Source organism: Rousettus aegyptiacus, unplaced genomic scaffold (assembly GCF_014176215.1).
Source record: "Rousettus aegyptiacus isolate mRouAeg1 unplaced genomic scaffold, mRouAeg1.p scaffold_m13_p_8, whole genome shotgun sequence".
Lineage (NCBI taxonomy): Eukaryota > Metazoa > Chordata > Mammalia > Chiroptera > Pteropodidae > Rousettus > Rousettus aegyptiacus.
The window spans coordinates 25,944,696-26,049,284 of NW_023416311.1; the positions used below are offsets into that span (position 1 = coordinate 25,944,696).

Sequence of the window (104,589 nt, forward strand, 5' to 3'; positions counted from 1 at the left end):
TGTCATCCTAACAGTCCACTCAGTGCAAACTGGTCCTAGGAAATCAATTTTCTTTTTTGCGATTGATCAAAAAGCGGCCGTAACCTCCAGAACCAAGCCTTTCTGCTGGTAAGAGAAGGTACACGTGGCACAAAGCCTGTACTCTTCATTCAGTAATTTTTATGGTGAGTTGGGAGCACAGCAAAGCATTGTTCCTATTTCCAGGAATTATAGTGGAGACCATGGGCCAGAGTATCTCACCTAATTTTTTATAAAGGAAACTTTGGTAAAGGACTTGCCACACGTAGCAACCATCTTGGTAAACAAACCAAAAAAATCGATTGAAATGCATAACCGACGACCCTGTCTACTGCCTGGATCAGGGGAAATAGAGTAGATATTTTAAAACACGGCATCATTCCAGTCTCATTTTCAAGATAAACACAAGTGGAAAACATTTCACACACAATCAAACCCTGGTTTGTTCTAAGAAGTAAAGTGAAAACCTACACTCTCGGAAACAAGACCAAAACCTGAGTGACAAATAATACCCATGGTGTTTGCCATAACCCCCATGTGTGTCCCATGAGGTATTAACGTGATGGACGCATGCTACTTGATTTTAAGGTGATTTCTACCTTATTCCTCTTCCCCGATGCTCAACCAAGTGTTTTCAAAAGTTTTCTCATAAAATCCATTTTCAATATTGCGGCATGGATGCATTGGCCTTTAACCAATTCCTCTCTACAGTAGTGACCTAAAGTCAGCCTCCAAGAATATTGCAAGAGTCACACCTGAAGCCTTTAAAAGTTATGCTCACGATGACTCAGCATTTTCGCTACAATAGAGCAAAATGGTGACTACTGCTTCCTCCGACCCAAAGATGCTTATTCAAGCTGACTCAGCCTCCAAATTTCAATGCAGTTAATGTGAGACAGCCAATGCCCTTGCCCTCAAGCAAGTTTCCGTACCAAGCCGTAATCTCAGGCCAGTTATTGAAGGTTCATTATTTGGTAGCCTACACCACTGTTCTCAAGCCCATCTTCTCATGTAGACCTAACCTTTCAATTTAATGGCAGCTGTCATGGCCAACTTCTGGTACAAAAGGACTCTCCTTTTCTCTGTGTTTATGTGAATTTTACCAAGGAATGTAGAAGGGTAACTCCAAAGAGAGTGCCACACCATTATCCAAACTAGCCAGATCAACCTATGATGCCCTCAAGCCATTCTCTTGATGGTCTTGTGATTCTCCGAGGACAAATGTGAATATTGAGAGATCCCATGTCCTTGCTATGAGATTTTCAGGTGCATATACCTCATTTGCCGCTACTGGCTAAAACAAGAAATTCTAAAACACGTTGAAGGAACTGCCTCAATGTCAATATCTCAGCTTTCTTTCCATGGTCATAAAATCATTCAGTCTCAGAATTATAGTCTAAGGTTTACTACAGAAGAATTCTGAGGCAGCCGTTCTTTACGTCATGAACAGGTATGTTCACGATGGCTCAGCCTTTTATCCACAATACAGCCAGGTGGTAACTGCTGTTTTTCTACCACTCTAAAGTACCTTCCTCATGTAAACTCAGCCTCTGTATTTAAAAGTGGTTAATGTTTTGAGCAGCTCCCATCGCCTACAAGCAGGTTGCCTGACCACAACTGAAACTTCAGACCAGTCATCTAAGAATCGTCATCTGGTAGCCTAAACTTCTGTCCTCAAGTAGTCTTCCATTGCAGAATTGATCTTTCCATTGAAGGGCAGTGAGGTGGCTTTCTCGGCCATGCGCCATTACACATGAACTCTTTTTCTCTGTGTTTATGTGAATGTTACCAAGGAATGTAGAAGGGCAACTCAAAAGTGAGTAACAACCATCACCCAATATCATGTGATCTCCCTGTGATGACCTCAGGCCAGTCTCCTGAGTGTCACATGTTTCCCACACAGCAACCATGTGAATATCGTGAGATTCCCACGTAGTTGGTATGTGATTTTCAGGGGACTTCCAACTCATTTTTCTCAGCTGGCCTAAACAAGGGTTTCCAGAACATGTTGAAGGAACTGACTCAATATCTAATTCTCACCTTCATTCCCATGGTCATTAAGCAAATCCCTCTCAGAATTTGTAGTCTGAGGTTTGCAAGAGAGAAATTCTGAGGCAGCCGTTCTTTCTGTTATGAGGAGATTTGTTCACAACGACTCAGCATTTTACCTACAATACGGCCAGGTAGTAACTGCTGTTTCTACCACTCTAAAGTACCTTCCTAAAGTAATCTCATCCATCATATTTAACCACGGTTAAAGTTTTGAGAGGTTCCATCCTCTACAAGCAGGTTGCCTGACCACAACTGAAAATTAGGCCAGTTATCTAAGAATCGTTGTCCATTAGCATACACTGCTGTTCTCAGGTAGACTTCATAGGCAGAATTTATCTTTCCATCGAAGGGAAGTGAGGTCGCCTTCTTGGTCACGATCTTATAAACAGACTCTCTTTTTCTCTGTGTTTATGTGAATTTTACCAAGTAATGTAAAAGTGTAACTCAAAAGTGAGCACCAAACCATCACCCAATATCATGTGATCTCCCTTCGATGCCCTCTTTGATGCCCTCAGGCCAGTCTCTTGATGGTCACGTGATTCCCACAGGGCAGCCACGTGAATATTGTGAGATTCCTGCATACTTGCTCTAAGATTTTCAGGTGATTTCCACCTCATTTTCCTCAGCTGGCCTAAACAGTGGTTTCCAGAACGTGTTGAAGGATCAGGGTCAATATCAAATTCTCAGCTTTCTTCCCATGCTCATTCAGCTAATCCCTCTCAGAATTTGTAGCCTATGGTTTGCTACAGAGAAACTCTGAGGAAGCTGTTCTTCTCTCCATGAATAGGTTTCCACATGACTCAGCATTTTTCATACACTCTTGTAAATTGCGGCTCTTGTTTTCCCCACTTTCCAGTCACGTCCTCACAACACACACAGCCGCCAGGTCATTGTGCTCCATATGCGACCCCCACCTCCTTTGCCATAAAGCAGGTTTCCTGACAACACACAAAACCTGAGGCAAATTAAGGATCATTTTCTGGATGCATATACCGTTGACCTCAAGTACATTTTGTGATGTGGATATGACATACGATTGGAGGTCAGTTAGAGGCCGTCTCAGCCACCTTCTCTTACACACAGACTAATGTTTTCTCAGTATTTATGTGAACTTTATCAAGTAATATGCTCTCGTCATTCCAAAGGGAGCGCACTCTGTTATCCCTATGTGTGACATGGTCTCCATTGATTCATCCAGGCAGGACTTGGATGGGCACCGATTCCCACAGGGTGGTCAGGAGATACTGTCCTGACTCTCGGGGGCTGATGGTCCCAAGGTTAACACTCTAATTTTAAACAGACTACACAAAAGACCTACTCATACTACAAACATCCTAGACCTTGTGATGAAATCTATTTTGAAGTGTGTGACCCACAGACCAAAGCTGTCTACTCTTACTGAAAACAAAGGAGACCTTTGTTCATGGTAACAGCACTGTCCTCCATTCAAATGATGTAGACTGGAGACATACCCATGACTCAAAGCCAGTCTCTTCCTAACAATAATACAATGGCCCTGGACTAAAGCCACCAAGCCTTTCCTCGTTGAAAATTAGTAGTTTGGAGATGTTCAATTGCAAGGCCAATCTTTTCTCTGGTAAGGATATCTTTCTTGTAGAGTAGAACTAGAACCTGGGCTACATGCCTGGAATTTCTCTTATGAGTGAGAGTGGTGACTTTGGCTTATAGTTCCAATCCCTTCGCCTTCACCAGGAATTAGAGCTGAGACCTATTCCCACAGCATTTCTTCTGTTTTTTCCTAACAGAGTTTGAAGTGGTGTTCTGGGCCCATGGTTCCAAGCCTGTCCTCCACGAACAAATGTCTAGTGGTGTCCTAGGCCCACTGCAATTATTCTGTCTTTGTGCGAGGGAAACTATAATGAAGACTTCAGTCTGTGACACCAAGCCTGGACTCTCCTATCAAAAATTAGAGTGCATACTGAGGTTCCCATGGTCAAGACTGTGTAATTGATAACAGATTATACAAAACAACTTTTCACACTACACCCAAGTGAGCCCCTGTGAAACTCATGCAAACTTTATGGCTCACAAACAAAGTTGTCATCTCTGAACAAAAAGAAGAATGAAGGCCTATGTTTGTGCCAGTAGCACAGTCTTCTTTGAAAAAATGTGTTGTGGCGACATTGGCCCAAGGCACAAAGCCTGGCTTTTCCTAAGTATTAGGACCTTAAGGGCTGGTGCCCATGACTATAAACCTGTGTTCTCTGAACACTAGTGGAGAGGAGACCTTACCCCACAGGGCAAGCCTGTCCTAAGGTAAAAGAACCTAATCTCAAGGCCTAGAACCTTGTTTCCTGCCTGGATTTCTAAACAAAAACCAAAGTGCAGACCTTAGTTTGAAGTTACAATCCCTTCCCCCATTTTCAGAATGTGTTTTGAGAAAGTTACCCACAGCATTTCTTCTATTTTTCCCTAACAGAGAGTGGAGTGGTGGCCTGGGATCAAGGTTCTGAAACAATGCCGCCTTCGGTCTAAGCACACAGCTACAAGCCTTCTTTGTAAAAGAGAAACTAGAACAAAGACTGTGGATATCGGCACCAAGCCTGAAACTCCTAATAGAAAATAATTGGCACCCGAAGACCCACAAGATCTAAACCAACCAAATGGTAACAAAGTCCATACTGAAGACCTAGGCCCACAACAACCAGCCTGGCCCTTGGTACCAGAAACTCTTGGAAACACAATGGCCCACAGAACCAAGATGTCATCTCCTAGGAGTAGGAAGTATGGAGGTTTTGGTTCATGGCACCAAGACTGTCCTCCCTTTAAAATATTTATGAAAAAATTTGGGCCAATGAAACCAAACTTCTGTCATCCTAACAGTCCACTCATCACAAACTGGTCTAAGGTCGCCAATTTTTCCTTTTTCCATTGATTAAAAGTTGACTGTAACCTACAACACCAAGCCTTTCTGCTGGGCACTTATACATGTGGCACAAAGCCTGGACTCTTCTTTCAGGAATTTGAATGGGGAGACTGGAAGCACGGCCAAGCATTGTTCTTACTTTTAGTAATTAGAGTGGAGACTTTGGCCAGAGTTTCTTGCCTAAATTTTCATAATGCAACCTTTGGTGGAGGATTTCGCACACATAACAAGACCACCTTGGTAAAAAAAAAAAAAAAAAAAAAAAAAAAAAAAAAAATTTAATTTTAAAAAGTCAATAGAAGAGCATGACCCAAGACCAAGTCTACTGCCTGGATCAGGGGAAGTACAGTAGATGTTTTAAAACACACTATTCTTATCTCATTTTAAATGTAAACATGAGTGGAAAACATTTCATACACAATCAAGCCTGGTTCGTTCTAAGAAGTATAGTGAAAACCTACACCTTCAGAATCAAGACCAGTCACTTAATAACAAATGATACCCACAAGGTTTGTCATGACCCCCATGTGTATCCCGCAAGGGGTTAACGTGACAGGCGCATGATTCCCTAGTTATTGCAACATAACTTTCACCTTATATCATTTCCACCTTATATCATTTCCCTTATCCTCAAACAAGTGTTTTCAAAACTTTTCTCATAAACTGCAAGTTTTCAATATTTCAGCATGAATGCCTTGGCCTTTAACCAATTCCTCTCAATAGTAGTGGCCTAAATTCTGCCTCCGAGAATAGTGCAAGAGTTGCACCTGAAGCCTTTAAAAGTTATGCTCACAATAACTCAGCATTTTTGCTACAATAGAGCAAAATGGCAACTGCTGCTTCCTCTGCTCCAAGGTAGCTTGCTCAAGCCAACTCAGCCTCCAAATTTCAATGAGGTTAATATGCAACAGCCACTGCCCTTGCCTTCAAGCAGGTTTTCTGACCAAACCGTAACTTTAGGCTTGTTATTGAAGTATCATTGTTTGGTAGCCTACATCGCTGTTCTCAAGCCAGTCTTCTCACGTAGACCTGGCTTTTCAATTAAATAGCAGTAGATGGCTGTCTTGGCCATGCTCTGGTACACAAGGACTCTTCTTTTCTCTGTGTTTATGTGAATTTTACCAAGAAATGTAGAACAGTAACTCAAAAGTGAGTGACACAACATCACCCAATGTGACGTGATCAACCTATGATGTTCTCTGGCCGGTGTCTTGCAGTCTCTTGAAGGTCATGTGATTCCCTTGGGAAAAAAAACGTGAATATCCTAAGATCCCATGTCCTTGCTACAAGATTTTCAGGAGACATACACCTCATTTGCCAATGCTAGCTAAAACAAGAAATTCCAAAACCCGTTGAAGAAACTGCCTCAATGTCAATATCTCAGCTTTCTTTTCATGATCATAAAACCAGTTCCTCTCAGAATTTATAGTCTAAGGTTTGCTAGAGAGGAATTCTGAGGTAACTGTTCTTTCCATTTTAAAGAGGTATGTTCACAATGAGTCGGTATTTAACCTACAATACAATAAAGTGCAAATGCTGTCTCCACACTTTAAAATACCTTCCTCAAGTAAACGCAGCCACCATATTTAACCACAGTTAATGTATTGAGCAGTCCCCAATGCCTGCAAGCAGGTTTCCTGACGAGAGCTGAAACCTCAGGCCTGTTATCTAAGGATTGTTGTCTGGTAGCCTACACCACTGTCCTCAGGTGGTGTTCTATGCAGAATTGACCTTTCCATTAGAGGGCAGTGAGGTGGCTGTCTTGGCCATGCTCTGCTACACATAGACTCTCCTTTTCTCTGTGTTTATGTAAATTTTACCAAGGAATGTAGAAGGGTAACTCAAAAGTGAGTACCACACCATCACTCAATATCATGTGATCTCCATGTGATGTCCTCAGGCATCACGTAATCACGTGATTCATGCAGGGCAGCCACGTGGATATTGCAAGATTCCCACGTATTGCTATAAGATTTTCAGGTGACAATCACCTCATTTGCCGATGCTAGCTAAAGCAAAAAATTCCAAAACACATTAAAGGAACTGCCTCAATGTCAATATCTCAACTTTCTTCCCACGTTCATTTAGCCAATCCCTCTCAGAATTTGTAGTCTTAGATTTCCTAGAAAGGAATTCTGAGGCAGACATATTTTGTGCCATGAAGAGGTATCCATTTAATGACTCAGCATTGAACCTACAATTCAACACAAGGACAGCTCTTTTTGCCACCACTAACTGGTCACTCCCTCACAGCACATTAAGCTGCCAGGTTCCATCGCTCTCCATATGCAACCGCCACTTCCATTGCCATAAAGCAGGTTTCTTGACCAAAAATAAATAAATAATTTTTAAAAACTTATGCGACTTAAGGATCGTTGTCTGGTGTAGATATGACATACGATTAGAGGTCAATTAGTTGGCTGTGTTGGCCACTTTCTGTTACATGCAGACTAATGTTTTCTTAGTATTTATGTGAATTTTATCAATATCTGCACACTTCATTCCAAAGGGAGCACTATGTCATCCCCATGTGTGACATGTTCTCCCTTTTTCTGATACAGGCAGGTCTTCAATTGGCGCCGGATTCTTACAGGGTGGTCACGAGATTCTATTGTGACTCTCACTGGCCCGATGGTCCCAAGGTTAACACTAATTTTGAACAGACTACACAAAAGACTAACTCGAACTACCAATATCATAGACCTTGTGACAGAAACTAATGTGAAGTGCATGGCCCACAGACCAAAGCTGTCTACTCTTACAGAAATCAAAAGAGACCTTTGTTCAGGTTTCCTGACATGAGACAAAATTTGAGATGAATTGAGGGTCATTCCCTAGCTGCATATACCATTGACCTCAAATTAGTTTGTAATGTGTACCCGATATTCGATTGGAGGTCAGTTAAGAGGCTGTCTCAGCCACCTCTGTTACACAAAGACTAGTGTTTTCTCAGTGTTTTGTGAATTTTAACAATTTTTAGGCATTTGTCATTCCAAAGAGAGCATTATATCATCTCCATCTCTCACATAATCTTCCTCTATTTCATACGGACCAGTCTCTTGAAGAGCACATGGTTCACATGGTGTGGTCACGTGATCTTGTTGTGTCTCCCATGAGTTCATGGTCCTGAGGTTAATAATGTTTTATTTTGAACAGACTAGACAAAAGACCTGCTCACACTACTAATAACCTAGACCCTGTGACAGAAACTAATGAACAGTGCATGGCCAACAGACAACAGTTATCTATTGTTACAGAAAAAATAAATGACCTTCATTCATGGTAACACTACTGGTCTCCTTCCAAATGATGTAGACTGAAGACCAGGGCCCATGACGTAAAGCCACTCTCTTTTTAACAATAATACAACTGAGCCTTGATCTAAACCTACCGAGCATGTCTTTGTTGAAAATTACTAGATTAGAGACTTTAACATCAAGGTAAGTCTTTCCTCTGGCAAGAAATCTTTCTTGGAGAACTAGAACCTGGGCTCCATGTCTGGAATTTTTCTTCAGCGCAAGAGAGGTGACTTTGACTTGCATTTTGAAGCCTTTTACAAGGTGTAGAGCTGAGAACTCATCCCACAGATTTCTTTTGTCATGTCCTAACAGATACTGAAGTAGTATCCGAAGCCCATGGTTCTAAGCCTGTCATCTCAGAATGAATATCGATTGGAGTCCTAGGCCCACAGCCACAAGCCTATCTTTATGCAAAGGAAAATAGAATAAAAACTTAAGCCTGTGACACCAAACCTGGACTCTCCTCACAGGAACTAGGGTGCAGACCCAGGTTCCCAAGGTCAAGACCATCTAATTGATAACCATCTAGACAAAAGAAATACTCACACTACACCCAAAGGAGACCTTCTGAACAGAATCTCTTATGGAATGCACACCCACAAACAAAGCCATCTTCTCTAAACAAAAGGAAGAACAGAGGCCTCCGTTCGTCCCAGCAACACTGTCTTATCTTGAAAGAATATGAACTATTGACACTGGCACAGTGCACAAAGCCTGTCTTCCCTAACAATAACTGTAAGAGTGAATGGTATCCATGGCAATAAGCCTGTCCTCTCTGAAAATCAGTAGACAGGAAACCTCACCCCTCAGGGCAACCCCGTCTTCAGATAAGAGAATGGTAACTGGAGACCTAGGACCATGTCTTTTGGATTTCTAATAAACTCCTAATCCAGAGCCTGAGTGTTGACCTTAGTTTGCATTTCCAATCCATTCCCCTTGTTTCCAGGAAGTGGAGAAATTGGACCACATCATTTCATCTGTCTTTCTCTATCAGAGACTAAAGGGATGACCTGGGCGATTCTAAGCCTGTCCTCTCTGAATGAATGTCACATAGAGTCTTGGCACACAACTACAAGCCTTCCTTATGGAAGAGACACTAGGATGGAGACTGTGAAAATTGAAAAACAAACCTGGACCTCCTAAAAGGAATTAGTTTGAAACCTCAAGCCCACAAGGTCACAACCATCCAATTGGTAACAAAGTCCAGACTAAACACATAGCCCCACACACCCAGCCTGGCAATGACTTCCAGAAACTCATGGGGAAACCTTTACCCACAGAACCATGATATCATAACCTAGGAAGAGGAAGAACGGAGGACTCAGTTTAAACACCAAGACACTCCTCCCTTTAAAGCATTTCAGATAAAAATTTGGGGCAATGGCACCAAACTTGTGTCAGACTAACACTCCATTCTACAAAACGTAGTTCCACATCACCAGTTTACCCTTTTGCCAGTTAGTGAAAGATGATCATAACCTACTGCTCCAAGTCTTTCTTTCCCCTTCTAAGAGAAGGTAGTGTGGGCACTTCGAGGCTTGGCACAAAGCCTGGACTCTTCTTTCACCAACACGACTGTGAAGTTTGTCCCACAAATAAGGCAATAATTCTGTCCTCTTTGAAAATTAGTAGAGAGGAGACCTAACCAGTCTTTTGGATTCTAATCCAAATTTCTAACCTAGAACCAGAGTGCTGACCTTGCTTTGCAGTTCCAATCCATTCCCCGATTTTCAGGAAGTGTAGCAGAGAAATTGGACCACAGCATTATGTCCGTCTTTCCTTAACAGAGACTGAAGAAGTGGCCAGTGCCACCTATTCAAAGCCTGTCCTCTTTGAATTAATGTTGCCTGCAGTCCTAGGCACATAGCAACAAGCCTTCTTTACGGAAGAGACACTAGAACAGAGACTGTGGAAAACAGCAGCAAGCCTGTACCTTCTAAAAAGTACTAGTTGGCAACCCCAAGCCACAAGGTCATAACCATCCAATTGGTAACGAAGTCTAGAATGAAGTCCTAGCCCCACAACCCAGCCCGGCCACTGCTTCAAGAAACTCATGGGGAAAACTTGGGCCACAGAACCATGATGACATCTCCTAGAAGAAGGAATAATGGAGGACTCAGTTCAAGCACCAAGATTATCCTCTCTTAAAGCATTTACAATAGAAATTGGGTGCGATGGCACCAAACTTGTGTCATCCTAACCCTTCATTCCACACAACCTGGTTTCAGCATTGATGCATTGTCCACTAAGCAGTTCCCTCTTGATAATAGTGGCCTGAAGTCCACATCCAGATATAGTGCGGAAGTTACACCTGAAGCCATTAAGAGTTATGCTCACAATGCATCAGCATTTTTGCTACAATACAGCAATATGGCGAGTGCTGTTTCTATCACTCTAAAGTACCTTTATCAAGCAGACCCAGCCTCTTAATTTCAAAGTGGTCAATGTGCGACAGCCACTGCCCTTTCCTTCAAGCAGTTTCCTGAATGAACCATTACCTCAGGCCCGTTATCTAAGGATCATAGTTTGGTAGCCTACACAGCTGTTCTCAAGCCAGGCTTCTCATATAGACTGGATCTTTCGATTAAATGGCAGTAGATGGCTGTCTTGGCCATGCTCGGGTACACAAGGACCCTCCTTTTCTCTTTGTTTATGTGAATTTTACCAAGAAATGTAAAAGGGTAACACAAAAGTGAGTGCCACACCAACACCTAATGTGACTAGATCAACCTATGATGCCCTCAGGCTATTCTCTTGATGGTCATGTGATTCCTGCAGGAAAAGACCCGAGTATCAAGAGATCCCATGTCCTTGCTACAAGATTTTCAGATGGCATACACCTCATTTGCCACTGCTAGCTAAAACAGGAATTTCAAAACATTGAAGGAACTGCCTCAATGTCAATATCTCAGCTTTCTTTCCATGGTCGTAAAACCAATCCCTCTTAGAATTTGTAGTCTAAGGTTTGCTAGAGAGGAATTCTCAGGAAGTCATTCTTTACGTCATGAAGAGGTATATTCACAATGACTCAGCATATTACTTACAATACAGCAAGGTGATAACTGCTGTTTCTCTCACTCCAGAGTTCCTTCCTCAAGTAAACTCAGCCTCCATATTTAAATGTGGTTAATGTGTGGAGCAGGTCCCATCGCCTACAAGCAGGTTGCCTGACTACAACTGAAACCTCAGGCCAGTTATCTAAGAATCATTGTCTGGTAGCCTACACTGCTATCCTCAGGTAGCCTTCTCATGAAGAATTGATCTTTCCATTGAAGGGCAGTGAGGTGGTCTTCTCGGCCATGCTCTGCTACACATGGACTCTCTTTTTCTCTGAGTTTATGTGAATTTTACCAAGGAATGCAGAAGGGTAACTCAAAAGTGAGTGCCACAATATCGCCCAATATCGGGTAAGCTCCCTGTGATGCCCTCAGGCCAGTCTCCTAATGATCACATGATTCCCACGGGGAAGCCACATGACTATCGCAAGATTCCCATGTACTTGCTATAAGATATTCGGGTGAATTCCACCTCATTTTCCTCAGCTGGCCTAAGCAAGGGCTTCCAGGACATGTTGAAGGAACTGGCTCAATGTCAAATTCTCAGCTTTCATCCTATGGTCATTAAGCCAATCCCTCTCAGAATTTGTAGTCTGAGGTTTGCTAGAGAGAAATTCTGAGGCAATCGTTCTTTGTGCCATGAAGAGGTATCTACGCAATGACTCAGCATTTTACCTACAGTCCAGAAAAATGGCAGATGTTGTTTCACTGTTATCCAGTTGCTTCCTCAAAGTACACTAAGCCACCAGGTTTCATCATGCTCCATATGTGACCGCCACTTCCATTGCCATAAAGCAGATTTCCTGACTAAAAAATAAAAAACCTGATGTGAAATAAGGATCCTTGTCTGGACGCATATACCACTGACCTCAAGTACATTTTGTGATGTGGATACGACATACAGTTGGAGGTCAGTTAGTTGGCTGTCTTGGCCACAGACTAATGTTTTCTTAGTGTTTTGTGAATTTTATTAAGTGGTATGCACTCTTCATTTCAAAAAAAGCACTACATCATCCCCATGGGTTACATGATCTCCCTTTGTTTCATATAGTCGGATCTCCGATGGGCACCAGATTCCCACAGAGTGGTCAGGAGATACTGTCATGACTCTCATGGGCCAATGGTCCCAAGGTTAACACTGTCTAATTTTGAACAGACTGCGCAAAAGACTTACTGATACTACCAACATCATAGACCTTGTGACAGAAACTAATGTGAAGTGCATGGCCCACAGACCAAAGCTCTCTAATCTTCCAGAAAAAAAAAGGAGACCTCTGTTCATGGTAACAGCACTCACCTTCCTCCAAATGATGTAGACCGAAGACTGAGGCCCGTGACACAAAGCCACTCTCTTTTTAACAATAATACAAATGAGCCCTAGTCTAAAGTTGGCCCTTGTTTAGGCCAGCTGAGGAAAATGAGGTGGAATTCACCTGAAGATCTTATAGCATAACTTATCCTCATTGAAAGTTAGTAGTTTAGAGACTTTAACATCAAGACGAGTCTTTCCTCTGGTAAGAATATCTTTCTTAGAAAACTAGAACCTTGGCTCCATGACTGGAATTTTTCTTAGGAGTGAGAAGGGTGACTTTGGCTTGCATTTCCAACCCCTTCACCTTTTACAGTGTGTAGAGCTGAGGCTGCATCCCACAGATTTCTTCTGCCTTTTCCTAACAGATACTGAAGTAGTAGCCCAGCCCATGGTTCTATGCCTGTCATCTCAGAAAGAATGTCAAGTGGTGTCCTAGGCCCACAGTAAAAAGCCCATCTTTATGAAAGGGAAAATAGAATGAAAACTTAAGCCACTGACATCAACCCTGGACTCCACACAGTAAGTAGGGTGCAGCCCCAGTCCTCCAAGGTCAAGATCAGCTAGCTAATTGATAACCGATTAAATGAAAGAACATCTCGTAAAACACCCAAGGTAGCCCATCTGAACAGAAACTCATATGGAATGTGCAGCCCACAAACAAAGCTGTCTCCTCTAAACAAAAGTTTGAACAGACGGCTTCATTCGTCCCAGCAACACTGTCTTTTCTTGAAAGGATGTAGACTGGTGAACTTGGCACAAGGCTCAAAGCCTGACTTTCCTAACAATAACTACAAGGGTGACAGTAAACTATGGCAATAAACATATCCTCTTTGATAATTACTACACAGGAAACCTTACCCCTCAGGGCAAGCCAGTCCTCAGGTAAGAGAATCGTAACTTGAGACCTAGGGCCATGTCTTTTAGATTTCTAATCCAGAACCAGAGTACTAATCTTGGTTTGCATTTCCAGTCTCTTCCCCTATTTCCAGAAAGTGAAGCTGAGAAATTGGACCACAGCATTTCATCTGTCTTTTCCTAAGAGAAACTGAAGAAGTGGCCTGGGCCCCCAATTCTAAAACTGTTCTCTCTGAAAGAATGTCACCTTAATCCTAGGCACACAGCAACAAGCCTGCCTTATGGAAGAGACACTAGAACAGAGACTGTGGAAATCGGCCACAAGCCTAGACCTCCTAAAAAAAAGTAGTTGGCAACCCCAAGCCCACAAAGTCATGACCATGCAATTGGTAACAAAGTCCAGACTGAAGACCAAGCCCATACACCCACCCTGGTCACTGCTTCCAGAAACTCATAGGGAGACCTTGGCACACAGAACCATGATGTCATCTCCTAGGAGGAAGAAGAATGGAGGACTCACTTCCAGCACTAAGTCTGTTTTTGCTTCAAATCATTTACGAAAGAAATTTGGGCTGATGGCACTAAACTTGTGTCGTCCTAACCCTCCGTTCTGCACAACCTGCTTCAACGTCACCAATTTCCCCTTTTGCCAATTAGTGAAAGATGACCATAACCTACTACACTAAGCCTTTCTTTCCCCTGGTAAGAGAAGGTAGTTGGGCACTTAAAGACTTGGCACAAAGCCTGGACTCTTCTTTCAGGAACTCGATTGGTGACTTTAAAAGCACGGTCAGGCATTGTTCCTAATTCCAATAAGTAGAGTAGAGACCTCGGCTCACAGAATCTAGCCTAAATATTCATAACGGAACCTTAGGTGGAAGACTTGATACACGGTACAAGGCTGTCTTGGTAAAAATAAAAAGTCAATAGAAGTCCATTTCCTTGACTCAGTCTTCTGCCTGGATCATGGGAAAACAGTGGTTGTCTAAAAAGAAGATACCATGTCGCTCTTAAATTCAAGGTAAACTTGAGTGAAAATGTTTCATACACACTCAAGCCTGGTTCATTCTAAGAAGTAGAGTGAAAACCTATGCCCACAGTAAGAAGACTAGTCACCTGGTAAACAAACAATTCCCGTGGGGTCTTCCAAGACCCTCATGTGAATCCTGGGAGGTGTTTACGTGAATGCCACATAATTCCCTATTGCCTGTTATTTGATTTTCCAACTTTATTCCTTTTCCCCTATCCTCAACCAAGTATTTTCATACACATCTCATAAACTACACATTATTAATATTTCAGCATTGACACATTGGCCGTTGAGCAATTCCCTCTCGACAGTAGTGGCCTAAGGTCCACATCCAAGAATAGTGTGCTAGTTGCACCTGAAGCCAATAAAAGTAATGCTCACAATGACTCAGCATTTCTACTACAATACAATATGGTGGCTTCTGTTTCCGCCCCTCTAAACTACCTTTCTCAAGCAGACTCAGCTTCTTAATTTCAGCACGTTTAATGTACTACATCCACTTCCAGCCATTGTTTGCAGCAGGTTGGCTTACCACAGCTGAAACCTCAGGCCAGATATCGAAGGATCATTTTCTGGTAGCCTACACTGCTATCCTTAAGCAAATCTAATCAGGCAGACCTGGCCTTTCAATCAAAGAGCAGTGAGTTGGCTGTCTTGTCCAATCTCTCTTACTAACGAACTCCCCTTTTCTCAATTTTTATGTGAATTTTACCAAGGAATGTAGCAGGGTAACTCAAAAGTGAGTGCCACACTATTACCCAATGTCACGTGATCTGCCTGTGATGCCTCAGTCCTGTCTCTTAATGGTGATGTAATTCCTGCTGGGCAGCCACATAAATATTGTGAGATTTTCCCATTCTTGCAACAAGACTTTCAGGTGACTTCCATCTCATTTTTCTATTCTAGCCTAATGCACGGATTTCCAGAACACGCTGAAGGAACTGCTTCAATGTCAATACCTCAGTTTTCTTTTTATGGCTGTTAAGACAGTGCATATCAGAATTTGTAGTCTGAGGTCTTCTATAGAGGAATTCAGAGGCAGCCACACAATTCAGAGGCGTCCTCACAATGACTCAGCATTTTATCTATAATACAGCAAAATGGCGGCTGTTGTTTCCATTGCTCCCTAGTCCCTTCCTCATAGCACATTCAGCCTCCAGGTTTCAACACAGCCAATATGAGACAGCTGTCTCCACTGCCATGAAGCAGGTTTCCTAACAACAGACAACACCTGAGGCAAATTAAGGATCTTTGGCCGCATAGACCGTTGACCTCAAGGAAGTTTTATAATGTGGACATAACATTCAAATGGAGATCAGTTAGGAGGCTGTCTCGGCCACATCTGTTATACAGAGACTAATGTTTTCTCAGTTTTTATGGAATTTTACCAAAGACTGGTACTCATCATTCCAAAGAGAACATTGTCATCCCCATCTGTCACATGATCTCCCTGTGTTTCATACAGGCCAGTCTCCTGATGAGTACATGATTCACACAGGATGGTCACATGATCTTGTCATGACTTTCACGAGGCCATGTTCCTGAGGTTAACACTGTCTAATTTTGAACAGACTAGGCAAAAGACTTGCTCACACAACTAACAACATAGACCCTGTACTGGAAACTAATGGACAGTGCACAGCACACCGACCACAGTTATCGATTGTTACAGAGAATATAGGTGACTTCCGTTCATGGTAAGTGTACTGACCTCCCTCCAAATGATGTGGACTGAAGACCGGGGCCCTGACACAAATCCACTCTATTTTTAACAGTAATACAAATGAGCCTTGGTCTAAACCTACCAAGCCTATCCTCTTTGAAAATTAGTAGATTAGAGACTTTAACATCAAGGTGAGTCTTTCATCTGGTAAAAATATCTTTCTTGGAAAACTAGAACTTTGGCTCCACATCTGGAATTTTTCTTAGGCGCGAGAGCAGTGACTTTGGCTTGCATTTCCAATCCCTTCACCTTTTACAGGATGTAGAGCTGAGACCTCACCCCATAGATTTCTTCTGTCTTTTCCTAGCAGAGACTGAAGTAGTGGCCTAAGCTCATGGTTCTAAGCCTGTTGAATCAGAACCAATGTCAAGTAGTGTCCTAGGGCCACAGTAACAAGCTTATCTTTATGCAAGGAAATTAGACCATCAATCCTGTACTCTCCTCACAGGAACTAGGGTGCAGACCCAGGCTCCCAAGGTCAAGACTGTCTAATTGATAACTATCTAGACGAAAGAACTCCTCACGCTATACCCAATGTAGCCCCTGTGAACAGAAACTCTTATGGAACGCACAATTCATAAACAAAACTGTCTTCTCTAAACAAAAGGAAGAACAGAGGCCTCTGTTCATCCCAGCAACACTGTCTTATCTTTAAAGGATGTAGACTAGTGACCCTGGCACAAGGCACAAAGCCTGTCTTTCCTAACAATAATTACAAGGGCGACTGAGACCCATGGCAATAAACCTGTCCTCTCTGAAAATTAGTGGAGAGAAGACCTTATGCCTCAGGGCAAGCTTATCCTCGGGTAAGAAAATCCTAATTCGAGAACTAGGACCCTGTCTCCTGCCTGGATTTCTAATCTGGAACCAAAGTGCTGACCTTGGTTGCAGTTCCAATCCCTTCTATTTCCAGGAAGTGAAGTCAAGAAATTGAACCACAGCATTTCATCTATCTTTTCCTAACAGAGCCCAAAACAGTGGCTGGGGCCCACAATTCTATTCCTGTCCTTTCTGAACAAATGTCTCCCTGACTCCTAGGCGCACAGCAACAAGCCTGCCTTATGGAAGAGACACTAGAACAGAGACTGTGGAAATCAGCCGCCAGCCTGGACCTCTTAAAATGAACTAGTTGGCAGCCCTAAGCTCACGAGTTCATGACCATGCAATTGGTAACAAAGTCCAGACTGAAGACCTAGCTCAACCACCCAGCCTGGCCACTGCCTCCAGAAACTCGTGGGAAGACCTTGGCTCACAGAACCATGATGGCATCTCCTAGGAGGAAGAAGAATGGAGGACTCAGTTCAAACACCAAGACTGTCCTCCCTTTAAAGCAGTTACAAAAGAAATTTGGGCCCATGGCACCAAACTCGCATCATCCTAATCCTCCATTCTGCACAACCTGATTCCACGTCACCAATTTTCCCTTTTGCCAATTATTGAAAGCTGACCGTGCCCTACTACACCAAGCCTTTCCCGTGGTAAAAGTAGGTAATGTGGGCACTTAAAGACTTGGCACAAAGCCTGGACTTTTCTTTCAGGAACTCGACTGAGGTGCTTAGAATCACGTTCAGGCATTGCTCCTAATTCCATTAAGTACAGTGGAGACCTTGGCCCCCAGAATCTAGCCTAAATATTGAGAATGGAACCTTAGGTGGAGGACTAGGCACATGGTACAAGACTATCTTGGTAGAAATAAAAAGTCAATAGGAGTCCATTGGCCATGACCCAGTCCTCTGCCTGGATCATGGGAAGTAGAGTGGATGTCTGAAAAGAAGACACCATGCCAATCTCATTTACAAGGCAAACTCGAGTGAAAAACATTTCACACACACTCAAGTCTGGTTCGTTCTAAGAAGTAGAGTGAAAACCTATGCCCAAAGCAAGACAACTAGTCACCTGGTAGATAAAAGCTTCCCGTGGGGTCTTCCAAGACCCCTCATGTGAATCCCGCAAGGTGTTCACGTGACTGCAGTATGATTCGCAATTGCCTGATACATGCTTTTCAGATGGATACCACCTTATTCCTCTTCCCCTATCCTCAACCAAGTGTTTTCAAAATACATCTCATAAACTGAAAATTTTCAATATTTCAGCATTGATGCATTGGTCATTAAGCAATTCCCTCTTGACAGTAGTGGCCTGAGGTCCTCATCCAAGAAAGTACAGTAGTTGCACCTGAAGTCGTTAGGAGTTATGTTCACAATGACTCAGTATTATTGCTATAGTACAGCAATACAGTGGCTGCTGTTTCTCCCACTATAAAGTACCTTCCTCAAGCAGACCCAGCCATAATTTTAACACGTTTAATGTGCTACATCCACTTTCATTGCCTTCCAGCAGGTTGGCTGACCATAGCAAAAAACTCAAGCTAGTTATCGAAGGATCATTTTTTGGTAGCCTGCACCGCTATCCTTAAGCAAGTCTAGTCATGCAGACCTGACTTTTCAATTGAAGGGCAGTGAGGTGGATATCTCGGCCACATTCTGTTACACATGGACTCTCCTTTTCTCAGTGTTTAAGTGAAGTTCACCAAGGAATGTAGAAGGGTAACTCAAAAGTGAATGCTACTCGATCATCCAATGTCACAAGATCTCCCAGTAATGCCCTCAGGCCAGTCTCTTGACGGTCACATGATTCCTGTGGGGCAGCTACATGAATGTTGAGAAATTTCCACATTTTTGCAACAAGATTTTCAGATGACTTCTACCTCATTTTCCTTGGTGGCCTAAAGCAGGGGTTTCTAGACCCTGTTGAAGAATCTGCCTCAATGTCAATGTCTCTGTTTTCTTTTTATGGTCATTAGGCCCGTCCCTCTCAGAATTTGTAGTCTGAACTCTGCTATAAAGGAATTCGAAGAAAGCCGTTCCTTCCACCGTGAAGCTGTATATTCACAATGACCCAGCTTTTTTGCTACAGTACAGCAAAATGGCGGCTGTTGTTTCCACCGCTATCCAGCACACTTCCTCACAGCACACTCAGCCTCCAGGTTTCAATGCGGCGAATATGTGACTACTGACTCCATGGCCACACAAAGAGGTCTCTTGAATCAGACAAAACCTGAGATGAATAACGATCATTGTCTAGCCATATATACCATGGTCCTCAAGTAAGTTTTATAATGTGGACACAACGCTCGATTGGAGGTCAGTTAGGAGGCTGTCTCGGACACCTTCTATTACAGAGAGACTAGTATTTTCTCAGTGTTTTTTGTGTATTTTATCAAGCTATATGTACTTGTCATTCCAAAGGGAGTACTATGTCATCCCTGTGTGTCGCATGATCTCTCTGTGTATCTGGGACTCATGGCAATAAACCTGTCTACTCCGAAAGCTAGTGGAGAAGAGACCTGACCCCTCAGAGCAAGTCTGTCCTCAGGTAAGAGAATCTTAACTCAAGACCCAGGACCTTGTCTCCTGCCTGGATTTCTAATCAGAAACCAGAGTGCTGACCTTGGTTTGCAGTTCCAATCCCTTCTTCTATTTCCAGGAAGTGAAGCTGAGAAATTGGCCCACACCATTTCTTCTGTCTTTTCTAACAGAGACTGAAGGGGTACCTGGGCCCATGGTTCTAAGCCTGTTCTCTCTGAATGAATGTCTCCTGGAGTCCTAGGCACACAGCAACAAGCCTTCTTTATGGAAGGCATACTAGAATGGAGATTGTGGAAATTGGCACTAAGCCTAGACTTCCTAAAAGGAAATAGTTGGGAACCTCAAATCCACAAGGTCATGACCATCCAGTTGATAACTAAATCCAGATTGAAGACCTAGCCCCACAACACCAACTTGGCCCCTTCCTCCAGAAACTCTTTGGGAGACCTTGGCCCACAGAACCAAGGTGTCATCTCCTAGAAAGAAGAAGAAAGGAGGACTCAATTCACAGCACCAAGACTTTCCTCACTTCAAAGTATTTACAATAGAAATTTGGGCCAATGGCACCGACCTTGTGTCATCTGAACAGTCCAGAACAGGGAAATATGTTTAGGTATTTTGGGTTCTTTAGGGTGTTGGATTAGCAAGCACTGAATCCAAGAGTAGATAGAGAGTTTATTGACACAGGGGCACCTCCCTCAGCATTTAACAACCTGGCAAGGAGCCAATTCCAACGTGCTGCTTGGATGACTCCATGAAGATTACATACGACAACAAAATATAATGAGTTGGAGATGCTGGAACTCCCTGTCTGAGAAAAGAGGAGACTTGGACAACCCTCCCTGGGAGGGTTCAGAGGACTCTTCCTTCACTCAGGACAATAAGAAACGCCCTGGTGAGGGAGCTCTAGCATTTTTGAGAAGCTTGGGAGACTAGGCTACTCTGAAACTAGAACTAGACTCCTAATGTAGACTGTAGGCTCCCAGAACAGCAAAGCCAGGTGGTTGGACTTCATCTTCAGAAGCACAGTTGATGGACTTGCTAGAACAGGAAGCAAGGCAAAAATAGTGCCTCAATGCCAGCAATCCACGGCATTGGCCATCTGACCATGGTATTCAGAGGGATGCTTCCTTGATTAGTATAATTGTAAAAAATCTAGTGAGTAGAAGGCTGACATTGGTTAGTACACTGGAAAATTAATCCCTTACCGAGTTTTAAGATCTAAACCAGTTCTCAGATTTGGGGAGGCTGGGTCCACTTGAGGAAGGACCCTGCAGAACCACCACAAGCAGAGTCAAATAGTCTCCTTATCATTTCCCAAGAAACCCATGATTATTTACCAGAGTTAACTAGACAATGGAGAATGAGAATAACCAGATCTTCTAAGAGCTGGATACAGGGTCTGAGTTGGAGCTGGGGAAGGGAGGTCGAATTCAATCTTTCCCTGCCTTTTTGTTCTTTAGACCCTCAGTGGGCTGAATGAGGCCCACATACACTGGGGAGGGCAATTTTCTCTGCTCAGTCTACAAATCCAAATGCTAATCTCTTCCAGAAGCACATTCACAGACACACTCAGAAATAACATTTAGGAAATAATGCCTATCTGGGCATCTCGTGGCCCAGTTAAGTTGACACATAAAATTAACCATCACAATTATTACTATAATTATAAGACATTTATGTATTTATTAAATACATATAAAATTTTAAACTGTTCTTTCATAAGACTATTTCTTTAAATTTATGGCCTCTGATTTTTCTGGTTTTAAGTCTCTGTTCTTTTACAAACTGGCAATGCTGATAGAAAGCAGCCTTTTAAAAAAATCTTTGTCAGAATTTAAAAATTTATAACCATATGAATGTCTCTTAAATTTCTAAAACATTTTACTTTTAAGGAATATACAAAATATGGAATGGTTGTTTGAGATATGGAGGCTAAGGGATAGAGACAAACTCTACAATGCGAGTTATGACCACTGGGTGGAGATGCTTGCCTATCAATTTTGTGACTCCCGTTAATGGAGAAACAGGAAAAAAGCCTAAAAGCGGTTTTGGCCAATGAAAAGCTGGATTTCTCGTCATAACTGGGCTTTTCTTTTACTGTCAAAACCCAATTGGCTTTATATGCTGACCTGTATGCTGGCAAATGTAGTACTTGCATTTTAATCCAAATTGCTGTTCGGAATAGATGGTCCTACAGCAAAATATCAGCTACCCCAACGTATTAAAATGTCTGCTAATGTTAGCCAAGCTAAACTTTCCCATCACACATAAAGACATTTTCCTGTGGATGGTCTAATTTTTTGTTACTATGGAATAGCTGAAATTCTCTAGTTTGGGAACAAGCAAACTTAATTAATCTTATATATTTTAATTTTTATTATTAAATTTTAATCATACAATTAACATAATTTTCACCTTTATAAAAAATTAATAAAACACTATATATATTTTTTGCCTTTAACCACAGACACATATATATCTAGTGCTATGAAAAACTATTATTTTTGTTATGTGTGTTTAAAGATAATTAGAATATTATGTATGTCATTCTACAACTTTTTTCAAGCAAAATTATATTGGATATAATTTTATAACAATTTGTTTGGCCTACCCCATTCTTTTTCCCTCTGTCATATTAGTAGATAAATTACATCTTATTTAACCATTCTTCTACTAGGTAGACATTTGAGATGTTTCCATTTTTTGCTATTACAATGAATATTCTTGTGTGTTTCCTTTCACACCTGAGTATCTCCTGGGTAAATACTGATAAGTAGAACTGCTGGGTCATAAAAAATGCACATGTTAAAAAACATAATAGATGTTTTCAGTTTGTTCTTCAAAAGTGTGCTTCAATAGTATATGAGTGAATTCATTTTTTCATACATCCAACACTTGATTACAAACTTTTTAAATGTTTGTCAATTTGATACCTAAAGTATATCTCATTGTTGATTTTACTTTGTATTTCTGTGACCTCTATGGAGGTTGAACATTTGTGGTTACTGGCATTCATGTTTCCTCTACTGAGAATTGTTTGTCTATTGATATCCTTGACTACATTTCTATTGGGTTCTCTCATTATTTTATAGAAGTAATTGATATATTCTGCATAGAAACATTTATGTGTTGAAATTTTTTACCTTTTTACTTAATTTATGGTCTTTTGTCCTACAAAATTTTATTTTGATATAGTCAGTTTTATTAATTTTATCCATTAGAGCTTTTGCTTTCTGTGTCTTGTTTAGGAAGACTGTCTATATCCAAGATATAAAGATATTGTATTATATTCATAAAACACTTCATCTGATGCTTTTTTATGTTTGATTTGGAATTAATTTTTATGAATGGTATGAGACTAGATTGTATATTCATTGATACTGTTTCTATGAAATCAGATTGTATGTTTCTTGAAATTTTTTTCAGTTATCTGATTGTCCCAAAATAATGTATTAACTACTTACAGACTTTACTGAAGATTTGAGATGCCACTTATAACATATGATACATTTCCATATTCCTGGGTCAATTTCTGGAAACTATTTTGTTCTACTGATTTATTATTGAACCAATATGACAAGGTTTCAACTGCTACAGCTTTGTAATATGCTCTGACTTTTATTCAATGAGGTCTCTCTTATTTGCTCTTTTACAAAATTGCCTTTGCTATTCATAACATTTACTTTCACATAAATTTTAAAATCATCTTGTCAAGTTGCATTAAAAAATCCCACTGGGGTTTTTATTGGAATTGCATTAAATTCATGAGCTAATTGAGAGATATTAACTAGGAGACATGACATTTTAGAATCTCGAGTATTCTTATATCACATAAATGTGGTGTAATATTACTATTCCTCTAATAGTACCATTGGTTTCAGTCATCTCTTTGAATGAATTCAGACCTCTGCTTGTAGATAAATTCTTCTTTCCGTTTTCTGAGACCAGGATCTTCCAACTCTTGAGGGTAGTAGTCTCCAAATTATTTTGATTACACATTCCTATGGATAAACTTTGTGGGCATGAAAAAATATATAAAAATTATTTACACACATTATTATACTAATATACAGTTTAGAAAACATACAAAGTAATTATTTAAATAATAAGATAAAGTTTAAATAAACAATGATTTTTAAAAACAAATATCTTGTTTTGCAAATCATTTGATCTCATTAAAAATCTTAGTGATTGGAAAATAGCAGTAGTAAGATGATTTTAGCAAGAATAATGTGACCACATATACTTAAAGTAGTTTTAACATTTCATAATATAGAAATGTGAACTTCTGATTTTTAAAATTAACATTAAAATATACATAAGGGTATAATTTATGTATAATAAACTGCATTTATTTAAACTGTACCGTTTGATAAATTTTGAAAAATGTGTAATGTGTTCACTTGTTTGAGCATCACCACAATCAAGATACAGCACAATTCCATCCCCTGCAAAGCATTCTCATGTCCTTTGTAGTCAATCCATTTCTTCATCCCGGTTCTAAGAAATTGATGTTTTTCACCACTATGAAATAGTTTGCACTTTTTAGAATAATATGTATGTATTATCACAAAATATGAACTCTGTTATATGTGGCTTCTTTGACTCAGCATGATGATTTTGGATATTAATCCATATTTTTGCATGTACTCAGAATTCGTTCTTTTGACTGCTATCACTCAATTATATGGACATACTATGATTTGTTCATTGGTTTACCTGTTGAGTGACATTTATTTGGCTTGTTTCCTGCATCAGATATTATGAATAGAGCTGCTCTGAACATTCATGTACAAGTCTTCATACTGATATATATTCTTATCTTAGGTAAATATCTGTGAGTGGAATGACTACATCATATAGTGGAAAGATTTTCACCTTAAATTTTTTTTCATAATGAAATTTGTCATTCAGTTTTTAAATGTATAATTCAATGGCATTAAGTGCATTCACAGTGTTATGCAATCATAATCACTTCAATGTAGAAATTTTCATGGGCCCCTAACAGAGACTTTGTAACTAATTATTAAAAAATAACTGCCCGTTCTCTCCTTCAACCCAGCTGCAGGTAACCTCTAATCTATTTCTGTCTCTATGAATTTATCTATTCTAAGTACCTCATGTACATGGACTCATATAAAATTTGTTCTTTGTGTCTGGATTATTGTCCTTAGCATATCTTCAAGGTTCATCCTTCTGGGAGCTTTTATCAGAACTCCATTTTTTTTATGGCTGTATGCTATTTCATCATATGTATACACCATATTTTGTTCATTCATTCATCTGTTCGTGGTCATGGGTTATTTCCACCTTATGGCTATTAGGAATAATGCTGCAATAAGCATTAGTGAACAAGATATGTTTCAGTCTCTGCTTTCAATTTCTTTAGGTATATACCTAAAAGTAGAATCGCTGGATCATACGATAATTCCATGTTTAGCTTTTTCAGGAACTATCAAAATGTTCTCCAAAGCAGCTATGCTACTTTACATTTCCACCAGCAGTGTACAAGGGTTCCAACGTCTCCACATCCTCATAGACATCTTATTTTATGGGTTTTTAAAAAAAGAATAACTGACCAAATGGTTGTTAAGTAATATTTTATTGTGGTTTTTATTTGCATTTTCCTAATGACCAGCAATATTGTACATGCGCCTATTGGTCATTTGTATGTCTTCCTTAGAGGAAGAGCTATGCAAGTTCTTTGCCCATTTTTGAGTTGGGTTGCATGTTTTTATTGTTGTTGTTATTGTTGTTGTTGTTAAGTTGTAGGAGTTCCTTACATAGTGTAACGCAGGGCCCCAGGCCTGGAACTTGCACCTGGGTTACATATTCCAAAAGAACCACCAGGAGGACCAAAGAGGTGAGAAATTCTGTTTATTACTCACAAGGCAGGAAAGCTTCAGCAGCAGCAAGAGCTACAGAAAGAAGCTGCTCCCGACCAAATGCAAGCAGAGTTTTTATGCCCACAAGCAGGGGGAGGGGTAATCTTGTTGGGGAGCAGCCACCTTCGCAGACAGATGGGAGCAAGATGTGCTGCTTGGTTACAGGAACAGATAACGCCCATGAGAGCAGGTATTGCTGAAAGCTCTTTGTGCACACTGCCTTCCTTGGCTGCTGGCCGGGCAGCTGGCAGTCTTCTGAGTATGCGGAGGGGCTATGTTCTTAAGTTCACCCTGCACATAGTCTGGATATTAATTCCTTATCAAATATATAATTTGTAAATATTTCCTCCTATTCCATGGGTAGCACAAAATTTTTTAATTTTGATGTTCAATTTATCTATTTCAACCAATGTCATAAAGTTTTTCCTCTATGTTTTCTTCGTCAAGAATTTTGTAGTTTCAACCCTGTGTTTAGGTCTTTGATTCACTTCAAGTTAAATTTTATAAATACTGTAAACTAAGGGTCCAATTTTATTCTTTGCATGGGGATACCCAGTTTCCCCAGCACCATTTGTTGAAGCTGTCTTTTCCTTATTGTATGGTTTTGGCACCCTCCTCGAAAATAAACAAAAGGAATAAGTTCATTACCACTAGGACCTGCCTTGCAAGAAATGCTCAAGTGAGTCCTGTAAATTGAAATGAAAGGATGTTCGACTGTAACTTGAAGCCATATGGAGAATTCAAGATCTCAATAAAGATAAATAAATGAGCAATTATGAAAGCAAGTATTATTGTAACAATAATTTGTAATTGCTCATTTTGTTTTCTACATGATTTAAGAGATTAATACATTTAAAGAAAAAATTAGTTTAAAAGCTAGTATTATTGTAATTTTGACTTGTTTTCTACATAATTTCAGAATATAATATATTTAAAAGGATTATTAGATATGCTTTTGGGCACACAATGTGTAAAGATGTAATTTTTGTGACTTCAACAACCAAAAGGGAAGGGGATAGAGTTGTAAAGGAGTGGAGTTTTTGTATGCTATTGAAGTTAAGCTGGTATAAATTCAAATTAGAGTGTTTTAACTTTAGGATGTTAATTAATGTAATCTCCATAGTAACCACAAAGAAAATACACTCATTAGTCGCTTAATGATGGGGATGCACTCTGAGAAATGTGTTTTTAGGTGATTTTGTCATCGTGGGAACATCATAGAGTGTACTTACACCAACTTGGATGATAAAGTTTACTATATACCTAGACTATATGGTATAACCTTTGCTCCTAGACTACAAGTCTACACAGTACATTACTTCACTGAATACTGAAGGTAGTTGTAATACAGAAGTATCCGTATAAGTAAACATATATAAACATAGAAAAGATACAGCAAAATATGGTATAAAAGATCCCTCCCCTGGCCCTCCACCTAGCCATCATGTTAATACTAACTGCATTCTCTGTGCTGTGCTCCCCCTCCTCGTGCCCAACTATCAACTGCATAGGGTATTTTCCATGAATGGAGCTTGCAGGACTAGAAGTTGCTCTGGGCAAGTCAGTGAGTGGGTGGTGAGTGAATGTGAAGGCTTAGGACATTACTAGACACTTCTGTAGACTTTATAAACAGAGCATCTTTAGGCCACACTAATTTATTTTAAATTTTTTCTTCAATAATAATTTAATCTTAGTTTACTGTAACTTTATAACTTTTTAATTTTTTAAACTTTCATAGAAACAGTTAAAACACAAACACATTGTACAGCTAGCTGTGCAAAAATATTTTCTTTATATTCTTATTTTATAAACTTTTTTCTATTTTTAAATTGTTTTGTTAAAAACTAAGACACAAACACACACATTAGCCTAGGCCTATACAAGGTCAGGGTCATTAATATCACTATCTTCCACCTCTGCATCTTGTTTCACTGGAAGATTTTCAGGGACAATAACATGCGTGGAGCTGTCATCTTCCATAATACCAATGCCTTCTGCTGGAACACCTCCTGAAGGAACTGACTGAGGCTCTTCTTGAGGAGGTGTCACTATTTCAGAAATATGTCCTTGGTGGTTTGCTTCGCTTCTTTCTTTTTCTTTCTTTTCTTCTCTTTCTTCTTCTTCTTCTTCTTCTTCTTCTTCTTCTTCTTCTTCTTCTTCTTCTTCTTCTTCTTCTTCTTCTTCTTCTTCTTCTTCTTCCTCTTCCTCTTCCTCTTCCTCTTCCTCTTCCTCTTCTTCTTCTTCTTCTTCTTCTTCTTCTTCTTCTTCTTCTTTTTTACCATTGATTTGTTTCTAAGCAGACAATGCTTCCTGAACATTCTTTTCTATTGATGAAAATTTGCTTGGTGTTAGGGTTGATGTTTTCAAACCTTTTAAGTAGCTAATTGAGATCTATAAAAGTTTCTGCTAAACCCTTCATTGTGAACTTTCTTGGGGGCTCTTCTTATGGGACTACTATTGTATATGTGGTTCACCGTTGGCTAAAATGTCATTCTGCAGCTCATGACTATAGCTATGGAATATACACAAAAGGAAATAAGAAAGGAATTTAAATGTTTCATAATAGAAAATCGACTAAACAAAAGAAAACTGTAATGCAGAACATGAGGCCAATAAAGCTATAAGGCATATAGAAAATAGCAAAATGTCAGTAGTTCCTCCTTATCAGTAATTACTCTAAATATAAATGAATTTAACTAGGCAATCAAAAGACAAATTGGCAGAATAAATAAAAACCATGATTCACCTATATGCTGTCTCTGAGAGATTCAATGAAACGAATTGATTGAAAGTTAAAGAATGAAAAAAAATATGTTCCATGCAAATAGTAACCAAAAGAAAACAGGAGCGGCTATACTAATAGAAGACAAAATAGACTTTAAAACCAAAAAGCTTACAAGAGACAAAGAAAAACATTATATGCTAATAAAAGTTTCAATACAGCAAGAAATATAACAATTATAAACACACATCTAATGACAGACCATCTAACTATATGAAGCAAAAATGGACACAACTGCAGCCAGAAATAGACATCTTGACCATAATAGAGACTTTAATATCCCTCTCACAATAATGAATAGAACCACCAGCAGAAGATAAGTAATGAAACAGAGGACTTAACACAATAAAGCAACTAAATCAGAGACATATACAGAATATAATTACAGAAATAAACCAGTCATGAAAAGACAAATGTTGTATGACTCCACTTACATAGGAGGTATTTAGAGTGTTTAGAGACAAAAAGTAGAATAGTTGCCAGGGGCTGGGGGGAGGGGGAGTAAGAGTACCTGTTTAATGGGTATGAGGTTTCAGTTATACCAGACGAAAAGAATTATGGAGGTGAATGGCGGTGGTTGCATTTTACGAAGGTACTGAACGCCACTGAACTGTATACTTTAAATGGTTAAGATGGTAAATTTTATGTTTTAATATTTTTAAAAATTGAGAAAAAAAGTTTATGGAGACTTTTTACATCTATGTTCATGAGGGATATTGGCTTTACTTTTCTTGTAATATCTGTCTGGTCTGGGAATCATGGCAATGCTGGCCTCATAGAATGAGTTAGAATTTCTTTCAACTTTTGGAATTTTTTAAAAATAAATTTATTTAAATTAGCTTCAAGTATATAGTACATTAGTTAGACATCTATATAGTTCATAAAATGATCCCCCCAATTGCTCCCTCCCTCCCCTGGCCCTCCACCTAGCCATCATATTAATGCTAACTGCATTCTCTGTGCCGTGCGCCCCATCCTCGTGCCCAACTATCAACTACTAATTTGTACTTCTTTAATCTTCACCCCATTCTCCCAGCCCCTCAACCCACCCACCCCCGGAATGATTTATTTTTACTTTAACCTTCTGGTAGAAATCACAGTGAAGTCACCTGGGTATGGAATTTTCCATGTGAAAGGGTTTTTATCTATATTTCAATTTCTTTAATATAGGGCATTTAAATTATCTATTTCTCTTGAGCTTTGATAATTTGTCTTTCAAGGAATTTATTCATTTCACTAAAATCAGAAAATTTTGTGCCAAAAACCTGCTCATAATTTTCCCTTATGTATTTTGCTTTTTTGTTTTTTAGTAGTTTCAGATGAGAGGATAAATCCAATTTTTGTTACTACATCTTGGCCAGAGCATAAGTCAGAATCTGTACTCTTTATTCTGAGATGAAAAGTTATTAGGCAGTGTTGACCAGAGGGATGAAATGAGTTACAAGTTACAGAAGTCTTCCAGATGTGTTAAGAATAATCTGAAGAGGGTTAAGGGTGGAATCATGGAGACAAATTAGTTACAATTGCAAGAGATTATGTTATTTGGACCAGTATGATGATAGTAGTGATGGTGGTCGGAAAGTGGTAGAATCTTGGTTAAATTACAACAGAGTTGTCTGAAGGATTACTGCATGGTATGGGAAAAGTAAAGGGCGCTTCTAATGTTTTGGGCCTGAGTAACTGGAAGAATGGAGTTCCAGTCATTGAGAAAACTTCAGGAGGAACTGGGGAGAGGGTAGGACATTTTATGTTTGGGATGCCTATTCATCCTCAAAGTGAAGATTTCAAAGTAGGCAGTTGGTTACATAGACTGGAGGTTGGGGTACACGTTCTGGGCTGGAGGCACATAGTTGAGAGTTATAATCATATCAACGGTATTTAAGGCCCCAAGACTGAATGAGGTCATCTAAGGAGTGAGAGAAGACAGGAAAGAGATCCAAGACTAAACCCTGTTACTGCTCTATGTAAAGGTCAGGCAGGGAGAAAGCCCTGCAACAGACTGAGGAAAACAGCCGGAAAAGTAGGCAGAACAACAGCCAATTGTGACTTCTTAGAAGCCCAGTATTTCAGATGTAGTGATTGCTTATGTTAAATGCTGATAGATCAAGTAATTCAGGCACTGAAAAATGACTATAGGATTTAGTAATGTGGAGCTCACTAGTGACCTTGGAAAAAGTTTTATGTAGTGGTGTCGGTTAACTGGAATGAGTTCAAAAAAGAATGAGAGGAGAGAAATTTCGTATTTGTGAATTCACCTACTGACTAAAATTTAATAGGTAAACCCAAAAGCAATACTTGCAGTGCTTTCCCCAGCTTTTTGCAGGCACATACAGCGTGGCAAAAATTTTGAGTTGCCTGCAGCAATTCCCAGCTGAGGTAGAAAAAAGCAACCGTTTTATTTCAGCTATTGCACTATCAACAAGTATCCTTTTCCTGGTCTGTTTAATGCTATACTGTTCATATATTTGTGCTTTTTGTTGGTTTTGTTGTTTAAAATGTCCAAATGTAATGCTAAAATGTTTAGATTTCCTAAGCACAAGGCTTTGATGTGCCTTACGCAGAAAATAATCATTAGATAAGCTACCTTATGCATGAGTTACAATGCCATTGGCCGTAAGAGCAACTACTAAATCAAACATATATATTAAATCAGATGTCTTTAAACAGAAATACATAAAACAAGGATATGTATTGATAGGGTCACAAAAATGTATTGATCAGAGCCTGCTAGAAACCTTGGTTTTCTCCCTGGAAGCAGTGGTTCAGTCTTGCTAAGTGTTTGCTGCAACTTTATAGAACATAACTCCTCTGAATAAAAAGAATTAATTTTAACATAATAGAAATATTTTCAAGCATCTTTTGAAAATGATGTCAGAAAGGCAGATAATTGTTGAATGACCTTTGACAAAAGTTTTTAAAACAGCATCTGCTAGGAAGCATATTTTTGATAGCCACTTAAAAATGTCAGCAAATTTGAGACTTTTCTTTTTGCAAAGGAAATTGTGTATTACACATACTTACCTTTTGTCAAGGAAAGACAGAGGAATGAAAACAGTGCCTTCAATTGTATTATAGCTCTTCAAAATATGAAATAAGGCATATCTTAAATCCGAGCAATGGGTAAGTGGAATCTGTAACCTATTCTCCTTTTCACATACTTTAAATTTGAACCTGTAAATTAAATAACTCTTTTTTAACATTTGACTACTTGCTAAAGTGCAACCATCATCTGATGGTCAGCTCATAATTGGCTGGCTACGTCACTGACCCACAGAAAAGTCAGGACACGGTGTTATAACAAATAAGTTGAGGGTTTTAAGGCAGTTTCACCGGTCACTGGTGTTGTGACCTCACTGCTCTAAAGCTATAGATTACGCTCCTGCTATAGTATTCTAAATAACAGCAAGAAAGCACGTCCACGTTTGGGGGCGCTGTCTAGGAAAGAGACCAGACACGTGCCAGCCACTCATCAAAGGCTGGAGATGGATGAGCATGTCTAGCCTTCAGCTGAACGGGACGGGGAGCCTCCAAACAAACTCAGTGTGCAGCTAAACTGAATTCGACGGCACCGGAAACAGCAACTCCCACTTGGGGCGCTGCGGACACACGAGTTGAGGGTGCCTTCCAGGAAGCCAAAAAAAAAAAAAAAAAAAAAAAAAAGGAAAACAGAGAAAAAGGAGGGATAGTGGGGAGCAGGGCCTAGGCCGCCGCCCACACGCCGCACCCCAGCCTCCTCGTCGTCCGGGCTGCTGCCCGCGGCTTTTGGCAGCTTGCTGGTAGCCTAGCCCTCGGACCCCAGTGCCAGGCGGCCGTTGCCCGCCGGTGGGGACCTCAGGTGCGTACCCCGCCCTCGCCGCCATTAAGAGCGGGTGCTTTTCTTGGAACTTTCTTCTCCCGCGGACCTGGCGAAACGGAGGCCATACGCCCAGGCGCCCGAAGGGAAGCGCCCCTTTCTCCGCCAGCCCAGCTGGTCCCCGAACCCTGTCGCGGAGAGCAGGGCCCCAGGAGTGGGGGTGGGGCAGGGAAGCCCTGCCGTGGGGGCAACGGTCGCACGCACGGAACGCGCATCCTTCTCCCTTCTGATTGGCTGTGTGGGGCAATGGGGCGGATGCTGCAAGCTCTGGGCCCCGAGCTAGCTGCAAGCTGTGGACCCTTTGGGGCACGGTGCCGGTGAGGTCACGCTCCGCCTGACGTGCGCAGGGCTCTCGTTCTGTGTGCGGACGTGTCTGATTGGTTGGGTGAGGGGGGCTGGGTCGCTGCAGTTGCTTGGTAACTGCCGGGCGCCACCCCTCACATGCGCGTTACTGAGTAGCCAGCAGCCTTAGTTTTGTCGTGGGTGTTGTCAGTCGCGCAGCCGGCGGGTTAGTTGGCAGAGACAGTAAGATTAGCCTCTGGCCCAGGTCTGCAGTCCATTATGGCTTAGAGATAAAGGGGGAAAAAGGCTCGCAGGGCTATTTTCTGCCCTTCAAACCCAAGCTTTGCTGTTTAATAACATTATTGAGATACTCCATAAAATTTCACTATTTCAAAGTGCATAATTCAGTAGTTTTTAGTTTATTCATAGAGTTTTGCAATCATCTAATTCCTGAACGTTTTTATCACGCAGAAAGAAACCCCATATCCTAATTAGGGAACCATTCTCCATTTCCCACCCCAGCCCTTGGCAACCGCTAATATACTCTGTCTCTATGGCTCTACCGATTCTGGACACTTTTTCCTGCAGATGGAATAAGGAGTCTTATGGCTTATTTTATTCTTTTTTGAGGCTAAATAATCATTATATGGGTATACCACATTTTAATTTTCCATCAGTTTATGGCAATTTGGGTTGTTTACTCTGTTTTGGGCTGTTGAGAATAATGCTGCCATGAACATTTCGTGTACACATTTTTGTGTGCATGTTTTCAACTCTTGGGTATATACCAAAGAGTGGAATTGCTGGGCCAAGATTTGTGTTTTAAGGGAGGAAATTTTCATAGTTTAGTTTCGTGGTGGTAATTTGAAGTAAACAGATGTCTAGATACAAGATTGGATGTTGGCAAATTGAATACTACTCAGAGCTGCAGCTGAAGAATTGAGCATCCTTTCTCCAGTTTTCCACTTGGGGAGGAAGGCTTGATCTTATATGCCTTTAGTGGACACAGGGCTTGGCCCCAGCTGCGGCAAATGTTAATCTTCAGTGGCAATTTGGAGTGGGTCACCCTTCTGTATGTTGTTTAGCTTCTGGTGTCTGCTGGCCAGAACTCTGGGTTTTTGCCCACTCCCTCATCCTGGACAAGCTCTTTCTTTGTTCTCAGTCTGCAGACCTTACGTGCCTTCACTCTCTTATCTCCCCAGTTGTTGACTCTGTCCCCAGATGCCCTGGACTATTTCAAGGATGTCTGGCTTTTGCTTTGCCTTTATTACCTGCTCTTCTGCCATGTCTGTGCAGGTCTGTCTCACTTGAGAGTGCAGGCGGTGGATTTTATTCACCTTTGTTTCCTCCCTGCCAGCAGTGTATGTTTTCACATAGCAGGTGTTCAGTACGTTTTTGGTTATTGTTGTTATTTTAATTTTTATTAATTTATTTGGCTAAGCTAAACTTCTTGACTATATTAATCATTTAAATTTGTTCAAAAAGATATGTTATTTCTAGTTTTCTTCCATTCTCCTTAGTTATTCCAGAATAGACTACTTCATTGTCTTGAATACTTTGTTGTTATTCTTTTAAAAAAATTTTTTCAGTTTTATTGTGGTATAATTGACATACAATATTGTATTCATTTTTGGTAACACCATAGTGATTTGATATATGTATGCATTGTAAAATGATCACCACAATAAGTTTAGTCAACATCCATCACCTCACATAGTTTTATTTCTTGTGATGAGAACTTTTAAGATCTACTCTCTTAGCAGTTTTCAAATATACCATACAGTATTGTTAACCATAGTCACCATGCTTTACACTACATCCCCAGGACTTATTTATTTTAAACTGTAAGTTCATTCCTTTTAACTGCCTCAATACATTTTTCTTGAATGCTGAAAAGGTTACGCTTGAGTTTGTAGTTTCCATTGACTGTAGGCCTGAGCTGAGCTGTGGAGAGTGTGGTACTCCAGGAACTTGTAAATTAAAATCAAGGTGTCAGAGACCTGAAAAATTAACCTTTAGAAAGGAAAACTTAGAAACACTTTAAAAAATAAACCAGGCCTATATTTCAAGATTTCCAAGGTTTGATAAATGAAATAGATGATATTCCAAATGATGAAGATTGTAAGTGATGGAAATGAATTGTAGATCAAGGATGGGCAAACTTTTTCTGTCAAGGTCCAAATAATAAATATTTCAGCTTTGGAGAAACATGGTCTGTCACATGCATGCAGCCTTGCCTTTGACGGAAAGCAGCCATATACAAGATGTAAACAAATGAGTGTGTCAGTGTGCCAATAAAACTGTATTTACAAAAATAGGTGGCAGTCTGGATTTGACCACAGACCGCAGATTGTTGACCCCTGTTTGCTTTTCAATAGTAAAATATGTTGAAAAAGCGAGAAAGTCCCCCAGGGTTGCTGGGAAAACTATGAGACTTTAGGATCTTTTTAGTTTACATGTCAGTTTTAAAAGCCAAAAATTAAGTATTATATAAAATCTGTGATCAAAATGAACATTGCTGGTGCTTTAGATTTGAATAGAAAAATAGTTATTACCTTATAGACTGCGAGATTTTACTCTTGTGATATAAGCCCTCATTGTCAAGGATTTTTAGCTTTATTAGAATGCAGTGATTTTTTTTTTCCTCAGGGTGGGAAACACCATGTTGGCTTATAACTATGTTTCTTTCTTTCTTTCCTTTTTTTTTTTTTTGCATGACTTTTTTTCCCCAGCTTTATTGCAATATAACAAACAGTTGCTTGTATTTATATTGTACAATTCAGTAAGTTTTTTTTTTCAATTATAGTTGGTGTACAATAATAGTTTCAGTTGTACAACATAGTGATTAGAGATCTATATAACTCACAAAGTGATCACCCCACTAAATCTGGTACCTCTTCCCCCTTACGATTTATTATAACATCATTAACTATTTTCCTTAGCTAACATTTTATATCTCTATGTCTGATTTGTAACTATCCATTTGTACTTCTTAATCCCTTTACCCTCTTTCACCATCCCCCCCAACCCCCTTCCCATCTAGTTGCCCTCAAAATATTCTCTAGTCCTATGAGTTTATTTCCATTTTTCTTGTTGTTGTTTGTTTATTTTGTTCTTTAGACTCCACATGTGTGTGAAATCATGCGATATTTGTCTTTCTCTGTCTGACCCACTTAATTCAAAATATGCATTGTGGCCACACCTATAATTGTGACCTCTCACTAAGTCCTTACAAGCTAGCTTTTCCTGCAGTATTGACATAGATCATAGTTTCTAACATGCATCATCCAATGAAGTAGTTTAGGTGTATAAAAACATTCATGTTTAAATGCTGGATTCACATGTAGTGTTGTGAGATGCTCATGCTGAGAGGCCCCAGAGAACTGAGATCATTTGAGGGGCTCACATATTCCAGGCTCTGATCTCATGCTCGCTCCTAAGTCAGGTGTTCCTATATCGGAATTGCAGAAAGTGACTGTGATATTTAAATAGCTGTTTTTCTCATTTCACTTTTTCAGCTCAATCATGGTTAAACTCTCATAAGCTGAATGTGTGTATGACATGACTCCATTGTATCTATTATTTCTCAATTCTTTCCTTAGAGAATTGAGAAATAATGGATTTCCTCTAAAACACAAAAGTAAATTGCTTGATCAATATCTATTAGTGCCAGTGGTAAAGATACTGTTTCTGTCCATTACATCACTATAATCCCTAAGAAGACTGTGATATCAAAACTATGGTTTTCAGCAGAAAATAAAATAATAGGCTGAACAAAACTAGGTGGAACTCAAAAACATCGAATGATCATTTTGACCATTTTTTCTTCTTGCTGAATAAACTACGCAGACATAAATAATATTTGAGCTCGGATATGAGTGTCCCAGTTTGACTGCTTTTTGGTTTGCTTCATCGAGAGATCTCTGAGCTTAAAGGTCATTTTAAGGACACACAACGTAATGTTCTAGTGGTATTTTTCATTTCACAAACCACCCACATGGAAACATTTTATAATACATCCTCCAGACACTTGAGAGTGAAGGGAGCACTATTACTAATTTCACCTGCAATGATAGTGAACTAGAACTGTCCTGGCTGGGACTTGCGGTCACCCTAATCATGGGGCATCTGCCCCTACAAGGTCCTTTATCTAGGCTCCAAGCGGTCTTCCATTTGCTTGTCTGCCCCTCCACTGCAGCCCCAGCCTCTGCTCTACCTTGAATCATCTGCACAACCCTGAGCAAGCTTCCTCCCCATTCTGGGTGCTTGCATGAGAATAATTTTTCACTTAGAAGGTGTGTGAGTATTAAAATGGATGATCAGAAAAGCAGTGGCACCTAGTATGTGTTCGCTGAGTGTTAATTTCCTTTTTCTCCATCCAGCCTCTCTTTGATTTCATTTGATTTTTTGAAACAGCCTTACTGAGATAAAATTCACATACCATACAATTCACCCATTTAAAGTGTATATATAGTTCAGTGGTTTTTAGTGTATTCATAGAGTTGTGTAGTCATCATCACAGTCAATCCTGGAACATTTTCATCATGCCAAAAAGATACCCTGTACCCTTTAGCTACCCCACCCCTCAGCCCTAAGCCACCATTGATCTGTCTCTAGAGATTTCTCTATTCTGGACATTTTGTGTGGATAGATTTATATAATATGTGGTCCCCTTGATTTTAAATTGAGGGGGCTCAGACAAAGAGGTGATGGTGGTTGATTTAGTGTTTCCTTCATAGCAGAGCCTGGATGCAGCTCACTGGCGTCATAGAGCTGGTTAGTGGTCTTTGAAACCCACAACCTGGCTCTCATGGCTGCTGGTTCTGTGGGGACCAGCACATTATGCCTCATGCTCTGTAAACTTATGTCACCAGCCTGGCCTGCTTTATTTCTCTTTTGCTTGCAAATATCATTAAGCCAGCTATGGAAGGGGCATGACACAACTGACAAGTATTTAGTTTGCATGCTTTATTTCAAAAAACTCTATGGTGTTGGAGAAACTTTTTCAAAGAAATTTCTTAATGCTAACTTGATTTAGAGTTTAGCAAAATTAGAGTAAGCTTTTATGCAGCAGAAGTCCTAGAAAAAAGGAAAGAAGGGGCTTTCTCTTCCATTCAAACCCACTTATCCCTTTTCTGTGTATGTGAAATGAAATGTGGTGTCTGGCACTGCCATACTGAAATCTGACAAAACATCATCGCATCAGCAAGGATCATTTCCTTACCCTTCTCATCTGGGAAGCAGTTAACTTGAATTTACTTTATGGGGAGTTGATGTCTAGGTTTCTTGGAAGAGACATTATATGAAAGTTAGCATTACTATACAGAGAACTTGGGAAAACTATTTAATATCTTTACATGTCAATTTTTTCAACTCTAAAGGAAGGTTTGAAGTAGGTCATCTGTGAGGACCCTCACAGCTGTAACCTTATGTTTAGCAGGACACTGTGCATTTCTGGCATTTACTTTCTTCTTCTTTTGTACAGGGATCATGGCCCAAGTAGCAATGTCTGCCCTGCCAGTTGAAGATGAGGAGTCTTCCGAGAGCAGGATGGTGGTGACATTCCTCGTGTCTGCTCTTGAGTCCATGGTGAGACAGCTTCACAGTCCTATAAAACGTTCCATGGTTGGATGACTGGCGAAATAACAGAACCAGGAAACACTTTGCTGTCATTTTTAATGTTCAGCTTCAGTTTTGCATGTGCCCACCCTTCTTCACAGAGGGTAATGGGCTTATCAGATAACTTTTTAAAATTATCTATTTTTGTTTTTTGTACATTATTGATATGATATTAATTTAAGCTTTCCAGATCTGAAAATTTACTTGAGGAGAAGGCACCTGTGTTACCTTGTTTGAGAATATTTTTTTTGGTCTAAATTCAATAATAACCCACTTTTATGTATCTGTTTACATCCAAATGTAAATGGTAAATTTACATAACCTCAAAATATCTCATCACAAGATACTTCTTGATTAAAAAGGGAAAATCAGTAACTTTATAAAAATGAGGGAAGCTGACAGATATCCCCTTAATGAAGTGATCAAAGCAAACATCAGCAGTAATGGGACAGACTGACATCACGTGCCTCCTGATACGCTACACTGAGAAGAAGCAGTACCACTTCTGTGGCGTTCCTATCAAAACTGCATATCCTGAATCTCATGAGAAACATCAAACAAACCCAAATTATGGGACATTCTACAAAATAACTGGACTAGACTTCTATAAATGCCAATGTCATGAAAGACAAAGAAAGGCGGGAGAGCTGTTCTAGATAGAAGGAGACTGAAGAGACAGGACACCAAACCTGGATTGATTCCTTGACCAGAAAAAAACATAAACATAGATATTTATTTTTATTTTTCTATAAAGAACATTATTGGGTCAATTAGCAAAGTACCAAACTCAAACATAACTCATACACACATGAATTCGCATACACACACACACACACACACACACACACACACCCTTAGACCCAACATATTTCAACTGTAGAAAACCAAATATAAAGAGAAATTTTGAAGGCAACCTATGATAAACTAGATAATGATCCCCAAAGATATCCATATTCTCATCCCCAAGCCTGTGAATGTTGTATTACCTGTCAAAAGGAACTCTACGGATGTGATCAAGTGCAGGCTCTTGAGATGGGGAGATTATCCTAGATTATTTGGAGATAAATAAAATTGTTTTTTTTTTTCTTTTAAAACTTGTAATACATTTTAAAAGAAAACATCAAGATCTGTTTGAAGAGAACTAGAAATATCTTAACCTAGAACTGATCACATTGCTTTATTTCACAAATATTCATGAAGTGCCTCCTACATCTAGACCTTCTTCCAGGCACTAGGGCCACAAGACTTGAGAAGACAGATGAGGTCCCCCTCACAAAAATCTGTCCTGCTTGGAGAGAGAGACAATGAGCAAGTTCTGTGTGTGCATGTTTGTATTAGTAAATATAATAAATGTAACATAAAGAAACGGAAGGTCAAGAAACAGGTTTAGGGAAGAGACAGATGGTGAAATGAACAGACGGTCATGGAGAAATTATGCAAAGACCTGGATGAAGTGAGTCATACCAGTATCCAGGGGCAGAGTGTTCAAAGTGGTGAGAACAGCTTGTGCAAAGGCCCTGCGGTGAGAACAAGGTTGTTATTTTCAAGGACCATCAAGAAGTCTAGTAACACTGGAGCAGAGTGAGCAAAGGAGAAGTGGATAGAGGTAAGGTTCAAGAGGCACCTTGTGGGGGCATACGGGCAACTGAGGCTGCAGGCAGCGGGCCTGCGGACCCGCAAACCCGTAGACCTGCGAACCCGCAGACCGGCGGATGCACAGGCCCCCCACCTCGCTCCCTCCCTCACTCCCTCCGGCATGGCCAGCTTCCTTTTGTCTTTCTGGGCGGCGATGAGCTCGGGGCCCATGGAGCAGCTGCAGGCGCTAGGAGGTCCAATCTCCTAACCACCCTTCCGAGGCAGCAGCCGGCGTCCTGCGCGCAAGGAGGGCATGGCCTAGTGGCCGGACAAGGACACAGAACCAGCCCCGGAGGTTCTGACCCCTACTCCACCTCCGCCTCCACTCCGTCTTGGGCACCTGCCGCCATGGGCAAGCAGAACAGCAAGCTGTGGCCCGAGGTGCAGCAGGACCTGCGTGAGAAGATGGAGTTCACTGACTACGAGCTGCAGGAGTGGTACAAGGGCTTCCTCAAGGACTGACCCAGCCGCCACCTGACCGTGTACGAGTTCAAGATCTACACCAACTTCTTACCCAATGGCAGCGCCTCCAAGTTCGCGGAGCACGTCTCCCGCACCTTTGACACCAGTGGCGATGGCACCATCGACTCCCAGGAGTTCATCATCATCATGCTGAGCATCACCTCCCGCGGCAAGCTGGAGCAGAAGCTCAACCGGGTCTTCAGCTTGTACGACCTGGATGGCAGCGGCTACATCAGCCACAGCGAGAGGCTGGAGATCGTGCAGGCTATTTACAAAATAGTGGACTCGGTGATAAAGATGCGGAGGACGAGTCCACCCCGGAGAAATGGACAGACAAGGTCTTCAGGCAGATGGACACCAACGATGAGGACAAACTGTCCCTGGAAGAATTTATTAAAGATGCCAGAAATGACCCCTCCATCGTCCGGTTGTTACAGTTCGACCCCAGTAGCAGAAGTCAGTTCTAAGGAACCCCACGTCTGGACAGTTAACAGGGAAACAGAATCGTCTGGCCATTTAAGCTTTAATTGGAAAAGTGGATGCCGCCTCAGTCATTCCTGCTCTCCCAGCCGAGGCCAGGTGACACGTGGCACCTGCCCGGCCCTGCAGTTGCACTCCCCTCCTCCTGGCCTTTTCCTACCGCCTCCCCAGTCCCTCCAGGGTGTCTAGGGCTATCCCCGGGGATGTTTACATTCAGGGCTCAGTATTCTCACTTCCAGGGCACCTCCCTACCCGCAGGGAAGAGGACACAGCCAAGGACACTAGTGGGACTTTCTCACATGGAACCAAAGCCAGCTAATTTATTTTGTGACTGCAGGTGACTCTGCAAGTAAGGTCGGGAGAAAAACAGAGAGAGAGTAGATGATGGCAAGCCCTCCACATGCATGGCACCACCTAGCTCATTTGTTTTCTCTGACTAAAGCCACTCGCACATTTATATATTGTGGTCGCCTTTCTTTTAATATTTAAATTATACATATAGTGAAGTGAACTGTCACTTGTAGGTCCCATACTTAATGCCTTGATTGTCTTTGAAGCATGGTTCCCTCGTGGCCTGTGACCCCTCCCAGCCTGGTTATTTTGTGGTATTTATGCACTCAATCTGCCTGTTTCAAAAGGAAATGCATGCATGCCCATTGCTGTGGAGACCCTCCATGCAGGTAGTGATACAGGCATCTATGTAAGGTTTGTCTTCCTATTGACTGGTCTGACATTTCTGGTTAAAATGATCAAAAAAAAAAAAAAAAAAAAGGCACCTAGTGGTCAGATCATATAGAGCTCTGAACTTCTTTCCTCAGTGTGGTGGGAACCACTGGAAGGTTTTGAGTGAAAGGGCGGTGTGGGGGAATGGTACTTCTGGAAGCAGGGAGATTAGTTAGCAGGCTGAGGCTGTGGCTGTGGTTTGGCTAGGAAATTTCAGTGTCTTAGTCTAGGATAGGAATGGTAGAGGAGGTAAGAAATGATAGGACTAGAATGATCTGTTGAAGGTAGAGTCAATAGAACTTACTGATGGATTGGACGTGAGCTATGAAGTTTTCCTCGGGGAAAATGAGAGTTTTTTGTTGTGATAAGATATTTATCTCTCTCACATAAAATTTACCATTTTAACCATTTTTAGTACACAGTTTAGTGGCATTAAATACACTCACATGGTTGTGTGGCCATCACCACCACCCATCCCCAGAACTTTTTCATCTTCCCAAACTGGAGCACTTCACCCTGTTTACCCTGCCCCTCCCTCAAGCCCCTGAGCACCAAGGAGTTTTGGAGGTTTTTTAAAATAAATTTTTATTTAGGAATACTTTTAAGATTTATAGAAAAATGGGAGAGTACAGAGAGTTCCTATATACTCCTCACCCATAACATATATGTCTACAGTATGTTTTATATAATTATGATTCATTTGTCAGAAGTAATAGACCAATATTGGCATATTACTATTAATTACCTCCAGACTTCATTCAAATTTCATCAGTTTTTTTCTGTTCCAGGATCCACCCCATGGTACCACATTGCTTTTAGTCATCATGTCTCCTTAGTCACAGACACTCCTTTGAGGTGTCTGTGAGGGCGTTTTTGGAAGAGGGTAGCATTTGAATTGGTAACCTGAGTAAAGCAAATGGCTCTCCCAGTGCGGATGTGCCTTATTCAATCTGTCGAAGGCCCAAATAGGAGAGAAAGATGGAGGAAGGTCAAATTTGTCCTCTGCCTGCCTGTTGAGCTGGAACATTGATCTTTCCCTGCTCCTGGTTCTCAGGCCTTCAGACTTGGACTAGAATCTATGCCGTCAATTCTCCAGCTCTCAGGCTTTTGAACTACACCACCAACTTTTCTGGGTTCTGGCTTTCAGACAGCAGATTGTGGGACTTCCCAGCTAATTACATGACCCAATTCCTTATAATAAATTTCGTATGTATATAATTTTCTGTCGATTCTATTTTTTTGGGAGAACCCAGACTAATACAGGTAGCATCTGCCATGTTCCTCCATTGTTAAGTTACTATTTTTCTCTCTCCATATCCTGTTCCGGGGAAGCAAGTCACTAAGCACAGCCCCCAAATAATGATTCTTAATGCTTGTAATGGAAGGTGACATGGCCTCTATCACAGGGCCAGTGGGAGTGTGAGCCCCACCTCTGAAATACTGTTTGTGATAAATTTCAAGAACCTTAAAAAAAATTTATATCCTTTGACTCGGGTATTTCACTTGTCTGAATTCATCCCATGGAAACAAACATGCACAGAAATATTTATGTTCTCGGATATTTATTATAGTATTATTTGTAATAGGAAAAAACTTTTCAAAGATGTTATGGTTAAACTGGCACATAGTGATTACATTGGGCCAAACTGGATAATCTAAGATAGAATATTATACATTTATTCAGAAAATCATGTTTTTCAGTATTATAAATGCTCAAAAATAAATAAAGCAGAATGCCAACCTATATACAGTAGTACGATTCTAATTTTGTTCTTAAAAATTATGTGTATATGTAGTTCAGGACATGAATAGTGGTTAATTCTGGATAACGGGATTATTGAGGATTTCTTTTTTTCTTCTGTGTACTTTTCCATATCTACTAAAATTTTTTAAATATACATATTTCATGAGAAAAAATTGTTTTAAGAAGATCTTTTCTATTGAAGATGACCAAAGTAAGGCTAAAATCGATAACATCACCTGATATCAGAGTCTATATGTTAGAGTAACTGCTGAATTTTTGGCTCATTTGATAGAAACAGAGATTTGCTCTGAAGCTAATGGAGCCAGAGCTTCCAGGCTCCCCTCTCTCGCACTGGCCCCTTCCGTGGCCTTGGGAAAGTCCTAGCAATATGTGCACATATGTTTTTGTATAGTTTGCTAAAACAAGGTATTTTAACCACATCAGTTAAAGTTACTGTCACCTTCTACTCTCTCTGCCATAGCCCCTGTACTAGTTTCCCGTGACTGCTGTAACCCATTACAGAAACTTAGTGGCTTTAAATAATACACATTTATTATCTGACTGTCCTGGAGGTCAGAAGGCAGAAAAATGGGTTTACAGGGCTAAAATCAAGGTGTCAGCAGGGCTGTATTGCTTCTCTGGAGGCTCCTGAGGAGAACCTGGGCCTGGCCTTTTTCAGCTTCTAGAAGCCGCCCGCATTCCTTGGCTTGTGGACCCTTCCAGCATGGGTACCACTTTACCCTTTGATTCCATTGTCCATCTCCTTCTGCCTCCCTCCTGATAAGATCCTTGTGATTACATTTGGCCCCCATTATTCCAAGATAATCTCCCCATCTCAAGATCCCAAATGCAGTCATATCTTTTTGCCATGTAAGGTAACATATTCATAGGCTCTGGGGTTAGGACGTGGACATCTTGGCAGGGTCATCATTCTGCTGACCATAACCCACTGTGTTGGATGATGTTGGAGTGGACATAGCATCTTTGGGTTCTTGAGAAGGGGAAGATGGACTGAGGATGCATTTAGTTTTAGTTTAGTAGTAAGTAAGTATTATGTGACTTACTGTTATTTTTGTGTCTGGGTAAGTTACTGCTAGACATCCCAGTGTAGGAATGATTTCCAGGAATATTCTTACAGTCCGCTATGTCCACTCATCTGGTAACATGATATCAAGGGACAAAGCTTGAGGTTGTATTGTATTCAGAAGTAGTTGGGGCAAAACAAGTTTTTAAATGTACAGAACTAGAAGCTAGTCTGTGGAAAATTCTTCCGATCATTAAATAGGTAAAAATGTAAACAGGATTTGTTTTTCACTGATATCTTGTCAAAACAGAAGTTTTTTTCTGGTCAGGAATATACCCAATAATGTAGCATATGCAGGTATAAATACTCCATACATTTTTTTTAACTTTTGAAAGGAATTATACCAAGTAGAATGTATCAGAATGCTTATCTGTAGGTCATAAACCTGTAGCACTATGAGGAGCAGCAAGTGTGTCTTCGTATGACTTCTTGTGTTTTATGCATCTCTACCATCAATAATAAAAATATAATCAACCATGTTGGAAGAAATATTAAATTATTAAAATAATATTAAAAATTATTGTCACAGGAAGAGGCAATCAAAGAGTCTGCAGCCAAAATACCATCATAAAACCTAGAAAAGAGCAGAAGAAAAAGATTCTGCACCCAATTCCAATGTAGTGGGGAGGTTTCCCACACCAACAAGCAATTCTTCTCCAACACCAATTGGGTGTCCTACAGTTCAACTCAGTTCTGCAACTGTCTTCCCAGAGAGCATCCGATCCCACAGTTTGCAGGCTCAGTCCCACAGGATTGCCCCACAAGACTGCCCCTTCTTCAGATGCCAGCTGCAAGTCAAGGCTGTCACTTGTGCTTCTGACCTCTTAGTTATAAATGGGGGTTCCCATGACTCCCTCCTTGGGTTCGATTAATTTGCTAGAGTGGCTCACAGAATTCAGAGGAACATTTTACATATTAGATTACTGGTTTATTATAAAAGGATACAATTCAGAACAACCCGATGGAAGAGATGCATAAGGTAGGAAATGGGGAAAGGGCACGTAGTTTCCATGCTCTCTCTGGGCACATCACTCTCCCCAAATCACGTGTTCACAAACCTAGAAGCTCCCCTATCTCGTCCTTTTGGGTTCCTACAGAGGCACATGATTGCTTAAATCACTAGCCATTGGTGATTGAACTCGACCTCCTGTCCCTCTCTCCTCCCCAGAGGTCAGGGGGTGGCACCGAAAGTTCTAACCCTCTAATCACCAAGTTGGTTCTCCTGGCACTCAGTCCCCATCCTTAGGTGCAGTCCAAAAATCAACTTTGTAAACATAACAAAAGACACTTTTTATCACTCTCTTCATTTAGAAAATTCCAAGGATTTTAGGAGTTCTGTGCCAGGAACAGTAGACAAAGACCAAATATATATTCCTTATTATAAATCACAATATCACAGGTGGTGAATAAAAAAAAAAATTCTTCTCTGGGTTTTATGATGTTTGTGGTATTTGCATGATAAATTTGTTTTGTTTTTTTTCTTGGTTACTTTTCTCATTTTAAATAAATATTCAGTGTGTACCTAATTTTATATTTTTTTCTTAAAGCAGACCTCTCAGGCCCCACAAAATCTGGATCTGCCTTTGTATAAAACACTTCATTCTTTGTTTCTATTTCAGTGTAAAGAACTGGCCAAGTCCAAGGCAGAAGTGGCCTGCATCGCAGTGTATGAAACAGATGTGTTTGTCGTGGGAACTGAGAAAGGACGTGCATTTGTCAGTGCCAGGACAGACTTGCAGAAGGATTTTGCAGAATACTGTAGGTGTTAAAGATTTTATTCTTTGTATTAATACATCCTAAAATACTTGTAGGCATGTCTTATGTAATGTTTTCTTCTAAAGTATCATAAACATCATACAAATGGTTCTGACATATCTCCTTTGACCTTGACATACCACTGAATACTTAACACTGGCCAGCCCAAGAAACATGGTCGATGTATTTTGTATTGTATCCTCAGCAGGCTTCTGGTTTTGTAGACTAAATTTGAAGCACATAGAGTAAATTGTCTTGGAATCCTAAAATAAAACCATGTTTAAAAAATCACTCTTATTTTACTCCTTCCCAAAGAAAAAGGAAAAAACTACTTACGGGTTTGTTGGGTATTATTTTCAGTTAATAACTGAAAATTATAATCCTTTTCCCTTCTTTTACTGTGGGCCTTCCAGAGCCTTCAGTATGCCAGTCTGTGTTGTGAGTGCCAGGGAATATTAGTGAGTATACCTGGCTGTATGTGAAGGAAGCTGTAGTGTAAGGCAGCAGTTCCCAGTCTCTTTGCACCAGGGACTAGTGCTCCTATGAGAATCTAATGCCTGATGATCTGAGGTGGAGCTGAGGCAGTGATGCTAGTGCTGGGGAGTCCACGGCCCAAGGTTTGGGGACCCCTGCTCTAAGATGTTAAAACCTACACCTATATAACGTCTATCTCTACCATTGTAGGTTATCTACCAAGTACTGAGTTAACAATTTTGTATTTCCTGGAATCAAAAAAGGAAAACAAACAGGGAAGTTTAAACAGAGGGTAAATATAGATGTAGATACAGCTATGTAGATATACAGATGTCTCCAAGGATTGGTAAAGGAAGTGTGTGCATATAATTTTACTACAAACATATATCTGTCTATCTAAGATTTTATACACAAACACACACACACACACACACACACACACACACACACACACACACACACGAAAGAGACAGAGAGAGAGAGGGACAGAGAGAGAGAGAGAGACAGACAGACAGAGAGAGAGAGAGATTGATTGATTCAGACTGACTTCTAAAACCAAAATTTAGGGCCTCTACTATCGAAGAGAGACTTGATTTAAGCAATCTTTAAAATACAGTAAGTATGTAACTGATGAACAAGAAAAGTTTTTTCAGTTCTTTAGCATCAGCTGCCAATTGTATTTCTAATTGTTAAAATTTAATTACAGGTTTTTTACAAGTTTCAGAGTTGCATGTTAATTTTTCAGTTATAGAACTATTCCTATTTTCTATTTCTTTGTATATACATTTTAGTAAACCTTATTTTTCAACTTTATTTTTAATTCGTTCATTTCCTCTAAGTTGTCAAATTTGTTAGCACAAAATGGCTTTATAGTATTTGCTTTATAATTTTAATCTCTATATCGACATCTTTACTTTTGCTCCTTTTATGTTGAGGTAGTTTCCTTTTTCAGCTCGTTGAGTGTTTTAATCATGAAAGAGGATTGAATCTTATCACATGCTTTTTCTGTGTCAACTGAAATGCTTCTGTGCTTTGCTACATTCTGTTACTGTGGTATATTATAGTGATTAATTTTCATATGTTGGACCATTTTACATTTGAGGCATAAATCTCACTCGGTTATGGTATATAATCTTTTTAATATACTGGTGAATTCTGTTTGCTGTATTAGTATTTTTGAGGATTTCTGCATCAATATTTGTCAGAGATATTAGTTGTTAGTTTTCTTATACTATCTTTGTCTGGCTTTAGTATTAGGCTAATGTCTCATGCAGTAATTAAAAAGTGTGCTCTTATCTTCAATTTTTTGGAAGAATTTTAGGAAATTGGTGTTAATTCTTTCAATATTTGTTAGAATTCTCCAGTGAATCCATCTGGTCTTGAGCTTTTCCTTGTTGAGAGGTTTCTGATTACTTATTCAATCTCACTCATTATTGGTTTGTTCAGATTTTATATTTCTTCCTAATTCAGTCTTGGTAGATTGTTTCTAGTAATTTATCAGTTTTTTTCTAGGTTCTTTAATTTGTTGGTATACAAATGTTCATAATATTCTCTTGTAATTCTTTTTATATCTGAGGTACTGGTTATAATGTCCTTTTTTCATTTTTGATTTTAGTTATTTGAATCTTTTTTTTTAAATCTAGTTAAGGGGCTATCAATTTTGTGGACCTTTTCAAAAACGTAACTTTCAGTTATATTGATTTTTTTCCTATTGTTTTTTAATTCTCTATCTTGTGTTTTAATCTTTATTATTTCCTTCATTCTGCTAGCTTTGGGTTTCGTTTTCTAGTTTCTTGAGGTATAAAAGTTTGTTGATTTGAGATCTTTCTTCTTTTTTAATATACTCATTTATATCTATAAACTTCCCTCTTAGAACTGCTTTTGCTATATCCCATAAGTTTTGGTATATTGTATTTTCATTTTCATTGTCTCAAGGTATTTTCTTATTTCCCTTGTGACTTTTTTGATCTCTTGTTTAACTTGCACATATTTGTGAGTTCTCCAGTTTTCCTTATGCAGTTGATTTCTAGTTTCGTTCCATTGTGATAAAAAAAAAAAAACTGCATATGACTTTGATCTACTTGAATCTGTTAAGTCTCGTTTTATAGCCTAACATGTAGTCTATCCTGAAGAATAGTCTTATGCACTTGAGTAGAACACACATTCTACTATTACTGAGTAGAATGTTCATAATATTTGTTATGTCCAATTGGTTTACAGTGTGGTGCGTTTCATCTGTTTCCTTTTTGATCCTCAGTCTGATTGTCCTCTCCATTATTGAAAGCAGAAGTAATGAAATCTCTTACATTATTGTATTGCTTTCTGTTTATCCCTTCATTTCTGTCAAAGTTTGCTTCATATATTTAGGAGCTCTGAGATTTGGTACATAAATATTAACAATTAGAATATCTTCCTGATGAATCGACCTTTTTATTATTATATAGTGCCCTTCTTTGTCCCTTATAATAGTTTTTGATTTAAGTCTATATTGACTGATATAGTATAGCCATTCCTGGCTACCTTTCACATTACCATTACCTTTTGCATCTCTTTTGGTTATCATTTGTATAGAATACCTTTTTCTCTCTTTTCACTTTCAGCCTATGTGTGTCTTTAAATCTAAAGTGAGTCCTATACATAATCCTATATAGAAGAAACCCTAAAGATTCCACTAAAAAACTATTAGAACTGATAAATGAATTCAGAAAAGTATCAGGATACAAAATTAATATTCATAAATTAGTTGAATTTTTATACACCAATAATGAATTATTTTTATACACCAATAATGAAGAGAAATTAAGAAAAGTATCCCATTAACAATTGCACCAAAAGAATGAAATACCTAGGAATAAATTTAGCCAAGGAGGTGAAAGACCTATACTTAAAAATTATAAGACATTGAAGAAAAAAACTGAAGAAGATACAAATAAATGGAAGCATATACCATGCTCCTGGACAGGAAGAATCACCATCATTAAATGGCTACACTACACAAAGCAATCTATAGATTCAATTCAATTCTTATCAAAACACCAGTGGCATTTTTCACAGAACTAAAACAAATAATCCTAAAGCTTATATAGAAACACAAAAGACCTCGAATAGCCCTATCAACCTTGAGAAAGAACAAAATTGTAGGTATCATGCTACTTTATATGAAACTATACTACAAGGCTATGATACTCAAAACAGCATGATACTGGCATAAAAACAGACACATAGATCAATGGAACAGAATAGAGAGTCCAGAAATAAACCCATGCCTGTATGCTCAATTAATTTATAACAAAGGAGGCAAGGATATAAAATGGAGAGACAGTCTTCAAGAAATGGTATTGGGAAAACTGGACAGATACATGCAAAAAAATAAAACTAGACCACCTTCTTACACCTTATTTAAAAATCAAATCAAAATGGAGTAAAGACTTATTTACAATAGCCATGATGTGGAAGCAGCCTAAGTGCCCATCAGCAGATAGTTGAATAAAGAAGAGGTGGTACGTATATACAATAGAATATTACTCAGACACAAAAAAGAATGAAATCTTACCATTTGCAACAACGTGGATGGATCTAGAGGGTATTAGGCAAAGTGGAATAAGTTAGGCAGAGAAAAACAAATATCATATGATCTCATTTATATGTAGAACCTAAAGAACAAAATAAATGAACAAACAAAAACAGACATAGACTTATGATACAGAGAACAAACTGATGACTGGGTGGGAGGGGCCTGGCCTGGGCGATAAAGGTAAGAGATTAAGAAGTATAAATTGGTAGTCACAAAAAAGTCACGGGGATATAAAGTCCAGCATAAGGAACATAGTCAATAACATTATAATAACTATGTATAGTACCAGGTAGGTACTAGACTAATCAGAGAGATCATGTCATAAATTATATAAATGAGTAACCACTCTCCTGTACACCTAAAACTAATATAAAATAATATTGAATGTCAACTAATTGAAAAAAATTTTTAAAGGAGTGAACAAGAGAAACATATACTTAATTACTTAGAAAATAAATGTACTGCCCATGGATTTTATTTGAAAGAAATTTATAATTTCATTTGACCGTAGCAGGTCATTTTATACAGAACTGAGAGCGTGTAATTAAAATGGTAAACATGCTCATTTCAAACTTATCTCTCACTATTGTAAACTATTTACATTCTTAATGCAGATATTTTTAAATTTAAGGTAATTACTTTATTTCTTTTATAATGCATTTAAAAATATTACTGATGTTGAGAGAAGAACCAAAATATACATACAGAACAAAGTAGTTATTACTCTATATATGGTTTGATGAAAACAAATTTTTTTATTCTGTACTGAAATGAAATTCTATTTATATAAAAAGTAGATGAAGTGAGTCTTATAGATAGCACAGTGTCCATAAGTCTTTCAGGCTCTCTTCACTATTTTTTTTTTCATCCTTTTTTCTTTTGGCTCCTCTGACTCTACGATTTCAAAAGACTTGCTTTAGCGGTTGCTCATACTTCTGCCTGATCAAGTAGGCTATTGAACACCTCTAATGAAATCTTCAGTTCAATTGTATTTTTTAGCTCTAGAATTTGGTTATTTTTTATAGTTTCTATCCTTGTCAGTATTCTCATTTTGTTCATAAACCATTTAGTTGTCTACTTGTATTCTCTTTCAGCTCATTGAGCATCTTTGCACTGTGATATCATGACAGTTATTTTAAATTCTTTGTCAGGTGGTTCATAGATCTGCATTTCTTTAGAATTGGTTTCTGAATTTTTATTTTTTTATTTTGTTCCTTTAATGAGCCTTGTTTCCCTATTTTTTTTGTATACCTTGTTTTTTTTTTTTTTTTTTTTTTTTCCTGGAATTTGGGCATTTGAAGAAACAGCTACCCCTCCCAGTCTTTGCATACTGGCTCCTGCAGGAGAAGACTCACCCATCAGCCTTGGCTGGCTGTTTTAGGACTTCTCATACCTTTGTGGATCTCTCTCTCCCCCTGGTGTCTGCCCACAGAACTGCAGCTCTAACTTTCTGCTCACCTCTGTTTTCAGCGGCTTCCAAACTGAGTGATAATTCCATCGGTGCTATGAAGCAAAACAGAATACAGTTCTTCTGGCAGCCAGCCCCCAGACAAGCCAGAATGTTGGATGCACAGACCACTCTTGCTTCCATCCCAAGGGGGGGAGCCCTAGCATGGGTGGATTTCCTCACAGGTGCTATGCCACGGAGAGGGAGAGGCACAAACAGGTGCACCACATGCAGGAATTTACCTACCCCTGGTGCTGGAATCCCTTCTTAGTTTAACAATGACTTGGGTGCTGTAGCTTCTCAACTGATGGGTGGAGGTCTCACAGGGGTGTTCTGATCTATATATTATTAATTCGCTGTGTCTGTGGAGGAGGGAAGGCCTATTGCTTCTTAGCCATATTGCCCAAGACACCCTCTAGCTTTTGTTTTTGAAGAATATTTTTACTAGGTACAGAATTCTAACTTGACAGTTTTTTCTTTCAGCCCTTTAAAAGTTTCATTTCATTACCTTCTGACCTCCATGGTTTTAGATACAAAGTCAGGTTAAAATTCTTATTTTTGTTTTTCTGAAAGTAATATATCATTTTCCTTAGCTCTGTTTAATTTTTAGGTTTCAGCAGTTTAGCCATGATATGTTTATTTGTTGTATTCATCAATTTTGGACATTTTGTCCATTATCGCAAATATTTTTTCCGATCCATTCTTTTTCTCATTTACACATATAGAAGAAAATTTCATACTGTCGCACATTTCATTAGGCTCTGTTCCTCCCCACCCCCCCCCCCCATTCTTTTTTTCTGCTCAAGCTTCAGTTGGATAGTTTCTATGGCTTTTATTTGGGACACTGATTCTTTCTTCAACAGTGTGCTGTTGTTAAGTTCATCCTGTAAAATTATCATTTCTGATTATTTTTCATTTCTAGAATTCTATTGTCTGTCTGTCTGTCTCTCTCTCTCTCTCTCTCTCTCTCTCTCCCTCTCCCTCTCTCTCCCTCCCTCCCTCCCTCTCTCTCTTTCTCTCTCCTCTTTGATTCTTTTTTTGTTAGCATTTTTTTTTCTCTACTGGCCTGCAGGCAGTAGTTTCCTGATCCTTGGAGTAAACTCTGCAGATAATATTGTCAGTTCTCTACCTCTCTATTCACCTCTTTATCCATAAGCCAAAATTGTTCAAATGACAAAATATTCATAGGTTTTCTTCTGCTTCCTTCTTTTAGCCTAAGTGACTGGTTCTACAATGTAAATGTACATAAGAATTGTTTTGCAAACTGTATACAAAAAACTGTATATTCTATACTTGATAGATGACTGAGGGTATTCAGGTAACATTTTGCCTGTACACAGTAATTGCCTTAAATCATACTTGATCTTAGAACATAACTCCTGTATGGGCCTCTCTAGCTCAAGAAATCACTGTGTGACAATTTTCAGTGTGACAGTCATCAAGTTATTACCTCTCTGTGATATTAGAGCTGGGCCCCGTAAACATTTCTCCTTTGGCAACTGGCACAATGTGTACCTTTGTCAGGAGTGGGCTGAGGAGGTCCCTGGAAGAGGAAGGAACTTCTCTTCCCGATTCCAGTGGGTTCTCACCTGTTTGTTCCTGAGGCACTTGGTGACCAGCAACAGTTGGTCACCAGGTGCCACAGGAACAAACATCTAGTCAGTTCCACCCACCCCAGCCGGCTTCCCAGCAAGTCTCGAAGAAATCTCAGAAAGTTCCAGAAGAAGGGTTTCCAGTGAATCTCAGCAGCACCATGCCCACAGGCAGTTTCCCAGGAAAGTCCCCCGGAGCCCTGGAGAATGGCGTTTCAGCGAGTTCTGTTAGCTTATAGAGTTCCACCAGCACCCCAAGGGACAGTTTCCCTGCAACATGCAGCAAGCCTTGCAGGCACCGGGAGGCAACTTGCCAGTGGTTTCCACTGGCACCCCCAGAGGGTAGGCCCCTGCTTGCCGGCCCCAGCTTGCTGCACCCCAGCCTACTTTCCACTATCCAGCAGGCTATGGCTGCATCCTCCCCAGAGAGCTCTGGATCTCGGCCCCAGGGGACCCTCTTCCAGACCCTCTTCCCAGTTCCTTCCTGGTGCTCTGCCTCAGCCCCAGAAGTGAGAGCTGCTCCCACTACATGCTGTGTGTTCTTTAAGAGTTCTCATTACTCCTCAATAGTCAGTCCTTTGTTACTAGTTAATGATTCTTTTATTAAACTTTCCCTGTGCAAATTAACATGTGGTTTCTGTCTCCCAATTGACCCTGATTAAAATCATCAGTTTCAAAATTTTTGGAGTAGCACCTGATGGGGGGCCAGTGGGAGAAGGGGGTTGGTCCTGAACGTGTTCAGTGGTGAGGGCCTTCCTACACAGCGACTGTTACTTTTAGGCCATATTGCAAATAACATGTCTGTTTAAAATAATTTCCTTTGAAACACTCATATTTCCTTATGTGTTGAATTACTTACAATTTCTTATCAATAGATTCATTTCAGAGATGATCATGTTATATTGTCCTGTTTATCATAAATTGCCTATTCTTTATTTTTATTTACATAAACGAAGGTTTTGTATGATGTTTATTTTTTTCCCTTTTCCTTTCCATACCAGAAGCATAGAGGTTAAAGATGTGTGCAGCACAAATGCTTGGATGCTGACTTTGTGGCAATGACTCGTTTACAGGCATTGCGGAAGGCCTGCCTGAGATGAAACCCCCATGTCCTATGAACAGGATGGAGATCGACTCAGGAGAAAGGGAAATTCTCAGAAAAGCAGTTGAGGACTATTTCTGCTTCTGTTATGGTAAAGTGTTCTGAATAGTTCATGACAGAGTAGGCCAGTGTTAGGTAATCTGATTGGTGTGACCATTTAGAAGGTTTCTAACATTTGAAAATCCACTGTCTCATTAAGGAAGAGCCAGTTCTTAAGTATCAGATCAAGTCTTCTTACAAAGACAACTTGGTGTTTTCTGGTTCAATGAAAGCTTTGGATTGATCTTTGCTCCCATTTTAGGGAAACCCCACTTCTTAACCAACACAATTAATTATTAGAGACGGTCACTGCTGTTCAGTCACCATCCTCACCCTCATTGGTCTCCCCACCTACCCATGTCTTTCCACAGGCATTAAGACAGGGATTTTTTAAAAAGGACCTATACAATGTTTTTAAAAGCTAGATAACCAAATAACTGTACAACTGTTACACTGAATTGCAGCATAAGCACCTTCTCATCTTAGGGCCTTGTTTATCATTCCTAGACAGCCACACACATTTATGTGACCTACAGGTCCCTGTGAGCATTTGAGGGAAATTTATATGAAGCCATTGGGTCTCCCCACTCTGCGAGTTCCCCCTCAATTTCCAACCACAGTGGCAGCAGGAAAACCCAGCACAAGGGATCTTCACGTCTCAGGCTCTACTACTCTATGAGAAGTGGTACTCCAGCACCTTGGGGTTGGCTGTTCAGTACAGAAAGAGCGACATGGCCCCCGATGGTGATGTGAGGCCATGTTGACTTCATAACTTTTCAACAGGCAAGTTGGCCTGACTTCTATGATGTGACATAGGGACAGTTAAGCTTTGACTGGGGGCTCTATCTTCGTTCAGCAGCAGCCTGAGTAACCACAGGGTGCTCTCTACAGCCCTGGGTATGCCAGGGCGAGCACCCCAAATTGCACAACCTTCAAGAGAATGGAGAAAAAGACCTGTTAATTTCGGTTTCCTGGGTGAAGGTTTAAAATAAATATTGTAAATTTTTTACTTTGGCCCTTTGGGAATTTTACTAAGGATAGAGAGCAATAGGGTACCTTATGTTTTTAATGTATCTTCAAAGCCAGATGTCACCACCTGTGTGTACTACACTAAATGAAGTTGAGGGGCAGGGTTTTACACACATGACATTTAGAGACATCTTGCCTCTTATTATAGGCAAAGCCTTAGGATCAACAGTGATGGTGCCTGTTCCATATGAGGAGATGCTACAAGACCAGGCAGCTGTGGCAGTGCAGGGACTTCCAGAAGGAGTTGCCTTTCAACACCCGGAGAGCTATGATCTTGCAACTCTGAAATGGATTTTGGAGAATAAAGCGGGGATTTCATTCATCATTAACAGGTGACAGACTGTATCCCATCATAATAGTTTATTGGAAAATAAACTGAGAGTTTAATTTCAGTTAATTATGTCCTGTTACATTTAGAAGTTGGTTATTCAGATGTTTAATATCTTTCTTGTGTGTTCATGTTGGGTAATAGTATTGGTTTTCTTGCAGGCCTTTCCTACGTCCAGTGAATCAGCTAGGTAAGCGACAACTTCTCGTACTTGGTGACTGACTGCCTTTCGCTGCTAAACCAGTTCTGCTTTTCCTTTTTTTCTTTTTCTTTTTTTTTTTATTTCAACCATCAATGGCATTTTATTTTGGAAGTTTCTATGTATTTATAGGTATTAATTTCCCTTCTCTCACCACCCCACCCCCTAAAAAATCAGAAAGATTTAAATATATATATATATATGAAATCTTAGTTTCTCTAAAGTCTTAGGTTTAAAAAAACTTAAATGTTACTTCTTCTTAATGAGAATACTGCTTTTTAAGGAGGCTTTGGTCTGTCCTTATGCTCAGTACAGATTTCTACTCCATGGGAAAAAATTGGTCAATGCTTCTGCCTCCTTTGAATAAATTCATTTCTCGATTATTATACATTATCATTCCACACTTGACACCTTCTTAGAAACTTGATTGTTGGATGCATTTTTCATTTGGCAAAAATCCGATGAGGCTTTGCGTGGGATGTCTAAGTGTCAGAAACAGCAGTGTTGATGTTCTGGTTTTGAGAGAGATGCATACATTCCCAGGAAGAAGAAATGGAGGAAACTGAAATATGGTGCACAAAGAGTTCAGAAGGCTGACAGACACTAGTTTTGAATTCCGTGGCCGTCAGCCACCAAAGACTGCAGTGTAGGTCAGAATATAAACCTCCGCAGGAAGGAGTTTGGTTCAGCACTGAGAAATTATAGAGTTGGCTTCATTTTGTTCTAGAATACCTGACTAGAGAAGATACATACAAAAAGGAGCAGTATGGGTAGTGTGCGGTGAGCCCTAACCTGTATACAATCATGTGTGGGCATTTCTGCCAATTGTCTGTCAACCTAGGCTCCAAGAGAAGAGAAAAGAAACATCCTATTAAAACAGACTTCTATCTCTAGCTCAGTGAAGACCCCAGGCCTCTTTAGCTCCATGCTTTTGCAAGGCCAAAGTGAAGTTTAGAGTTACATGTCATTCTAGGTCATCTGGAGGCTGGTTCCAGTTCTGCTTTTCTTAATTAAAATACAAGTTCAGCACATTCTAAAGCTTATATTTTACTTTCTCCTCACGGAAGAGGCAGGCTCTGACATTCCAGGATGGGGTGGTTGTGGTATGTGCAGCTCAGGAAAAGACACACCCTGCCTAGAAAGCTGAGAAGTCTCCCTCCTCCCAGCTCACATGCCAGTGAGCTTCTGCATCCAGACCACAGACCACAGTAGACTTGCCTTGTCCTTGTCAGTGTGAGGATGCTGAGGTCACCTTATGGTCTTTGAACAGTAGCCACAGGCCAGGCATTGTTGGGGTCAGGAGTGGGTCTAGGATGCGTGATTGTTCCTATGCTCCTAAAACCTGCAGTCTCAGAGAGGCAGTGAGACTGTCCAGCAGAGATTCAGGGGTGACCCTCGGTGTTCTTAGAATGGCTGGAGGGAACTCCCTAAGAATCCCTGGACATGGGTTAGAATTACGTGCTTATAAGAGTTTCATGGAGGAGTTGGCCCTGAAGATAAGCAGGGTCCACAAACTGGTTCTTCTGAGAACACATGACCCCTTAGAATCTGCTGAACTTAGGCTAATAAAGGGACTAAAACTTTTTAAAAATTAATTTACTAGAAAGATTTAGAGATCTACCTAGGCCCACTTCCTATTTTCTCAGATTATTATCCTGAATGTAATTGGAAACCTTGGGCCATAGCTATTTATGAAAGATCAGATCTAAAGAGGGTGTTATGCTGAGACTGCATAGGTAGAGATGGCTGAGGGACACACAGTTCACAAGGCACACTGTGGAATACAGAGGAAAACGGGACGCACTCCGGTTCTTCTGAGCATGGACTACTCATGGAGCAAATTCTGGTTCTGGAACAATTTTGAGCTCCTGGATCCTCTTTCTCACATTAAGGGAGGGACTTAAAAATGAGGATGGCAGGTGACCAGGTGATTGCTGTGCCAGATGACTTGTGTTTTCCTTATAGAATAATAACGGCTGATACTTATTTAGTATTTATGATGTGCCAGAGACTGTTCTAAGAACTTTGCATGTATTAATCAATCCTACCCAACCACCATTTTTGGATGAGGAAGCTGAGGCACAGGGAGGTTTAGTAAGTGCTGGAGGTCACCCAGCTGATGAGCAGCAAAATGAGACCCACTCCTGTGCTCCAGCCCCAATCTGCTCCTCGGTCCCCATTCTGCCCACACAAATGGCCCCAGAGCATGCGGCCTGGTTTGAGTTAGTCTCTCCCTCCTGCTATTCCATAATGACCCAGAGATAGAAATTCTGTTCTCTTTGTAAGTGCTTTCACTTTATATGCCTTTGAATGTTGTCATATTTCAAGACATGGAAAAGGACTAGTGTGTTTCTTTTTATTTCTGTACAGGTGGGTCTGGGGCAGTAGTAGATGCTGAGAGATTAACAACATCGCCAAGTGAAAGGTAAAAAATAAATTAAAAAAAAATTCGCATCTAGCCCCAAAGTGGTAGTTTTTAGACTATGGAAAGTCTGCCTTATTTTGTTACATGATTGACTCTTAAATAACATGAGTTTGAACTGCTCAGCTCCCGTTGTACGCATAGTGGACCAGTGCAGTTCAAAGCCGTGTTCTTCAAGAGTCGACTGTATTTTCAGCTCACCAGTGGGAATACGCCTTTGTGGAGAACCAAATTAAGTTACATTCAGATTTTCAACCTCATGATGGGTGGGAGCCCCCCAGGGTCAATTGTATATTCTTTCTTCAAAAGAATGTTTGGGCTTACAAGGCTATATTCCATTGACACTGTAATTTTGTAACAAATTAAGAAAGTTAGTGGTAAAGCTGTGGCAGTTTCGCTTTCAGTTTGTGGGGGGAGGGAGAATTTGATGGCGTGGAGACCTGGAGGACTCCATGTGTCCAAATGCCTGTGGTCAGTTCTTACCTGGCCTGTCTTTACCAGGTTTCCCTTCTCCTTTCAGTTGTGGCCCTGTCCATGTGAAAACTGAACCCATGGAAGATTCTGGTATGTACACCGATGCTTTTAGAATCAAGTATTTAGCAGGTTATCATTGGACCCCTTTTTTTGTTTTACTACAAAAAGAGTGGGGAAGCCCATTCCATGTGAAGCCCATTTAGTTTTTTAGTAAACTGAGAACAGAGAGGAACTTCTTCAACCTAATTTTTAAAAAAAATATACATACTCAATGGTGAGAAATTGGAATCTCTCCTCCTAAGATCAGAAACAAGGCAGGTTTATCCCGTCTCACCACTCCTTTACAAGTTGGTGCTAGAAGTCCTAACTAATGCAATAGACAAGAAAAGGTATACAGGCTGGGAAAGAAGAAATAAAACTGTGTTTGTTCACATGCAACATGATTGTCTATGCAGAAAATCCCAAAGAAACACACAAAAAATGGGAATTAGGGTGCTAATTAACCTCCAGTGGGGCCTTATTTGTAGAATGGTCATATTTTACTCAAATTCTAGAAAAGAACCTTCTAATTCAGTAAATACTGGGAACTTAATGTTATTAAATAGATATATTTGTGGACAAAATATTTTTTTAATTATATTTAAATTAGAACCAGACTGCAAAATGAGTAAAAAGGTCTTGCGTACACATTTGGACATATGGCTCGATTTAGATATAGAGCAGTGTTTTCATTTTTGAACATATTTTACCACTTTCCTGTACTCTTCTGTCATTTCTAAATGTTCTACAATAGACATGCATTATAATAACAATGTATATTGGGAGAAAAATCCCTCTTTTGTAGATGACAATGGTTGATCCCCATCCCTGCTTCTTCTTACTCCTCAAAAAAAAAAAAAAAAGAAAAGAAAAAGAAAAAGACATTAATTAGAGGGAAAAAAGGCTAAAAATAGAATTCTTTGAAAACTCAAATGTTCAATCAAGAGGTGGGAAAATATTGAAAGCATTAAGAGTAGAAAGGTTAGAAAACCTAAAATAATCAAGTACGTAAAACTCAAACCTCAAAAAGATAAAAGTGAACACAAGCCGGTTTTAAAAGGCTAAAACTAGAATTTAATAATGCTTGCAAAGCAACCTAGAATATGAAATAAACAGTTCAAAATATAAAGTTAAAATTAAATCTAACATAATCTGAAAGAAAGTCAATATTCGATATTAAGAAGAAAAGATGTAGAAAAAGGGAGGAGAGACATATAGTAAAATGGAACGCAGAGCATCAGCACCTTAGAGCTGTCAAGGTGTGGTTTGTGTTCAGCGCCCCGCCCCCCAGGTCCCTAGGGAGACCGTGGGCCACGAGTGGACCAGCATCCAAGGGTTTTCCCCCCGCCCTGCCCCCTCCAAAGCTGCAGATGTTGTGTCCCTCCCTTCCACATGTAAATATGTGCTTAGTAGAAGTTCCACCTTAACTGACAGTCTGAAAAATGATGGTGCTTGTTCACTTTAGTTATTCTAGGTAAAACCTAGAATACAAGTCAGTGAAAAGAGACAGGCCACGTTTCTTAGCGGAGCAGAATTCAGCTGTCATGTCTTAATCTCACTTACTTACACATGACACGCCTTCAACTCTCACCCATGTAATCTTAGCCTTGGATGCTTTTCAAAGCTCCAATATGTTCTGCCTGCAGTCTCCTCTTAGAAAATGGGAAGACAAATGGTGGTGGGGGAGGGGAGTCGTCAGTTCTCTGTAGGAGCCCTTTCATAGATCTAGACCCAGCCTCCCATCTCCTTTCTCAGCAGCTGTTGGGTCCAATGAGCATTTCCTCTTTTGTTGAGGCCTCCTTTGGAGATGTGGTTCAGTTTAAACCAAAATATGCTCCCTATTAATGTGACTTTCTACCTTGGATTTTATTATGCAATACGAATTGCTTCCAGCTGCCTGCAGGCTTCTGAGAGCTGGCCATCAATCAGCCTTCTTTCTTGTGATATTTGTATGGCACTTGTTACACAGAAAAATGTTTAAATGGTTTAGAATTTTTTCTCTGTCTCTCCCTTTCCCTTCCTCTCTCTTTCCCTCTCTCTCTCTCTCTCTTATTTTGAGGAAAAGCTGAAATAAATCTGTTTTTATTAGCATTTCAAACAAATTCTAAATTCTACCTTGTCAAACCGGGATTCAATTGCCTGGATTATAAGTTTTTCTTTGACAGACAGCTGGCACATGTTTATCAAATGTTTCTATTAGTAAAGTCTTTAGTGCCTAACCCACTTGGACATGTACCTTAAAATTTTATTATAAAATATTACAAAAGTTATATACGTTTAAATTTTTTTTAAATGCAGACAAAAAATAGTAATAAGGAAAATTCCTTTTTTTACCCTTTCACTCTCTTCTCTCAAAGCTCCATCCCCCCAAAAGTCTCTACACACCTCAAATCGCATCCCCATATTAGGGACAACTCTTGCCCATCTGGTGACAATTCTTTCAGATCACTTACAGATAAACACATAAATAGCTGTTTTTATGCATAAGTAGACTTTCATTTGCCAACTTCCTTTAATCTTTCCATCAGATTACCTCTTTGTCCCACTTCTGAGCAAATTCCTCAACTTGACCTAACCATTTCACTACTATGGCTATCAGCTGTGTCCATTCTGTTCCATACCTGTTCTAATAGATTTTTGTTTTGATAATCACATTTTAAATACCCAACAGCTGTTTTCAGAAGACTGCTCAGAACTTGTAAACTGATGCTAAATAGTAAAGCCCGTGCTATGCCACAATTTTTGCTTTTGCTATTTAAACATTCATGGTTAAATTACATGTATATTTCAGTAGTAGTTATCCATTGCTGTATTATAAAGCACCAACACTCAGTGGCTTCAGTGATTTAGTCTTTCTCACAATTCTGTGTGATTGTGCTGGCTCGTTCCTGGGTCTGAGGCCTCAGCTGGGAGAGCCAGCTGGCCTGTCCCCTCCCCTTCTCCTCAGGGCCTCACATCCTCCAGGAAGCTAGCACAGCCTTGTTCACATGACAGCTCGGCTCCAAACACAGCCAGCTCTGATGCACAAGCACTTTTTTAACCCTCTGTTTGCATCCCATTAGCTTATGTCCCGTTGGCTAAAGCAAGTCATGTGGCCAGGTCTAGATTGAAAGGGTAGAGAAGGAGACTCCACTTCTAGAAAATAGGAGTAGGAAAGTTGACAGCACAGACAGGTGCCCGTACTAGATGGGAGAAATTTGTGGCTAATTTTTGCGATCTACCACACCTTTCCCCAGTGAAGGCTTTTGGTTTCACTAATGTAGTTTCCCCAGGTTTTGAAGTCCATGTCATTGTAGTGGGTAATTCAGATTATATGTGCCAACTCAGGTCCCATTAGAGAAGGATATTTTACAGTATTTCATGTAAATGCGTATATATTCAGTCATCTTGCAAGGAAAATTTCCCCAAACTGGGATCTAGAACTCTTTTTCCTTCCCTTCTTTTCCTCCCTTCCTCCCTCCATTCTTTCCTTCATCCTTCTTCCCCTCCTTCCTTCTTCCTTATTATATTGATTTTATATTATTTTATTTTTATATTATTTTTATTTTTATAGGGGTAAGCCATTTGTTCATAGTGAGTGAGCTACAAGTTCTTTTACTGATTTATAATGTTCCCATGTTGATCAAAACAGAACTTGAAAATTCTATCAGTGGTCAATATTTCTCTATTCGTGGGTTTGGCCTAACACGTAATTCTATAATTTTCATTGCATTCAAAGGCATTTCACTGAAAGCAGCAGCTGTGTCAGTCAAGAAAGAATCAGAGGATCCTAATTACTATCAATATAATGTGCAAGGTAATACTGTTTTATAATTTTTTTCTCCTCTGAAAGTTATTTGTGATGAAAATTTTAATTACCACCCATCTGAAAAACAAGCAAAAACTGATAAAGATCCATGCACATTGACCTGTGCTCTAGCATCCTGTCACTTAGAATAAAAAGTTTTACAAGCATTAGATGGATTCTGTTTAGCCTAGTTTACATGCTCCTAGGCATATGTGACTGTAGAGGTATTTCAGGATGCCTTTTATTTGAGTTTGTCTATTGAATACTCTTATTTTGTGTGTTCTAAAAATATTTCTCCCTTAATCATCTTCTGTCCAGCCTGTCTCCTGTGTTACTGAGAAAAGATTCAAAGATAAAAGGGATAGAGATAAGAGTTAAGAAATTCAAATCCCAATTGTTAATAATAGTTGCTTCATTGACATCATACAAGTTAAATGGAGAGAAGAAGACAATTATTACCAAATACACACAGTTTTCAAATGTGGCAGAGTTAGGTGGTCCATGCAGTTCCTCTACCCAAAGACCAGAATCCTGCCGGCCCCCTGCGTGATACCAGTTTGACCATACAATGCCTTCACATCGCTATGACTGTTGTAAGGCATTTTGATGCTTTCTCCATCTTTGAGCTCCACTGTGAATGTGGGCAGAGTGCAGGACAATTTACAGTTTCATTCCTCAAACATTATTACCAGATTTCAAGTACTTCTTATAAAATCTTAACTCTGGAATTTTCCTGCAGCATTTTATAGCTCCATAAATTTTACTAAAAAATTTTTTCCAAAATATCTAAAGGCAGAGATCAATGGAAGTGTCTGTTGTAATGGCGGCCCTGGGCCCGGCCCCCTACCCGCCTGTTGCAGGTCCCCAGTGATCAGCCCCCTTCCTTCTGGGCAGAGGGCCCCTTTTTATTCCATCCTACACCACTCCCTCCTCAAACAGTTATTTTCTGAAAACTGGGATCTGTCCACCACCCTCCCTTGCTCACACGTTGTGGCTCCCCACCACCTGCAGAGTCCCAGTTTATGGCGGCGGTTCTACTGCTCTTTCCAGCCTCCCATCCTAGTCCATCTGCCGCCCTCACTCTCACCCTCCCTTAATTCTTTGGACATACTGTTCACTCTGGGGTTCTTTGGACACACTCCACGATCTGGTATTCCTTAAACAGGCCCGAATCCTCCTTCCGCTTGGCTTTCATCTAAGCCCATCCTTCCGTGTAGCTGCCTTCTTACTTTGCAGACTTCTGATGAGTTCCACCCTTCTTTCTGGGCACAGTCAGAATGTCAGCTTCCTAATCGCACACAGAGTTTAGTGCGGCCTGCTGTGTTCTGTTCATGCCTTTGCTGGGGACACCCTCAGCTAGCAGCAAGCTCCGGGCAGGAAGGCCCAGCATCTTGCTCCAGCCCTAGAGATCCAACCTGGGCTGTGTGCACACAGGGCACGTTATGTACTTGTTGAATTGAGCATGTCTCTCACAAAGAATCAGTGTAACCCCTTTCTAAATTACTTTGTTGTTTTGAAAAAAGTACTTATGTCTTGATTCCCAAGAATATATTTTCGAACTTAAATGATCTTGGTGTTGATCAAAAGGTATACAATCAGGGATATACTACTATAGATTCTGCTCCCACAGGTAGCAGTACAATACACAATTAGAGAGATGTGCCTTTAGTCCTATCATTTTAGTTTTTCAGAAAGAAGTATATTACTTTAAGAAAAACATTTAAGTTAAATGTATAATAGATAACATTTCTCCTGCTTGTCTTGGAAATGACAGAACTATTCAAGAGTTATTCTTTATAGCACTCCTTAAGTTGGGCAGCTTCCTTCTTGATTCCCAGAGAGTTAAAAAGCCAGATATCATGGACTGTATTTTGCAACAGTGAATATTTTTGTAGCCATTTAGGTTAAATACTCACATATTGAAGTATGTAAGGCAGAAATTTTTAAAGCCATAAAAGCAACAAATGTGACCACACAGACTGGTGACTGGCCTTTGGGGAAACCCCAATAAAGTCAGCCATGGCCCCACAGTGCTTATAAACTCATGTGGTGTTTTTGTAAACATTTGATTCCCCACTCCACCCCCACCAGGCCTCATGCTTTGTCTGCAGCACAGACCTCTTGGAAACCTCCTCTGCCCACCCTCCACACACACACACACACACACACGCACGCACGCACGCACGCGCGAATTCATATCTTGGCCCCTGTGGAGCCCAGGAAATACCATAAGGTCATTTACATGTGCAAGAACCCAGTCTTCTGAAGCTCAGCTGATTGGCAGATTCAATCCATCGGCAACTTTAATTGCCCTTTAACCTTGTATAAGGTTAATTGCCATGTAACCTTGTATAGTCACAGGTTTTGAATATCTTTGTGAGGAGCCATCTGCCGACCACAAATACTATGAACAATTGGAAGCCAACAAATTAGATGAAATGGACAAGCTACTGAAACTAACTAAAAATAAAATACAAAATTTGAATAGTCATGTTACAAGTAAAGAGTTTGAATTAACAGTCAAAAAACTTCCTGTCAAAAAGCCCAGGACCGGATACCTTTACTTGTGAATTCCACCAAGTATTTAAAGAAGAATTATTAATACCAATCTTTTATAAACTCTTCCAAAAAACTGAAGATGAGGAAACACTTTCTTACTCATTTTATAGGGCCAAAACAAAACCAAAACATTATAAGAAAACTATACTTAGATGTATGCAATTATACTCTTAGATATATGCACAATTATACATATATTCCCAAGATAATTGAAAATATGTCTACACAAAAACTTGTACGTTCTTCCCAATAGCCAAAAGATAAGAACAACCCAAGTGTCCATCAACTGATGAATAGATAAACAAAATGTGGTATATTTATACAATGGAATATTATTCAATATTCCATTGGGTTCTTATCTTTTGGCTATTGGGAAGAACGTAAAAAAAGAATGAAGTAGTGATTCATGCTATAACGTGAATGAATCTTGAAAACACACTAAATGAAAGAAACCAGACACAAAAATCTATAATTGTATGGATCCATTTATATAAAATGTCCAGAATAGGCAAATCTATAGAGACAGAACGTAGATTAATAGTCACAAGGGTTTAGAGAGAGAAAGGAGTGGGGAATGAGTGCTAGTGGGTACATGGTTTCTTTTGGGGATGATGAAAAGATTTTGGAAATAGTGGTGATCATTGTACAACCATGTGAATATACAGGAAACCACTGAGTTGTACACTTAAAAGGGTGGATTTTATGGTATGCGAACTATAACAATAAATTTTAAAAATAATCAGATTCAATGTAAGATTAACCTGTATCGATAATCTGTATAAATAATCTGTATAAAATAAAATCTGCGAAATAATTTTAACTTTTGATTTGAAAAGATTATCAGATCATTTTCAACATATTTGATACCCATTCAATATGTATGATTTTCACTGTTAAATCTCTAAACCAGAAAAATAATTTTGTTATAACTGGATAAATTGACACTAGTCATCTTGTCACTTACTTCCTTTTTTCCCTAGTATTGTGCTAGAACATACATAACATAGTATTTATCATTTTAACCATTGTTAAATGCACGGGTAAGTGGCATTAAGTACATTTGCATTGTCGTGTGCCCATCACTGTCATCCCCAGAACTTTTATCATCTTCACAAGCAGAAACCCTGAACCCATTGAACAGTCACTCCCCAATCCCCCTTCCTCTCCTCAATCACCATTCTGCTTTCTGTCTCTATGAATTTGCCTATTCTAAGTACCTCATGTAAGTGGAATCGTACGATATTCGTCTTTTTATGACCAGCTTATTTCGTTTAGCATAATGTCCTCAAGGTCCATCCTTGTAGCATGTGTCAGAATTACATTGCCACTCATTTTATTTTTAATTTTGCCTTTTTTTAAAAAAAATGAAATGGCTTCTATTCTATAACTTTAACACAAATTTGATGACTAAATTTGTACTCCAAAGCAGGTTCTTTGAAAAGTTATCCTGCTGATGAAAAATTCCTCATTATTTCAAATGTATATCCTCTTCTACTTTCTGGAGCATGCCAGTATTTTAGAGCTAATACACATTGAATTTACTGAGTGTAATATTTTGTTTGGATTTTGACTTTTTGAAATGGAAGAGAAGGAAAGAAAATGCATTGGCCTACTTCTGTTTTTATGTAATCTTTATCATGCTTAGACATGAACCTAACAATGAGCAATTTGTTTTTAAATTATTTACCTCTACTGGCCTTTATATCTAAGTGATTTATATTTTGTAGTATTTGTGGCTCCATGTTGCATAGCATGAACCGTTTGATGATGCAGTGTTGAAGTTAGTTGGTGTTCTAGAAATGAACCAAAGATGACCTTTGTATATTGGCTCCAAGTTTGTTTATTTCGTCATAGCAGGCTGAGACCTGTTCGCTCAAAAGCCTACTGGTGCCAAACTCAAAGTGCACTCAACATCTGCTAGGCTACATTAAGGAAAACCCCAGGGCTACGAAGACCCCAGCCAAAACTGCCCCTCACAGCTCTCTGACTCAGAGACCCCCACCCCGTGCTGCGATGCCACCTTGACACATAGCCCCCTTTCCTATCTCCTTCTGCCCAGGTTTCCTTTGCTCCTCACTCACCCTTCTGCCTGGCGGTCCCCAAACTGAAGCCAACGGAGCTTTCTATTGGTGAGGGACTTTTCCTGGCGTACAAACCTTTCAGTTTTGCCCAAATAAAGTTGACTGGTAAATGGGGAAGGATGCTGAAATTAGAAAGTCATCATTTTGTAACATATCTCTTTCCTGATCAGCCCTGAAATCCCTCGAACCCCTGTCGCTTGGTCTTTAGCAGAATTGTGACAGATATAGACGAATTGACGAACTGGTTTGTAAATTCAGTTGCCACACTATGCCCTTTGACTGTAGAAAGGCCGTCACCTGTGTCTGTTCTGCCCGTGAGCAGCCCAGAATTTACTTGTCTTTCGTATCACCACAGAACCTGTATAGCAGTGTGCTGCAGATTTAACGAGATAACAAGATAATCAGAATCATTGGTTAAGAGGACCAGAGAGCCTGTGAATAGACAGACTCCAGTGAGTGCTGGCAGGAGGGCCCACCAGGGGTCTGTCATGGTCTCCTGCCCGCTGCCCCTCACCATCTTAACAATAGCCTCTTCTCAGCTCACTCCCTGCTACCTCAGCCTCCCTCCTACTCCTTTTCTTCCAATATAACCAAACTTGGGGCAAGAGGCTGAAAATAAAAAAAAGCTTAAATATAATATGTGTCTTGATATATACCGCCCCCCTACCCCCACACTTTCTTGAAAAATAATTGCAGAATTGGTAAATGAACAAAAAGTTAACTATGTTATAAGACTGTGGGCCCTCTTACAACATCCTGTTGATCGTGAGTTTCCAACACGAAATATGCAAGTTTTCCTTTAAGACTTCATTTGCTTGGATTTCAGTCATAAGAATGAGAATTAAAGCCTCACGATGTTAGTTAGCACACACCTGGAAAACAATAATGCGACAAGTTTGTGTTTTGTCCTTCATTGGAAGAAATACTTTACAGGAGACTCTAAAGTTCCATGTCTGCCCTTTACAATGAGGAAAAATATATAAGAAAAGCATAAAATAAATGCTTTTGAGTTTTATTTGTTATTGCGGGCACACAGACATTGATTAATAATTTCATAATGTAGTTAGAATCATTGATAATAAAAACCAAAATTTATCGGCATTCTAATTTTTACCTAGCCAAATAATGTATGTTCTGAATTCTTCACCTTTTTTTTTTTTTTTACTTAAGAGAATTTTGAGGAATAAAACATAAGGCTTTGAAAAAGAAGTCATAAGACATCCCCATATTGCAGCCCCTAATGTAACAATGCGTCTCAACAGTAATCACCAGTGGCTATTAAAACCATTCATAAAATGCTGATGAGACTTTATCACAAATGGATCAGGCTGATAGGTCCCAACTCACTGGTCCAATGTTAACCTCACAAAGACAGAGATAACCAACACAACGAGATCTAGTAGAAATACACTTTTGGGATTCTTGCCCCACAAAATGAAACCAAAGTCTGATGCAGCCTCTAGACCCAGCCACCAATTTGAAGACATGTCAGGGTACGGGAACACATGGAAACAGCAGCACGAGGGCACAGGCAATACATTCCAGAATGGGAGAAACTCAACCGGACAGATATGCTGGTTTCTTCGTCAAATAATAGCAATTGTTTAAAAAATGGAGAGAAACCTATTTTGTAGTAAAAGGGATGTAAGAGACATTTCAACCAAATGCAATGTGGGGGCTTCGTTGGGACCCTGATTTGAGCAAACCGACTAGAAAGACATTTACTGCTCCCCATGGAATACCAGAAATGACTGGTAAATGGGGAGGGATGCTGAAATTAGAAAGTCATCATTTTGTAACCGTTATGAAATAAGTTTGGATCAAGAAGGAATCATCAGTGGATGCTAAATCTAGAGGGGAATGTAGAAAAGGAGTGGAATATTTATGTGATCTTTAAGTGTCTCCCCACGGGTTGCTTGTTAGTTGCAAGAGAGGGGGAAGAAAACAGTAATTATACAGTGGAGCAATCAAATAACACCGAGATCAGAGGATTAAAATTCCTATCACCAGACAGGGGCAGATAGACTCTGTCTTAGTCCAGAATAGCATAATTCGGGGTGGGGGTGCTGGGGATGGCTTATAAACAAAAGAAATTCACTTCTCACAGTTCCAAAGGCTGGGAAGTCCAAATCAGGGTGCTGGCAGATCCGGTGTCTGGTGAGAGCCCACTTCCTGGTTCATTAACGATTATCTCACTGTGTCCTCTCATGGTGGAAGGGACCAGGAAGCTCTTCGGGGTCTCTTTTATAATGGCACTAATCCCACTCATGAGGGCTCCACCCTCATAACCTAATTACCTCCCAAATGTCCCACCTCCACATATCATTACACTGAAGGTTAGGATCTCAACATAGGAATTTGTGGACAACACAAACATTCAATCCTGTAGCAGACATTGTATGCCTCCAGATGTGATACCCTAAGAAGGACACACCATCATCTAGGCAATATTTTGGCTGAAAATGCAAAGTCTGAATCATAGCATAAAGAAACATCAAATTCAAAAATAAGGACCATTCCGCTGGGGATGGCAGAGGTTCTATTCTTAAAAAATAGAAATGCCATAAAAATGAAAATGCCACAGAGTATGGAACTGTTCCAGATTAAAGACGACTAAACAAACTTGACAACAAAAAACAATACCAGACCCCAACCTGGATCCTATACTAAAAGGAGAAGCACTATAAAGGACATTTGGGGCAACTGACAAGATTGGAATACAGATGTTAAAATAAATAAAATATTGTCTGAATGTTAAATTCTGTGATTTTTATAAGAGAGTGATCATGTAAAATAATATCCCTATTAGGAGATAAAGGGACATGATGTATGTTATTTTCTCTAGAATGGTTAAGGAAAAGAAAAGTATGTTTATATGCATCTCTCTATATAGCTAGATTAGGGCAGGGGAGAAAGATTACAAATGGTAAAGGAAATGGTAAAATGTTAACATTATGTTTTCTGAATAAAAGGTATATGGATCTTCTTGTACTGTTTTATTTTTGCAACTTCTTTGTAAGATTAAAATTATTTCAAGATAAAGTTTTTTAAGAAAAAGACATGAGACAATTGAAGAAATTTGAACAATGACTAGATATGAGACAATGATAAAGAATAATTGTTAATGGGGGGGGGTCATCATGATATTGGAGTGGCACTGAAGGAAGAGAGCTGTTAAATCTTACTGGTACCTACTCAGTATTTGCACATTGAATTCTACCATATCTGAGATTTACTTTAAACAACCAGTGGGGTGTCATGGGTGGGCACAAATGAAAAAGGGTCACATGAGTCGATGACTGTGGGCACTGGCAGATGGGCACATGGCTTTATTATACCCTCTCTCTACTTTTGTATGTTTGAAAATTTAACAAAGTACAAAGAAAATAACAAAAATATATATAAAGAAAGGAACATTTGTGCAAATTTTACTTCAAGGAGTTGAAGTATTTCATGTATATTTCCATGTGTGTCTTGAATTGTTTACATTGTTTTAAATGATTTCTTTTTTTTTAATTTGTATTTCTACCTTTTTTATTTATTGTTTACTTTCCTTTCAGAAAGCCATCATTCTTCTGCAATCAGTGAAGTAATAGAAATGGAATCACCAATGGAAGGTTAGAAAAATGAGGCATTTTATTATTTTTAGTTTACAGTATTCTACAGAGAACACACTAAAACACATGTGTATGAAAATAGAGGTGGGGGCTTCCCGGTGTGCTTTCTTAGAACGCTAGCTGAGTTCTGGTCCTAAGATGTTGTAATGTTAAGAACTATCACTTTCTTACTTTCCTGATCTGGGAGCGATTCTGCTTAAAGCCTCTGGATGTAGAAATGACAAGAAAACTTGGCACCGGGGCCGCTTGTCACTTTATTTCACTGTGTCTTCTTGATGGGCCTGACAAAATTCTTTTGAACAGAGTCAAAAAGTATTTCAGGAAATTCTTGAATTAGAAGTAAAATTTGATAATACTTCCCTCCATTCATTTATAAATCCAGATCATTATATTTAAGTCCTGAACCCCTAACGTGGTTTATACATGTCCATGGTAACAATAAAGGAAACTTCCTCACCAAACCAAGAGGCATGGGACGTCTTGGTCAGTTGACAGGCAAGATGACCTTGCTTTTAGGAATTGTGTATCTATCTTAGTACCAAAATGATTTGTATTTTTCTCTAAATCAAAAGTGTTCTCCAGGAAACTGATTTGCAATTATTTTTAATGGCTTCTTCAGTTTGAAGGCGTTTGGAGTACTTAACTTGGGGGGATGGTTCCAACGGCCCCCTGAGCAATTTTTCCAATTCTCTGACTTAAAAGAATCTGATTAATTTTGCCCAAAAACATGATACGATAGAGTTTGGTCTTAGAATTATTCATTTACTCATAAAGTTCTTTATTTTGAATTTTAAACCATTTGCTTTAAACCAAGAAGACAGGTTGACTTGGTCACTATTTAACATCTAAATTATATATTTTATTATATATTATTATATCATTTTAATGTATATTATTTTATTGTATATTATTTTTCTAAATTATATATTTTTTATTGTGGGAAAAAAAACACATAACATTGAATTTACCATCCTAACCATTGTTAAGTGTGAAGTTCAGTACTGGCTGAGTACTGAGTGTTAAGTATATTCAGATCGATGTCAAACAGATTCTCAGAACTTTTTCGTCTTGCAAATCTATCCCTATTAAACAGCTCCTTTTCCCGACCTCACAATCCCATTCTACTTTCTGCAGTATGAATTTAGCTACTCTCTGTGACTCATATAAGTAGGATCATTTAGTATTTGTCTATGACTGGCTTGTTTCATTGAGCATAATGCCTCAGGGTTTATCCATGTTGTAGCATGTGACTGGAGTCTTTATTTTTTTTGTTTGTTTGTTTATATCTTCCTTTTCTTTTTCTTCAGTGCAATCTCTGACCTTCTCTGGATGTTGGGGAGGACAATTATTTTTAATTTAGTTGCAATCTGTTTCTCCCTTACATTTTACTTTTCTTTATAAAGACTGTTAAGATATTATTTGGTCATTTTTTTTTTGAATGGTTAGATAGTATTTAAATAGAACAAAACCCATAGCAAACAATTGTAGAATGATGTTGAGTGAGAGTTAGAAAAGATTTCATTGGATGTTGGCTTTCGAATTATTTCCGAAGAGATTTTTATTATCACACTGTAGTGGGAAGCCCATTTATGGTAGAGGTAAGTTAGTCTGATATTTTTTTACTTTCCATTTTTAAATAATTATAGATTCACAAGAAGCTGCAAGAATAGCACAGAGAGGTCCTGTGTATTTTCACTCATTTTTTTCCTAAAGGCTACATCTTATATAATAATAGTATAATGTCAAAACAGCTAAATTAGTTCGAGGTCTTGTCTTTCTACCTTTGTGAACAATTAATATAAGTTTTGCTAAATCTTCTTGAAATGAACCAGAGATAAATGAGATAATCTAGCCAGGCTTTTGTCTATATATGTCATAATTCTTGTCCACCAGAAAACTTGATCGTGCTTCCATGTAATAATAGATTGTAATACCTGGGCGCTTCTGGTAGGATAAGAGGGAATTAGTAATCAAAGAAAATGGCTTCTTTTTATCCTAGTAATTCCTGATGACAAGAAAACACTATGACCACATGAATTCCATTAGCTCAAATAGAAGGATATTCTGTGTCCATTAATGTGGGTAACTCCATATTATTTGATAATATCTGAAAGTTTCTTATCTCTCTCTCCTTATCACTTATATAAGATTATCCTTTATTACCCTATTATCCCTTTTAAAATTAAAATTACTTTATACTTATACCTTTACGTTTATTAAGTATGAAATGTATGTAAAACACCAAGATAAACAACTTTTTTGGTATAGGAGCAGTCAGATGTTGGAACATAAGAATACATAATAATGAATGTCATTTTAGAAATTTTTTTTTTCAAGATTCTACTCAGCTTGTGCCTTCAGAAACAAGTGAGGAACCTGAAGCCGAGGTGAAAATTGAAGGTTAGTTTCCAAAAGCCTCATTCCATTCACTCTGCTAAGTATAGTTTTTATTCCTTCCTGAAAGATTATTGTGGGTAAAAGATTGAAATCGATGTTTGTGTATGTATGACCAGAGCAGCACATGTTCCCATCAAGTACCCAGTGCTCTAGGCATTTTAGACAACAAATTAGGACATGCAGATTAGCACTGGGCCACTGTGAGACCAAACTGTACTCTGTCCAAGGGAGGAACAAATAAAGGGTGAGGAAGGGAAAAGGTGGAAAAGGACTAGTTCACTTAGAAACACATTCTCTTGTCTAGAGCGTGATAGAGGTCAGAAATGACAACCGATCAGGCCCGGAATCTGTGAACTCAGTTTCAGTGCAAGTATTTAAAGGAAGTGAAGTTCCTTTAAAAAGATTTATTTTTTACAATCCACCACTACATAAGATTATTGTATTTTAAAATGCTTAAAAACTGACACTTAATCTTTTTGGTTTTTTGTTTGTATGTTTGTTTAAAAACTACATCCAATGATTATGAACATATCCTAAGGGGATTCTTTACAGTTGAAAGTTTTTTAAACATTTTTGATTTTTCATAGAAGTGATGAGACCATTTATCCTGGAATTTTCGGATTTTAAGCCCTAACTGTTAAAAAAAAATGTACCTATTTTATTTCATCGTGATTCATTTAATAATCTGCTAAAAAAAAATTATCTTTGCTGCTGGAATATAAGCAAATCCATAGTGGCTTCCTAATATAAGAAGCTCTTTTATTTTACGTATTTAATAATGTTATGAGGTCTCAGAATTAATGTCTTTAGGTAGATAATTCTATCCTAACATTTAATGAAATCTCACTCATTTGAACAGATGTGATTTTGAATTAGTAAACTCTGAATTATAAAATAGCTTTAAATAATTGCAGGCTTATCTTTTTACATTGAAAAAATGATTTAACAAGAAGATAGCAATATTTGGATAATAGTGTATAAACTATACAAATGACACTTTTAAAATAAACATTTACTTTTTTTCTGAGTGAATCCTTTTTACTTAGAGATAATATTACTTCACCTGAAATATCACAGTGTCTGAACTGGTTTTGCCATGACTAGGGGAATTTTCAGATTGAATGTTCCCATCCCAATTTGATTTTTATGTTGTACTTCATTTATTTGAATTCTAAAATTTCATCAAGCTGATTGTTTTAGGGTGGTAAAACTTTTCTCATTATTTTTTATAACAGAGAAAAAGTGGGTACAAAGTGCCCAACAGTTAAAAAAATGGGACGTGGTAATCCATCTGGAAAAATAAATGCTCGTTATATTCAGTGAAAAACAAAACTATCTCACTCAAGACAAGTTACACACAAAACAGAGAGGGACCAAAAAAAACACAATTTACAGTAGGATCTCAATTTTGTTTAGAAAAATGATTACACAGAAAGAAAAAACTAAGAAAATATATTTTTTAAAAAAGAAACTATACCAATAGTATTAGAATTATGCAGGATTTTACTTTTCTTCCTTTCACATTCACTGTTTCTCTAATTCTCCACAGTAACCATATATTACTTAAGCACAAAGGTGAAAATTTCAGGTATCGATTGGGCCTGTGTAAATGGACAGCCTTTCCGCCATGCTTTAGCCCTAACCATTTTACTGGAAATTATGCACAATGCTGTCAGGGTGACTGAGCGCTGAGAAGATGCTTCTTGTCCTAGAATAATGGATTTTCCATTAGTGAGGATGGATTTGTGCTGATTCATCTGTACTTGACGTCAATGAGGCCTGAGTAGGTTTATAGATAAAACATGATATTTACATGGCCCAGTTTGAGAGTCATCATAGAGCATCAGTGTGGCATCAGGTTCTACTGTTCTGAGTTATATGGTGAGATTTATTTTTCTCCTTAAAATTCTACGAACGGAAACTCTAAAAAGTGCATTTTAAAAATTTTGAGGTGAAAGCGACATAACATAAAATTAACCATTTTTAGAGTGAACAGTTCAGCGGCATTTAGTACATACAGAGTGTTGTACAACCACCACCACCTACATCTAGTTCCAAAACATTTTCATCTCCCCAAAAGCAACCCCTTACCCACTGGGCAGCTGCTCCCCTTTCCCCACTCCCACTCCACTAGCCCGTGGCAACCAGCAATTTCCTTTCTGTCTCTATCAAGTCACTGGTTCTACATATTTCATATAGATGGAATTATTCAGTATGTGACCTTTTGTGTCTGGCTTCTTTCACTTAAAATCTTCAAGGTTCATCCCTGTTGCAGCATAGGTCAAAACTTACTTCCTTTTTAAGACTAAATAATATTCTATTGTGTATAAATCACAATTTATCCATTCTTTCATTGATAGACACTTGGGTTGTTTCTTAAAGTACGTTTAACACTGTGAAGAGAAGAATCCCACATTGGAATCAAAGTCTAGCAGTGATTTGAATCCCAGAAATGTCCTCCAAACTAGCCCCTAGACTGTACTGCTGTCCTGTGGGGTGCCACGATTGTACAGCAAGTGCAGGCCGAATCATCCTTTTGTTCTGGGTAGCAGTTGTTTAAAGAATAGGCATAAATTATTTGGTAAATAATTTACCCACTAATAAGCATACATCTAGCAAAGGACTAAAGCTTTTGGAAGTCCTTCTGTGGGAGTATTCTTGTCCTTCATCTGACAAGGATTATTATGATGGCTCATGGACTATGAGCCAGATGATTTAGTTTCAAACTAACTTATATGGTTATTGAGCAGTCAGCCCAAAAAGAATCATTGTGTAAGTGCGTTTTAGAGGAGTTAAGACTTGAACCCATTAGGGAAAATCCCGTTCATTTACTTGAAATGTGCAGGGCAATTAAAATGAATTAACTTCCAGTTTATGCATTGATTATAATTGGATTTTGATCAGTTTTGAAATTGTGCTTCGTGTGTTTTGTGACAGATTTTTATGTTTTGAAGAGTCAGTTTTAGTGGTAAAACATTACCACTTCATCAAAACATAATGCCTCATCTTCTGGTACTGTCTCCCTGTTGGTTCTGATAACCTGAATTGGTTCTGGGTTTTGGAGGCTGAATGATGTTAAGTTCCCTGAATGATTTTTCTTGTTTCAAGGTGGTGATGGAACCTCACAGTACTTTCAGTAATCCCTTAATGTTGAACCTGGCTGTTAAGAATCAGACCTTCATGATTTATTAGATTTATCAGAAAAAGGAGTAATTTTAAGGACAAGAACAGCAAATTTTCCCACTTTTTCTCCAAAAATTCTGTGTCTGAAGCAGCATGAAACTGCAGAAAAACCCAAGGGCTTTTGTTGCTGAAGTGGCTCCTGGGCGTTTGAGCTTCTAATGTGTCTCTCTGAGGTCTTGCTCTTCAGATGCAGAATCTCAAACGCCCAAATGGTTCATCATTCACACAACACATGAACTGAGCTGTGAGTTCCTGGGAAAGGACTAGACAGGCTCATTCACATTTCTCAGCCTGGAACTTAGGTGAATGTTGTTTATCATTTGACAAAAAAAAAAAAAAAAGTGATGACATGTTGTGTTTATCATTTGACAAAAAAAAAAAAAAAAGTGATAACATCAACTCTGCTTTTACTATTTAACCCTGTCTGAGACTTGCTGTGACTCTGTTAAATCATTGTTAATAGGATGTCTGTCTGCTACTTAAAGGTCCTCTTGGACATATTTATATGTCTGATTTCCTTTTTTTACCTCCCTCTAAACTGAGAAAATAGCAAAGGAAGTATGCTTTTAAGCACCCTCCTTTTAAAATATAATCAGACTGACTGAAGTATTGGGGCTATGGACTAAATAAAAGCAATTGTGCCCGTTCTCCTTTTACATCACCATTAAATTGCAGAGAGACTCAAATATCAATTAATTACAAGCCACCTTGTTACTCTACAGCACAGTTTCGTCTGGTTTTAAAAAAAATCATTCTGGGCTTCTGATCAAAATGGCACTTTGATGTTTTTAGAGGAGAATTGGCCTAATTTTCTGTAAGTTCTAAATTTCAATTTCTGTTTTAAGGAAACACAAACTCATCCAGTATTACAAGTTCAGCAGCAGGTGTTGAAGATCTTAACATTGTCCAGGTGACAATTCCAGGTACGGAAGTTTATCTGGCTTTATCATAATTTATATTATATTTTTCATTTTGTTATGTTTTAACCATTTTACAACATGGGTTAGTCTCTTGGAGTTATTTTCTGCTTAGTTCACCCTGTCAACTAAGGAATGACAATTCAGGAATATAAAATATGCTTCAGATTGCCACACACCAAATATCTTGCTTATGTTGAACATTGTTAATCAGGTATCGCTTCTCCCAGCCATGTCCTGGCATTACCTGGAAAATATACCTCAGGGCAAGCAACTCCAAGCACTAGCTGCCATTGAATTGGAGCTGGCCACAAAGGTGAAATTTATTTGCTGCCCATCAAGTGATCATCTTTCCTGAATAAGTATATGTAAAATATATCTAGAGAGATACAATAGAATCTAATAACATAGTTCTTCCAGGGAAAGAAACTGAGAACTGAGATAGAGAGACGTTTCACTATGCACTATTTTATGCCTCTTGAACTTTGAACCACATAGTTGCTTTAGTTGTTCAAAATAGAATTAAAATTGTAAGTATTGAAAAACTTTCTCTTCTAATCTCAATACATCTTATTCCTTTTACATGTCATATTGCATTGGCTAGGATTGCTATTATTATGTTGAAGAGTAGTGGTGAAAGTGGACATCCTTGTCTTGCATGATATTGAAAATGTGCCCAAAAGTAGTTGTGGTATGTTTATATAGTTATAATCAGGAAAATTATCTACCCTCTGTGATGGCTTCCATTTACAAATTTCCAAAATGCTTAATTTTTGCTAAAACTAAACTGAATAATAAGCCATATGAAGTGTTTTTTCATATGCTAACAGGCATTTCCTCCAATAACTTTCTTTGGGACAAATACATTAATAATCCTAGTTTTCTTATTTGTTTAATTATTTTTAGATAATGAGAAGGAAAGATTATCAAGCATAGAAAAGATAAAACAATTAAGAGAACAAGTCAATGACCTCTTTAGCCGAAAATTTGGTAAGTTTTATTTCTTTTTAATTGAATACTTTATCTAGGAAACTGATCTTTCTGTGAAGGAGCTTTGATCAAGATTAGTGTGTATTTTTACTGAAGAGCTTATACATGAAAGAACTAATTACAATAGTAATAACAATAATAATAATAATAATAATAATAATAATAGCTATCTTTGATTTACTGAGTTTTTACCATGTTTGAGCATTGTTTTTAGTGCTCAACATGTGACTAATAATTTAATACTCACAAAAACCTTTTTTAATAGATACCATGATAATCCCTATTTAATAGAGAGTGAAACTGAATCTGTTGTACGACCCATTACCAATTTCAAAATCAATAAAATTTTTCATACACCATAGTAACACTATAAGAAATCAAAGCTGATCACCAAATGTTGTCATTTGATGTGAATGATTTTAAAATCTTGACATTAAAGATAAAGCATGGTTTGGGAAAAGCAAATGATAAATGTGACTGGTTTTTTGCTGTTTTGTCTCATCACAGGTGAAGCCATTGGAGTGGATTTCCCTGTGAAAGTCCCCTACAGGAAAATCACATTCAACCCTGGCTGTGTGGTCATCGATGGCATGCCCCCGGGGGTGGTATTCAAAGCCCCTGGTTACCTAGAAATCAGTTCTATGAGAAGGATTTTGGATGCCGCAGAATTTATCAAATTCACAGTCATTAGGTAAGTGAGAGTTTCCCTCTTTGTCATGAGCATGAATCTGCAGGTCACAACTTGCCTGAGGTGGATAAGCAGAGGCACAGGGATTTTTTACCACAGGAGGTGGGTGGTTGGTCCCTGAAGTCAGTTGCTGTGCCAAGCTGCCTCTCACACTCATTTTATCATGTTCTACATCTGTAAGCTATGTAACCCTGTTCCTGTTTCTTGGTCATCATGAGTAGCCTCTCTCAGTTTTCTCTCCCATTGTGACCAACATGAAGTCGACTCTCACAAAAGTTTGTCAAATAGAACTAAATGGACGAGAGAGGAAAATGAGTGTTGTTGTATTCACCAGTGTCTCTTTCTCTTCAGACCACTTCCAGGCCTTGAGCTTAGCAATGGTGAGTATCTGGGTGGTGAGAAAATCATCCCAGCACCGGCTGTGCAGTGTGACGTGTTGTGGCAGGCACTCACCACTGGGTCCTCGCTCCTTGAGCCTTAGAGCAAAGCATGCTGCTCTTTATACACATTTCATTTTTCCTGCATGTTACAAGGTCTTTTAATTATATTCCTTGAGTTTTATTAGCCAGACATTTTTTCTCATATCAGTCCAATGGAGCTTGCTCTACATCAGACTGTGTGTAACTTGTGATGTGGCACACTCTTATCCGAGAACCTTTAATGGTAGAGGCTCATATCATAATACTGAACTGCTTCACCTCACTTGGTAGATTGTGCCTGCATGGCCACCCCAGCTTCACCCCCAGGAGCCCCCACCCTCAAACTCCCATAGTTCAGAACCAAAAGGGGTGCCACCGCACAGCTTGGACTCCCAGAACTACCCTACCCCACCCCCAATGCTGAGGGCAACATCCCTTCTGGGAGAGCAACGTCCCAGCCACTCTGCTGGTTAAATATTTTGAATGTGTTGGAGTCTTGAACGTCTTGAATGTCCCTGGAGTTCTTGCAAGCAAGTCAGTATTCTGTAGGGTGAGTAACGCAGAAGATGTAGAGATGTTCTTAAGAGCCTGAGTCACTTAAGGAACCTCCTCATTTATTTTTATTTTTTTTTTTACATCTACAGCACCTGGTCTTCCTAGTTGGTCTCCCATCCAAATACTGACTAGGCCCGACCCTGCTTAGCTTCTGAGATCAGACGGGATCAGGCGTGTTCAGGGTGGCATGGTGGTAGACAGGAACTTCTTCATTTAGAGTTTGGAAACTAAAGTATTCTTTTCAAATGCTCAGTTATTACTCCTAAACTTATGTGGTGGCTAACCGGTTTTTTACATTTTTAATAGCTTTATTGAGGCATGATTTACATGCCAGAAAATTCACTCATGTAGAATGTACACAATTCAGTGTTTTTTAGTAAATTTATGGAGTTGTGCAACTATCACCACAATCTAATATTAGAACATTTTCATCACTCCCAAAAAGATTCCTCCTACCCATTTTCAGTCATTTCCCGTTCCCACCTCCAGCCCCAGGCAACCACTAAATTGACTTTCTGTCCTCCCTACATTTTCTTAAAGTGAATTATTATATCTATGTTCTCTCAAAGTAAAGCTTACCTGCATCATGGCCAGGTTCTTTAAATTTAAAACAAGTAAGTTTTTTTGCGGTTCTGTGGCTATCACCAATGTCTTTTGTGACTCACAGCAAGTAAGTCATATACCTGTGCTCAATTTTTTTTTCTGATTTCAATATTCTCTTGAGAATCAAATGAAAAAATATATATATGTTAAAATGCAAATACATTTTTAAATTATTCCTGTTTAAACCAGATGTGTCAAACAGAGCCACTAAAGAGGTCTTTTGTTTGGCTCACATACATTTTTAAAATGGGAAGTAATAGCCAACATTAAATAGCCAGGGACTTTTTCATGAAAATCGATTTCCAGGTTTCCTTCAGAAATCTGAAGATCCAGCCCCAGTGGGCCCATGTTCCCTCCGGTAACAGTTTGCTGGAGCTGAGTGTCAGCCACCCCTCTCTGCAGGAGCAGGTTACTCTCCAGCTAACCATGCTCCCAGCCACTTTGTCTCTCCTGTTTATCATTGTCCTTTTGCTGCTGCTTTTCTAACAGTAGAGTTAAGAGAAAAATGAAATATATCTTGTCTCCATGTTTCTATCAAAAGTGGGAAAAAGAAAGATAGACCAAGAGGGCCGTGTATTTCAAGAAAAATGGGAGAGAGCATATTTCTTCGTGGAAGTGCAGAATATTCCTACATGTTTAATATGCAAACAGAGCATGTCTGTGTCAAAAGAATACAACTTAAGACGCCATTATCAGACCAACCACAGTAAGCACTATGACCAGTACACTGAGAAGGTGCGTGATGAGAAGCTTCATGAGCTGAAAAAAGGACTCAGAAAGTATCTCTTAGGGTCATCAGAAATTGTGTGTCCTGAGCAAAAGCAAGTGTTGTCAAATGAGAGTCCCAAGGAAAATGCTGCCGTTCAGCCTGTGGAAGATGTGGCTGGGAATTTATGGGAGAAATTACGTGAAAAAATCAAATCATTTGTGGCATATTCTATTGCAATCGATGAGATCACGGATATAAATAATACCAGCCAGTTAGCCATATTCATCCGTGGTGTCGATGAGAATTTTGATGTGTCAGAAGAACTTTTGGATACAGTGCCCATGACAGGTACAAAATCTGGAAATGAGATATTTTTGCGTGTTGAGAAAAGTCTTAAGAAGTTTAATATTGACTGGTCAAAATTAGTAAGCGTGGCCTCAACTGGCACCCCTACCATGGTAGATGCGAACGATGGACTTGTTACAAAACTTAAGTCCAAGGTGGCAATGGTTTGCAAGGGCTCAGATCTGAAGTCCATTTGCTGCATTATTCACCCAGAATCACTTTGCGCTCAAAAGTTAAAGATGGACCACGTCATGAATGTGGTAGTTAACTCCGTGAACTGGATATGCTCCCGTGGACTGAACCACAGCGAGTTCACAACTTTGCTCTATGAACTGGACAGCCAGTATGGCAGCCTTCTGTACTACACAGAGATCAAGTGGCTTAGTCGTGGGCTGGTGCTGAAGAGATTTTTTGAATCAGTGGAAGAAATTGATTCCTTCATGTCATCCAGAGGAAAGCCCCTGCCTCAACTGAGCTCTCAAGACTGGATCAAAGATTTGGCTTTCCTGGTCGATATGACAATGCATTTGAACACTTTGAACATATCTCTTCAAGGGCATTCACAAATCATTACACAAATGTATGACTTGATTCGAGCGTTTCTGGCAAAACTGTGCCTTTGGGAAACTCATTTGGCAAGGAATAATCTGGCCCACTTTCCCACATTGAAATCAGTTTCCAGAAATGAAAGCGATGGCCTGAACTACATTCCCAAAATCGTGGAATTAAAGACTGAATTCCAGAAAAGGTTGTCCGATTTCAAACTCTATGAAAGTGAACTGACTCTGTTCAGCTCCCCTTTCTCCATGAAGATCGAAAGCGTGCATGAAGCACTGCAGATGGAGGTTATTGATCTGCAGTGTAACACAGTACTGAAAACCAAATACGACAAGGTGGGAATACCGGAATTCTATAAATACCTCTGGAGTAGCTACCCGAAATATAAAAACCACTGTGCAAAGATTCTCTCCATGTTTGGGAGTACCTACATTTGTGAACAGCTGTTTTCCATTATGAAACTGAGTAAAACGAAATACTGCTCCCAGTTAAAGGCCTCACAGTGGGACTCCGTACTCCATATCGCCACATGATGAAGAACATGCTCCCTGCAACACCCTCTGGGATGTAAGACTAGAATCATCTAGGTCCAAGGGATTGTGAGATGGGAAAATGAATTATGAACTACTTCTGTTTTTTCAGTTTTTCCCACTATGACTTGGCAATATAATTTTCAGTATCATACCTTGTATGCCATTTTATGCTTCAATATAGTTCAGTAAAAATCAAGAAAGTTTTCTTGTATTTCTAGTAGTTGACTTCTCCTATGCCTGGCCTGTGTCACTCATTCACATACTCACATGACCTCTGTAAGCACTGAGGCTGGCATCTCGAGGCTTAAATCAATCAACAGAGAACAGAGGGAGATAGAGGTGTGTATTCATTAGGGGCATATATGCACACACATTTATCTCCCCCCGCCTCAACCTTCACATGGTGTTTCTTGTGACCTAACATGATTCTAAGTAAAGAGAGTCCATTGGAGACATAATCACAGGCCATAGTACTCCTGTGATCAGCCTCTGCCTCCACATGAACCCAGAAATATAGGGCTTAAAATGGAAAGCCCCAAAACAACATTTGCCTTGAAAAGGCAAACAAAGTTAAGGGTTGGAGGTTGTCTTTTTCTTTTAACTTAATTTGAAATAATTTCAAATTTACAGAACTGCAACAATGAAAATAGTATGAAGAACACCGAATGTGCCTTTTAGACAGATTCTCATATTATAAATTGACCTCTGTGTTTTATCATTTGTTTGCTTTCTCTTCCCCACCCCTTTTGTGTGCATGTATGTGTACATTGCCTATAAGTGTATAAATGAATGTCTACGTATCTATAATGTGTACATAAATATATGTGCATAATTTTTTTTCTGAACTGTTTAAGGGAAAGTTACATACATCATTTACACCCAAATACTTTAGGGAGTATTTTCTAAGAATAGGGCTATTCTCTTGCATCACCATCATTTAGTTACCAACTCAGACTTTGATGCAATACTTTTATCTAGTCTACCATTCATACTCCAGTTTCGTCAGTTGACCCAATAATGCCCTTTTCTTTAGAGCAGTTTCCCCTTGCTGAGTTGTCATTTGAAAGCATATATGTGTGTATGTATATGTATGTGTGTGTGTGTGTATGCATGTATCTGTGTTCTCAGTGTCTATTCGCCATTGGACTTAGTGACCCAAAATTGTGAATACTTTCTGAGTTGGAGGAATTAATCTGACTAGGATGCAAAAAGGCTGAGGGTGCTGACCTGATGACCCATTCGGAAAGTGATGAAGAAGATGGGTTCTATAAAAGTAAAGGGAGATTGCAGATGGGAGAGATCAACCTCTAGGTGGTTACCTGCACAAGGCCCCAACCCCAGTTAAAGCCTGAATGCATGTCCTCAGACACAGGGGAAATAACCCAACTCTAGCCATTCCTGTCATTGAGAGGTTGACTGCAGGTACATCTGTGTCTCACTAGCTCAGAGGCTCACTTCCTTGTGGAGGGATTTAGGATAAACTGGTTTGCAATGGGGGTCAGAGGGACCAGCACCTGAGCAGATGTGTATCCAGAATATCAGAGGTGGGGTGCTGCATCAATCAGTCTTGCCCAGGACTCCCAGTTCTCTTGGATTTGGGATCTCACATAATCTTCAAACATCCCAGCGTGGCTGACAGGAGAAGATAAGTCTCCTCATTTTACAGGCAACTGAGGCTCAGAATGGTTGAGTGGCCTGCCCTAGGCCACACAGCCAGTAGAAGAATCTTCAGGATTCAAACCCAGGTCCATGTGACTCTAAAGTCCACATCTTCCTTTTCTAAGTGGCCACTGTGCCTGATGTGGAGACCTACCAAGTGTCTGTTGTACAGCCTCAGCTCATAGTCTATCATGTGCATGGCTTTCTGGTAGTTGGCCCATCGGTGATAGGGAAGAGACAGCAGGGTTCAGCCTGGACTGCCTTCTGTTGATGGGGACATTAATAGGATGATTTGAACCAACTCCTAAGGCCCCTAGATTCCTTCTTTACCCTGCAATGTGTGTTGGAACCAGGCTGGCTTGACCAGCACTGTCACTCATGTGACCAAGCCAAGACTGGGGGAAATGACTGAATTAATGGGGTGGTTTTCAGTAGCCATGGTGATGCAGTGTCTACAAATGGGAACATTTAGGAGTGCTGTGATCACAGAGATGGGGGCTGGATTTGGTGGGTCCCTGTAAGTTCCCAGGGCAGAGGGTGCACCGCATCTGCCCCAAAGTCCTGTCTTCCCATCCAGATTGGGCAGAGGAAAGAGCTGGTTACTCCTCCAGGACAGGACCCAGAAGTGGGGACTAGAGAGGGATCTGGAAGCCAGGCCACATCACACTCCCCCTTCTGAGCATCCCTCAGCCAGTGCACCACCCACCAGGACTGACACACAGATCATGAGCTCTGTAGTGTCAGGATAATGGAGTGAGTTCAGAAGGGCTTTGGAATCAGGAAAAAATAAATAAATAAATACCCAAAACCTGGATCTACCGCCCAGCTCTGCCACTTATTACCTTAAACAAATCACCTACATTTCCTGAGTCTTGGTTTTCTCATCCGTAAAATACCTACCTGACAGGGTTGTTCTCAGAGCTAGAGACAATGTAAAGAGGCCAGCACTATGCCTAGATGTAAGAAAATTGGCTGCACAGACAGTGCAGGCCTAACTTAGACCGAGGTGCCTGCAGAGTACAACCACCCGTTCTTGTCTGCTTCTCTGCGCATGGCAGAGGCCCATCGGGGGTGCCCTCCTAACCTCAGGAACGCCCACCACCCGAGCCTCCACACCAGCACACTGTCATGGGGCCAGCACAAGATCACCTCCAGGGGATCAGAGATACAGAAAAACAAGGAAAATGTTTGATCAGGACTTTATCTTTAAAAAAGAAAATCATGAAAATAAGTATTTTTTCTTATGCTGTATTTAATTATTTAAAAGTTACAATTGCAGCTGAACAAGTAAAGACGTTGGGGTTGCCTGTGGTTAATTTTTCCACAGCTTCCTATGGCAGTCCTTGATGCCGGACTTTTCTAGCAAATGGGTCTGCAAAAAGTAAAAGGAGTTAAAGGCCCAAGTGGTTTTCTCAAGGCCTTAATCATTTGATAGCCAATTATTCTCTTGAGAAGCATCTGTCCCCTTGCAGATTTTCCCTGATCTCTAAGGAAACCAGCCTTGCCTAGCCAGAAGCAGCTGTCCATGCCACCCATAGCCTTTGTGACAAGCTGCATCTTTTGCAATATTTGCAGCTTCAGTTTGCACCTTACTCTCTTTGCATTTTAGGAAAGACCCACCAGGAAAGCCTTTGAGGCCATGGGCTGGCCGTCATACTAGAGTAAGTAGTGAGGATCTGTTAATCATTGAATATTTGCTTTCTGGCACAGCCTTCTACACATGGTCATGCACCATGCTTATCCCCCTGACCATACACTGTGTCCACCCTTCTTCAGACTGTTCTGCTGTGGGGCCAGAGTTCAAAAAGGCAGTTTCTGTCCAAATGGTCAGCGGGGGCCAGCAGTTCCTCTTGCAATTGGCCTTGTGCAAATTTGATCTTGTGCAAATTTGATCTTGTGCAAATTTGACCAAGGCCAGGGCAGTATGCAACCTGACCTCAGCCATTGCAAACTTCTTCCCAGCAGAGCTCACAGCAATCAGTCCTAATTCTAGAAATACACCTAAGGGCGGGGCCCAGCAACCCCAGCGTCTCTGAAAAGCCTCTGTCCATTCCAAGCAACGTTTATTAAGTGTGGGCGAAAGCTAGGTGATATAGAGGCGGGGGCTCTATACCCATACATATACACAGGGATCCTGGTGGGAGGGGGCAGAAGAGCCAAGGTGCCATCTAGGGGGCGGTGCCGCGGCTTTAGACAGCTGACGCCAGCTTCCGCTTGGTGCTCTCGCTGCAGCGGTGCAGGATGAGGTCGGCGCTGGGCCGCGGGGGAACCGCCGGCTGAGGCTTCGGGCGCTCGGTCTGCGGCTGCTCCTCTGGTAGCAGGCAGCGCGGTTAAGTGAGAGGCCCCGCCCCTGGCCCCGCCTCTCATTACCCTCCAGGGCCGCCCCTCCCCTAGGCCCGGCGGACAACGCAGAGCACTGCGGTCCCGAAGCGCCTGGCCCCGCCCCCGAGGCCCCGCCCCCGCCCCCAGGCTCCGTCGGGCACTCACTCAGCGGGCTCCCTGCGCTCTGCGGCCCCGGCCGCATTTGACGGCGGCGCTGTTGCAAATAGCGGACGCTGTTGCGCCGGTAGGCGTCCTGGCTGAGGCGCTTCCGCGATCGCTGGTGGATGCTGTGCGCGTTGCGGATGGACGACCTGGGCCCAGCGGAGTAGGGGCGTTGGTCATCGCCCCGGCGTCCGCGCGCTCACGTCCCTGCCCACGGGGACTCGCATGGCCACCCCTGGGGTCCAACGGCTGGACCGAGGAAGTAGGGAGAGGCAGAGGGAAGCGGAGAAGGGAGGTCTGGCATGGCCAGAGGCGACTGCCCTTTGACGCGGACCCCTGCGGTGCCACGGAGTCCAGGCCCATTTCCCACGCCCCTCGCCAGCCTTCAGGCGGCCCTCTCCTGGAAGCCCTCCGGACTGCCTCACAGACCATCCCCAAAGGCTCAGATCATCGGCGCCGTCTCCACCTTACACTCTTGCTTTCCACCGCCTCGGTGCCAGCCCCACGGCGCGAGGTCGGAGGAGGGGCAAGTCCGGGCTCTTGACCCGGTAAGGGTGCTGCCTCCCTCTCCAGGCTCAGAGCTCTTGCCTTGTCTCCCCTGTCCTAACCCTGCCAATTCAGGACCTACCTAAGGAACGCAGCTACACCCTCCCTAGCCCCGCGCAGTGCCCCAGCCCCAGGGACTCACCTGCGGGGCGGCGCCCCTCGCCTCTTGATCTGGCTTTGGGCCAGGGTTATGTCCTGCCCTGCCTTCTGCAGGTACATAGATGGGAAGTAGCCGGTGACATCATCTTTCCTGCAACAGAGACAGAAACCCGGGCAGTGGGGAGATCAGGGTCCCCTCTAAACAATTGGCGTCAAGGCAGCTGGGATGTTGCAGACACCTGGACTGGCCAAAACCAGACCCTGTCCCTCTGGGCCTCAGTTTCCTCATCTGTGCAACACAGGCCCTCCTAGCTGTGACATGGGGGGGGGGGGGGGAGGGTGGAATTTGCAGATCCAAATCTCCCCAGGGAGATTTGCTGTAAAATGTCTGCAATACTATATTTGTTAGTATTTCTTTATATGATGATTGCCTTGTATGTCCTAAGAAACTTTTGCCCAACTCCACATCACCAACTTCTCCTATGCTTTTTTCCAAAAGCTTTTCAGTTTTGGTTTTTGTGCTTGGTAAAACCTGTGATCCATCATCCCAAATGTGTATAGTGTGAGGTAGGTGTCTAGATCTGTTGTTGTTGTTGTTGTGGTGGTGGTGGTTATTGTTGTCGTTCCAGCACCATTGTTGAAAAGATTTTTTTCATTCTCACTATTACATTTGGGAGTGAAAAAAAATGTTGACTAATACACACTTCACTCAGTAAAACTGATTCTTCTTGCCCAGTGGGAGAATCACAAGCAGATTCGCAGGGGTGCATAAAGGGTTTTAACGGAGTATGGGTCTAAAAGGTTGAGAAACCCTGTCTCAAAGCCTCCAAACCAGAGCCATGCTGAGGATGAGTGGTGTGGCCACAAGTTCACTGGGATCATGGGCTGACCCTGTGACCCAAGACTCTGAAAGCATGTGTAAGGACCTGGGGAGGCCCGGTGGCTCTAGGGAAATGGCTCTACAAGCCCCTGGGATTCTGCTTTCCCCAGAACTGGGGGGTGGAGGGGTGGGGGGGGCGGAGATTGGTACTCCTGCATTCATTTGGAGGAATAACAAGGGAATTACAGTGAAAGATGTCAAAGGAAAAGGGATGACAAATCTGTTCTACCAGTTATCAAGCATAATGATTAATACAGCAATTTGTTGTGTTGCTGAAGAAGGAATAATAGATGGATTGGTCAGGGGAAGTGACCTCAAGTCACAAAGGAAAAATGTACCCACTCTGACAAGGACACTGGATCTGAGAGACAGGGTGGGATTATCACTCATTTGCTACCATAATGGAAACAGCCCAGAGAGGGCCAGTGGTTTACCCAGTGTCACACAGCCAAGTGGACATCAGCACTGAGCCCAAACAGCCCTGCCACAGGCCAGGGCTGACTTGCAGGGCAGGCACAGTGAAGGGAGGGTGTGCTCTTCTCCTACCTGATGACCCACCAGCCATCCAGGAGCTTATGAATGACCTCTATGGTTTCGCCCTGCTGCAGGGATACTTCATCGTCCATTGCAGCAGTGTAGGCTCTGATGGTGACGTAGGGCTCTCCTGGTCCACGGCGGGAGAAGGGGCAAGGTATGAGAGTCTGCCTAGCATGAGGTTTGCCAACTCTCCTGTTCTCTCTGGGCCTGGGGCTTCCTCCAGCTGGTCCTTTTTGGTCTCTTTCTGCAGGCTCCTTCAAGCAATTTGTGGGGCACCCTGGAGTTCTGCCCTCTACCCACTCAACTCAGGGCAATATTCCCACTCTCAACCACCGCCATTCACACCAGGGGTCAGGAACTCCCATGACTGCAGAGGCCTTGTCAGGCACCTAAGTAGAGGAGTAGTTGGGTGGGAAGTATGAGAGTGGAGCACCCATCTACATGACACCTTAGCCACTCAACTCCAGCCAACTGTTGGCATAGGAGACTTCAGGCCCAGTGTACACACCTTTTCCAGTTTTTAAAGAAGAGCCAAAAATCCATATAAAATTATGAAATCTCAATTTTAAAATACAGGTAACCTTATTTTTTTCAAACTCCACAAGAGCCTCATCCGCCTCTTCTAATCAGTAATGATGCCCCCTCCTCCAGGAAGCCCTCTTTCCTGAGGCTCGGGTCTGCTCTTTATTCAACTTCCCACTGGACCTGGCCCCAGCCAACTGCCACCTCTATTCCACCTCTTGATTTCCTGCGTTGACTAAGGGCATCACCTTCTACCAAAACCAAGCCAGACTGTGGGTCTCAACCCTGACTCCCCCTCTGCCGAGCCTTCAACATGTTTGACCCCAAAGTAGTCGCTTGTAGCTTTTCAATATCCCCAGGCCCTTCCCGCTCCTTCCTCCCATACTCCTACAGCCATGGAGGTCAGGGGGCACCTGCATAGTTGGGTTCTGGTTCCTCTGCCTCGTCAGGACTGTCCAAAGGCTCCAGGTAGGATGCCGGGACCCAGCCACGCTTTGTCTTCATTTGGCAGAACCACCAACCTGTGTCAGGGGTATGGGGTGGTAAGTCAGGTCTGGCCTAACAGCCTCCCTCAGCCATCAGGTGGTGAGGACACTTGGACACAGACCCATAGACATCCAACACTCAGATTCAGAAATATCACCTTCACCATACTCCACATCAAAATCACACACACCCACACACACACATGATCACAGAATAACAGCTCGGAACCCATTTCACACATGTGACGAGGCATTTGCCCACCCCGCTTGAATTTTATCCCCAGAGTTGCGCAGTGAGGCACACAATATATGCAGACACCCACAGCTGCCACAGGGTACACGCTCAGAAAGAGGGTGACCCACAGTGTGGGGAGGACAGTCAAGGCCCAAGTGGGCCAGGTGGGAAGGAGGCTGGAGGCTGCCTGAGAGGCAGAGCCTTGGTGGGGACTGTGTCCATTAGCCCAGGCAACAGGGGAAGAAGGTCCAGGCAGGGCAGGAGGCTGACCACTCTCGCTTTTCTCCACGACGTCCACCACGTCACCCATGGCCAGAGCCATCTCAGAGCCTGAGCTCTTCTCATAGTCAGCGATGGCCCGGTAGGTTTGCAGGATGATGGGGCCTGTGATGTCTGGGCAGAGGGAGGACGGGGTGAGTGGACACACTGCAGAGGTGGGCCGCCTCTTCCTGGCTCTCCCACAACTGGCAGTGGCATCCCAACCCCACCCAGCTTCAGGCACGTCACAGGTGGACATGCCCTGCAAGCTGGAAAGCAACGGAAACAAGTTGGCCTTTGCAGGCCTTCATTTAGTGAGCACCTAGTGTGTCCCAGATGCTAGTCACACACTTTATACACATCCTCTTTTTCATTCAATGAGGTTAGCAAGCAGGCCTGCACATGAATCCCCCAGGGGTCATGCTAAAACAAGGTTCCGATTCCATTAGTGTGGTCTGAGAGTCTGCATTTCCAATGAACCTCCTGGCAATACTGCTGCTGCTGCTTATTATGGGCTGAATTGTATCTGCCCCTACCCCCTGGAATTCATACACTGAAGCCCTAACCTCCAGTACCGTAGAATCTGACTGTACTTGGAGATAGAGCCTTTAAGGAAGTGATTAAGGTTAAACAAGGTCATAAAAGAGGGGCCCCGATCCAACAGGACTGGTGTTCTTATAAGAAGAAGAAACACAAGGGATGTGTGTGCACAGAGGAAAGGCCATATGAGGACACAGAGAGAAGGCAGCCATCTGCAAGTCAAGGGGAGAGACCTCAGCAGGACCCAACCCTGCTCACACCTTGATCTCAGACTTCTGGCCTCCAGAACTGTGAGAAATAAATGTCTTGTCTGAGACCCCCCCCATCTGTGATACTTTGTTATGGAAGCCCAAGCTGGCTAAGTAAGATACTGCTGGTCCCTGGACCACACTTTGAGCGGCCCAGAGAACTCGCCAGACATCCTGCTGACTGGCGGAAAGCCTGCTCCACATTTAGTAGCTGTGTGACCCTTGGTGAGAGTCTCAAATTAAATCAAGCCTCAATGTATCCAGCTGTAAAATGAGGATCATAGCACTATAGTACCTATTTCATATTGTAATGAAGATGATTACATGAGCTAATACATGGAAAACATTTAAAATAATGCCTGCCATAGAGTAAGTGCTAGATAAATGTTAGGTAGTATTATTAACAATTATGCAATAAAGATTAAATACTGTCATGCCCCTGTGGCACCCATGGAGGTCACCTTTGCCCCTAAACCTGTTCATTCAGCCACAATATCCCCCAGGGTCTGTGCTGAGTTCTGCAGCCATGGAGGCAGGGGAAGCACCTTCCTCGCCAAGGACCTCTCTTTGCTGTCCAGTGACCCTCAAAGATCTCAACTCTTCAGTGTGGCCACCAACACCCTTTCAGCTGCTCTCACCTTCTGCCCTTTTCCCTGCACACCCCACACTCAGATCCCTGATCATGATAACAGTCTCCTCAGGGTGACCCGCACTGGCTGCCCGTGGGCCTCTCACCTGTAACATTACTCTTGCCATCTTTAGGCACCAGGTATGTCTCTGGCTTTTTCACCCTGCAGAAGAGAACAGTCTCAGTTAGACACTCGGCTTCCCACAGGGGAATGGAACACTCCTGGTGGCCCTACAGAAGAACTTCCCACAAGGAAAAGGAATGTGGAAATGAGGGCCAGTACAGAGAGGACTGGCAAGGAAAGGGCATTGGGAAGGACAGGGCAGCTGCTTGGCCAGCCCAAGGAGGGACCTAAGCCTCCTGCAGACCCCAAGGAGAAGGCGCCAGCTGTTGAAGAGAGCAAGGGCCTCACCCCGCAGCTGGCTAGAGCAATGCGCTGGGTCTGGGAAAGGCTCCTGTCCAGCTCCCTGGACCAGAGCCCACAGGAAGTGGGCTCTCTCACCAACGGGGCTGGTAGGAGCTGCCCTTCCCTGCACCAGGAGTGCATTCAGGGGCTAATAAGCACTGGCTGGAGCAATGCTGTCTGTCTATGGTCTCCCTGTCTTCTGGTCAGTGACCAGAGAGAGACAGAGGGAGAGACCTTCAGCCTATTCCCTTGGAATCCTATTCAGCCTCTCAGATGCCCTCAACACAGGGCTCTGAAGACAGGAGACCCTGGGGCAGAGACAAGCAGAGAATGAGGTGACAAAAGGGAGCCAGGGGCCTGAGACTGGCTAAGCAATTAACAGAGGCCCCTGCCACATCTCCTCTGGGCTCGCACTTCACCTTCTGTAAGCACTCTCCACCATGCCCAGGACTACATTTAGCCCTCATGCCTATCACACGTAGGGAAACTGCTTTCAGAAGGCTTTCAGACCTCTGGCCCAGAGCACCTCCCCCGGCTCCATGACACTCAAGGGGGCCAGATGGAGACTTGGAAATAATGCTGGGTGGTTCCAGATACATTGGCCGGAGTTGGAATCATGCCGCCTTCTCTTTCCAGCTTTGTGACTTTAGGCAAGTTGCTTCTCTTCTCTGAGCTTCAGTCTCCTCATCTGTAACATGGGGAAAGTCCCGCCCCCCTCCAGGGTGGGGTTCACTACCCCATTTCATCTCCCACCTGCCTGGGAATGGGACAAGGAGGCCACTCACTGGCTGTCCGTGGGGAGCTTGAGGTCGTCGGGGCGCACCTTGAAGAAGTCCAGGAGTTGCGGACAGCGGGAGATCTTAACAGGCAGGCCCATGAGTGCGTTGTAGTATTCAGTGAGTGTGCCCTGGCGGCTCTCAGCTACCCGCTGCCCATCAAACCACCGTGGTGCTAACCGGACCAGGAGGGGCACCAAAGAAGCAGTGAGCATTTTCTCAAGATCAAGTCTAGGCAGGGGTAGGGGGTGAAGGGGGCATCTTAGAGGGCAGGTGTGGGTAGCCAGGACAAGTAACCCGACTGAGCCCCTCACCTGGCAGATGGGGAATGACCCTGTTCTCTGGGTTGATGTCACCAGCCTCAATAGGAAACATTTCCTTTAAGGTTTTCTAGACAGAAAAGGAGATGTTAAAGAATATTCCTTATTACAACACCATAAAAGCACAAAATGGAAATGACCTAAATACGCTTCTAGTCACTCGGGCAGAAACTTCTGGTGGCATCCTCGATTCCTCTTCCTTTCCCGCCTCACGTCCGAGCTACCGGCAAATCCTTTCGATTCTACTCCCAGTATCTACCCAGAGACTCTGACCCTTCTCACTACCCACACTGCTACCACCCTGGGCCGGGCTTCCACCAGGCCTGGATTTTACAACATCCTCCTTCCACCCCTTGTCTGCCCTCAATCCAGCACCCAGAGGGACCCTCTGAAAACCTAAGATGGATCCTATCCTTCCTCTGCTCGGAACCCTCCCTGCCTCTCAGCTCACTCAGAGTAGAAGCCAAAGGTGAACGTTAATCTTCAAGTCCCCAAGAGACAAGCCCCTGCCCACCTCATTTACTCCATCTGCAGCAGCTCTCTCCCTCCTTCACTCTGCTCCAGTCACCTTCGAATAGTCCAGGCCTACTCCTGCCCCAGGGCCTTTGCATCAGCTATTCCCATTATCCATCCACAATACCAATGGCGATCTTTCTTTTTCCCCTTTCTTCAAAGCCTTGCTCAGATATCACCCCTCAATGAAGCCTTCTCCCTGACAATTCCTTCTCCTTACCCAGTCCGTCCTTCCCCCGCCAGTTTATTTTTCTTCATGTTCTAACAACCATCTAACACACTATGTAAACTACTTTTTTTTTTTTTAACCTCTTCTCCTAACTCCTCCACTAGAACTTAAAGTCTACAAGGGTGGGCAAGGATTTGCATCTGCTGTTTATACCCTCATCACCTTCAGCAGTGTTTCCTGCTACGAAATAGAGCATGACTGGCACTTAATTGGTGTTCAATAAATAGTTGTCGAATGAAGGAATCCACCAATTAATAAAAGGGGCTAATCCTACAATGGAATAATATAGAACACACACACCTACCAGCAAGGACAGGTCTCGAAACCATAGCCTAATGATGGTAAGAAGATAGACAAGGAAGCCAGGGGCACACTGACAGCTTTTATATGGACTACGGGAAATGCATGTTCAGCACTACTGCATATTGCTCTTGGGCTCTGTGTGCGTGTGTGTGCGTGTGTGTGTGTGTGCGTGCACACACGCACAATCACCCAGGGTAGGAGCTGGGATGGGGTATGGGATAAAGGGAGTCTCCTACTTCTTTTATAATGCTTTATTTCCCTTATCTTAAAAAAGCCTTGTAGCAAACAGCCCAGTGACATCGTTGTGATGCCAAGTGCTAGGGGTGCAGGGCTGGTTATAGTCTTCTTCGCATTTAACACATTTCACTTTCATTTCTCTCATAAGAGAAATGCAGGAACCCACGCAGTCCAGGACTCCTTCCCCAGTTAGGAAGGGCCCTGTGCGTAGAGTGGGCTCTTGGGAGACCTATCTGGCTTCTGTGGACCTCCATCCACTTGACCCTTTCTCAGACCAGGAACCAGCAGCCAAGCTTTGCACACTATAACCCCACAAATGAGCACCCTCAATTCCATCCAGCAGTCATTGGTGTGGGGATCCTATGGAGTTTTAGAGCCTATGGGATTTACTCATGTAAACCTTGATGACGGCAGGCACCCATAAAGAAGAGGACCCGGTTTCTTGGGTGTCATGATTGTCAACCCTCCTTCTGATCCACCAGCAATCCTCATCAGGCCAGTGACCCTGAGCAAAAGTCTAAGTTCCTGGGATGACAACCATGGTGGCGATGCTGGCCAGGTTGCCCCCTGCTGGGATCGAGCAAGCGCATGCCTGAAGAGTGCCCCCTTGAGCTGATCTTGAATGGATATAGTTTCTGTGTAGGAAGATGAAAATGTTTTAGAGATGGATGGTGGTGATCATCACACTACATTGTGGATATATTTAATGCCACTGAGTTGAACACTTAAAATTGTTAAAATGGTAAATTTGTGTTAGATATATTTTACCACAATAAAAATACTTTAAGTAAAATGTTTTTTAGTTAGAAATATACCCCCTTAACTGTGGACTGGTTAGGGGGAGCCTCTGGGTTCTTCGGCTCCCAGTCAGCACCTGGGGCAATTTCCTCCCCCAAAAACAGAGCTAAGACTGGGTGTGGAGTCCCCTCCCTGACCCCTCCCCACTGAGCACTCACGTGGAACTCATAGATCTCCGTGAACCGCCGGTAGACCACCTTCTCAGACAGGTCCTGCCACTTCACTAGGAACATGTACACCTAGGGGACAGCCAGGGTGAGCGGACCTCATTGAGCTTCCAACAGGGCCTTGCCATGCACCTGGGCAGCACCCCATCCCCTGGCGGAAGTCTGGAGGACTGGAAGTTGGGGGAGAGTGCTTTTGGGGGCAACCTGGGCCATAGGAAGGGCGCCAACTTCATGGACCCCAGAGCTGTCACTCTCCAGCTTCAGGACCCAGGGCATGATAATCGGCTTCTCTCTTACTAACTCAAATTCCTCATCTGTCAATTGGAGAGAAAAGTAAGACCTCACGCTAGGGCTAGTATGAGTTTTAGGACATAAGATATAGAAAGGGCCGAACTCAAACAATATAAGAACTCAGTAAGGTACCGTATGGTTCCATTTACATTAAATATCCAGAATAGACAAGTCTGTAGTGACAGAAAGTAGATTAGTGGTTGCCAGGAACAGAAGGGTGTAGAGGGGGGTGAGAAATGAAAAATAACTGCTAGTGGGTACAGCGTTTCCTTTGGGGTGATGAAAATCTACTATAATTGATTGTGGTGATGATTGTGCAACTCTGAGAATATACTAAAAGCCACTGACCTGTACACCTATGCAGGTGAATTATATCTCAATAAAGCCATTATTTTTAAAATTCAGTAAAGAAAAATAAACCTGCAAAATAGCTAGAATACTACTCAGCCACAAAAAGGAACAAATTGCTGATGTATGCAACAATCCGAATGAATCTCAAAAGCATTAGTGAAAAAAGTCAAACATCTCTCACACCTGTTAGAATAACTATAATCAACAGAACAAGTAATAACAAATGTTGGAGAGGATGCGGAGAAAAAGGGACCTTCATACAGTGTTGGTGGGACTGAAAATTGGTACAGCCAATTTGGAAAACAGTAAGGAGGGTCCTCAAAAAACTAAGAATTGATCTATCATATGATCCAGCAGTTATATTTAACCCAAAAACTTGAAAACTCATATCCGAAAAGATATTTGCACACCAATGTTCATAGCAGCAATATTCACTGTGGTCAGGACATGGAAGCAACCGAAGTGTCCTACAATAGATGATTGGATAAAGAAGCTGTGGTACATATATACAATGGAATATTACTCAGCCATAAGAAGAGATGAAATACTGCCATTTGTGACAACATGGATGGACCTCGAGATAATCATGCTAAGCGAAAACTCAGACAGAAAAAGTTGAAAATCACATGATATCACTTATATGTGGGTTATAAACCTAAAAGCAACAAATGAACAGGACAAACAGAGATTTATGGACATGGACTGTAGACTAGTGGTTACCAGAAGGGAAGGGGGAGATGAGTGAGGGGAGGTAGATGGGGTAAAGGGGGTCAAATATGTGGTGAGAGAAAGAAATCTAACTATGGGAGGTGAACACATGCTGTATATATATATATGCCTTACTGTTAAAGTGTATAGCTGAAACTTGTTGGATTTCATTAACCAATATTACCATAAATTAATTAAGTGATTAATTAATTGACTAATTAATTTTAAAAAAAGAAAGAAAAAAGTCAAACATCAAAGGCCACACAGTGTATGAGTCTATATTCAAGACTTTCCACAGCAAGTCCAACTAATTTAAGACAGAAAAACGTCATCAGAACAGTGGTTATCTTTGGAGGACAAGAGAGGAATGACTGGGGCATGAAGGAATGTTCTGGAGTGATGGTAACACTCTCTGTCTTGGTGAGGGTTTGGGTTACATAGGGACATGCACCATCATAAACTCAGTAAATATATCTCTAAGAGTCATGGATTTTATTTTATGTTAGTTATATATACACACACACACACACACACACACACACACACACACACACACAAATACTAAACTCTTGTGATATGTATGCTGAAGTATTTAGGGTAAAGAATACTGATTTTTGCCCTTTTGCTTTAAAATGCACTGAAAATAAGACAGATGACGGATGGGTGGATAGATAAGTGATTAAGCAAATATAAGAAAATGTAAATGGTATTGCCTACGCAGTGGGTGTGTGAGTGGTTGGTTTGGGGTGAGGGTTATTTTTGTTTTGTTTGTAAAATTCTTTTCACTTAGTTGTAACTGTGTTTGAAAATTTTCAGAATAAAATCTTGGGGAATAAAAAGAATAGCTACCAAAGAATACAAGGTTTCTCTGGTGATGATAAAAATGTTCTAAAAACTAGATTATGGTGATAGTTGGACAAGTTGGTAAATATACGAAAAAAAAAATCCTCTTTCACTTTAAATGGGTGACGTAATTGGTATATAAATTATGTCAATAAAGCCATTTAAGAGGAAGATGAGTACGATGAACTTCAGGCAGCTTTCAGGATAAACTACAGGTGACTCTAATGTTCATGATTAGATATAAGCATTCTAATTCAGACAAGGGAATTCAACAAACTTCTCTGTAAAGAGCCACATAGTAAATACTTCAGGCTCTGTAGGCTCTCTGGTCTTTGTCCCAACGATTCAACTCTGTTGTTTATGGTCAAAAACAACCATAGAAGAGATGTAAATAAATAAGCCTGGGGACAAAATAATAGCTAAAAAAGAAGAGGTATGTGAGAGACTATCCCTATCACATATTAAAACAGACTATAAAACCTTTGTAATTAAAACAATATGCTTCACACCTGTTAGGAGAGTTGCTATTTAAAAACACGGAAAACAGGAAAAAAAAAAAGTGCTGGCAAGGATATAGAGAAATTGGAACCCTTGTGCTTTGCTGTTAGATATGTAAAATGGGACAGTGGCTATGAAAAACAGCATGGCAGTTCTTCAAAAAAATTAAACATATACCATATAATCCAGCAATTCCATTTCTGGGTATATATCCAAAAGATTGTAAAGTAGGGTCTTGAAGAGATATTTACACACCCACATTCCTAGCAGCATTATTCACAATAGCTAAAAGGTGGAAGCAACCCAAGTGTCCTTTGACAGATGAGTAAATAAACAAAATGTGGTATATACATACAATAGGATATATTCGGCCTTCAAAAGGAAGGAAATTCTGACAGACGCTACAACATGGATTAACCTTGAAAATATTGTTAAGTGAAATAAGGCAGACACACACACACAAAAACAAACATTATATGATTCCATAAATATGAGATACCCCAAACAGCCAAATTCATAGAGACAGAAAGTGGAATGGTGGGGGCCAGGGACTGGGGGGGAGGGACAGGAAGTTAGTTAGTGTTTATGGGTACGCAGTTTTAGTTTGTGATGAGTGAAAAAGTTCTAGAGATGGATGGTGGTGATGGTTGCACAACAATGTGAATATACTTAATTCCACTGAACTTACATTTAAAAATGGTTGTTAAATTTTATTATGTACATTTTATCACAATAACTTTAAAAAGCAGTGTCATACTATAAATGAAAAAACCGTGGTACAAAATAGAAAATCTAGGAATAGATCAAGTACTTACATCAATTCAGGATGTGATAAAAGTGGCATTTCAAATCACAGAAGTAAAGGTGGATTTTTAAAAAATTGGTGTTGAGACAACTAGCCTTTTAGAGAAAGGTAAAATTGGATTCGTTTCTCACACCACACAGCACAATAACCTCCAAATGAATCAGAGATATAAACGAAAAAATTGAAACCATGTAAGTGCAAATGAAACTGGTGCTAACACTGAAACCTAGGTGGCCCCTGGGGGACCTAACGCTGAAACTAGACCATGACAGGTTTTTTTCCTCTTTTTTAGCGACTTTCAGCAGTTAACACCAGGCTTCCTCACAGTACTCCAGAAACCAGCAGACCTAGACAGATCAAACTAGTCCCAGAGGCTTGAGCAGGTACAGTTAGCAGCCAAATGACCCTAAGCTGACCTCAAGAGCATAATAGATCCGAAGTGCTTGGAACTCAATTAACAGAGGTGCCGCTGTTTGCCACTGGAACCCTTTAAGAAGCGAGAGTTCCATCGATAAGGAAGAACCCTTATTGATTAGACACGAACACATATAGGACTACTGACCAGTCAAAATCTGCCAGACTGAAATTACTTTATTCTGTCCTGCTCTCTTTCACACTGCTGACCTTAGATATCTTAGTTCCAAGACTATCTATTCAGATCCCTTGAATTAGAATTAATTAATATGCATAGCTCCTCCTCACCTTGCTCTTTAAATTTGCTTCAGATCTTTATTTGGGGAGACAAATTTGGGCTTTCTCCCTCTCTCCTCATCCAGCTACCTCAGGAATAAAACCTACTCTTCTCTGTGATAAACCTGTTGCTCCGGAATCTGGCCTCTCTATGTGACCAACAAAGGACCCACCAACTTTGGTTGGTAACACAAGAAGGAAACATGGATATATGGGAAGATGTTCTATCTGACTCAGAACCTAAACGCAAGAAAGAAAAGATGCCTATTTCAAATACATCAAAAATTTTCCAAACTTTTGCATATAAAACCATAAGTAAAGCCAAAGTACAAACGATAAACAGAGAAAATAGTTTCAATACAATACATAAATGGTTAATGTTCCTAATATAAAGAATTTTTTTAAATTTGAAAGAAAGAAGACAAAAACTCTGATAGAAAAATGAGCAAAAGGCATCAGATGTTTCATGGCACACACATGTATGTATATATGTAACCCTTAAATATGTAAAGAGAGGTTCAACTTTACTCATAATAACATAAATGCAGGATGGTTACGTGATCGCAAATGAGTAAAAAACTAGATGGTTATTTGGAGAAACAAACAATGGCATAGTCACACAATGGAAAATTATAAAGATGCAAAAAAATTAGAGACTCAATGAATTCATTTGGAGGGAACTCCAGAATATTACAGGAAAATGAAAAAAAGCACAAATACTATGTCTCCTTGTTTGTTATCTGTGTGTAGTTAGGACAGAATAATAAGAAAATATTCATATATGTATGCACTTATTTTTGTGAAGAGAAATATAGACAACATGAACCAGAATGAGTCTTTGAGTATATTTTTATGACGTTTTGATATCTGATCACATGTGAACATTTTACATATTTAAAAATAAAATCCATGAGGAGGAGCTTCTGGTTCAAGATGGTGGTGCAGGAAACACTGAACTCACCTTCTCCCACGAACACATCAAATTTACATCTACAGACAGAGCAGTTTCCCCTGAAGAAGAACCGAGGGCTGACTGGACGGTTTTTGCACAACAAACAAGAGTGACCACACAGAAGAAGCTGGTAGAAAAGCTAGAGAGAGAGCACTGTGGGCACCCCACCCCAACCCACCTCCTTGTAGGCAGGAGGGTCCCGGAAGGGCCCAAGTGGACTTGCCTACCCTGGGGCATAGCAGAAAAAAACTGGTTTAAAGCAGGGATCCCCAACTAGTGGTCTGGGCCTGCTGGCGAGCAAGGGAAACTTCATCTGTATTTGCATCCGCTCCCCAGCACTAGCATCACCGCCTCAGCTCCACCTCAGATCATCAGGCATTAGATTCTCATAGGAGCACCAACAGTCCCTTCATGCCAAAATGGTTGGGGACTGCTGGTTTAATTGCTATACAGGAGGGACATTCATTTACTAACCCTGGAGTATCTGCCAAGCCGGAGGGGAGCTGCAGGAACTCTCCCCAGAGATGCAGGCACCAGAGTAGCACCATTTGTGGCCTTCCCCCTTTCCGTGGATGACAAATGGAAGAGCTTGATCCAAGAACTCATCATAGGCAAAAGCCATCCCAGTGAACCCCCGACCCAAAACAGCTCCACTGCTTGCCCCAGGACTTCCTTCAGCTTCACAGATGTCCTAGCTACAGTTCCCACCTAGGTGTGGCTTTCCCCAGGACTTACTGCACGCCACGTAGGCTTCAGCTCCAGGCCCTGGTTCAGCTTGCCCCTGGGACTACCTGAAGCCTGAGCCTGCTCCAACTGGCCTGTTACAACTGGCCTGCCAAGGCAGTCCCAGCACAGCTTGCCCCTAGAGACTTCCCCTGGCCTGTGATCATTCCTGCTACAACTCCAGGTCCCGATAAAGCTTGCCCCTGGAACTCCCTTCATCCCACAAATACTCCAGCTCTAGCTGGCCTGCCAAAGACAGCAGATGCATTCTACAAAGGGGAGCTGCTACACAAGGCCACCCCTTCAAGACTGGGAGAGGTTGCTCTTTCACCTAACTCATAGAAAGAAACAGAAAACAGCCAAAATAAGCAGACAGAAAAATATGTCTCCCACAAAAGATCAGGACAAAACCCCAGAAAGAAAACCTAAACGAAATAGAGACAAGCAATCTATAAAATAAAGAGTTCAAAACACTGATTATAAAGATGGTCAATGAATTAGAGAGAACAGATGAACTCAGTGAGATAACAAAGAGATAGAAACCATGAAAATGAACCAGTCAGGAATGAAGAAACAATAACTGAAATGAATACATTAGAGCTTGAAGGAGCTCCCACTGGCCAAATCTGGGACAATCTGAACATCAAAATTAGTAATGATAGTAATGGATTATAGAACCCATTGAATAAATCAGAATCCATACTGACAGAAGTAAATAAATAAATAGGGAGGAGAGAAGACCCTTACAATAAAATATTAACTAAAAATGTAGAAGGAATGATAGAGTTTAAAAATCACTATTTGGCAATCATTACGGTAATTTGATTCAGCCAAGAGCCATCAAGATCGTATAAAAACAGGATGTTCGCATAGCTTCAAATAATCTCCCTGCCAGTTAGTTGTTAATTTCAAAGGGGGAAAATAGTAACTTTACAGTAGGGAAACTTGGAAGACATGTCCAGGACATGACGATCAATTTAGCATCACCAACATGGGAACAAGTTGCAACTGTCTGCCACCTGATATGATCAATGAGAAGAACACAGCTCACTTCTGGTGTATTCTTGTCACCTGTGCTTAACCTGAATCTAAGTATCAGATGAACTCAAATCAAAGGAGATTCTACAAAATAACTGGCCCCATCTCTTCAAAATGTCAAATTTGAGAAGGACAAAGAAAGGCTCATTAAGACTGATCCAGATGAAAGAAGGCTGAAGCGACATGACAACTGAAATGTAGTAGGTGATCTTGGATTGGATCCTGGACCTAAAGATTCTTACTACAGAGGACAAATAGGACAATGAGTGAAATCTGAATAAAGTCTGTGGGCTGGATAACAGTGTTGTAACAATGTGAATTTCCTGATTTTGACACATTTGCACTGTAGTTATGTAAGAGAATGTCCTAGATTTTAAGAAATAAACATCAAAGTATTTGGAGGTTAAGAAACATGTCTCCAACTTACTCTGAAGAGTTTCAGAAAAGTTATATGCAGAGAAGAAAGGGAAGGGGGAGGGAGGAAGAGAGAGAAAGTGAAAGAAAGAGGATATATCTGGATTTTCCCTGGACTTCTGAGCTTGGGGAACCAACCTATAGTGGAGTGGTCATGTCTGGGCCCACACTTCCCCACCCCAGGGGCAAGAGTGGGGAGTGGGGATATTTTTACCCCCTTCCCCTATGGTGGTGTCACTACTGGCAGAAATATGACTCTGAGGAAAACAATTCCACAGGCAGCTAGGAGGACAGAGAGCCAGCCACCAGCCCTCCAGATCACTCCCTAAGAACAAGGATGGTCAGGGAGGGCTGCCGGTAGAAACACTGCGCGGCACCAATGTGAGCGCTGGCTGACTGCTGGGAAGGGCACAAAGGACTCTTGGCTGGGGCTGGGGAGCGGGGAGTGAGGTGGGCTGGCGTGTTTTTAAGGGGCCCATGTCCACCGAGGCCCAGAGACCGGGAGCCATTTGCCCGCAATCCCCACTACTCACGTAGTGCTGGCTGGGGACAAAGCGCTTCTCAAAGCCCAGGAGGGCGATGTGGCGGATGAAGGTATCCCCCATGGCGGTGCTGCGTGTGGCCTCACTACTCTGGGTGCTCCCAGCTGGGCCTTAAATGGGCTAGAAAGAGGAAGTCACTGCTGTCGCAGCTGGGCTAGGGGAAGGAGGGAGCTGGAGGGAGGCGCAGAAAGGGCTTCCTTCTTTCAGTTTATGGGACTCTCCAGGGGCCCATGGCGGCGACGTGGGTGGTCACACGCACGCATGTGTGCAAGGACATGCTTGTCCTGTCCTCCCGTGGCCTGCAAGGCCCCAAAGGTTGGAGCGTGCCCATCTGCTACCCGACTCCTCCTGGTTCCCTCTGCCCCGATCCCACCACCATTGGCCTCTCTGCTGCTCCTGGAACACAAAACTGCCCCCATCTCAGGGTCTTCCCTGGCAGGCTCCATCTGGACCATCTTCTCCAGATCTGTAACTCCCTCCCTCACTTTCTCCAGGTTTCTACTCAAATGACACCTCCTCTGAGAGGCTTTCCATGATAATGACACATAAAATATCAAAACTTCATGCTTCCGCCATGCTTCCTTTCTGTCTTTATTTAAAGCACTTGTCACAACTGGCATATTACCTCTTTTATTTTATTTTTACGATGTCTCTCCTTACTACAGCGTGAGCCTCATTAGAGCAAGGACTTGACCTACATTGGCGCCCAGTGAGCCCTCCATAAATTTTTGCATAGTAACTGCATCTTTCACTGAGTGAATGAATACCTCCATGGGAGTGTGTGCAAGCAAGCCTTAGGTGCACATCCCTAGTGTGTGAGCCTGGCTGAGTGCCAATGGCAGCTGGGACAGACATTCTGACCTTAGTTCAAATTTTGATCAAAGAATGGACACTCAGAGCACACTCAATTTCCTCCCGAGTGAAATAGGATCACCATCTCTGCCCAGAAATGGGATCACCATCTCTGCCCAGAAAGGGGATTTGGGAGGAAGAGGTGAATAGGGGAGCAGCATGCCTGAAAGGTTGGAGCCTCCTCACTAAAGCCTGGGGCTCTAGGGCCCAGTAGATGTGGTCTGGGAGGCTCAGAGGTTATAGAACTGGTCCAAGGTCACATAGCAAGTGGCTCAAACCCAGACGGTTTGTCTGCAGGCTCAGGTGGGTAGGGCCAGTTTGTGGCCCAGACTGGCAGATTTGCAAGGTTGAGAGACATGACAAAGGCAGTTGGCACTGAAAGCACTCAGAGTCATGGTCCCCTTGGACTATTGTGGGCAAGGACTGACACCCAGCTCAGAAAGAT

General features: G+C 40.9%; 2 protein-coding genes and 2 pseudogenes across 3 annotated transcripts; 2 read left to right on the forward strand and 2 right to left on the reverse strand.

Annotated features, from left to right (window-relative positions):
• Positions 1-31,970: 31,970 nt before the first annotated feature.
• On the forward strand, positions 31,971-82,778 carry GTF2IRD2B (GTF2I repeat domain containing 2B). 2 transcript variants are annotated; one of them, XM_016153222.2, is made up of 16 exons: positions 31,971-32,105; positions 37,891-37,994; positions 45,772-45,910; positions 54,068-54,187; positions 55,313-55,496; positions 55,654-55,682; positions 58,062-58,116; positions 58,634-58,677; positions 62,345-62,422; positions 70,614-70,670; positions 73,008-73,070; positions 77,096-77,173; positions 78,074-78,157; positions 78,665-78,848; positions 79,197-79,225; positions 80,964-82,778. In XM_016153222.2, exons 2-16 carry the CDS (start codon positions 37,896-37,898, stop codon positions 82,565-82,567), a joined length of 2,847 nt encoding a protein of 948 aa, XP_016008708.2. In that variant the 5' UTR covers positions 31,971-32,105; positions 37,891-37,895; the 3' UTR covers positions 82,568-82,778. The 2 variants fall into 2 exon arrangements, with proteins under 2 accessions (XP_016008708.2, XP_016008709.2); XM_016153223.2 differs by lacking the exon at positions 73,008-73,070.
• LOC107514980 lies at positions 38,009-41,058 on the forward strand (annotated as a pseudogene).
• LOC118607224 lies at positions 79,900-80,018 on the reverse strand (annotated as a pseudogene).
• Positions 82,779-85,445: 2,667 nt separating the features above from the next.
• On the reverse strand, positions 85,446-103,402 carry NCF1 (neutrophil cytosolic factor 1). Its single transcript, XM_016153227.2, has 11 exons — positions 103,284-103,402; positions 95,429-95,509; positions 93,185-93,260; positions 92,880-93,045; positions 91,796-91,851; positions 90,285-90,407; positions 89,708-89,815; positions 88,782-88,899; positions 87,399-87,506; positions 86,714-86,859; positions 85,446-86,537 (listed from the first exon to the last, which is right to left on the reverse strand). Exons 1-11 carry the CDS (start codon positions 103,353-103,355, stop codon positions 86,416-86,418), a joined length of 1,176 nt encoding a protein of 391 aa, XP_016008713.2. The 5' UTR covers positions 103,356-103,402; the 3' UTR covers positions 85,446-86,415.
• Positions 103,403-104,589: the final 1,187 nt, after the last annotated feature.

Coding starts and splice junctions, on each gene's coding strand:
- GTF2IRD2B (XM_016153222.2), top strand. CDS start 37,896: ATGGCCCAAGTAGCAATGTCTGCCCTGCCAGTTGAAGATGAGGAGTCT. Junction 78,158..78,664: donor CCTCTTTAGCCGAAAATTTG/GTAAGTTTTATT, acceptor GTCTCATCACAG/GTGAAGCCATTGGAGTGGAT. Junction 78,849..79,196: donor ATCAAATTCACAGTCATTAG/GTAAGTGAGAGT, acceptor CTTTCTCTTCAG/ACCACTTCCAGGCCTTGAGC.
- NCF1 (XM_016153227.2), bottom strand. CDS start 103,355: ATGGGGGATACCTTCATCCGCCACATCGCCCTCCTGGGCTTTGAGAAG. Junction 95,510..103,283: donor TTGTCCCCAGCCAGCACTAC/GTGAGTAGTGGG, acceptor GCTGTCCCCTAG/GTGTACATGTTCCTAGTGAA. Junction 88,900..89,707: donor ACCAGAACCCAACTATGCAG/GTGCCCCCTGAC, acceptor GCCGTGGACCAG/GAGAGCCCTACGTCACCATC.